At 41.3% G+C, this 144179-nt stretch overlaps 3 protein-coding genes and 2 long non-coding RNA genes across 9 annotated transcripts in view; 3 read left to right on the top strand and 2 right to left on the bottom strand.

The window, feature by feature from the left end:
* Window positions 1–13879: 13879 nt before the first annotated feature.
* Window positions 13880–20126, bottom strand: DNAJB9 (DnaJ heat shock protein family (Hsp40) member B9). 3 transcript variants are annotated; one of them, XM_019726334.3, is made up of 3 exons: window positions 19882–20126; window positions 17443–17669; window positions 13880–16464 (listed from the first exon to the last, which is right to left on the bottom strand). In XM_019726334.3, the coding sequence occupies exons 1-3, from the start codon at window positions 19959–19961 to the stop codon at window positions 16013–16015; spliced, it is 759 nt and encodes a 252-aa protein (XP_019581893.3). In that variant the 5' UTR covers window positions 19962–20126; the 3' UTR covers window positions 13880–16012. The 3 variants fall into 3 exon arrangements, with proteins under 3 accessions (XP_019581893.3, XP_019581894.3, XP_088653784.1); XM_019726335.3 differs by lacking the exon at window positions 19882–20126 and adding an exon at window positions 19404–19535; XM_088797658.1 differs by lacking the exon at window positions 19882–20126 and adding an exon at window positions 19409–19465 and having other exon boundaries at window positions 17443–17671.
* On the top strand, window positions 19653–26941 carry THAP5 (THAP domain containing 5). The gene is made up of 3 exons (XM_019726332.3): window positions 19653–19883; window positions 22947–23139; window positions 23660–26941. The coding sequence occupies exons 1-3, from the start codon at window positions 19804–19806 to the stop codon at window positions 24563–24565; spliced, it is 1179 nt and encodes a 392-aa protein (XP_019581891.3). The 5' UTR covers window positions 19653–19803; the 3' UTR covers window positions 24566–26941.
* A 5634-nt stretch (window positions 26942–32575) lies between these two features.
* LOC141573224 (uncharacterized) lies at window positions 32576–108453 on the top strand. 2 transcript variants are annotated; one of them, XR_012498933.2, is made up of 5 exons: window positions 32576–32696; window positions 99913–100039; window positions 105116–105323; window positions 106072–106167; window positions 107081–108453. It is a non-coding gene; the product is annotated as an uncharacterized LOC141573224 (long non-coding RNA). The 2 variants fall into 2 exon arrangements; XR_016021018.1 differs by having other exon boundaries at window positions 99913–105323; window positions 106072–108453.
* On the bottom strand, window positions 42434–75867 carry GPR141 (G protein-coupled receptor 141). Of its 2 annotated transcripts, none has more exons than XM_019726333.3 (2): window positions 75255–75867; window positions 42434–45208 (listed from the first exon to the last, which is right to left on the bottom strand). In XM_019726333.3, the coding sequence occupies exon 2, from the start codon at window positions 45192–45194 to the stop codon at window positions 44286–44288; it is 909 nt and encodes a 302-aa protein (XP_019581892.3). In that variant the 5' UTR covers window positions 45195–45208; window positions 75255–75867; the 3' UTR covers window positions 42434–44285. The 2 variants fall into 2 exon arrangements, with proteins under 2 accessions (XP_019581892.3, XP_088653783.1); XM_088797657.1 differs by lacking the exon at window positions 75255–75867 and adding an exon at window positions 48513–48724.
* A 25757-nt stretch (window positions 108454–134210) lies between the features above and the next one.
* The window catches only part of LOC148758321 (uncharacterized), a 13920-nt gene continuing 3951 nt past the window's right edge, over window positions 134211–144179 (top strand). Inside the window, exons 1-2 of the long non-coding RNA XR_016021226.1 lie at window positions 134211–134289; window positions 142994–143110. This is a non-coding gene — a long non-coding RNA (uncharacterized LOC148758321). The remainder of the gene's footprint in view (window positions 134290–142993; window positions 143111–144179) is intronic.

Raw genomic sequence — 144179 nt, forward strand, 5'->3', positions numbered from 1 at the left:
TGGGAATTTTTGTCATCCATTTTATATAATTGTCTGTTTTTGTGGGCTGGGAAGTGTGTGTGTGTGTGTGTGTGTGTGTGTGTGTGTGTGTGTGTGTGTTGGGTGCTGTCTGATAACTGATCAGGAAAGAGAGACACTCCCCACTGTACTCTCCTCTTGCAATGCCAGCCTTCCCACCTGCATAGTCTGTATAACAACATCAAGCACGACTCATCGGTAATCCCTGCTGACAGGAAATTCACATGTCCCTGGGCCTCCTTCTAAAGGCAGCGATCTGCATTTCTGCAGAGGTTTGACAGACTGCAGAGGGTTATTATCTGTTACTATTTGCTGACCACCCACAGCACTCACGATGGGTACAGGAGGCAGAAAGGGGAAAGGATGGTTCCTTAACGTGTACGTGTAACTAGCTCAGAGCCAACGGAAGCATCATAATGGCACTTTAATTGGCAGCTTCCAGGGTCAGAGAATTCTAAAGATTCCTAACGTGCACTTGGTGCCCATGGAAACTGTCACTTCACAGACTCATGAGATGGGAAGGCTGGCAGAGAACAGCTGTGAGTTCTCTCCGCTTTACTGTGAAACGTGAGGGCTCCTCCTTTATAGAACGTAGGGCCAGGATGCGCCACGGATGTCACTGGCATCTGTTGGGTGCCACACACAAGCTTTGAGTGTTTACTTTCCTTCAAGAAAACAGGAATAAAAGAGAAAGGAGTCATCTGAAGTTACTGATGGAAGGGATGGTGCTTCAGTAGACGGCATTACAATGGCAGGACAAGCCAGATGCATTGGGAGAGAATGAAGCTGAAACACAGCTGTGAGCAACGAGCTGCTGTGATGGCGAAGGCAGGCTGGGGTCCTGCTCCCGTTCTTTCTGGAACTGGCTGTCAGAAATGGAATGAAGAGGCTTTTTCTTTTTTTCAAAATGAAAACATAGCTTGTAACACTAACAATAGTCTTACTTAGAATTTTACATTTTTTTCTTTCTAAAGACCTTTCAAATATTTCTAAATGGCAGAGCATGAGGTTGAAGAGTTTTCTGTTTGTTTATTTGTGGAGGACGACAGATGACTGAGAAGGTTGAACTAGGTCATGTGCATACTCTGCGTTCCAAATAATACTCAGGATTCTAGCATTAGAGGTGAAGGCAAAGCTTTAGGTGCTGAAATATGTCATGATAATATTAAAACCAAAAAAAAGTCTAAATATATAAATATCCAAAGACAGGGAAATGATTATAGTATAGCTATATGGTGGAATTATTAGACAATCACAGAATTATGCTTTCAAGTTATTTTAATGATCTGGGGAAATGCTCACTGTATATAATGGTAAATAAAAGAAGCATAATATAAAACTACCTGCAATGTGATTTTATTTATAAGTTCGTGTGTATAGATGTCTACACACACACACACACACACACACACGCTGGTGGTGGTGGTGGTGGTGGTGGTGGGGAGTCCAAGAGGAAAGGCATGAAAGAGAGAAAGAACAGTCTGGAACTCAAAAGGTAAACGGAGAAGGGATACCCTGAGCCCTGGGAGCAGCCAAGCCATTAGCCCTCTAGGGACCAAAGCTCTGAAAAGGTGTGTGTTGGGGGCAGGCTGGGAGGAGTGGGATGGAGGCGTCAGGGAGCGTGGACACTGCATAATTTTAGATCACAATTTTATCCCTTCCCAGGAAACACACAGACACAAATTCAGTAGCAGACAGCTATGACAGTCCTAAGATTTGCTGCCGATGATTTACATCTGTCAGCTTGTTTGCATCAAGCAAAAGAGCTGCAACTGCAGTCTGTGTTCATGATAAATGGAGATTTGGGAGACATTTGCTTTATCCGGCCTTTTGCTTACTTAGGCATCGTGCAGATACAAAAGACACCCCCAGAATTTGCTTGGAACATGGGGTAGGAACGATAAGGGAGAAAATCACTGGGAAATATTGCCACTTGCACTGCAGTTCTGGAACCATCATTTTCACTTGTGAAATGCTCACTGCCTCATACCAGTAGCAGGAGCCTTTCCTGATAGATTCAGAGGCGCAGGCACCAGGCTTCATTTGTCAGGGAAGGAAAATGCTGAATTCAAAACGACCCGGATAACTTGACACAAATGGAGCAAAACTTCATTCTCTGCGTCAGTGCCAGGGAACCACTGCTGCCCCCCAGATACGCCACCCCACCCACCACCCCCATTTCTCACTTGCTATTAGACCCTCTGAGCACAGTAAAGGAAGAGGGCTAGAGGAGCATCTTCAGGATAATAAAATGGAACTGTGTTTTGTGCATTTGACTTCCGTGGTCTTGGGAAAGTAGCAAGCACATCTCTGTCCCTCACTCTTGCCGTCACTCGCTCCCTCTGTCCCTGCCGAGGACAGCTTGAGTTCTGTGTCGGAATGATTACCAGCCACGCCAGGATGTCTGCTGGCTTCTCTCTCCTGACATCCCACCCTTTCCCCTTCCCTTTCTTCTGCATCTCAACTCCTTTTTCCAGCCTCCCTGCCCATGAACCCAAAGCTGGTACATGATAACGAGCCATCCATTCCTCCAGCCTCCATCTTTCTGACAAATACTTATCTATTGCCTGTTGGAGAAGGGAGAACAGTCACTCCCTCCCTCCTCCTGCAGTCCCTGCTCCTGAGAGATTCCGAAAACTCTGCCCTCAAAACGACTGTAAACAATTTGCAGCTGTTGTGTGTATCGAAGTACAAAGAGAAGGTATTACATAAAAATTACCAATCTATTCTAACAATGCTCAGTGCTTCCTGGCTGAAAGCCACCCTCCGTCAGCAGCCAAGTGAAAGGAACCAGCCCAGCAAGTAGGATCTGGTGCCCATGGCAACATACATTCCTGCTTTGAACTTGTCAGTCCATCACAAGGAAATCATATTACTGGGATGTTTTTCTGCTACAAATAGCTTTTGTTTTCACATTTTAATTACAGGGATAGATTTTCCTTGATTTCTACCTAAATTCTTCAAAGACCTGGACAAAAAAAGGAAAATAAATAAATAAAAGTAATGTTTCCAAAATGTCCTTGAAATTCCAAGCAGCCTTTTCGCTGAAGAAAGGGAAGGTGGAGAAGGAGAAACAATGCATCTGTCCCCATTTTTCCCAATTTGTAAATAGGACCGTGAAAAGTCAAAGGCTTAGGCAGACAGTCTCTCAGCAATTTGCTTCTTACATATTTAAAGAAAGTTTCTCATCTGTAGATATAAAGACACCAATATGTGCCTCACAGGAGTGTCGTGAGGTTCATTTAATGTATGTGAAGCACTAAGGGTAACTGCTAAGGATTACCAAGTAATAGTGCTGGTTAAGGCTGGATCGGGGAGCCTCGGTTTCCCCTGCGGCCCTGAGCGCCTTCCTAGAGTCATTATCAGCCAGAAAAATGCTCATTTTCTCTGCCTTTCACTGCTGAACTGTGGACCATGGCAGTGGAAGTTTATGAACACATTTTATGAACAAATGAGTAAGTTCATTAAAAAGGCTTAGAACTAATTCCCACCATGAGGAAGCTGAGGACATAGGAGACGGCACCTGTGCACCACTGTGCATTTGACGGGAAGCTCCCAGGAACGGAGTTGGACAAGGAGAGGGAAGGAGCCACGAACATTTCAGCCGCAGATTTTAGGCGTCTTCCTTCTGACCTCAGAACCAGCCATATGACAAAGGGGGGTGGGGGGGCATAAAAACACTCATTGGAAAAGAGGACTGATCATCTCTGATTTGTGAGAGCCTGTCTCTGTTCATTTTTCATCCTGATTTTTGCGAATGGAAAGAACAATGTATACAAAATGAAGAACTGATTTGCAGACCCTGGCTCTCCTCACTTTGTCCGCCTGTAGGCAGGGAAGATAAAAGAGGTGACCTGGACCCAGGCCTGGCGCCCGCTGGACTATTGGTTCTTAAGAAGGCAAGGCTGCTGCCTCGGGATTCTGTTGACTGAGGAGATGAGACCAGCCTCAGCCACCCCGTCCCTGCCATCTGACTGCGTCCAGTTCAACAGACAGACCAGACCCCATAGAGTACAGAGTGCAGGCAGAAGGTAGCTGTCCTGATTCCCCTCAACTTTTCACCCTGGCTCTCACAGAGTGCTCTGCCCTGCCCATAAAGGAAGTCATGGGCAGGTCAGTACAGGAAACAGAAAGTCCTCTAAATCATTGATGGAGAAATTGAAACACTTTTGCTTTGCTGGTGGGAATGTTAAATGATGCAGCTCCTGAGAAAAACAGTTTGGCACTTACACAAAAAGTTAAACAGAATTACCATATGACCCAGCCATTCCACTCCTAGGTATCCACCCAGAGGAATTGAAAACAGAAACTCAAACAGAAACTCAAACATTGTAGGCCAATGTTCATAGCAGCATTGTTCACAACAGCCAAAAGATGGAAGCACCCCAAGTATCCATCCACAGGTAAATGGATAAACTAAATGCAGTCTGTACATACCAAGTCGGACAATGAAGTCCGCGAATGCATCCTAGAAGAAGTGCTACAGACCTCACTGCTGAATAGCACTACGGTCACCTTCGAAGTGCTCCCCTTGGGAAGCTATGCACTGACGCCAGCGCCTAGTCCACGTTGCAACAAGTTGGCGAACTTAATTGTCAGGCCTCATACAATGGACTATTATTCTGCCTCAAAAAGAGAAGGCAATTCTGACACCTGCTACAACGTGGATGAACCTTGAATACATTATGCTAAGTGAAATAACTCAGCCACAAAAGGACAAAGGCTGTATGAATCCACTTACATGAAGAATACATACAAAAGTCTAATTCACAGAGACAGAAAGTAGCATGGTGGTGGCCAGGGGCTGGGGAGAGGGAAAAGGGGAGTTAGTGTTTAATGGGCATAGAATTTCTGTTTAGGTGAAGAAAAAGTTCTGGAGATGGATGGTGGTGACGTTGCACAACAGTGCGGATGTACTAAATGCCACTGAACTGTACACTTAAAAATGGTATATTATGTATATTGTATCATAATAGTAAAAACAAATTAAGTCCTCTAAGCATTTTGGGCAGAATATCTGACCAAATTTGATACTAAAACTTGGGTCTTTATCCAGGTTCCTCCCCCTCCTTCATGCAGAATAGACACCCCTGAGGCTAGACGACTTGCAGTGGGGACCCCAGGACACACTGGACCCCTTCGTCTCTATGGCTCTAGTTGCTACCACACGCTAGGGCCCCTGGGGTGGGAGCCAGAGTGAGAGCAGGAGGAGGAGGGGGAAGGGCAGGGAAGCTCTTACTGGCTCCGGCAAAGTTGTTCTTGCTTTGGGGCCCACTGAGGTGCGCGAATAGCCTGTTTTGTGGAGGACGTTGGTGGGCTCTTGAGACTACTCCTCAAGAGAAACACACCTACATGTACACACACACACACACACACACATATATACACCCGACCTCTTCTGTCCTTGACTTCATGCTGTTCAACTTCCTGCTCAGCCCTGTAGTTCCCAGTGCTCTGTTCTTACGTCAGTGTCACTTTGACCCCAAAGAAACTCCTCAAGGAGGAAGACTCTCTCAAGACAACCGAGTCCAGTTGCCTTCTACCGTGTGTCTGTATCTAGCGAACACTGAGGCAGCCCTGCCCCCACACCCTGGAGGAGGAGGCCGCTCCCCACACAGCCATGTGTCTTTCGCTACAGTCCCTGGGGCAGCTCCAGCCATCATCTCCACTTGAGACCTTCCAACCTGAGGCAGATTTCAGTCCCAGTGACTCCCACACTCCAGGAGACACATGGCAAGCTATCTGAGCAGGTTTCCTAAAGCTCATCTCAACTCAGGAGGGACACAGGACGGGGGCAAGTGTCTGCTCTCTACGCAGAAATCCTCCGAGACTCTTCCTCACCTTCTCTTCTGTAGTCTGGAGGTGGAACAGTGGCGGCTGCACCAGACTTCACAGCATCTTAGCACATCTGGCCATTAGCTTTAGAATGTGGTTAGCACTCAACCCAACTGGATGGCTCTCAGCCTCTGAAACCACAGGAAAATTTGCCTTTAGCATCCTGTTAGATTCTTGTTTGCTTATTTGAGGCTTTTGATCTTTTAGTAAGATGTCCAATGATGCAGAAATGTAATAAATAATATATGTGTTTATTCTGGGGGTTGTGGCAAACACAGCAAGAGAAGCTACTGAAGATGGATGGAGGGTGTGAACAAATTTGCGTAAGTCCTTAGAGGCCGTCTAGGAAAGAAGGACTCAAATCCCCAACCTTTTGTCTCAAGATTCAACCATTAAAATCTGAGCACTACACTGGCATTGACCAAAGGTCACAGCCAGAGAAGGTCAAAAGGCCCCTGTGATTTAAAAAACAAAACAAAACAAAACAAAACAAAAAATCACTGAGAGAGAGAAGAGCCAGAGAGCAGAGAGCTGGGCCCAGCACCAGATCAGGTAGTCGGTGGAGCAGGGGAGCCAGTTCCTCTCTGAGTCTCACTGCAGGGTTTCTGGAGGCAGAGCTCTGAAGAGTCTGGTCTGCGGAGAACGGGAAAACTCGCAGCTTAATTTCTCCAGGTCTACTAGCCCACTGTAGCACAGGATATTTGATTTACTAAAACATTATGGTTATTAATATCTTATGCAAGTTAGCCTTCAGATTGTATTAAGATCTTTAAAAAAGTATTAATATCCACGATCTCCAGTAAGTGTAAGGCATTAAGGAGGGGCAACTTGGGACAACTGAAAGCCGTAATCCATCACCCAGGAACTGATGGTAGCAAAGAAGAAGGCTGCTGCCTTTACCTCATGAAGTACAAGGAGGCACTGGCCTTCCGATACACATGCAAGAAAAGTGACAGCAGAGATGCTGTAGATAGTTCTATTCTAGCCAGGATGGTGATGGTCCAGCTCCTGTCCTGGGGATTTAGCTCCTTTCGGTCCCTTTCTTCCCTATAATTCTATGGAGATGCTAGTTGCAGCTAGGGTCCTCCGAAGTCACATTTTTCATGAGAACACTTGGTTTCCCAGAAGAACATTTGTTCTACCCCAAGAGATCCTGAGACACCACGGACACAGAAGGAAGGGTTTTGTATCACCAGCTAGCAGAAATACTATTGATGGGTGGGGGCATAAGGACTTTCGCAGCCAGAAGTCACTGTTACTTAGGAAATGCCTCCAATCAATAGACCTTTTTAATAGTGTCTGTCACCATGTACTTCAAATTAATTGGACCACAGTATTGAAATATTGTGGCACATTTGGAAAACATTGCATTCCCAGAAGAGCCAACGGCCACCTGGCTGAGACATGGATCATACCCTTTGTCCTCCCAAAACGTGAGAACGAGAACAAGACGGCTGATGTGAAAGTGCCCAGTACTGTGCCGGAAACACAGAAGCTGCTTCACGAGTAGTAGATGAGCCAAATGTGAATGTGAATCCATGAGTAAACAGGACCCGGAAAAGGTGTATCTCGCCATATGTCAGGAATGGCCAAGAAAGAGAGGCCCCTGCAGCCATGCACGTGAATCCCGGCATCGAAGAAGAAGGTGGGAGTCCTGAAGGGACAATGGGAGGAACAGAAGGAAAACCTCAGCCTTCCTCATGGTGGAGCTTTACTAGAGGCAGTTCTACCCTGTTTCCCTACTCTTCCCTTTTATGACTGGATCCTCCCTTCCTTCTATGGCCCACTGCAAAGGACAAAAGCATGCACGAGGCACAGACGACGGCCAATGATAGAAACACATCAATGGAACACAGAGAAAGAAGAAAAAGTACAGAATGTCATTCGTTGTACACCACAAGCAGCACCCAGGCTGTCCACAGCCCTAAACAAAGGAAGGCCTCCACCTACTGGGGAAGCAGAGGGGTTTGACCTTGAAGATGTTATTTGAAAATGTAATATTTGAAACCTTCCTCCACCCTCCATGTTAAATCTGGCAGCTGTTCTAAAGCTATACGCCAGCTAAATCATGCTTGACAATCGTATTTATTTCTGGCTACTTAATGCATTCATTTAGCCCAGTATTAGATATTAACAACATTATATTCCCTACAGCAATGCAAATAATTATGGACATTTGTAATATTCTAGCTTCTGCTATGACGCAAATGCTAATGAATCAGTGAAACTAAATGAAAAAAAAGAAAAGAAAAAAGAAAAAAATCTGCCCCTCAGGCAAGAGGCTAAATAGAATAAAACTTTTTTTTTTTCTTTTTTACTGGTAATAGTGGAAACAATGAAGAATTAACCATTTTCAAAAAAGCCTTTTCACCTTGGGGCAATAAATTTTTTTAATCCATCTAATTAAAACAAATACTACATCTTAAACTACAACTCCACCAAGTGATTTTTATGGGAAATAATAGCAGCACTGAAGACATCAGAGACACTTTATGTTGTGATTTAATATGGAAAATAGTTCAAGACACAAGAGAAATAGCATCTGACCACCCAAGACACAGCCCACACGTAAAAGTCCATGTCTCAGAGTATAGCTGGCAGCTTCCTGTCACCACGCAGAGTGGTCTGGCCAACACATGACCAAGGGCCACCCATGTAAGAATGTATTAGCCCAATGACATTGGAAATGAAATTGAATTTAATGGCTCTGTATTTTTACTATACACCAGAAACAGCTTAAGAAAAGAGGGGAGAAAGAAAAGGAGACGGAAGAAGAAAACAGTGGAGCGGAGCGAAGGACCAGGACTCAGGAGATGCAGAGGTGAGGAGGAGAAATCTACAAACGAGAATGACATGGAGCCCCGGTGGGGGACAAGAAAAACCAACAGGCTGGTGCTCTGGGGCTAAGTGAGGGAAGAATAGTAAGGAAGAGAGTGTTGAACTGTGTGTTGGACAAGCCCTGAGAGGGAGAAGTGGCCAATGTGTTTTTGAACATTGATTTTGCAAAGTGGAGCTCCGCAAGAACCCTGACAAGGCAAGTTCTGGTGGAATGGTGGGGGTGGAAACTCTTGGAAGAGATTTTGCTACAAAGGTGAGCAAAGAAAGGAAACAATTGGTTATAAAAGTGGAGTCAAGAGAAGCACTTGTTTTTAATGTGGGAGAAATAGCAACAGGTTTGTCTGCTGGTGGGACTTGTTGAATAGAAGCAAAAAATCGATCACAGGAGGGGAAGAGAGGCATTTCTGGTGCAATGTTTTTGAATGCCCTGAGTGAAGTGATCCAGTGCACAAAGGAGGGGTTGGCTTTCGGTGGGGATGTTATGTTTGGTGACAGCAGGGGGCCCCCAGAAAGGCAGACAAAGTTCTAGGAGGATGGTGGGAAACGTGGGAAGTTCTTTTCAGATTACTGCCATTTTCTGAATCAGTATAGATACATTTATCTTTGCATTGCTCTTTGTCCGTCCAGGTGAAGTTTCTAATTTCCCCAGTACTGGCTTTCTATATTCATAATTTTTATGTTATTTTCCAGGTGACAAACAAACCCAGAGAAGTCAATGAGAACTCTGGGAATAAGAAAAAGAAGGACTTTTAGGCCCTTGTTCCCTAAGATTCATTACCGTGTATGTTACATCTCTTAGTCATGGGTATCCTACCCTTATGACGAACGTCCAACTTTATCTGGAGCTTCCTAATGTTGCTAACAGAGAAAAGCAAGGTAAAGTATACACAGGTACTTAAAGTCATCACTCTCTCTTCAGATCACTCTTCTAATACATTTTCTCTACTGCCCACAGTAGCTCTCTAGGGGACATGAGTCCTAAAACATGTTCATGGGAAGCATTTCAAGTTTTCAGAAGTTTGCCTTTTCTGCAAACATTTGTTCTTTATATGTCAGTCCAGAGTTTCCAAAGAGTTACCCAGAAGTTTTCTTTTACTAAATTGGTCCAGAGAGACGCTCACTGAAAAAGTTTCTTGATCATAGATTTTAGCAATGCCTCAAACTATATCTGATTCTTGGAGCTAGCCAATGAAAATTAGCATATTAAGGACTTTGAGAGGCCTTAGAATAATGAGGAAACTTTCGTAACCCAATGTTTCCTATACCTGACTACAGAATTCTTACTTTCATTGAACACACACATAACACTCTTTGGAAAAAGCTAATTTACAGCTATTCCTTTTGCCAAAATATAGTATTCCATGATACAATCCTTAGGCATATTTTATTTTGATAATATTATTCCGTATTTAAGAAAATGAATGTGACTAATACATTATTGCAGCATATGAGTACACTAGCCTACGCCAATTAACATATATCTCTACCTACACAGGGAAAGGAACAGGGGTGAATGGATCACGGGCCTCTCTGAAGAGCAAAGAACAATGTTTACCTCCATGTCTTAAATCCCACATCTGTGTGTCAGGGAATGAGAATCAGTATTATCTAAATGATAAGACTGAATACAAAATAACAAAATAATATGCGTTACCAAACACCATGCAATTTCTAATTATGAAATATATAATGTAATATAGAAAATGCTAAGGTAAAATATTTAAAACAAGAAAATGATGTAGCACTTTTAAGTAATAATTATATTATTTGAAATCATAATTTTAAAAAATTGAATAGTTGAAAGTGTTTGTAATACTGATTTAAAGTGCTAATTTAGTGAGTGACAATTACATAATGTGTCATAACCCAAAAAAAGACTCTACCATGAGGCATGGTTGGCACCTCAGCAGCTTAAGCTGGTGGGGGAAAAGGTGAAAACAATGAGTCGGCAAAGCCAAGGCTAAGGGAAAAATCCAGGTGTAGATTTGACTCCCTGAGGCCAGTAGTTCAACATTCAAAGCCAGTATTCAAATAAATAAGGAAAATTGAGACTTAACTGAGGCAGGATGAGTCAGGACAGAAAAGGGTAGCTGGCAAAAGATTTGATCAGTGGGCCATGGCAGCGACCATCTTCATGCAAAACAGAATCTAACAGCCTTGACTTTGATGAAAGAGACTCGGATCTCTGATTTAGTGAACACCATTTAGCAAATAATTCCCGTTAAAAAACCTACACAATGATAAATACAAACTATTCAAAGGTATTTTGATATGTAGATATTAAATAGGTGGCTAGGCCTACTTCCTACCTAAAGGACTATATCCTGAATTGTCGACTAGTAAGGCATGGAATTCGGTTCTGTAATTCAGAAAAATCACAGATGATTACATTGCGGAATTTAGGGGTCTGTCCCAAATAGTTGAAACCATAAATGTTAAACATACCAAAACCAAGATTCTGCAGTATTTAAGGGGAGCTTGCTTCATCATCATCCATTCATCATTCGGGGGTACAAAGAGAAGAGCCCTATTGTCTTTTAAAAATCTAATGGTAAAGAATAAATCACAAGGAAGAAAAAACATTCAATACCACTGATGTCTTATTTTAATATTCAACTGTTAGTAGTATACACAGCCTTCCCCTCCACCCTCCTAATTCTTCTCTAATAGAGCACCTTTTTCTCCAGGTATGAACACTTTTTCAGGAGACCATCAGTTTTAGGGGAGAACAGCCCAGCCCCCGTGGGTGGCCTTCACTGGCCCAAACCAATCATGGTGGACATATTCCCCTTGTTAGTGATTGGTGTGGCTGTGGACACGTAACAGCCGGGGACACTTTTGGCCAATAAGATGGGAGGGGAATGTTTCTTGAGGGCCTTCTAGAGAAGGTTTCATTGCCCATGACAGTCATCAGGATGACAGCAACAGAGATCAGAGCCAGGACAGCTCTGAAACAGCAAAGCCTGATTCCTGCCATACTGCTCCTGAACTGCCTGACGTCTGCCCTCCCTGCTAGAGAACAGAATAAGCTTGTATGGCGTGGGTCAATTGAATTTAGGAGTTTTCTGTTAGTTGCAGACACCCTGATACACGGTTTTGTGTTGTTTTTGTTTTTATTTACAAATATACTAATGTACAAACAGTGCATTCACAAACAGATATTCAAACATTATAGGTTGATGTAAAATGTAGTCTTCCCTGGCCTGCCAGCCCCACTTCTCAGAAATGATCATGTTACCAGTGTCTGTTAGTAGATCCCGTGGTTGTCATTAAAATTGAAACTATGTTTAAATCACTCATCTTTATCAATGTTAGACACAATCGATTGCCTACCATGACAGAATCCACGAACCTTTTTCTTCCACCTTGCCTTCTCATCTTCGTCCTTCCGTGAGGTACATTTTACATAACTATCCTATAAATATAATTACATCTTGTGTGAGTTGTTTATAGATTGATCTGAAAACATTTATAATACAGTTCTATGAACAACTTTGCTGTAAATTAGATCCACGAAAGAAACAAAATCCTTGTTTTCCAAATGAGAAATTCCTGTGTTAAATTGTAAGGCATGCTTTCAATTTCTTTATTCCTCCATGAGGATACTCAGCTGCCATTGTCTTGTTTCGCATGCTGTACATTGTAATTTACAGTAAAAAACAGTAATTTGTTTTCATAAAAAACATGTGGGTGGTAATCTTTGAGTTCTTGCATTTTTAAAATGCCTTTATTTTGGTCTCACCTTCTATCACTAATTTATCTGATTACCAAGTTCTAAGTTAAAAGGCATTTTTCCCTCAGATCTTTGAGGACACTGCTCCATTCCAACACATGGTACTATTTTTCAGGGGTCAGTTAAACTAATTCTTGCTACTTTGTAGGGAAACTTTTGATCCCACTTCCCCACCAATACTGCTCATTTCTCTGCAACTCTTCCCAGCAAAACTCTACACTGCTTTTCTAGACTTGTGTCTTCTATTCCTCTCTCTCCCCCTCCCCTTTTATAATGATTTTTTGGTGTGGTTGGGGTTAGGAAAGAATCCTTTTGTTCTCCCACGAGACTATCTTGCCAGCACTTGCCAGCTTTATTGTAAATGTTTACATTAGGAATAAGGTAACCTTTTACTTATATATGGAGAGTAAAAATAATTCTTAAGACTGTGATACTCACTTATATTATTTTTGTTTATATTTACCTCTTTATTTTGCAGACACAAAGGATATTTCACTTTGAAAAACATATATAGGTTTCTTTTGCTGTGCAGCTTTTTAGTTTGATATAGTCTGCCATAGGAAAGATGAAATACTGCCATTTCATGGATGGATCTTGAGATTATGCTAAGTAAAACAAGTCAGAAAAAGTCGAGAACCGTATGACTTCACTCATATGTGGGATATAAAACTGAGAGCAACAAGGAACAAGACCACGGAAAAAAACAGAGACAACAGTTTAGTGGTTACCAGAAGGTAAGGGGGGAGAAGGGATAGAAGAAGGTAAAGGGGGTCAAATATATGATGGAAGAACTGACTCTAGGTGGTGAGCACACAATATATAGATGATGTAGTATATAAATATATACTTGAAACCTATGTAGTTTTACTACTGTCAGCCCAATAAATTTAATTTAAAAAATGTATGTGAACATGTGTATATGTGTTTATTCTATTCCTAAGAATACAATTCACTACTCAACTGTCAGAACTCTTGATACCATATCATCAGCTATTAATACTGATCCAATTAGTAAAACGATGAAACTGTGAGCATGATTTGCTCTTTATCCTAAGTCATTTTCATTCTTCTGTCCTCAAATACTGTCTTATTTTAAAAAATACAATTTAGTAACAATAATCACTAATTGTTATTTTCTTGGGACAATAAATTTTTCATTTACATACATTGTACTGTCATAATTTGCTTGATGATGGCTTTTATAGGTGTAAAATTGTGCTGAAAAAACAATTATTAAATAACTAGAGCAGAGATCAAAAGAAAAGCACGTTGATGAAATGCAGGCTAAATAAAATCATAAAGGGTCTTGTCTGATAGGATAATCATTTTCAGGTACTAGTTAATTGAAATGGATGATGGAGGAAAGAGGCAGGGAGACAATAGGAACACAAGCATAACACCTGTTTTCATCGTTGCTCTGCTGTGTGTGCTCATACACATTCTAAAAGTTCATCATGATTTTTGCTTCAGTTTTTATTTAGGCCAATATTTACCAAACTTTTACATTTGCACATTTGGATATGATTAAGGGTACTCAGTAAAAATGGTTTATGGTCTAGAAATTTGGCAAGGCATACATGCACAACATAGATTAGCATACTGAAAGCTCAAAGAAGCTCCCTAAGAGTATTCCCGGGTCCAAATTTCCAATGCATGTTGGGAGGGGGGTTCCCCCACACCACCAAGTGATGCTCCAGACACGAAATGGGTGTCCTACAATTCAACTCGATTCTGAAACTATCTACTCAGAGATAGAATCAGATCCCACAGGCTAAGGTGCTCCGCTTCAGATGCCAACTGCATGCCCAAGTTATTACCTGTATTCTGACCAACTGGCTACAGATTAGCAGTTCCCATGACCTTAGCAGTTCCTCAAAGAGCCAAAAGAGAGGTTAAAAAAACAGAGAAAAGAGGGGGTTCAAATAAGTGTCAAGAATGGAAAAAATAGGACGATAATAAGGCCCTGGAGAAAAAGGGGACAGATGCTAACGATATAAAAATAATCCTTAAAATTAGTCCTAATTTGAATTTTTTTCCCCTCATTTGTTCTGTTTGATAGGCTACAGATAATCAACCCTTAGATCAAAATTCAAAGTATGGTTATTTTCTTATTTTCAAACAAAAGTAGTAGGTATAACTTCTAGGAAATTAAGGTACATAAATATAGTAAGTCCATTTTGTTCAGTTTTCAAAACAAGAATGTTAACAAATACAGCTTTATGCAAAATTTCTGCTTTTTCTGAACCAGGCTTAAAGAGGAAAGAACGGTGGCAAAAATACTTGTTCCTAGCAAATACACCAAAAGTATAATAAAATCTTCAAGCTACCAAAATGTATGAGGGAAGGAGGGTAAGAAAGCAAGGGAAACTGTCAAATGGCAGAGAAGGTCATATCAGGTTTTCAGGTTAGTCAAAAGTAACTTCTGGAATATGGCCTATAATTGGCATAAGCAGCCTGTTGCTTGTAAGTGTACCTCCAGAACCGCAGAACAAACTTTTAACAATGAAGTGATAACAAAGAACATCATTGTGTAAATATTATATTTCTCTCACACAGTGCTTTATGACACGTTGACTACTTTTAATATGTATCCATAGGATTAATACTCATACGGAGTATAATGTGGAAAAGTGCAGGACTGAAGAAATAAGTCTGAAAACAAAAGCACATATTTCTTAGGATTTAAAAATATTGCACATAATAAGGTTGCGCAGAAATTACTGGCTGTTTTTACAAACAGAATGAGGTATTAATCTCTAGATAAAGATGAGTGCAAAGAAGAGGAACCACACACACACAAAATACTAAATCCATATTAAGCCCTGCAGAGCCAAGAACTAAGAAAGACATGTGAAAAGATATGTAAAGTAGCTATGATTCCAACATTACAAAATCATTAGCTAGGGACCAAACAGGTAACAATCTCTCGGCAATATTTCTTAAATTTTTAACTTTCTTTCAGCCTAAATGACTATGAGTGATACAATCATTTCCTTTACTCCAATTTGATTGAAGAAAGGCATGGCTCTGTGGTAAATACTAACCCATGCCTTTCTGAAGCTTTCCGTGGAAATTTACCTAGATACTGCTATTCTTTGCTCAGTGACTCATTATACAGTTCCACTACACTTAGCAACCCAAGTCAGAGATGCTACAGATCATGCAATTTTAAATTAGCAAAGGTTTCACTGCAAAAGTCATTCAAGTTCATACAAGTTAAATCTACAATAACTTTTACAGTTTAACCTAAAAATATGTATCAGGCAAACTCAATCTTTTCTTGGTAATAAAACTGGCCATGTTAATAAGCCCAAGGGCAGGTAGAGAGAAAAGACCAGGCAGGCTTTTTGTTTTTCTTGTGGTTTTTTTTTTAAAGAATCTTTCCTAACCAGGGAAATTAATAATTAGCTATTTCTCTAACTGAATGTTGCTTAATTTGTCAAATACAATTTACATATATGTAATAACTATATCAAGTTAAGTGAAATCATGCACTTGTCTAAAGAGTTCACAGAACATTGTTTTGCATCAGAGATATTGAAGAACAGTCCTCTAGTTGGGTTTAATGAGAACAGAAAAAAGAATGAACTACTGTCCTGAACAGTCAGTGTATGTAGTAACCATGTTTCCTCTTCGTTGAGTGACAGTCCTGCAGTGCTTGCTTGATCCGTGGAATCTATTTTCAGTCTGTACTGTGTGCCGACCGGTGGTGTCAAAACCACTGAAAGAAAACATTTTCTCCATATCTTCAAACATGTCATCAAACAGTCCACCTCCAAAAGAAAACTCCTGGAAATGATGCCTTTGTCTACTAGAACCATCCTGGCGTGTCTGGAAGTGATTTTCAAAATGCTTCTTGGATCGAGTGTTTTGGTTTTGACCAAAAAAACCAAAGTCTTTAAATAAGTCATCAAAATTGAAGTTAAATGACTGCTCAAAAGGACTTCCACTACCTCTTTGTCCTTTACCATTGGTAAATGCACTGTGTCCAAGTGTATCATACTCTTTTCGCCTATTAGCATCTGAGAGTGTTTCATATGCTGGAAGAAATAAAAATACTTTAATAACTGAAGGTAATCAAAATTACATACATCCAAACATCTTCAAATAAGTCCATTCAACTCTCTATTTCAGAGAAGGATTTCACATTATAAGTAAAACCAAAACACCAAAAATATAATAACGTTAAAATGAAAGTTACAAAAGGCAGGGACTTTCTCTTGTTCGGTACATACTATCAGCAGTTAGCACAATGCCTGCCCTGAGTAAATATCCAATAAATATTTGTTAAATGAATGTTACCATTTACAAATAAACACGTGGGCAACAATGACATAGAGTCATTCTTCCTGTTATTTGTGTAAAATCATTACTATTAAAGAATGTGACGGTCCAATACAACTAATTGGAGGAATTTAGATTTTTCATTTCCTTGCTAGTTTAAATGTTTAACTCCAACCCCCTACTCATTTAACTCCACCCACCATTAATTACCAAATGTTCGAGAGGTTCCATTTATTTTAGAACTAGTCTTAAGTCAAAATCTGTTTCATACTTTTCCTTTAAAGACAAATGTGGCTTTGAAATGTACATCAAGTGAGGAAGAAAAAACAACATGGCATTTTAGTCTCTTTAAATTTGTTTACACTTGGTATTTTTTATAGTCAATCTCCATACTTAGTAAAAACTATGTTTCATTAAGTTAGTTTATAAGTTTTGGATACCAAAAATTCTTCTTGACTTAGAAACCATAAGCAATTTTAAAAATATAAAAGAAATGAAATATTATCAACATTTTAAAATCTGTATGCCAATAAAAAAATATGCTACCATTTATCCATCCATTCAGAAACCAAAGTATCTGTTACAAGTAAACAGTCTCAAGAACCTCACTATATTTAAATGCAGATCCAACTCCCCCTCCCATCTCCACAAAATCCTCAAATACATACACTTCTTAGCTATCATTCTCTCTTACTAGTTTATACTTGCGAGACCTCAGATAGCCATTGACTTACCTTCTGCTATCTCTCTGAATTTTGCTTCAGCATCAGGGCTCTTATTTTTGTCAGGATGGTACTTCATGGCCAACTTGTGAAAGGCCTTCTTGATTTGGCGCTCTGATGCCGATTTTGGCACACCTAAGATATCATAGTAACTCTTGGAGGCCAAAATTAATTCCGTTATCATTAAAATGCAGATTGCAAAGATGAAAACTGACTGGGGAGTAGCCATTTCCAATATCCTAAAAAAGGGAAAAAAAAATCCATGAAGCTAACCTTAAGTATTTTTCTTTTGAAAGAAACTCAGTGAACGTTTAGGATACAAGCTATACTTAATACAGTACCAAGTGTCAAGCGTATAGTATCTTGTACTTATCCTCATGCTATTTCATTTACATAGGTTTTATTAACCCTAAATTGGTCGTAACCTTCTTCAGAGCACTTATAATTCAATCAAATTGAGAAAAAGCTTTGTCTTTGCCTTTCCACCAACAGTCTGGCTATACACAAAGTAGACACAAAAATACTCAATAACTGAGTTTTACTAATTAATAGTGAAGACATCCTACGCGACATTGTAAAAAGGGTGGAAAATCCAAATAATATTCTAAAGGATCTCAATCAAGAATTCATATTCCAAGGAGGTTAAAAAAGGGTTTTAACTTCACAGAAAATAAAAGTACATCACCAAGGTGAAGAGCTCAATATGTTTAAATTAGCAATCTTTCCTCCCTAAGAAAGCACCAACTTCAGCTTTCATTTCAGCAAGGTGAACCAAGGATTTAAGCAGAGAATCTCAGTATCGCAATAATACTGACAATGCAATCATACAGTGTAATCACTCTTTAACTGTCAGATCCCAAATATTTAACAGAAAGCACGGGTAAGTCTCGTGAAAAACTCCTGATTCACAGAATTCAAGATTTCTGCTAAGGCTGATAGAAAAAATGAACTTCCATAGCTTGTGCTTTAAATTCTTATTCTCAAAATTCTCAGTAGTCATTAACGTACTTCTCTAACCTTAGAGAAGATTAACTTCAAACTCCTGATCGCACCGAGTCAGTGACTTAGGATTCACAAGACACGACCGCGTCTGTGAACGCGGTATCGACTCCTACACAACCCCCGCGGATGCAGCGAGGCTGACGAAAGACACTACGGTTTGTGGAAACCGCCTGCCTTCCTCTCCTGAGCGCAATTAGCAGGTGGGTCACTTCTTCCCAGCGAGTCACTCACAGTCACGGGCACCAGGGATCAAGTACAAACTCCCGGGTAAAGCACACGAGCCGAGGGCGTGTTGCGGCCGCAGCCACTGCAGGCAGCTCCCGAGCAAAGGGCGGGTCCCAACCCGGCAGGGAGGCTCCTCGCTAGTTTTATAAACGTCATCCCTAATTGCAGGTCGAGTACCTAACACAGTTAGCAGACTGCCTTTTGCGTGACACTGACATCTCGGTCCCGACAGGGACCCAGCGGACAGCAGCCCGGGCCCTGCTCCCCCGAGCCGGGGGCCGACTGGGCCGGCGGTGCCTTCGCCCAAAGCGGACCGCTACCGGCCCCGTCCGCCCAGGCGCCGCCGCCGGGGTGGCCCGCGGCCCGGGCCCAGGCCTGGGAGGAGCTGTCCGACGCCCGAGGGCCAGCGGCACAGCCCCAAACGCAGAGCGCGCCCCGTCCTTTTCCTACTCCCTTCCTCCACAAAACACCAGGCAGCCCGAGCCCTGGCGGCGACCGCGGGGGACAACCAGGCCGGGGCAGCCCACAGACGCCGACCGAAGCCTGGGGACGCTTTCAACCCTCCCCCCTCCGCGACTCCGGCCTCGTCCCCCGTCCGCACCCTCCGTCGGTTACTGCTCCCTCACAAAGCGGAGGCGCCGACCGGACCAACGACCCGCTCCACGCAGCTGCTCGGGCCCGGTCCCTCAGCCGCGCCTCCGCGGCTCCCGGAGACCCGCGCTCGCCCCACGGTCGCTACTACCGACCTCACCACCCTCCTCCTGCCGTTCCCGCCGCCGCCACCGCCGAGCCCCGTCTCAGCCGGCTCCTCACTGGCGGGCGGCCGCTGCTGGCGTCTCCACCTCCCGAGAAAACCTACACGAAACGCTTCCCTATTGGCTCTCGCTTCCCCACCTGACCCTGGCGCCCTACGCGCACGTGTAAAACTGTTGTTGCCGCTCGGCCTATGCGTCACTTCCGGTTCCAACGTCCGAAAGGGCGGTGCTGAAGCGCGCAGAAGCGGAAGTGAGTCGACAGTGGCGGCGTCTTTGGTCCTGGTCCTGCCCCGCGCAGGCGCGGTGGCGCGGCTGGCCTTGACTTGCGGCCCCGCCTCAGCGAGCGGGGTACCCCTCGTCGGCCTGGGTCTCCCAGGGCCACACCAGGGAGATGCCTCGCTATTGCGCAGCGATTTGCTGTAAAAACCGCCGGGGACGGAACAATAAAGACCGGAAGCTGAGTTTTTACCCGTAAGTCGTCCCTGGAGCAGAAGAGTCAGCCTTGTTTGGCCGCGGTCCCGTGTCACTTAAGGCCGGGGTTTGGGGCATCGCCTGTCTGCTCTAGAAATTCGTCCTTAGCTTTCCCGGCATGATCAGTCCCTGCGAGGGAGTGGGGCGTGAAGGCTCGAGTTCAGTTTACCTAGAAATGTGCAACTGAGCCAGGCTGCTGGGCCGGGGGCGAGGCTCGGGGACCCGTGTGGGTGTTAATGGCAAAGTTTGCGCGGTGCCCCGTTTTCACGGCGTTTCCCCGCCTCACCTGACGTCATTTCGTAGCCAGACAGCAGCCGCCACTTAAGGTGCACAGCAAACCTGCCCAGTGGGAAGGTGCACGCGAAGTTGATTTACACCCACTGTGAGTTAGGTCGCATAATGTTATTTAATTCCATTTTCTCCCGAGGAAACAGGCCTGTCAGAAAGTAGGGAGCTGATCTTGAAGGTTTTGCGGCAGAGCCGGAATTAGAACCTGTCTCCTGCTCAGGGCTCTATAGTCTGCGTTCATACGGAGAACGGGGTGTTACTCTGAATGCTAGTTGCACGAAGTTGTGCCGTGAAACCGCAGGAGGACGTGCTCATCTTTATTCAGAAGAACGGGCAGGCAGTACTGTGAAATAATTTTTAAGAGTCCAGGCTCCAGAGCCAGACTCAGGAGGTTCAAATCCTGCCTCCACCACTTTGTAGGTGAATGACCTGCAAATTATTTGAAATCTCTGTGCCTGTGGTCTCTCCCCTGTAAAGATGTTGGAGGTATTAATAGTACCTAATTCACATTTCGTGTGTAAGAGGTAAAATAATTCACATGTGGCAGTATTTCCAGAATTGTTTCCTACTTGAAGTCCTTCCACAAAATAAGGAGATACTTTTGGGGGCAGCTGGGGGTGGGGGGGACTCAATCCATGGGCAACTGATGGGAAAATACTGATATATTAATGGCTCTGAGGTTTGTAGCAAAGGATCATGTTGAACTTGATTTAGCCCGATATTTCCCAGATTTATTTGGCCTTGGATTTGGAAGGCATAACCCAGACTCAAAATTCTTTAAATTAATCTATCTATGTTCACGTAGTTACTGTTTTTTAAGGAGGGAAAAATAATAATACCTAAGGAAGTCAATTATAAAGATTTTTTTCCTCTTAAAATGTGAATTTACTGAAAGTGGAATTTTTTAAATGACTTTTTACAGTCCATGTGTAATCCAGAAAAGAAACATTGAATTATTTTTATTACCCTAATAGCACCAAACTTGAAGAATTGAATTTACAAATGCTAACATTGTAGCGAGTTGTAGTATAAATTTATACTAATTTGGATATTCAGTTAATATAGACATATAGTGCACAGTTTATACTGTGATGATTTTATGCTTTTTCAGGAATTAATGAGACAGTGAAGCAAAATTACCAAACAAATGGAACCAATATAGATACTAAGTTGTACAGGAAACATATTCTAGGACTTTTCTTAGCAGATTTATCCCATTGTGAAGGCATTGTGTAGTACAGTTACCAATAAGAATAGTCACAAAGTGCTTTTTTTGCTAAATTGTCTGTAACTTAGCATATAGGTACAGTAGAAATAATTTACAAACAACATCCTTATACATGAACTTACATTATAAAATATTGTAAAGGTGCGTTCTCATTTTAGATATAACAGAAAAAGTAGGAACTTATTTCTGGCTAGCAGAATAGAGGTCCTCTGAAAATTCTTTTTGCCTTTAAATGCCTTTCTTTGGTATGCCCATCTTCTTTGTAACCTGTTGCTGATATATATGTGCAAGGTTGAAAAATCTTTAAACCATGTGTGAATATTATATTTATGGTAAGAACGTCCAAAGGTAGATCATCTGATTTTTCTGTGTAAGGATATCAGGGTTAAATACTATTTCCTACAAAGTACCCAGACTTTTCCCCTAGCATCTTATAAAGTTATCACTATTTAGTGGAAAAAGCATGCTACTATAAAGCATAAACTAAATGGTTGGTTGGGATTGGCAGGAATATATAACTATTGCTTTTTGAATGAGAAACTTTGTTGTTACTATTTGTAAAAAATAAGTTATTATGTAATATATCTTAGACTGTGTTCTTGAAACATCATTGAAAAAAAAAAGTTACTGTTAACTGTTGCTTAATACAGTTTATCCCAAACCTATTTAGACTAGTTAGAAAAAAGTTTTCTGGCATTATCTGGTTTTGCCTGTAAAACACATTGCAGTATGTTGGAGGCAACTCGAAATCCAGGTTATTGTCAGTACACATATGTAAAGAGCTGTCTTGCCTTTCTCTGTCTTTTCAATTTGATTTGTTTAATGTTGTAAAATATCTGAGTCTGTTCTTTTTAACATGTTTAGTTCTTTTCTTGTGTCAATTTCTTTTTTCAGAACTTGGATTTTAGCGTTCCCAGTTCATTGGTTATTAGAAGTGTAGAAATATTGGACTAAATGACATGTGGATAGAATTGAGGCCGATTCTGGTAAAGCGAATGGAATATTAGTAGTTTTATAAGATTTGTTACTTTATTTTCAGCTAAGCCATTTGCTTGATTAACTTCTTATTTTAAAAATACTAATATAAATCAGAGCCTAAAGCTTGCTACTTCTTTGAATTACAGACAAGAATTCGTTTGATTTATAGTATTAGTATGAAATACATTTGAATAGGACTTTATAGTTTATACAAAGTTCTTTTCTAGTTGTAAGCAAACTACACAACAAAATAAAAATAGGATATAATCCACAGAAAATATCAATAGATTTTATTTTTTGTTGAAACAGATGTATTTTACTTGACGGGACTCTGAGTTATGTTTCACCAGCCATTTTTCACAGACAAAGTTTTGGCTACACATCTTACATCTTAATCCTCTTTCCTGCAGAGGTGATGTGGTTAGTAATTATCATGAGGATTCTCTCATGTGGTCGAGATGGTTGCTTTGCTTTTGCAGCGCTTGATGCATGGGTTACTTATATATATGCAGGCCTGGAATCTGGCAAAATTGTAAAAATACAGCAAAGTTTTTCTTTTTTAATTTCAGGTTTCCTCTACATGACAAAGAAAGACTTGAAAAATGGTTAAAGAATATGAAACGAGATTCATGGGTTCCCAGTAAATACCAGTTCCTGTGTAGTGACCATTTTACTCCTGACTCTCTTGACATCAGATGGGGTATTCGATATTTGAAGCAAAATGCAATTCCAACAATATTTTCTGTGCCTGAAGACCATCAGGTATTGGAGGCAGGGTGCACGGGAGGGGGGATAATGCTGAGCAGGGTGGTAGAGGGCAGGGTGACAGGTCGTCAGGTGGAGGGAGTGAGAGGGCAAGACAGCTGCTGGGAAAACAGATACTTGAGGAAAAGGAAAACTGATTTATGCTTTTACTGAAAATGTGATAATGTTTTTTTTTAACTTTAAACCACTGTGAAGCATATCTTAAAAGGAGCAAAAAATAAGACATACATAAATTATTAAGTTATTATCCTAAATTAATGATCTGAGATTTTTTTTACTGGTCTTTTGAATGATCTGAAATGTTTCCGTCATATAGTGACTATGCTTAATGCTTTTTAAAAAAAACACTTTAAAGTTTATTTGAGTTATTATATACTTAGAATATTTTTTTTCAACTGAATAAATTTGCTTGGCCAATATTCTGCTCAAAGTTGTAATTAAGTATTCAGCACTGACTAATCAGAGGATGAGCCTAGTAAGGACATCTTTTTTAGAATTTGAAAATGTTATTTTCTAGGAAAAAGACCCTTCCCAAAAAAAATGTCAGAAGAAAAAATTAGATGATAAGAAAGAATTGTGTCTAAAAGCCAAGTCAGAAGAATCAAATGAGCCAAAGAAAAATACAGTTAACACAGATGTCCTCCCTGAACATGCAGAATTACTTGATTCGTCTGCCTTGGTGAAGCCACCAGCTCCAAAAACAGAAATTGTGCACAATAACATATTAACTCTTAATCTAGTTAAACAAGATACCGGAAAACCAGAATTTACCTTGGAAACATTAGTTAACCAACACATAGGTATAGGTGGTTTTCCCACATCCTTTGAGAATCTAAATTCTACAACTAATACTTTGACAACTTCAAAGTCGGAAGGTTTCCAGCAGTCTTTGGAAACCCAGGAAGTGCTTGAAATAACTACGGATCATTTTACTAATCCGAACATTACAAATAATTCCATGGGAATTAAGTCAGCACAGGAAAATCCATTCTTGTTCAGCACAATTACTCAAACGGTTGAAGACTTGAACACAAGTAAAGAACCTGTTATTGCCATTTTTGTGCCCACAGAAAATTCCAAACCTACAATTAACTCTTTTATACCTGCCCCAAAAGAAACTGTGGAAATGGAAGACATAGACATTGAAGACCCCTTGTGGAAGGACGTGGACTATGACACAGAAGTTTTGCAAATTGAACATTCTTACTGTAGGCAAGACATAAATAAGGAACACCTTTGGCAGAAAGTCTCTAAACTGCATTCAAAGATAACTCTGCTTGAGCTACAAGAGCAGCAAACTCTAGGGAGATTGAAGTCTTTGGAAGCCCTCATAAGGCAGCTGAAACAGGAAAACTGGCTCTCAGAAGAAAATGTCCAGATTATAGAAAACCATTTCACAACATATGAAGTTACTATGATATAAAGAGTTCCTAACGCTGTGACTTTTATATAAGCATTTTGCAGCCAAAGCAAATTATATGAAAACTGAATTTTTTCCTGTATAAAATTCTCCTTTAACGGAAGCTACGAAAGGCCTCTAGTGTTAGGACCTGCACCCTGTTCTTGTCCTGCTCATTTTTTAGAAAAACTAGAATGTTCTTGGGCTGTAAAGAAAAAGTTTTATTGCTGGGTAATTTTCTAAGTTGAAGTTAAAATATAGTGAGTAAATAGTATGTTAAGTCATAAAATAAGAGCAAGGCTCGGGAATAGTCCTAGTTCTGCCATTGGCATATGACTTGGGCAAGTTGCTTATCAAGATCTCTAATCTGTAAAATAAGGACACTTGCTAAAGCTCTAAATGGAGTGTGTTTCTTTATAGTTCCTTCCTTTTATAGTGAGATATTTTTACTAGAACAACTATTTTATAAGGTAATCTATGCTTGTGTAATACTGGACGTTGGCTAGAATTTGATATTAACTATTGGATTATCCTCAATATTTATTGAATTCTGTGTTGTTGACCTTTTGGCTATAGTTATCCATAATAGTAAAGGAAAAGACTCCTTCTATAACTTTATTCCAGTTGAGCTAAAATAAGGAACCACCACTCATTAGTCCTGTTCTTAGGAAAGGTACTTTAAACTTAAAAGAATATGTTACTTGAGTACCTAATATGTGGCTGACCATCATAATACATAGTCATTTAAGCTTCTTAACATCCTGTATTTAAGATTCTAATTTATAAACCAAAAATTTTAATGAGGTTAATTTTTTAAATATAACTTTATTTTGGAAATCATACTTTGTATCTATTTAAGATGTGTAGCTTTTTAAAATGTGCCATTTTAAAATTCCAGAATGATAGACTAATACTTAATACTGTACATTCCCACTTACATATAGTTTATTAAAATTTATAAGCAAAAAATAGATATGTAGTGATGACCTTAGGGAGACAAGTTAGGAAGAGAAGTGATAGTGATGTAAATAAAAAATACTGCTTCTATCCATACGAACTTAAGGAAAGGAGACATAAAAGCAAAAACTTAGTGATAACAACAGAAATGTGAAAAATTGATGATCCCTTAAAATTGTCAGTTAATATAATTAAATATGTTTCTGTTTATGGTGTTGGCCAAGTTCCTATCAGTCTGATTCTTAGTTTTATCTTTTTATATAAAAAATACTGTTACTTATCTTGCGGGATGGACTGAGAATTCTGTAAGGTAACGAACATGTTTTTGGTCCTGGAAAATAGGAGGAGCTCAATAAATATTCGTTGACTGAACAACAAGTAGCACATTAATTGTTTTGTAAATGCATGGTGATTATTTTTTATTATTATTGCACTTAGTTTTTTCAGGCTAGTAAAGTTCTTTGGCATTGTATGGGTGTGTGTCAGCTAATTACAAAAAGTTGATTAGAGGTGTTGTTATTGTGTGATGGGGGCGGGGAACTTAACATTTTTATGTAAATTATGTACAGGTGATTGGTAGAGTTAATGTTATTTCTAAGTATTTCCATGTAGTATTTTGCTAATAGTTCTTTAAAATAAATAATATAGATCAAAATAGCATTTATAAGTCATTATAAAATGTTACAACTCAGTTTTTAATTGTATACCTTGTAGTTATTTTCTATTTGTTTAAAGTTATTTAACTAGCTTTATTCCTTTAAACTTAATAAATTATAAGTATTTAAGGTTTTTTTCTGGATTTTCTATATTCAGTTTAGGATGTTCTCAGCTTATTAATGTCTAAATATATTGAGGGCTCTAGCCAACTTTATTTTTCACTTGGATTATTATAGGAGCCTCTTCCCTAATGTTGCCTATATTTTCAGTCCCCCATTTTCATGTCATCCCAGACTCTGCTGTTAGCTTTTTACCTAAACTATAGATTGAACCGTGACACACACTCACCACCCAACTTTGCTGGCTCGGAAAGCTGTGATTACTCTCTGGTACCTGCAGATGAAGCCAGACTTGTTGGCATCATATTGTACGTGATCCTCTAGGATTCTCTTGTGCTAGCCACATTTCCCAAACATGCCAGACAGGTGTCTGTCTACCTGACTGCGTGTTTTATTGCCTATAGTCAACCAGTCTGTCAAAATTACATTTTGAGTTGGGTGGAGTTTCGCTTCTTTCATCCCAGGCAAAATTGTTTTCACTATGCTCCTCCAGGGCTTTGTTTTATAAAACTGTAACCATGTTTACCTTATATTTTTGTATATCATGATATCTATGGCTATGTCTTTGACTAGATTGTAAGCTTTTTGAAAGCAGAATTTTCATTAATCACTTGTTTCTTTGACAATGTAATAACCATGCAATAAATAATTATATGAATATTTTGAATTTGCCTGCTTCAAATTTTTGGTGCTTGTCACTTAAAATCAAGGTCCTTCTTAATAAAATAGGTCTTTGCCACCATGAGACTGATTAGGGAAGGACATAGGTCTTCCTATAATCTTTTAAACATTCCATGTTTCCAGTGAACAGTATAATTTGCCAGTTATCTGCTATGCTATCTGCTAATTGACTGTTTGTTGTTCAAGGCTGTCTCCACCCCAGACTATTTCCTACCTTCTATCCTACGTAATTAAAAAAGGAAGTAAGCCCAAGAAAGCTGTATATGGGAATGCCTGCCTGCCAGGGAGATACGTGTATCCAATTTAGAAAGACTTGGGCGATACAGTACATGGTATTGCTCAAAACATCCAGCAGAACTTCTCTGCATATTTTTTCTCTAGAATAAAAAATCAGCCATGTAATAAGCATTGGAATATTAATGTGCAGCTGAAGTTTTCTATTTCTAACTAAATTGGACAACTCTGCCAGCTAATTTGGTGTTCAGAATACATACTGTTTGGCTTTTTAGATTATGCTGTTATGTAATGTGGGGAAGGTGGGTGGGTAAAAACCTCATTCTCAACTCTCAGGAAAAAAACTATAAAGATAAAGGGGGGTGGTGAGATATATCTGTATTAAGAGAAATTCCTGCAAGGAAGGGTCTTTGTTTCATTTTTTTATCTTAACCTCCCATTTCACCCCCTGGCCTCTCAGTTACTTGACCTATTTCCAGTGAACTTGCTCCATCCCTCCTCAGCCACCTCCTCCCCATGGTCAATGGTAGGCCTTTGTCGTCACCAGGAATTGCATTGCCTTGAAAAATGTCAGCTTCAGTCGCCTCGGGTGATTACCATCTTATGTTCTTCAGCAGTTACTGGAACAACTCACACTGCAGCCAACCACTTGTCCACAATCCATCTCTGCAGTAGGTGTATTTTCCAAATATGACTATAAAATACATCTCATCCCATATTCGCTTCTGTAGTGTGACCGTGCCACCCCCTTATCAAGAAGTAGAGTTTATTTCTCTACGATTTTGAATCTGGTGGGTTGTGTGCCTGCTTTGATCAGTAGAATACAGGGAAATTGACACGGCCAGTTCCAAACTCAGGCCTTGATTGGCCTGGGAGCTTCCACTTCCTCTGGAACCATCCCTCTTAAAATACCAGAAGCCATGTAAGACGTGTGATTACCCTGTAACCGTTCTGGAAAAGCCAAAGACACATAGACGCTGGAGAATGAGACATCAGATATGTGAGTGAACAAGCAACCGAATTATCACAGAATCCCAAAAGACTCAGTAATTGAAGTCAACAGATACTTCTGGAATTGGAGCAGGGGGTCTGAAGACATGCTAAAAAAAGAATTCATTAAAGTTTATTAAGTAGCAGTAGCTATCCCACAGAGCTTGGCAGGTATCCCTTTCCTAACCTGCAAAAGACTGGAAGTTTATTCTTTGAAGAGGACAGAGTGTGTCTAGAAAAGATAAAAAACCAGGCATGGACACCATGCTAAAAGAGGTATTAAGGGAAAGTTTATAAACAATAGTGAGGTCCAACCCCCATCCGACCCCGGCCTCTGTCACATCCCCAGGTCCCAGAACTCTGGCAACCAAACTAATACCCTTCAGGTTTCTCTTGGGTATTTGACAAGCTCAAGAGAAAAGAAGATGTCACTTTGGGCATTCCAAGTGGGTCCAGCTAAGGCACTCTACAGCAGAGAATCTCAACCCTCACTGTGCATCAAACTCACCTGGGAACTTTTAAAATTTTTCATTACCTGGGATCTCCCAGGGAATCTGATTGGTTGGTCTGGTAAAAGCTGGGCATCCATATTTATAATTATCCCCAATGATTCTCATTTACAACAAGAGCAGAGCATCATTGTTCTATAGTGAAGCTTATGGACAAAGCTCATCCCTGAGTACAGAGCTTCACATCAACTTATAAATGTGCTGCTCACCAACAGTCCATAGACGATTGAGGAGAGCAGTTAATATTAAAGATAGTGACCAAGATAAATGAGTGGGAAATGGCAATTTGAAGAAAACAGAGACTACGTAGGCAAAAGAAAATTTAGGGGAAGGACCCAACTATATTTAATGTTCTTGCTGAGACGAGACTACATTGCATCCCTAAAAGTAAACACAGTGCCTTTTTAACAAGAAGTATAATGAAAACAAAAAGAACTCTAGTGAGTGTGATATTAGAAATAAAAGATTAATAGGAGAGTTACAAGATTAGAATTGAAGAAATCTCCCAAGAAGTAGAGCCAAGAGACCAAGAGCTGAGAAGTAAGAGATTCACGTGAAACAAGTCCAGTGTTAGGGCCTGTGTCTCCCACCCCCAAATTCATATGTTGAAGCTCTAACTCAATGCCTCAGAATAGGACTATTTGGAGATCGGGCCTTTAAAGAGGTAATTAAGTTTAGATGAGGTTATTAGGATGGGACCTAATCCAACTTGACTGGTGTCCTTATAATAAGAGGAAATGTCAACATACAGAGACATTAGGGCTATAAGAGCACAGAGGAAAGACCAAGTGAAGACCCAGTGAGAAGGCAGCCATCGGCAAGCCCAGAGAGGCCTCAGGAGAAACCCAAACGTGCCGAAACCTTGGCCATGGAATTCTAACTTCCAGACTGTGAGAAAACAGATTCTGCTTAAGCCACCAATCTATGGTATTTTCTTATGGCAGTCCTAGCAAATTAATATATCCAGGAGGTTCAATATCCAAATAACATACATTTTAGAAACTTAGAACAGAAAAAAAAAAAGGACCAAAAAAAGTAATAAAAGAAACAGTGAAAGAAAATTTTCTAGAATTGAATATGTATTTCCAGACAGAAATACTCATTGTGTGGTGAAAACAATGGATGGTAAAGTGTACACACCAAGGCACATGATTTTTAAAAATCAGAACTTTAGACATAAAAAGGATCTTATAGACTTTCAGTAAGAACAAACAAACAAACAAACAAAAAACATACAAAGGGTCAAGAATAGAACAGCTTCAAACTTCTGAATGGCTACACTAGAAGCGAGAAGACAAGAGATCAATGACCTGGAAAATTCTGAGGTCCTAGGGATTGTGTTGGAAAATGTATCCTAGGGAAATAAGGCCTTAAAAGAAAATCCAGAAAATGGTTTATCTTCTGGAATCATTTCCTAGATGACAATTTATCATTCACTTGATGTAGACATTGAAAATAGGAACAAGGAAATCCAAATGAAGAAAGAAGCAAAGGGAATCCCAAGTTAGTGGTTTCGGAAGGCTGGCCCATGAAAGCTGGACCACAGGCTTCGACAGCCACCAGCCCGAGTTGGGAGGTCCGAGGCTCAGGGACAGAGTTCGTCGAGATGAAAATAGAGTCTGAATGTGCTGATCACCTTCGGAGGAAGCATATCTGGTGTAGAATTTAGGGTTGAATTAATGATAAAGCCAAAGAAAACTATACAAACACATCAGGCAAATATTGACACAGAATGTGTGAGGAAAGGTCAGGTCTGCATACTTTACTTAGTACATAAATGGATTTACATAGTCAAAAAATTTAAATACAATATAGACATGGATATATTGGAAAGATGAGGGGTGGCGTGGGAGGGGTGTGTGTGGGGGGTGGGGGTGCACACATATGTTTGTACTGAGGCCAGGAGCAAGGGTTGGGATTATAAGGTAATTAAAGAAACCAAAATCCTCATTGACCATAGTAAGATATCAAAAGATGCAAAAAACTTGAAACACAGCAAATTGAGCATGTTATTTTGGGATATGTAGGTACTCCCTAAAGAATCGGGTATCCATTGGGAGGAGTTGATTCTGGGGAGCAGGAAGTGGAGGACGATTGCCTTTTTTTGGAACAGGCCTGTAGAATGCTGACTTTCGAAGCTCATGTATAAGAACTCTGGGCTCATTCCTACTCGCCCTTCAAGGACTGACCCACTCATGGTTTTATCTCGAAAGCCTTCATTCGTCCTTCCATATGCCCTTATTTAGGCTTTTAGCCACCTTTACTTACCCCTATCATAACACTTATCACCCAGTCTCATTATTGCCTCTTCACTTGTTTTCAGACCCTCACCGTGCAAGCTTTTTGCAAGCTTCTCAGCTTCATCGCCGTGCACAACTCCTGCTGCAGAGTAGGAGCCCCATAAATGCTATTTGTCACGTGGACAACTTGACACCTACTAACCCATGTGTCAGGAACTATTTTGCTGAGTCTAATTCTGTTGCCACATTGAGAAAGTCACCAGATAAATGAACCCATTTGCAGCTCCAGGAGTGTGTCATTGTCCCATTATTCAGGCAGGCCCTGTTAAATTACTAACTTGAATTATAACGTAAATAATGCGACTTTAAATCTTGTACAGCATGCTATAAACGGTACCTTGTACAGGTAAAGAGCTTCCTTCTAGACACAAGTGTTCTAACTGGGAATCTGGACCATGGGAAGCCTCCAGGAGGGTCACTGGATCTCCTAAAATTTAATGCAAAATTTTGTGTATACAGACATTTTTTTCTGGAAAGAGAACCCATAATTTCTGTTATATTGGGAAAGGGATAGATGACTCCAAATATTTTAAACTCAACTGCTCGGGGCAATAATATTTTACATTATACATTGCACCATTCTTTAGAGAATCATAAAGCTCATTACATATTTTATTCTCTAAAAACTCTGAAATATAAACATGGAAAGCTACTATTCTAGATTTGAATCCACAGAAAAACATCAATTCAGCAATGTGATTTTAATTAATTGGGAGTAGAACACTAGGACGGCAAGAAAAATGGGCCCATATCCGAAAGTGGGTCGGGTAAATTCTACTCAGAATTCTTACAAGTTTTAGACCAGTGTTATTTCTTATTTTCTGGAAAATAAATTTTAATGTTCAAATTACTATATAGAGTGCCAGAAACATAAATTCAGAGATTAAATATGTATTATTTTTGATGATTGGAAAATACTGTTTACGATTAATTCACTTGTTTCTTGCTTACTGAAATATAATTCAGGATGCAAAGCAATGGTACAGGAGCCAGTTTTCAGAGCAAGCCTAATCTTTACTTTTTTCTGTGCATGGTTCAGGTTTTCCATTAATATAAAGGCATAGTGTTTAAATATGCACAACAGACTACAATATCATAAATGTGAAATTAGGTTAATTTTATTGAGCTTGCAAACATGCTTAGTCTACGTGAAAATGAATTCACTGAAATGAGACTAAAACGTATCAGAACCATGAATGAAAAATAAGTCAATCAGTTCAGTGTTGTTTCATTAAAATACGAGGAGTTTTTGAGAGAGTGAGGAGGGAAGGGCAAAGAATATCACTCAAATCTTTCAGACCATCCCCAGAAAGTCGTTCAGTAGGAAAGCATCCGTGTCTTTCTCTTTGGAACATTATGTAATATGTTAAAGAGATAGTTGTTTTGCCTTGTTAAAGTTTGTTACTTTGGAGATGCTGAAACATTCTTTGGCATATCTCCTTTCAGTCCCCCGGTTTAGTTTCATTAATTTGGGAAATGATACAATGCAAAGGGAAACTGCAGAACAGAGGAGGGCCACAGAGCTAAGACTCAAGACTGAAAAATCTGGCTCGCCTCAGGAATGTAATCTAGTTCCCTTTGTCAGTAGGCGGAAACGCAGTGCTGGGTATCAACACAGAATTACTGGGTATCACCGAAGAAAAGTACTGTAAACAAGCCTTTCGACGAGGAAAAAAGAGAGAGCAAAGCCAGTCCAAGTAACACTGAGGTAAGCAGCTCCTGCTTCAGTGAAACAGCTAGTCCTGTAGGTAAGAGGCAACGGAGAATGGAGCACCTGGTTTTAACAAATGTTTGCCGTGGGAGAAATGGCTTCCAAATTTACATGAAGTTGTCCACGAATGTCTACCCTTTCCATCTTCTTTTGTTAATTGGGCAGAACTGAAATTAGAATTTCACAGTGTGTGTGTGGTGGGGGTAGGTCCTATATATCACTGAGGAACCAGTTCAAATGTCACCTTTCTAAGGCACACACACCCACACACACACACACACACACGTAGTTCACTCCTTTGTCTTCACAAACTCCATTCATATCATTATTATAACTAAATCATCCTTAGTTGTAATTACCTCTTTATGTGTCTGTGTCTCTGATTAGACTGCAAGTTCCTAGAGATGGAGATCAAAGTTTATCCATCTTTGACACTGTAGAGGACGAAAAAAATTCCTGTCCCCTTAGATGCAGTGTCTGGATCTGTGAAACAAATTGACAAAAGACAGATTAAGGAGAAAACCAGTGTATGAACACATTAACATGTGCATGGCTCATGCATGTGGGAAAGCTCAGTGGTGAGTGGTCAGAACTCGGGGCCTCAATAGCATCTTAAAGAAAAGTGACAAGACAGAGGAGAGGGGTTAAGTCTAAGAGAGGCAAACCGGAAAGGTAGATATCAGGGGGAAACCAAGGGAAGATAAATGCTGTCTCAGTAGGTGTCTTACTCGTATGTATAATAGATGACTGGTACTGGTAAAAATCTGGAGTTGTCCGTGGTGGTTACAAATTTTCCTATGCTCCCTTGGTAGTGGAGAGGGGCAGGGCACAGAGGTTTTTTGTGTCTGTTCCCTCTCAGTTTTCTTCAGCTCAAAACAATGCTTATGTCAAAGTGTGATATATTTTGGGATGCATACAATGAACGCCTTCAGCACCTCGTAGGCCCTTGATTAGTTGTGGAAAACCTTGATAGTAATATGTTATCTCTTGTGGTCATATTTGAACGATGGATGGTTGATAAAGTGTACTGCCTGCTTTATGCTCAGATCTAGTTACTTTTAAATACTATAGAACACTGACTGAATTCAAATTTTAAATTGCTCGGTCTCAAAGCATAACTAGCTCTGTGCTGGCTCTTCTGCCTAATGTGTGTCTCAGACTTACCTGTGAACAGCAGATAGAGAAAGGCCATAGACATTAGACCATCAAAGGAGATGCGAACCTCAGAGAAGATTTAAATAGGCACAGAAGAAGTTGAAGATAGTTAAAAATATGGATATCACTCTTTTAAATTTGAGGCCATACTCAGAAAGTTGTGAAGTATTTACTCTAAGACCTACATTTCCAATTGCAAACTATAGAATGATTAAAAACTGAATAAAACTCAAGTCTAAAAATCCAGTGGTAGTAAAGGTAACCTCTTGGCCATTCCTAAATCTTCTTTGTGTTGGATTTTTCTAAATTCTAAATTGACTTTTTAAAAATCAAACCTCTGATTATTTTCAAACTAATTATCTTCACCTTGAGTGATTTATGTCTTGATTTGGATTTTATTTTATGAAGTTGAAGCTCTATGTGCATTTATTCTATAACTTCACAGATATATTATTTCTAGAAGTGTTTTTAACTGTTTCAGTCAGTCATGATTTTTGCAGTTGAACTGAGAGCAAATTAAGTATACTTTGTGATTCTTAGAGAACCTTCCATTCTAACTTATTGCCAAGGAATGTTTGCTGCTAACTCCCTCGAGGTGACACATATTTACATTTTATGGTTGGTCTGGGAACTATGTGATCTATTTAGACAGGAAAAGTCACTTTCACTACCCTTTAATACAATATGGATTTTCTTTAAAAAAATCATTTCTTTTATTCAGTTACATTTGACATTCAATATTATTTCATATTAGTTTCAGGTGTACCGCATGGTAGTTAGACATTTATATAATTTATGCAGTGATTTCCTCCCCGTCCATTATAGTCTAGTAGCCACCTGCCACTATATATAGTTGTTGCAACATTATTGACTATATTCCCTATGCTGTACTTTACATCCCCATGACTATTTTGTAACTACCAATTTGTATTTCTCAATCCCTTCACCTTTTTAACCCAGCTCCCCAACCCCCCTCCCATCCGGCAACGAACAATATGGATTTTCTTAACGTTACATCTTAACGTGAATAATGCTATGCTTTATTTACTGATCTTCCTAAATTTTATATCAATTCATTTTATAGAGTAATTCAACTTTGTCATTCATAGCAGTGTATCTATTTTTCTTAATGTAGCAACATCCCAAGACATGTCTCTACAAGCCTGTTTTGATTATCTCTTCCTCCTAAACTTGTTTTACTGCATTTCCAATGTGGGATTTTAAGAGAACCTATGGAGAATTTTGTTTGTCTTTGTTTTTGTTTTACCTACGTTTTGCCAATGTCCTTCTTTATGTGGAAGAGTGTTGGTAGTTTTGACCATGGATCATCTCATTGTATTTCTTGAATGTTTGGTAGACTTCACCAGCAAAATCACCTGGCCTGGAGTTTTCTTTGTGTCGAGTTTCTGGGAACAAATTCAACTTGTAAATAGAAACAAAGCTATTCAGATTTTCTTTTGATCTTGTGTTAGTTTTGGTAAGTTGTGTTTTTCAAAGACTTTGTTGCATCTAAGTTGTCAAATGTATTGGCATACAGTTGTTCATAATATTTGTGTATTATCTTTTGATGTCTGTAGGATCTCTAATGCTATCTGTCCCGTCTTTTATTCCGATTATTGCTCCACCTTGAGTTAAGTGTCATCTTTCACCCCCTTTACATGGGAAAGCAAGGCCCCAGTGGTGACGTGTGTAACTTGCTGGCTCAAGACAGCACGGTTTGCTGTTAACCTCTGACTTACCGTGTACTGTGTTTTCTCATGTGTATGTTTGCCTGAAATAGCTCACAAAATTTTATTTGACAAAGGATGAACACTGTCAGTGGGATGAAAAGTAATACCAAGATAATCCATGTCAAGGATAATCCAGGTCTGACATATCCTTAGCTGCCACAATTCAGGTTAGCTATCAAACATACGTAGAGATATTTCAGACCTAAATTTTAAAAATTAAGGATCATAGCTGCTACAAATTGCAGTGTTTTAAGGATTTCTTTTCCCATGTCATCATTTGGTGACGGACTGTTTGGTGCTGACCATAGTGGTCACGATTCTGGCATCATCGTGATGGTAGAGGCTAGCATCAGCTTCTCCCCTCCCTGTGCAAGCATCCCTTACAGAACCTACCGTGGCTCCCTCCCCTTGAATCCAGGCTGGCTTTAGTAACTTGTTTGGTGAATACCCTGACAGAATGATGTTCTGGGACTTCCAAAGCCAGATCATACAAAGTCTCGCAGCTTCTGCCTGTGACTCTTGCAGCAAACACTCCATCTTGGGGTAACAGGCTGTCATGTGGGAAGTCAGACTACCCTGAGCTCATCATGTGGAGGTTCTCCAGTCCCTAGTGTGAGCGTAGCATTCTAACCATCCCCACAAAGGCAGCAGACAGGTAAGTGGAACCATCATGAACCCTCCACACCAGCCCATCCGCCAGCTGTAAGTGACTTCAGTCAGTACCATATGGGGCAGAAGAAGCCCAGCCACGCCCAAATACCTGACCGGTAAAACTGAAATGCAATGAAATGCTTGCATGCCTTAAGCCACTAAGTTTTGGAATTGTTATATAGAAGATAACCATAGCAAAGACTATTATGTAAATGGAGGCAAACATCCCTGCCATCTGGCCTTCTAAAGACATCTGTGGTATTCTGGATTAGCTGAGAGAGACCTGGAAAAATGCCACCACCAAATCTGCCGCGTTAAGTAGTATATCCTAGGCAACCTTGATCTCCACGGTGCTAGGATGGGAATGCAATTTCTAAAAATTATAAAAGTGCTTGCTAACATATTAATTTCAATTTAAGGTTATTGACTATATCTGGTCTTCAGCCAACAAAGACTTGCTTTTTATGTTCAGGAGACTGTAATGAACAGGACTTTCTGATTATTGGGCATCACCCTGAAGAGAAAATAAAACAGCTTCATGTATAAGGAAACATCCGAGTTGTGATGCAGAGGTTGAGCTGGGAGATTTTGGCTGATACATATTCTGGGCCAGCTTAGATTTCAGAATGCTGTGAAACAAATCTCTGTGATTGAATGAGTCTGTGATAGGGGATTTGCTTCCTGAAAGAAAGATCTTTTACTGGCCTGTTAAAAGGCTTTATGATGGATGAGTATGGGGCGTCCTGCAACTTAAAAGTTACTCTGTGCTTTGCCGCTGCTTCCGCTAAGACAATAATAAGCAACACAACAAAGGTGAACATGTAAATAAAAATGACTGCTAAATTTAATCAAATGTTTAGTGCGTATTAAACAACATCCTGGATCATCAATTCCTTACTGTAAAAGCCTAATACCTAATTTGGCTTGGTGAGAACCTAATTGAAAAGTACATATAAAGTAATTGAATGTGTCTTTTGTGAGTTTTTAATCTTGCTTTTTATTCTTTAATGAAGAATAATTGTATAGCCACAGAAAACGCAGTCAATATCTAAAGTCATTGAATCCTTCTCTGCTCAAGTAAGAATCATTTTCATTAAACAACAGCAAAAAAAAAAAAAAATGTAGAGAAAGAGTTGCCATTAAAAAATAATCTCCTCGGGGCATATTAAAATCACTGTAAGCCTCAAACAGATGCCATGCTTCTATAAAGCTAGCTCTTTCTATTTAGCTTTTAAGTGGTACTATCCAAATTGTTCAGCTCACTGACGAAAACAAGAGAAGTTGAACTGACACCCATGCCCACTGAGAGGAAACTGAGTAGAATCACCTAAAGTTCCAGCCTTGTTTTTAACTCAGAAGGGCAATTTTTAAAGTATCGTTCTATCGCCTTAACCAAAGTCATTAAAAACAGGGCAGACTTTTTTAAGAAAATGGCTTGTATACACCAAATCATATCGATCCTAAAGCTCAATGGCTATGTAGGTTAATAATAACCACCAGTTAGAAAGTGTTCATGTCTCAGGATTCAGGAAGGCCTACATCAGTGGTAGACAGGCTTGTATTTGGCAACCATTGTTGGGGAGTGAGAAGAGCTACGGTGTCACTGTGGCCAGTGAAATAGGGAGATATTTCACTCACTGAGCAGACCAAATTGTTCCATGGCTTATGATTAGATTGTAAATACAATAAAAGCCGTAGTAAAACAAAATCTGTGATTTTCGATTATTTATGTATATGTCAAAAGGTATTCTTGTGGATTATTCTTATGCATTGTGGAAGCTCTTGCTCCCTCTCACACCCTGGAGTATTCATTCATTCATTCATTATCAACAAATATTCAGTGAGCATGTGTTGCTAAGAGTTATTCTATATTCTAGGTTTGGAATATTAAACCAGAAATAAAAAAAAAAGTCCTGCCCTCTTGAGGCTTACATTCAATTTAAAGAGAGAAAAATCTGATTTTTAGTTTTCTAATCAATGTATTTTATAATGCATTAATTATAATGCATTAACAGTGTGAAGAAAAATAAAGCAAGGTATGGAATACAGTGTATTAAGAATATATTTTTGATGGGGTGATCAGCGAAGGTCTGTCTGAGGAGGTGGCATTTTAGTAGAGATGAGATGTAAATGAAATGGAAAACCAAGGGACTATGTGGAGAGAGAATGTTCTAGGTGGAAACAGCAAGTGTAAAATCCCAAGGCTGGAACTTGACCTGTAAATTCAAGGACCAGCAAGAAGGCCTGTGAGATTAGAGTAAAGTGACTCACTGAAGAATGGTCTCAGTGACGCTGGAGAGCTGTCCAGTAGCTTTGGGTTTTATTGTGTGGTGAGAAGCCATTAAAGAGCTTTTGAGCAGAGAAATAAGGGATCCCTTTAAACTGCTGCATCAATGACAATAGAGAGGCAAGTGAGAAAGCGCTGAGAGCAGTGACTAGCCCTTAGGAGGCTGTGGCAAGAGGAGACAGTATCTTGGATTAGGGTGTGTGCTGGATATTGTTTGCTTCTCCAGATCCACTTTCCATCCTTCACTGTTTTGTGCCAGCCCAGGAGGCTGGTTTGATTCAGCTGCTGGGGGACACTGGCAGAAGTGGGGGGCAGGAGAAGGGTGAGTTGGGTATTTACCTCCTGGTTCACCCCCCGCAGGGTCACAGGACTTGGTACGTCTGTACCATGGCTCCTCCTAGGTGGCATTCTCCAAAGTCTATTCTTTCCAGGTTCTCAACATTTCCACCAATAACCCCTTCACACCTATGGTGATAAAGTCTCTGCACTGTTTCTAATCCTGAGATTTCATTTTATTCCTTGTTGAATTTCCTAAACTCTACTCACACCTTTAAACCATCCCTTCAACGAGCTGCCTATTTCTTGCTGGGCCTCCAATGGCACAGGATGACAATAGTGAAGATGGTAAGTAGTTGGATTCGGCGTGTATTTGGACAGAATCTGCTGAAAGTCTGGATGTGTGCATTCTGCATGAGATACGGAGAAGGGACACAACTTGCCTTTCCCCTGAATAAATTTGAGGTCTTCTACCAAGTCAGAACACACCTCAATTTAGTTTCAAGAAATTCATAGAATTTTCAAACATGGATATACCAGAGTGTATTAATTAACCACCCCAGGCACTTAGTTATTTTCTGACTTTTTGCTAATACAAGTAATGCTGCAGTGTATAGACTTGAATGTATATCTGCATGCGTGTGTGGCTTTCTTCAGGACAGACACGTAGAATTACTTTATGAAGATAAAAGAACCTTTAAAACTCCTATAGGTTTTTCCAAATTGCTCTCCAAAAATCAGTGCTAGTGTGCCCTTCCAGCAACAGGCCCTGTTACCCTAACCATCGGGAGACGTTCTCAGGCTTTTAGAAAATCTGATGAAAAATGTTTTGTTGTTATCTATTTGCTTTTCTTTGAATGCTAGTGGTATTGAGCCTTTCCGTGATAGTTGGCCAATGTTTGATGAGGAATAGGATAACACACAGATTCAAAATAGTTCCCCACATAATACTTCATTACAAAGGAGAAAAAAAAGAATTTTGTGGTGGAGAAATCTGTCCTACACCACCTTCATTGGGGGACCAAGGTGAAAGTCATCAGTAATGGGACAAGTCAAAATGGGGGACCACCTCATGGTAATGAACATAATGGGAAAACAGCATCATTTCTGTGATACTGCTACCAAAGATGTGTGATGTGAATCTAATCATGAGGTAAACCAAACTGAGGGACAAACTACAAAAAACGAATTGGTGTCAAGTTCATGGGAAACAAAGAAAAAATGAAGAACTCTTCCGGAGTGAAGGAGACTGAAGAAACATGACAAACGAGGTCCGTGGGTTAGATGGCAGTTGTGAATCAATGTTAATCTCCTGATTTTGAAGGTTGTATAATAATTTGTAGGAGAAACAGTCCTTGTCTGTAGGAAATTCACACTAAAATAGTAGGAAGTCATGGGGCTTCAGGTCAGCAACTTACACTAAAATGGTTCAGGAAAAACATGTTATTTGTATTCTCTTTGTAATTTTTATGAACACTTGAGATTAGATTATAAAACAACCCACTTTTTCACATTAGTAATCCAATACATAATCCTCGTGAACATTTCTTTCTTCTTGGCACCCAGTAGACAGCACATATTTATCCTTGTGGCAGAGAGGATAAATCTTGACTTTTTTTCCTCTTCCCTTGTGTTTTTTGCTAACATAGATTTCAACAGTCGTAAATCTCATGTTATCACACTATCTACAAGTCAGAATGAAAGTGTGTGAGAGCTAATCAAAGGCTGTCATTGAGGAGGAAGATGTGAAGTACTGGCCTGCTAGTCATACACTCCAGCCTTTTCAGGATTTCAAATGTAGGAAAGTTTCCTGAAATTCTGTCTTAAGGGCATTCACATGTTATACTAACTGGCAAGCACTGGGGAGAAAATACCACCTAATATTAATTTGCAAGCATCAACTTAACTTAGGTTCAAACATTAATTGTAGGAAACCATTATTCAAATAAAGCACGCAAATCTCTACATGTGAGCTAAGCTCCAAAATACTTGCTTTCAGAATTATATTTGTTCATGTAGCTACAGAGATATATTTTAACAGTATCTTCTCTGTTGACTTGCCACAGGAAAACAGAGTTGCTATGAAATATTCCTTTTAAGAAAAAACGCAGGATCTAGTGCAGAGTTCCGAAAACCCTAAAAGGTTATTATTCTTCCTTCATTTTCCTTCTCCCACTTACCCTTTTTAAAATAAGTTAAGCATAAAATGTAAGATTGGAAAAGCAGATACAATTTGTTATTTTGGGCTGCCATCTAGTGTTAAAATAAAGAACACATTTACTTTTTCCCTTTTGTAAACTTGTAGTGATAGTATTTTCAAAATGACAGAAGTTAGAAGTTAATACTACAGCTAAAAGATTTTTAAAATAAAAACTAAATATATTTAAGGCATCTAACACGCTGGTTAAATATATACGCAGTGCAATGGTTACTACTGTCAAGCTACTTAACATAGTATCTCCTCACATAGTTACCATGTTTTGTGTGCACCTGAAATCTACTCTCTCAGCGTATTTCCCGTGTTCAGTACAGTGCTAAGTGTAGTCATCATGCCTGTAAATTAGATCTCTAAATTTATTCATCCGACACAAATACAACTTTGTACCCTTTGACCAATATCTCCCCATTGCCCCCACCATCCCAGCCCCTGCTAACTACTGTTCTACACTCTGCTTCTATGCCTCTATAACTTTGATTTGATGTTTTAGGATTCCACATTTTATTTATATATATATATATATATATATATATATATATATATATATATATATATCATATATAGTATGTGGAATCTTAAAACATGGATAAATGGATACATGGATAAATTTTTCCATTTATCCATTGATGGACACTTAAGTTGTTTCCATATCTAGGCTATTGTGGATAATGCTGTAATGAACATGGGAGTGTAGAAATCTCTTTGAGATCTTGTTTTCAATTTCTTTGGATATATATCCAGAAATTAGATTGCTGGATCATCTGATAGTTCTCTTTTTTAATTTTTTGAAAAAAAATACCATTTTCCATAGTAGTTATACCAATTTACATTCCTACCAACAGTGCACAGAATTGATTCCCTTTTCTTCACATCCTCTTCAACATTTGTTATCTCTTGTGTTTTTGATGACAACCATTCTAACAATGGGAGGTGATATCTCATTGGTTTGCGTTTCTCTGATGATTAGTGGTGTCAAACATCTTTTCATACACCTAGTGGCTATGTGTATGTCTTCTTTGGAAAAATGTCTGCTCAGTTCCTACCCATTTTTTAGCCAGATTTTTTCTTTCTTTTTCAGTTGAGTGAGCTTTTTATATATTTTGGACACTAATCCTTTTTCAGATATATGATTTGCAAATATTTTCTCCCATTTGGTAGATTGCCTTTTCAGTTTGTTGATGGTTTCCTTGGCTTTTGAATCTCACTTGTTTATTTTTGCTTTTGTTGCCTGTGCTTTCAAATACAGAGCAAGACCTGAGAATTCTTTATTGTGCAGACAGCTGTGTGCAAGGCCCCAGCCACCAAATGCTAGCAGTACTTTCTTTTAATTGGAACATCCAAAAATGGCCTGAGAGGCCATTGTCACCCTGACTCCTGTATGATTTCATTTTCATAGCAATTAGAGACAAAGCACGGGCAAGTTGAAAATTTTAGTTTATTCTGTAAATATTAATGGATAATATAGTTTATATTATGGCATATTGCATTTCTATATTTTGAATAATATTTCTTATAGACCCACAGAAATAGGCCTTTCATTATAGTATATAATAAAAAAAAAAAAGCATAATTGCCTGACCTCACATATTTAAAATGTGGAAGAGATTATAATACAATCTACAAGCTAACAGATATAATGATAGTAAGACATAGATATATAAGAAGAGAAACTTGATGTAATTCCTATAAGTAACTTTTTAAATTTTTAAATATTTTGCTATAATTATTGTCTTATAAATTTTCTGAGTGTTACAAATTTTCTTAACATTTTTATGGGCTTAGACATTTTCTTACAAATGTTATGGACCAAAGTGAGGAAAATAAAAAACTAAGAAAAATAGGAAATGAAGACAAATAAGAAGTACAAAATATAGTTTAAAAGACAACAAAGGATACAGAAAAGAAAACTTAAAACAGGAAAAAATTTGGGAACAAGTCATATACAGTATGTTGTTGCTTTTTCTTCCTCAAAATTAATTTTTATGACTCAGTAATTTTAGTAATCATAGAAACTCACAGGGTATTTCTTATTTATCTGATGAATTTGTGGATTCACATAGTATAGCAAATTAAGAAAAATCTTTAAATCTTGAACATTTACCTTGCTGGGGGGGAAAACAGCGTTAATTCATTCAGTTCTATTCCTACCGTGAATTGCTTCAGGTTTTCTGAAGCATTAAATATGAAACTGGATCAGCTCCTTGGAAAGTTTTGAAAATATGAAACTTTAAGGGAAATAATAGAAATATGGGCAGGACGGAAGAAAACCTATATGCCTATGTATCAATTTAGCAGCCTGATCTCATAATCTAATGATTTTTCTACATATTTCTCAGAAGTTCTATTTTAAAGAATATCCTTTTCATTTATTTAAAGACATAACTTTGAGGGTTGAAGGGAACTCTAAAGATTACAGTATAACTTTCTGTCTTGAAGGAAAATCTAAATTGCCTGTCGACCAAGAAAGTTTTCAAAAATAGAAAAGGAAAAAAATTTTAATCACTTCCCTTGGGAACTGATTTTCATGCCTAGCAGCATATTGGTCAGGAATATTCTGTTACACTCTCACCATTATTCAGATATGTTCAATAAGTTCTGTAAGGATTTTTGGAGATATTGAGGGAGTGGATCCAAGTCCTTAAACTTGACCTTTCAAAGGATAAATCTAGATAACCTTCTTATAGAAGTAGGCCAGGAAGAGTTCTGTTTCTGTTGTTTCTACATACATGACTTCCGACCAAAGTTATGATAATCTAGAAAAGTTTCTTGCTGTTCTCCCCCATTACCTGTTTTTTGTCAGGAGGTGAGTTGAATGGACATCTTATCTGGTTAGCAAAATAGCGTTTGTGGCTTTGGAGCTGAATCACGGCCAGCATTAATTTACCTAAGGTTTTAAGTGGAATGAAAAGAACTACAGGGCTGAGTCCTGGCCAAAGCTTAAGAAAAGACCATGTTTCCAAACTGAGGGAACTAACATAAGCTCATAAAGTTCAGAAACCATTAGACCCACAGTGCTTGGATGGGCCAAGTAGACCCTTTGTTATTGGAAAAGAATGCACTCCAGGTGGACTGAACATCACTAGTCTTTGGATGGGTATCATAGTACACGGCAGGGATTAAACAAGGCCTGGAACGAGTGCTCTGACATCGTATAGTGCTTTTGTGTGGCTGCATCAAACCCTGGTTTTCATCAGTAATGAGAGAGCATTCCGACCTCCCTATCCCCATGTTCACTCCCAGTGTTCAGGAAGTAATTGTGAATGCTGTGGCTAACGGCACAAAAGGCAACGCCACAGGTCGATTACCTTCTGCTTAAACCAGTGGCTTCCCCCAAGAACGAAGAGCAGCAAATCAAAGCAGCTGATCGCTGTTACACTCAAGAAGATTTCATTGTAAAACGCCATGTTGTTGTTGCAGTGGTTTGAGTGGGCCACCGTGTACAAGTAATAGAGCCTGAAGAACTGGTAGGGGAGGAAGCAGATAAAGATGACCCCGATGAAAAACAGGTTTTTCACCTGGGCCCAGAACTCCTGGTGGGAGAACAAGGAGTGGCGTAGCTTCCGCACCATGGACATGGTGACGAAGACCTGGAAGACCAAGAGGACCGCCGCAGTGGCAATGACCACGGTGACTATCAGGTAGTTGACCACCTGCACGGAGGGATGCGCCAGCTCCTTGTGGAACCTGAAACACTGTCGCTCCTCATACTCCTCGTAGCTCCCGTACTGAGAAACAACCAGAGGCACCATGATGACCACCACCAGCAGCCACATGGCGGTGCTGGCCGCCACGGCGTGCAGCTTCCTGTAGAACTCCACCTTGTCCTTGCGCTTGAAGAAGATGAGGTACCTGATGACCAGGATGACCACGTAGAACAGGAAGGTGAGGTACATGTGGACGTGCAGCATGGCGCTCACGAACTTACAGAAGGACAAGCCGAACAGCCACTCGTGCTTGACGAGGTAGGTCAAGCGGAACGGCACGGTCAGCAGAAACACGCTGTGGACCACCACCAGGTTGACGACGGCCGTGGTGGTCACAGACCGCGTGTTCATTTTCGCCAGCAGGAACAGGATGGAGATGACCCCCACCAGGCCTCCCACGAGCACCGCGCCGTAGAGCGTGGTTAGATGGGTTGTCGGTTTCAGATCGCAGATGGAACCATTGTGGGCGAACATACTTCAGAAGTCACCTGGAAGAGACAGAGCACGCGTGTAACTGACAGGCTTCCAGAGCGTTGGTCATGGCCCCCTAGCACTGGCAATGTGACTGAGGCACGCAGCTGTTTACGTGACATAAACTTCATGGACCTTAAGAACGAAGACTGCCGTTCCATGTCTGTCCACTCCAGACTGAAAACACAGAAAATCAATGATGCTGAATCTTTAATAGCTTAAAGACCTATTGAGAGGTTCCCATAGACATATGTATATATATGTGGTCAAGACAGTTCACCTAAAACTGAATTGCAGACCATATGATGATGAAACACCGACACTACTATATCTTGAAAACTGCTCTTCCCTGTTTCTGGATTTCTCACTTTCCTATTTCCTTTACTTGGTTTATAGCAGATCCCATACTTAGTTCATTCAGCATCCCTTCCAACCCTTTCTTGCCTGCCTTTCTGTACAGATTTTTCACTTTTATGTGACCTAGTTTTTGCTAGTCTTGTCACACTACTGCAAAATTTGGAGGCAGAAGTGAGGCCGGTGAAGAATGTCAGTGTGAGATTATCTCTAATCTCTCAATGAGAGATCAAATCACTTGGCAAGACCATAGGGGATATTGGGTTGCTCTGGCACTGGGACCCAGTGCTACTCATCAGGGACTTCAGGAAGCGGTAGCCAGTCAGTGATGTTTCAGCTGTTAACCCCGGGGTGGTGTTGGATATTTTTCCCTGACTACATGGATCATGGCTTTGTAGCAACCAAGCCTGGTTCCCAGACATTCCAAGATATTCTGTAAGCTATTAGCTCTTTTTTTAAATTTAAATATAATATTTTATTTGCATTTTTTTTAATTAAAGTTTATCGGGGTGACAATTGTTAGTAAAGTTACATAGGTTTTAGGTGTACAATTCTGTAATACATCATCTCTATATCACATTGTGTGTCCACCGAGTCAGTTTTCCTTCCATCATCATATATTTGATCCCTTTTATCCTCATCTACCACCTCCTTCCCCTCTTACCCTCTGGTAACCACTAAACTATTGTCTGTGTCTATGTTTTGTTTCTTCATTTGTTTGTCTTGTTCTTTTGTTGTTTTCAGTTTTATGTACCACATAACAGTGAAATCATATGGTTCTCTGCTTTTTCTGTCTGACTTACTCCGCTTAGCATTGTAATCTCAAGATCCATCCATGTTGTCGCAAATGGCACTATTTCATCTTTTCTTAGGGCAGATTAGTATTCCATTGTATATATATACTACATCTTTATCCAATCATCTATCGAAGAACACTTGGTTGTTGCCATGTCTTGGCCACTGTAAATAAAGCTGCGATGAACATCAGAGCACATATATCTTTATGGATAAATGTTTTCAGATTTTGGGGGGTAGATACCCAGGAGAGGAATTGCTGGGTCATACAGTAATTCTATTTTCAATTTTTTGAGGAACCTCCACACTGCCTTCCATAGCAGCTACACCAATCTGCATTCCCACCAACAGTGTATGAGGGTTCCTTTTTCTCCACCTAATGAAGTTTTTAAAACTGTAAATATTGTTCTCAAAAACAAATGTACATATAGTGGAGTGTTTAACTATAAGTATACAACTCATTGAATTGTAACAGAGTAAATATACTTTTACCAAAGAAAATCCCTATCCTGACAACTAGCATCATACTGTAGGTTTGTCTGCTTTGAATTTTATATAAATTCAGTCTGCTTTTTGTGTGTGTATCTAGCTTCATTCACTCAATATTCTATTTTGAGGTTCATTCATGTGTATAGTTTTAGTTCATTCTTATTGCAATATATTATATCGTTATATGAATATATCACAGTTTATCCATTCTATTATTGATGGACAATTAAATAGTATTATTTCCAGTTATAAATCTATTATAAATAATGCTACTCTGAACAGTCTTATAAACATCTTTTGTAAAAATAAGTATGCATTCCTGTTGGGAATTTGCCTAAGTGTGGAAGTGATGGATCGTAGGGTATGCATATGTTCAGTTTTAGTAAAAACTGCAAACAGTTTGCAATATAAATTCCCACTAACAGTTGGGGAGAGTCTCAGTTGCTCCACAACATCAAGAATGCTCAGACTTTTCTGCCTTTTTTCATTTTTGTCATTGTCATAGATGTTGTTTTACTCTGTTCCCCTGATGAATAATAAAGATAAGCACATTCTCATATATTTGTTGGACACTTGGCTATCCTGGTTTTGTGATGTGCCTGTTAAAATCTTTTGCCATCTTTCTATTTGGTCATGTGCCTTTTTTCTTATTGATTTGTAGTAGTTCTTCATATAGCCTAGCTATCACTCCTGTGTTGGATATATGTATTGCAAACATCTTCTCGCATTTTAATTTTCAGTATTTAATTGGTGTCTCTTTATTAATAGCACTTGTAATTTTCAGTTAACCAATTTATCAAATTTTTCTTCAGAGTCAGCGCTTTCCTGTCCTATTAAGGAATCATTGTCTACCCAAAGGCAATAAAGATAGTATGATGTGTTTTATTCAACTTTTTTTAAAAAGTTATTTTTGGAATTCACTTTTACAGTCATGTACATTCCATTAAGAATTGATTTTTAATATAATATAAGGTAGGAGGCCATGATTAGTTTTTCCCGTATGGCTAGCCAATTGACCCAGAATCATGAATTAGAAAGATCGCCCTTATTTCCTCTAAACTGCAGTGTTACCTTTGTTATAAATTACGTGACCAGATATGACTCAACTTAGTTCATTTGAAGGACTCCACTATGGACTACTGGTTTATTGATCTACACGTGTGCAAATATACACTGTCTAAATCACCATTGTGATTTATATTGGGTAGCGTTATACGTTGTATATGTAGTATAGCTTTTCCAGCTTTCTTTTCTTTAAGATCACCTGAGCTATACTGACTTTCTGTGTCAATTATAGAAACTGCTTATAAACATTTCTGGGGTTTTTAATGGGTTTGCATTGAAATTATAAATATTGATAGCTTTCAGTATTGAGTCTGCTACTCCCTGAACATAATATGTTCCTTCATTTTCTTATGTCTTCTTTAGTTTGTCTCATAATTGGTTCTTCATAAATAATTATTAAATGAATGAAACCGAACATTAAAAAAATAAACAGATAATCTATAAAAGAATTAAAAATAAATCAGCATCAGATTTTTGACATATTGAATGCTGGGGAAAAAAATATGAATGGTTTTGAAAGACAATTTTCAATTTAGAATTCTGCTTTCAACCAAACTATCATTCAAGAGGGAGAGAAGAGGAAAGATTTTCTGATACATGAACACACAGAAAGCTTACCTCTCTCAGATCCTTCTTGAATTATTGGTGTATATTCCAGCAAAATGAAAAAGGATATATGAGATACCAAAAATACAGTAGTGAATCAGTATATAAATGGAACACAATTACATCTAAAATAATACTCCCCCCCACAATACTATAATGCCTGATGGTTTTAACATGGAGGGAATGGGAAAAATAAAAGAGAATTTGTATGTTAAGATTTTTGTCTTACTGGCAGGAGGTTAAAGATAGTATTTACTATATAGAAACAACTTTTATATATATATATATATGATTTTAAATTATATATATATATGATTTTGAATTATTGATGAAAATTTAAGAATAATCACTTGGTAAATAGAAGTTGGTGTGCCTTACAAATTATCAGAAAGGAAAATGAAATACAGTAAACCCAATAAATCCAAGCAAAAGCAGGAAGGAGAAATAAACAGGAAACATGGTAAATGACAAATTTATAAAGAAAACAATAAGTCCAGACTTATCTGAAATAATAATCAATATAAATTGTGTTCTGTTCCTTCCTCCACTTATAAAAAAGAGAAATTATATACAACTCTGTGAATATGATAAAAGCCACTGATTTGTGTAATTTAAAACAGTGAGTTACATGGTATATGGATCGTATCTCAATAAAGGCATTAAAGAAAGGGAGAGAAAAAAATGGTGTCTTATTGGGCCTCTAGTGACGAGGAAGAGGAGAGTACCATTATCAATAAAGGGCAGGAAGTAAGGTAGACTCCATGGTGCTGCGTGGCTGCTGCATGTTGGGAGCACAGCACTGAAGCCTGACTCAGATCCCTGGGTGCCAGCTCGGTGGCCTTGGTGTCGGTAACGGGGAGCTTTGGTGACCTGGCCAGACTCTTGTTAAAGTCCTGGCCCCACCGACCTTGTCCTCCATTCCTCTTTGCTTCCCACTCCACCCCTGGCTTCACTTCCTCCTGCCACACGTTGAGGCCCGGGGATGGATTCAGCCTCCTGATGACTCAGTGCGAGAGAAGCAGCCCTACCCCAGTCATTCTCTCCCGAGCAGTCATCACCCTCCTCTCCCTTGTCCCTGTGGTCCTCCATACCCACCCTTGTCCCCAGGAATGAAGGCGCCACCAAAGCTGTATGATTCACGACTGTGTCTTCAGGGCCAGAGGACACCTGCACCAGGGGTCAGAAGGCAAAGTCATAGAATCTTAGCATGAGAGAGGAACCTGGAGCTCATGGGTCCAACACGCCACTGAAACCGAGGAAGACACTGCAGCTCCCCCAGGCACCTCCGTGACCTCACCCAGGAGTCAGCAGCTAAATATCAGTGCTCTGTTCCAGTCCAGAAGTGTCCTCTACTGCAGGAGCTCTCCAGAGAGGGGACAGCCAGCCCTCCAGTGGCACAGCCACGCTCTGCGCCCACCCTCGTGTACCCCTCTGCAAGGACACCAGTGAGCAGCCAGGATGAGCCCCAGCTCCAGCCCAAAGAGGCAGAACAGAGAGAAAAGGTTGCTGGACAAACGGTTTTCCTGCCTTTGAGATTTCCTTAGAACAAACTGCATTCTGTCATGTTCATCAAAAACAAATAGGATCATTCACTTGAATCATTCAGGGAAAACTAAGCAGCATTTCATCCAAAATATTTTGAGAAAAGATTCTGGAATGACAGCTTCACGCTAAGGACAGCCTCAGGGTAGGTTAAAAAAAAAAAAAAAAGTCTGTCTGAAAGTAGCAGAAGCCATATGGAAACAACAAAACAGAAATGTCAACTCTAAAGAAATCCATTTGAGGGCATTATATACGGCTCAGGATCATGGAACCATCCCCCTCCCTTCTTTTCTTCGGGTTTGTGCTCTCACAGTCGTCTTCCTGGGCCTGTCCTATTTCTGAAGTTTGAAAGGAAACTCCTGGGTCTTCAACCAAAATTGTAAACAAAAAATGCTTGTGTAGACGATTTCAAGTGAAGTCAGAGCTGTAGCCTCACTCATCAAAAACACCAGTTCCAACTGCCAGCAGCATGTGGGGTTCGAGCCCTTATTTCTGCCGTCAGTGTTTCTGACTGTACAGCTCCTGGTTACTCACAAGGGAAATGAAAGCTAAACGTGCGGCCCCACGAGGCTGAAACGAAGAAGCTTTGTTTTCGTACCAAGCAAGAGCCACATCGCCTTGTCACTACTTTCCCTTCTCCACATTAAGGAGCACCCTGACGTCTTCCCATTCTGGGGAAGCGCTTTGCACTGACCTGTGCGCCTGTCGGTACTAACGTGTGCTGTGAGTTCTCACCCTCACACGTCCCCCCATCTCCTTAGTGGGAATCTTGCTGCAAAGATCTTGTTACCCAAGGATTGTGCCATGTTCCCGGGGAACTTCAGTCTGGGGGTTTGTGTTCCTGGAATTCCCAAGTGCCCAGCGTTGCAGTGGTCGGGCCACCCTCGCCACGTGATCTGGCCTACTTAACCCCCGCAGCCTCAAAAGACAGAGAAGGACATGTCAGGGAGCTGGTAAGGGAGGAGGCTGCACACTCACAAAGTTTGGTATTCAGCAGTGCTAGTAACTCGCTCACCGCCAAGCTTCCTTGCAGCCCAGCGAAGAACTAAAACAGCTGTAATAAGGCACGGAGAGGATGTCACTGGACAAGGCTGTTTTTTCATTTTCATGTCACACGATTCTACTGGATGTGTTGCATCAAGCTTATCACAAGGGGGGTGGGGGGTGGGAGATGAGGGTAAAGGGGGTCAAATATATGGTGATGGAAGGAGAACTTACTCTGGGTGGTGAACACACAATGGGATTTATTGATAATGTAATACAGAATTGTACACCTGAAATCTATGTAATTTTACTAACAATTGTCACCCCAATAAATTAAAAAAAAAAAAAAAGATTGTCACAAGCAGGGTTTCTTCCGTTCTGCCCCTCGATGACCATTCCTTGCATTTATCCAAATGCCCATCTTTTACGTTATCTTCTTATCATAATAACTACCTGGGTTTCGCTTCCTTTTCCTTTCTCAGTGTGTCTGTTTCTTTCTTTGTTTTTAATTTTATTACAAAAGAGAGGCAACTAAATTGCAGAAGCTAAAGAAAACTCAGAAGATGAACTGAATTTTCCCACTCTTAAATATTTTAATGTATTTCTGCTAGTATATTTTTATGTATCTATGTTTCTAGTGAGATAGTTATAATCACATTGTACCTCAATTTTCAGCCCACATTTTTCACTTGTAGTATAATTGAAGTACTTAGTCTTAAAGCTTCTATACTTTTAAATGACTACATAACATCTGATCTATTTGATATTTGCAACGTTATTTAACCACATTTTCACTGATGGGGTGTTTCTAACGTACTGTTGTTATAAATAACTCTATGATAAACATTTTTGTGAATTAAGCGTCTTACATATTTTGGATTATTTTTAGAAGGTGGTAGCCACAAAAAGTGTGTTCATATGACATGAAATATTTGTGGATAATGGTTTATAGAGCCAAATTGCTACATTGACAGGTACGAAATATTCAAGTAAACATTTTATTTCTGCTACCTAATTTGAGCTATTCCTATAAGTAGTTTTTTTGTTTGTTTGTTTTTAATGCTTTATCCAAATGACTCTACTCAGCCAGAATCTTGACTCACTGTTCTTGTAGGCAGAATTCTGAAGTGAACAAAACAAGGGGCTGTGGGTAAAATACTTTCCCTTTAAACCTACGCCATACTCTCTGCCCTCAGCAAGCTAAGCTAACAATGAGGGAATGCTCTTCCAGAAGTTCTAGAGGTATTCTGTTCAAATCGTACCTTCCCTTCACATCTAAACAGAGTTCTGGAAAAATCGTTCACCTCTGTCTTGGAGCCCAATATAATCTGCCAACAAAGCCAGATGCCCCAGAGATGACCTGGAGAGGACATGACTTTAGAGAACATGGAGCCTCTTTATTAAGGAAAAGATGACATTTCATTTGAGAATTAGCCAACATCTGTGGCTGAGAGGCACCAGCCCCCCGGGGAATGTGAGACGTAAGCTGACGCAAAGCGGGAAGCCCTTCCTCCAGTCACAGCTACTGAGAAGTGAGCCCGGCAAGGCAGTCGGTTGAGGCTCCCCCCTGACCCCCAGTACCAGGTGCCTCTGGGTTCATGCTTGGCCACCAACAGTGAATGTTTCTATTCTAGCATGATCTGTAGGTAACAATAGTGGCCCTAGCTTTTGTTCCTGGAGCTGTGATGGGAATTGCACATACATTACTTCTAATCCTCCCAAGATGTCTAGGAGGTGAGTGTCTTATCCCAAATATCAAATGAAGAAATTGAGGCTCAGGAAACAGGCAACTTGCCCGGGTTCACTCACCTAACAGGTGGTGCTCGGAGACCCAGATCTTGAGTGCCACCTCCCAGGGGTGCAGCAATGCACAAGTCCTCCTGTGACAGAAAGGGGACATCCCAGCTGTCGTCTGAGCCAGGGTGCTGCTGGGCAGCTGCTGTTCGTTTCTCCACTGTGCTGGTTTGTATCTCTACGACCAGTTACCACAGTACTGAGAGGCAATTAACTTGAATGCAAGCTGGAGACTTGAGGGGGTAATTAAAATAGACCCACTCTGAAGCCAATAAATGTTTGCGAAGCAATTCATCAGATTGTAATATATTAGAAAATAAAACAGCATTACCATTTAAATACCCACATTTAATTTGTCCTAGAGCCCTTTTCTTAATTCTTTTTCACTTTTTGCACTATAAGTCCTCAACTCCCCTTTTTTGAGATTGGAAATCACACTGAGACTTTATTACGTGGCTCAACCCCAGCCCAGAGAGGACCATGTCTAGCCATCGAAGGGCACGAGGGGCTGGCATCTGTAAGTGCCTGCTCCCTGGACTCAGGGATCCCTGGCTGAGCAGCTGGAGCACAGCCCTCTCCTGGGAGCGCCACGCCTTCCCTCTGACTGCTTTTTTGCCTGGTCCCTGGCCCACTTCCCAGCCCCCTCTGCGTATTGAGCCTCCCTGAACCCCGTCCATCTTCCCTTACTCTGGCACTCCTATCTTCACTCCATGCCCTCGTATTAATTTATATGTAGCTCTCTGATCAACGACCCTCCCAGGACCAGCCAGCCCCTGGGACGTCGGTTCCAGCCTGTCTCTGACGTTCTTGAGGGCCTACTCCCTCAGTTATTCCTGCCAGCCCCTGTTTCCCAGGGCTGCTCCTGCTTCTTTTTATCCTTGCCTTATTTCTCACGGAAACCCTGGAGGATTCAGGCTTTGTCATGCTCTCATTCCCTCACGGCTTCCCTTCAAAGTATATCCCCTTGCCCGATCCCACAGGGGCTAAAGTAGTTTCCTGTAGAAATTTCCAGTGTGGGAGGAGGTGCCACTTACTTCCTTCATTTCCTGTATCGTTCTCAGCCGCTTTTTTCTTGGTCTGCTACCCAGCCGCCTCTGCACTGTACGTTCTAACCATGGCCAAGAAGAGCTCTAAGACTAGAAAATGGAGTCCCTTCTTACAGCAGTGACTCATGACTCTCATACGTGTGGCAAAGGGTAAGTGTCAGGATTCGGGGAGAGAAGAGCTAAGTTGCTGGGAGCATCTCGGTCCTCTATACAGGAAGACGGGAACCAGCTTGTCCATGACTAAACACAGATGAGATCCCTGTTAGACGTTACTGAAGAATGGATAGACAAAGCTACTATTAACCATTAAGCTGGATGAGGGAAGAGGCACCACATATCCAAACATGGGTCAGAAAACGTCTTGGCAGATTGTTGTACAGAAACACTCATCACTGAATCTGATGGTCAAATAAGATGACCCGTCTCAGATTCTGTAATTTAACAAACACCTGGCTTTTGCAGTCAGATCTTACTCCACCTCTTCACTCACCTAGACTTTTCCCTAGGTCCCAAACAGCAGGACTCCCTGCCATAGTCCCGCTGAGCAAGCAGCCGGAGGTATTGCTTTCTGACCTTCTGGCTGACACTTCAGCTTCTTTAAAAGTCACAAAGACCAACATCAGTAGCTTCTCTAGGTTCTGACCACAGAATTCACTTCAGTCCTCAAGGGCCTTACAATAGAATACTCAGAAAGTACGTGGCCCTCACTGTTCCAAGACTGGGCAGTGGGGAAAGGCATTTGCTAGAAATCACAAACTTATATCATTGACTTAGTTTCAGTATTTTTCCCCTGGACTATTTTCCCCTTAAATATTTTTTTCATCTCAAATGACATTTTAGCATTGCAGTTCATATTCTGTATTTGTTCATTGATAGCTACAACTGCTACATGTAATGAGAGTAGAAACTCTTTGCCTTTCCCATGTTTTCTGAGTAGGCTGGAACAGTGGGGTTGAGTGGTGGCCGGCCCCCAAAGAGATATGCCCAAGTCTTAGCCCCAGAAACCTATGAATGCGACCTTATTTGGAAAAAGAATCTTTGCAGATGTGATTAATTTAGGGATCTCAAGTTGAGATCAACCTGGATTAACCAAGTGAGCCCTAACCCAATGACAAGTGTCCTTCAGACAGGCTCACCAACAAGGGACACAGAGGAGGGACACAGAGAAGAGGAGAAACCACGTGGAGACAGAGTCGGAGATTGCAGTGATGCAGCCACAAGCAAAGAATGACTGGAGCCACCAAAATCTGGAAGACACAGGAAGTTTTCCCCCTTAGAGCCCTTGGAGGGAGCACAGCCCTTCATTTTGGACTTGTAGGCTCCAAACTGTGAGAGAATAAATGTTCCATGGTCATTTGTTAGGGCAGCTCTAGGAAACTAATACAGGTGGCTGTGATTTTGGCGTTTTCATTGAACTGAGAGAAGAAAGTGACGTGTGGCAGAACCTCTGGGTCTGTAATGTCACAACCACCCAGATCTGCGTGGACATTTTCAAGTACAAACTGGCTGGGCTCCATACGTCAGCCTCCCCAGATTCCAGGAGAAAGTTAAGCTTATCCGATGAAACTCCCCATTTACAAATAGTAGAGGTGGCTACTTGTCCTACCTCTAGTAATATCCCCACGACACTTGGCAGGGAAGCCCACAGTGGGGCTCTGCTTGACATACTGTGTCTTCACATTCCGAGCTGCCGGTGGGCACCTGAAACTTCACAATGTCCCCCAAGTTCTGTGGGCCAAACAGGTCTTCATGTTCTCACCACCCTTGTGATCTCAGAAGAGCCAAGACTTAATGTGGATGAGCTCCTGGCACCAGTTCACCTCTCATTCCTGCTCAGGGCAAATGTCAGCTTTCCTTTGCCTTCGAGTGGCTTTTTCAAGAAGTTCCACAAAGGGTGTCACTCCATTCGTCTCAAGTCAAAGCCACCAGCAGAAATTATTTTCTAGCGCACATGTTCTCTGAAGCTTCTAGATTATCCCGAATCACCATTCCCTGTCTTCATATCGTTGAAGACAACATCTAACTTAATTGTTGCTGTTGATTTGTATATTGATTGAGCATTTTCTTCACTGACAAGAGTCTTCATGAGGGCAGTGACCATGACTGTTTAGTCCAGTATTAGTGTGATGATGGGTACATAGTAAGCACTAAATATTGTGTTGAATATTTGTTGTATTTAAGTCTTCTAATCTCTTTAACTCTGTATGAATTTTTTAATGATGGAACTTTCAATATAATCGATCTATTTCATGCCAGAGAGAAAGGATATGTTGCAAAGCTATGGAACCAGGGGACTTATTTCCTGGTGTATTTATCACCTTTGAACAATTGCATGTAATTTAAGATGCTTATGTTTTCCCAAGAGATGTGTAAAGATTACATGTTAATGAATGAGGGACACAAAGTGAAAGCAGACACAGTCCTGTGCTCAGTGGCTTATGATGTAGTGAGGGAGGTAGAAGCGTGTGGTGGAAATCCAAGAAGGCAGAACTGAGACGGAGCTTTGAGAGCAGAGTGGGGGGAGAGCACGCTGAGCTGGGGGGAGGAGGCCAGGAAGGCTTCAGGGCAGATGCTGCTTTTGAGATGGAACTGAAGGGTAGAAGGGATTTGGTAGGCCGGAAAAGATTCGGGGAGAGAAGGAGGAGTCAGGAAACGTCAGGAGATGGAACAGCAAGAGACACAAAGGACAGACAGCAGACTCTGAAAGGTTTGTTAATGAATAACCCTTCTCTGTTGCAGCCAATCAGCAAATACACAACCTCCACGTAGACTTTGATTATCTAGTCCTAGTTGTTCAGAGATGTCTTCATCTATGTAACTTATGGGGGGAAGGAGGTGACAGTAATTATCTTTGTATTTATCTTTTATTGATTCTATTTTAGACCACGTGCTTTAGACTAGAAGAAAGGAGCATAGCTTTTCCCTTTTGTAGATTTGAAAGCAGCTCTCATTCTTCTGACAAGACCTCAGTCCACATTTTTCTGGGCCACATTCCCTGCTGATGGCTATTATGTGTTTAATAAATGCTCAGAGACACACATTATTAAGAAGGCCCATTCGTAATCAGAGACACCCATGGTTTGGACATAGCCTTGCTCCCTTTCGATCTTACCCACCATGGAAAATTGAAGCTCATTGGCTAGGGAACCTTTCACATTTGTCCTGGGCACCATACATAGATAGAGCTGTGACCTAATAAATGCTCATAACACACTTGGCCCCGTGGGAGGCACTTTGTTGACCTCCAGTCTATGTGGGAAGAAGTTCTCTTTAATATTTAGATACGGAGTCTGACTTGAAAACCTAGCTGAACGTTCAGCAACTTTATGTCCTCTTTTATAACAAATGGGATACAAGTAAATAGAAGTTGAAAATTCATTAAGAAATAGAAATTCTGAAGAAGGGAACCATATACACTGAAAGAAAAATATGATTTACAGTACCTGGCTTCCTGAGCAACAGAACTTAACTCACCAAAGAATGCAGAATTGCCCAACAAGCTGTGTAGCCAGCAGTCAGTTTCCAGGAGGTCCAAGTTATTAAACAATCCTGGTGCACATCTAACACTCTAGAACCTAGCAGACCATCAGACTGCACAGTAACTGTCTTTTACCCACTGCCTTTTTCTCATAACAGTGTGGGGAACACCTCCTCTGTTGCTAGTCCCAAACGCTTCTGGAACATGATAGGAAAATACAGCCCTTTGGAGTCAAGTTAACTGGCTGTCATGTTTCCCCGAAAATAAGACCTCGCTGGACAATCCGCTGTAATGTGTCTTTTGGAGCAAAAATTAATATAAGACCCGGTATTTATGATATGATATGATATGATATGATATGATATGATATGATATGATATGATATGATATGATATGATATGATATGACATGATATAGACACAGTCTTATATTATAGTAAAATAAGACTGGATCTTATATTAATTTTTGCTCCAAAAGATGTATTAAAGCTGATTTTCCGGCTGGGTCTTGTTTTGGGGGAAACACGGTAGTTCCATTAGCAAAATTGTAGACTATCACTCTGTCAATGACCATGAATAAATATAGTAATTTAAATAATATAGGAGAACAATAGCCTGAGCCTGGGTCCTAGCTCTGCCACTTATTGGCTGTATAAATCTTTTCACTTCAAAGTACTACGCCCTCAGCTTTATAGAGGACAATAATAGCACATGCACTGCCAAATCTGTAGGCTCTCAAGAGAATAAAAAGGAATACCACCCACATTTGTCACCAAAATACCTGGCATAAAACCTATCCTTCTCTGTATCTCAGAGGAAAATCCAGAACTCCAGGTCTGGGGTGGGGCCAAGGGCAGCAGTGATGGGAAAGGGATGATGAAATTAAAGACATGCAGAAAATAATAGAACAGCCATTCGCTTTGCAGCCAAACACAATTGTATTTGAATCCTGATATTATTACCAATTTGGTCTTAAGCAATTTATTTAATCAGTCTGGGTTCAGTGTCTCCATTTGCATAATGGAAATTACATTATCAATATTGCAGAATTGTTCAACAAGATAACAGAGAGATGGAAAGGGCCCAGGATAGATGATGGTTGACAGGTTGACATTACACAGAATATTCAAGCACAGAAATAAGATTTCCGTCACATCAATATGTGTATATAGCTAATGGGTACTTTGCATTGTGAATTGGAGGTTCTTTAGCAAGAAGATCGCATGTATTGAAAATGGCATATGTTTAAAGTTATAGAGCAACTGCAGATACAGGGTCTGGGAATTTTCATTAAGTAATAAACCTCAGTGCAGACAAGTGTGACGGGGGGACCATGTGGAACACAGAAAAACAATTAGAAGAATCTAGGCAGTGAAACAGGAAGAAAAATCTCAGCACTGAACAGATATCCCTTAGGCTATAGATTTTGTTTTTAACAGTTTATGCATAAGACAGCGTAAATTAGCACCAGAATCTAATGGCATTTTATCTGATTTTTTTATATCAGTAACAATGTTTAGCTTAATTGAAAATGCACTGCATATATTTGCGACAGGGACATGATTTGCCCAATGCCTCACCCTCCCTGAATGCACACCCTCTGACATGTGACTTCGCAGTCCCTCCCACTGCAGGAGTAGAATGTGTTTCCAGCCCCTTGGCTTTGTGTTTGGGCAGGTGACTTGCTTTGGCCAGTAGGCTAAGGTAGAAGTGACACTGTGCTGGTTTGGAGCTTAGGCTTTAAGAGACAATATTTCTGCATCTTTCCCATGACTCCACCATGACCCTGAGAAGAGCATGCTGGGCTATCCGCTGGTCCCAGGCAGAGGAGAAAGGGCGCGTGGAGTGCAACTGAACCACCCAGCATTGCCCAGCATCGTTAGTAGATACCGGATTTGGGAGCAAGCCGGATTTAGAGGTGCAGAGCCACCCCCGAGCCCAGGCCAACTGGCCGACCCTCAGCAAGTCACAGGTCCACGAGGATAAACAGCGGCTTCTTCATGCTACTGAGTCTGGGGTGACTTAGTGGCAGTCACTAATTCAATACCACGTTTTTCAGAGGTGTCTTGTTTTTTAAAATACTGTCCCCATCTGCTCATGCATTGCCCCCGGAAAGCCAAGCACTCTTTGCCATCTTTCAAGTACCAGCTTTGCTTTGAAAAGAAATGGTTTTTGATTCATAACCTGATACATTATTCGCAGAAGCAGACAAAGGTGGTGTGAGGAATGAATGCCAGTCTAGCTTCTACGGTCCAAACAAAAGCAATATTAAGCAGGCAGAATTGACCCCCACAGTCCCCTTTCTGTCTTTGTTTCTTTCATACTCTTTATCACCCATCTCACCCACAGCAGGCACGCGTGTGAGGACCCTGAGTCCCTTAACCACCAGCATGAGCCCTTGGGTCCTTGTCCCTTCAGCAGCATATGTGCCTGTCAGGGCCAGCGCAGGGAATATGGAGGTGAACGTCACTGTTACCAAGGGGACCACAGGTGGCACCCAATCACTCCTCTTCCATGTGTGTCAAAGGCCCGCCAGTGTCTCTGTCCCTCAGTAATGTCCCCACCCACTTTTCCTTGGGACTTCTCTCTGGGAGAGTCTATCTCCCTGGGATCTTCAAATGTTAGGACTTAGCGAGTAGGAATCGGGAGATGAAGAACAGATGTCAAGGGAGCGTTACAACGCGTCTGGGCACCTCCAAGTCCCAACGGTGGCTCTGGGGCTGAGAGTCCTGAGTTGCTACACAGGGGACGTGTTTGTCCTGCCTGTTTGGGTATCTGTCATCTGTTTTTCCCATATCAGAGGACTCAGGTCTCTAAACCTCTAACATCCCGGCTGCATTTAATCAAACCTTGCGGCTGTCATTCAGGTAAATCAGTGTACTCTTTTATCTGGAGCTGAGAATTTGCCTTTCTGCGATACCTGTTTGCTAGATCACTCCCTGTTCAAGAATATCTAAACATATCCTCTAGGGAGTACTCAAAGCCAAGGAGGGACACAGGCAGAAGCTGTGGGGTTTCAGAGAAATTGCCTGCACTAGGCGACTAATATAAAGGTTCCTGGCAATGTTTGAAACTGGCTTAAATTGAAATCAATGGCATAAATTCGTTGGCAGAGGTAGACGAATTTCTTAAAGAACTGATTTTTAAAAGGAGGAATTAACCTAAAGGAATTAATCTGTGATGAAAATTTGAAGACACCGCGTAGACTCCCGGAGGCGGCCCAGTCTTCTGCGTGAATCACACTGTTCAGGCAACCACATAGCCAACACACAGTTTACCTGCTCTGGACCCCAGGACGTGATCTTTCTGGCATCTGTTCCCAGGTAGCTCAGAGTGAGTTCATCTGTGCTCCAGCAGGGCTGTGGCCAGCAAGACACTCACTTTGGTTGTTTATCAGGAAACCTCTAGCTTGGTGCCACTCAAAGTCAGTCAGTGTCACCATCAACCAGGGCCCCACCCAGGCCGACTAAGTCAGAACTTCTGGGTGAGGCTCAGCAGTGCTTTCACAAGTTCTCCAGACAATTCTTGACCATGTTAAAATGTGAGAACTGCTCATTTAGAGGACCTTGAGCAAGTCACCTCTCTCTCCTGGGTGTGTCTGTCTACAAAACGAAAAGCTCAAGTTGGAGCACCTCAGTAGACGCTTGGGGCTCTGTCATTGTGTTATTTTACTCCAAGTAATTTCAGTGTCGCCCAGTCCTTTTTCAATTCCATTTTGATTCATGGGTGTTGCAGAGTATAAAGGAAGAGCCAGATCATGTGGTGAACCATCTCCACTCTCATCCTAAAGAACCTAGACCACCATTAGTTGTAAGAAACATCCTGAATATTTAATTAAGCAGGTGTGGCATTCTGAAACTCAGGAGAAACAACCATCCTGTTATATACAGAAGTAAATAGCTAATTAAAATAGTGTAAGCGGAACAAAAAAAACTTCCTGTTGCTGCCTAGCTCTGTCAAGAATTACTGACCATCACAGTGACATAAGCATCCCTAGCGCCCAAGCTGTGGGTTTCAAATGCAATTTCCCACCGAGAGAAACCGGAGCTGCCACTGGAGAAAAGCGAAGGAGAGGAGAGAATTCTAGATTTTCAAAGATCACTAAACAAGTCAACAAAAGCAGTGCCTAGACCTGGTTTGCAACCCAACGCAAGAAACCAACTGAAGAAAAGGTACGAGGCAATCAGAAAATGTGAACAGTAACTGGCTATTTGATCATATTAAACAATTATTTTGGGAAAGATAGTAGGATGTCAGTTTTGTTTTCTAAGGGTTCTCTTTACAGATACATATCAAAACATTTATGGGTAAAATGATATCACATCGGATTCAGGTGTCGGGATTTGGAGGAGGTAGAATGAAGTTGTAAGTCAAGTTGCTGTAGCTGGGCAATGGATGCATCGCTCCCGATTGTACTGTGCATTTCAAATTTTCCATATGACACTTGCAATGAGTAATATGAAAAGAATAAGGACAGAAAACATTTTGCAAAGGAAGACAAGCAATGGTGAAAGACAGCTATGCTTCCATTTTCTGTGATGAAGAGTGAATACGATTCGAGTCAGTACCGCCCACGGAAGCATCGCCAGTGGGGCTCCCTGCAAATCTCCTAGTTTCTCTACTTGGAACCCGTCCTTGTTTTACCCTCTGCAGAGAGCACTTTGTGAACAGAGAATCCATGCTGCGAAACAAATGCTGAGAAAATGCTTAGTGCAGGCATGCTGGGCACACAACAGGCATTCAGAGACTGTTCACTCAATAAAAAACCCTCCACATGGAAGAAACAGAGGCCAATGGACAGACAGCAGACACCCTGTAGCCCCTGCCCCTGCTCTGGGTACCCCAGCCTCCCCGCCTGTAAGAACTCCCCGTGCCCTCGGAGAGCCTCTTGTGATGGTCTGACCTTCACCCTTGGCAGGAAGCAGCTAGTTATTGTATTGTACCCCTGCCTTCAATGGGTGGTGCTGACAAGGAAAGGGGAACGTGACAGCAATGACTTTCACATAAGTGAAAATTAAAATAATGATAAGATCTTTTTCATCTGTAAAATCGGTGAAGTAAAATATTGTGATAATCTTTAATGCTGGCAAAAATGAGGTGACACTGCTCGTTAGAGTTGAAATTGGGACCACAATTCTGGAAACTGGGCAACGTATGGCAAGTCATAAATAGTAATCATTCTCTTTGAGGCAGTAATTTCTCTTCTTTACTAAGAGAGGTACCAGCAGTGCGTAGCAAATGTACACACTAGATGCAAAGAGATTTGTTAACAATACGTTAATTATGTTATACCCATATGACCTACTGTGTCACTAAAATGATGCTTAGGAAGAAATATTAAATCAGGTAGAAAATTCCTGTGATAAATAAAGACAAGACGGTTTCTACACTACGATCTCTATACTATGAATATATGTATTTATTGAAAGTGACTATATCAAGTTATCTAAGAGTAGTTGTTTTGGGCAGTTGGATCATGAATTTTATTTCTTTCTGCATACTCTTTCAAAGTTTTCCAAATTTTCTGCAATAATAAGAATACTATTTTCGTAGTCATAAAAATATTTTTTAACCTGTAAGTTCTAATATTTCTCCACCATGCAGAATTGCCCTGTATTTCTTAATTGCCCGACACTAATGACTTCGCTGACAGAAACAAAACTGCAGCATACACTCAGAATAGGTGCTGTGGCCTGTGCGTCTCTGTATAGTTTTCCTTGTCTCAATTAAAAATGCAATTCAATAACTCCTCCGTCTCAAGGTCGTTTGGAAGGTAAACATGACACTATATGTGAAAGATTCTTTATAAGCCTTTAAGTAATTTAGGGAAGTTTTTTCATATCCCGACACTTCCAGCACCATAGAATTCCCCTCTTGTTTTACGAGGCAGTCTGTGATATTGTTAGACAAAAATTACTGTAGACAAGTTCTCTATTATATTTGTACAGAAGTCGGCCTCCCTGTAACTACTTCACCATAATTCTGTTCTTGGCAGCTATACTATATAAATGCTTTCCTTTCTAGGTGCTATTTCTTCATCAACTGAATATTTCTATCTGCTCTTTTTTTCTCAGTTCCTGTACCCTGCCATCTTTTCTTATTCAGGCTTGTAACTAAGGTTTCCCCCAGAGCGTAGGATTCTAAGCTTTGGCTCTGGAGTCCTACCTTTATCATTTACTAGCTGGACCATCTTGGGCAAGTTACTTAATTAATATCCCCATACTTCATTCTCCTTGTCTGTAAATTGGATGATTACAATGCTACATATTTCATAAAGTTGTTGTGCTAAGTGTTTACTTACACGCCTATAGCCTACATAAAACACATCATAGGACATGTATAGAAATTGCACTTCATAAATGTTCATCATTGGTGCAGGTGATAAAGATAGCATGGTTTCTGGGACCTTCCTCAGATGACCAGACTCCCTGGACACCCCAGTTTGCCAATGGCCTTCTTAATCTGTAATGGCAGAACCAGAGGCATAAACATGCTCCAACCAGGGAAACTCAGCACACAGTGGGATGCTTGCCACTTGATCGGGATATTAGCTACTTGAAATTGAGCAAGAGAGTTGATCTCCCTAAGCCTACCATTTCCTCATCTGTGAAATGGAGATAGTAAGATTGTCTGCTTTGTAAGGTAGGTGTGAACATTTCATTATGATACTACACAAACGTACTAAGTGTAAATCATGACTCTAAGAGCTCTTTTTAGAAGCTCTTAGGATCATCTTGGCAAGCAATGAAGGGTCAATATTGTTGTGACAGGAGAAAGTCTGGGAGGATGTGCCTGTCTGCCTCTCGGGTGATGTTTTCCCCCTGGGCGGGCGGGCACAGAGGCTGAGGTTGCACCACCACTGAGAAACCTCACACATCTGACCACATCTCAGCCCAGCTCCACTACCAAACACTTGAACAGGAAGAAGGTAAAGAAAAGAAGAAGAGGAGAAGAAGGTTAGGAGAAGCATAGGGGAGAAAGAGGAAGAGGAAGAGGCTGAAGGAGTGACCAGGAGGGTGGTTACTCTCCGGAAGAGGGAATAGGAGGAGAGCCACCAACATGAGAGGGGCTTCTCTTATTTTCCAGTCAGTCTCTTTGCAAGGGCTGATGGTCAATTGTTTTATGATTTATGTGGAAACCACCTGCAGACTTCACACCCTCACTCGCTTACACAGAGGGACTGGTGTGAAGAGTAGAGAACACGAGCTTTGGTCTCAGACATGTTTTCTTTGTCTGTAGGTGCATTTTCAAGGCACTTAGCATTCAGCCACACCCCTGGTTGGGTTTAGCGGAATCTCTGCGAAGTGCAGCCTTTAACGCGTTCGACTAAGACTCTTCTTACAGATTCTTTTTGCCATTCATTTGTGAGTTCTTTAGCACGGCCAGAAAAGTTACAGGCACCACAGGGGGGAAAAAAGGGATACTCCCACTTCGTCTTGGTACTTACGGAAATCTTGAGGACCAAGAAAAGTTCCCTCCACTGGGAGACTTAACCTCAAGCCTTTTTGAATCTGTGAAGTGCTTCTAAGCACGTTGGTGTTCAGATTTCCTGACGGGCCTGAGCCCCTCTGTGCTCTGTATGTTGGAGACTCACTTGTCCCACGCCCCTAATTCTCAATCTACTGGCAGATTTGCACCATTTCCCCTTCTCTGCGTCCTCTAGACTCTTGGCCACAGAGTGTAGTGGTAGCTGCCTCTGATAATAAGAGGTGTCCCTGTGACAAGCTGAAGGTGAAACTAAATAGAGCCATCACTTTTGTTGTGTCAACGGCATGTAGGCCAGAGGGCTTTGGGAGAGAGCAGACCAGCCATGCAGGAGGAGGGTCTCAGGCTTGCTCTGAACCACCCTCCTTAGAGCATATGTAGCTGTGTAGTCTTCAGTGGTTTCCGGAGATTCCTGCACTTCCTGTTCCCCTCCTCCAAAAAGCAGCTGCAGCTGCTCTAATGTTCACTCCCTGGGCCCTTCCAGCGCGGTTGCAGCCTCTGATCCCCTGCATGAAATCCCTCCCTCTTTGGAACCCTTGGAGTGGTTTCAGGGTTTTTTCACGAGTCTCTGGTTGGTGGCTTCATGCCGGCTGCACAGTAGAATTGCCTGGGAAGCATTTGAAGAACAGCAATGCATGGCTCCCACTTCTGGGAAGGGGCCGAGGGACCGGTATTTTTTAATGCTCTCCCAATATTTCCAATGGGCACTGAAGGATAAAAACCACTGTCTCAATCTCACGTTGAATTCCCAGCCTCAGGTTTTGGTTTCTTTTCTGTCAGACCTTCATAGTCATTTCAAATCAGGTTTATCACATCAGAGAACTCGCCCTATCTCCTCCCTCAGTGTTTTTCCTACATATTCAGGCCGGTACAAGCAGTTTTCAGAATGGCCCAGGGTTTCTGGGTACCTGGCAGAAGCAAGTGCCGGTGCAAATGTAAACATACGAAGAAATAAAATGATATAAGAAAAGTAAATGATTAAAAAAAGATCAGACAGTTTGAAAAATAACCAGAATTGTACTTCTGAACATGAAAGATATACCAACAGAACGAGCATCGCATAGGACATATTAGGTAAAATAAACCTTGGTGAATTGAAAAAGTTGCTTAGAATGCAGCACAGAAGGAAAAAAAATAGTAAGAGCAAACGCTGGAAACCTTCCTTAACATTTTACTTGTAATTCCTCTTGGAACCCTCAGAGCAGTGCCATGAGGTGGGTACTGCTGCACTCCCATTTTAGAGATGAGCAAACAAGTACTCATAGGTTACGAAATTTGCCCAAATTTCACACCTAATGAGACAGTTGTAACAGTCAACCCAGAGAGTCTGACTTCAGCTGTTTCTCAACAACTATGCTATGTTCCCATCAAGAAACCATTTAAAAAAAAAAAAAAATGACATTCAGGTTAAATTTGTTCCCGAATACCCAATAGAGAGAGCAAAGTAAGGACAATTTTTTGAGAGAGAATGGCTGAGAATTTTCCAGAACTGATGAAAAATACCAATCGTCAGATTTGGTAAGGTCAAAAAATGTTAAGCAGGGTGAAGAAAAAGAAATCCGTATCTGGACCCAGCAGAGTGAACCTGCCAAATGCTAAGGAAAAACACGATGCCGATGCTACATGCAGCTCAGTGAAGAAGGCAAATCACCTAAACACAAAGGTTTTTGCACAGACAGGTGGCTTCTTAAAAGCAGGAGGGTATTACCTTAAAAACAATAAGTACAAATGACCAGCATCCTATGAAGTGCACCCAGCAAAATTACCTTTTGAGAATGTGGGGATGATAATGACCTTTGTACAAACAAAGCTGAGACGCAGTAACACCAGTTTGTCCTTACTAAAGGAGCACGTAGGGGACATATTGAAGCAAGAGAGAGAGTTATGTAAGAAGGAAAGTCTAAGTAACAAAGGAAAAAATGTTAATCAAAGACACTGTAAATATATGGGTAAATCTAAACAGATTTTGTACAAATCAATAGCCCTAATATCTGATTTATTGGACGAAATTACAAGACAATGCTGAAATGCTAGGCAACAATATCGTATTCTCTGTCAGTGTGTTCTAAGAGCTGTGTATTGTTTGGGGAGAAAGGGACACATTGTTCAAAACTTCAGGGTTGTTAAATGAATGTGGAAGTGCATATTTCTTTGAAAGCACTGAAATAATAAAAATAGAACGTATATCTTCCAAACTAGGAAAGGGAAGAAAATGAAATGAAGTAAAGGCAAGTCCAATTGATTCAAAAGGAAACAAGGAAGGAAAGAAGGGAGGGAGGGAGGAATTGATGTATCTCTGTCATCGTTATTACAAAACAGGCCGTCAGTCATATAAAATGAACGCTGTAGTAGAAATTGGGACGGGCTACCATGAGGAGAAGGAAGCAGCACCTCATTCTTTCTGGAAAGTTTAGGGGCTGAACTGAAAGTTGAAGGAAGGAAAGGAAATGAACATTTGGCCAATGTTTGTTGAGCAGCTGCCTGTTCCTGGCCCTGAGGTAGGGATTTATTTGCATTCTCTCCTTTTAACCCCTAAAACAACTCTCTACAAGATGAATTACTACCTTGTGGTTGAGTAGATTGCCTAAGGGCTCGTATGAGGCCGAGCAGGAAATCCTATCCAATTCTGTCAAGCAGAAAACTCTCTCTGTGAAAACTGAACCATAAGGATTGGTTTGGTGTCCAGCGTTGACAGATACCTGGTTAGATGTGAAATCCAGACGAACAACACATTTTTATATACCTATCCCTTGCAATATTTGGGATTTACTGATAAACAAACAAACAAACAAAAAATCACTACTTATCTGAAATTCAAATTTAACTGAGATTCCTGTATTTTTGTTTCCTAAATGTAGGGGGTGAAATGAAAGGGAGGCAGAGTTGAGCTGGGACACGACAGTCCTTATCAAAAGTCTCCCCTCGCATGACAACCCATTCAAACATACAAAAAAAATGTATAGAAACTACCATTTTCTTAATTGTTATTTATTTTTGCTTTTTATACCGTTGTGTCACATATAATCTATAATAAAAGGTTGGTGAAGGAAAGAGGCTCAGGAAAAATATTCATACTGTCTCTCTCTGCCTTATTCCATTTGGAGCATTTGGAGGACGTGTTTTTACTAAGTCACAAGTGAATCGTATGACTGATTTGTTGTCCTTAAGTTTTCAAATGAGACTCCTAGGGGTAGATTCCCTAGAATGATGTCCCATCACAGTGACAGTTCCATGAATCATGGGGTTCACGTTTGCTTTGTAGGACAGGCTGACGGTGCAAATCCTGGCTGGACTGGAAGAATGAAACACCTCGGCTGGGTTACAGAGATTTCCTGGTGGCTTTTAAAGTAAGCTTGGTGGGAACAAAGAACGTAGATCGGACTTTTCTACAACGCAGAATATTGCCCACTGGGCCATATCCATAGAAATATATAGGAGCTGGGTGTACAAGATAATGTATACATTATATGTGTTTTAATTTGCATGAAAAAAATAGCATGTGGTATTCAATTTTAAGTATAAAATGACACAACTCCACATGTGCCAGCTGCCCATGCACACTTGTATTTTTCCTGCATATTTGGCGAATGAGGATTCTAATTGAAAATTCCTTTCAACCAACAGCAAGGGCATAGCATGTGGTTGGAGAGGTTTGGAGTTCAACCTTTCCTGTCCTAGGCCCCACCCCATCTTTCCACCCTCACGTCACCAATGGACACAGCCTGACGTGGTGGTGGTAGGTGACCTCTGATTTCAGCCAGGGCCTTATGTTATGCTTTAATGAAAGAGGAATCTCTGAGAAGGGAGCTGGCCGCTGAGGCTGGGCATACAATGCCCCTCAGATACTATGGCACTGAACTCCAGTTTCCACATTCACCCCACACCCCGCTCACCCTAATTTTCCAAAAAGTCAGAGTGTAACAAAGTACACTTTGCACTAAGTTTACTGTCATCGTATAATACTCCTTCTTTGATGATTCAGAAGGGAACCCAAAGGTCTCATGCCCCGAAGCCATCCACTCAATAATTTATTAAATTGAGGCATAGGTTACAGTGAAAAGCTTGTGGGGTTTAACACCAGCTCTGTCACCATCTGGATGAACTGAGGACCAGTATTCACCTCTCAGGCTTCAGGTTAGTGAACAAGAGTGATCCTTTGAGGAGCAACAGGAGGAAGCACAGACTGGCTGGCAGATACGCCCTTCAGCCTCTCAAGGCCCAGGTGCCACTATCTAGGGTCAGAGAAGCAAAGGGTCCGAGGCACCGTTCTGAGTCCCTGCCATGCTCGGAAATTGGCAGTTTATGTAAAATAAATAAACCCCTGGTAAAAATAAGACACCACATTGGTATTTATACATGTTTAACTATTACGCATATTTATATTTAAATGAACAATTTGCACATACATAATGATTCAAAATGTAAAACACTTTGTCAAACTCCAAGTTGATTTGACATTTCTGGCTCTTCATAGTCTAGATCGGAGGTTTGCAAACTACCGCCCGAAGGCCAAATCCCACCTGCCAACTGATGTGATAAGTGAAGTTTTATTAGAACACAGCCACATGCATGTGTTCACATAGGCTCTATGGTGGCTTTCCTGCTACGGTGGCAGCTGAATAGTAACAACAGGGACTTATATGGCCCACAAAGCCCACAATATTTACCATCTTTTTATCCCACCCAAATCTTGCCAGTCTCTAATTATGGATCAAAGGAAAGTTGAAGGCAGTCTACTTAGAGTCAGTGTATTTAGGGCAGGAATTCATTCCTGGGTCCCAGTGGTACCAACAAGGTGGCAGGGCACCAGACCGGAAGCCCTTCGTCATTAGAAGTTCGCTAGATCGGGCTTCAGATCCCCCTTTACGTAGACAATCTAGTGCAGTCATTGGAGGATCAAAGCTTAGCACCATGTTGGATATAGTAAGTGCTCAATAAATGTTCAGTCTCTCCATTTCAGTGACTATTTAGATAAGTGTCAGCTTTTCCCCTGCACTCTGTTTATTTCAGAAGTGACAAAGAGAAAAGGGAGATAAAATATGGCCCCTGTGTAATTTTGTCTAAGCGCAGACAAAACAAGGCTACTGGGCCACCCAGGAAATACTGAACCCCCATTTTCTTGGTTAAAATTGCTATTTCTTCACTGAAACATAAAATCATACCTGCTTTCTGACACCTAGTGTCCAGTACAGGCAAGCCCCCCTTTCTTAGACCCTCTTCTCAATCACACCACAGAAGCCCAAATCCTGGAAGAGATTGTTTCTAACACCATCTCACTGAGGCGTCCAGTACGTAATAAGCCCAAGTTGTGCAACTGAGGTGTCCTCCTCGTCTTTGGCTAAAAGTCACTGGCAGACAGCATGGTCAGATGAGTGGGGATAGTTTGTTTGCTTTATTTGTGGGCATTATAAAAACTAAAACATGTGCAATGGTGGCCGGAGGAAAGAAGGGTATAATTATTGAATAATACTATGCCCTGGGCATGTCTCATTATCTCCCCCCAGATAGGGAAGAGGGGCTACAATTGATCGTGCCTGTGTGATGAAGCCTCTGTAAAAATCCCAAGGATAGGGGTTCAGAGAGCTTCTAGGTTGCAAACACATCCATGCTGGAAGGGTGATGCACCCCAACTCCATGGGGACAATTTCCTTTGCTGGGAACCCTCCAAGGCCTTGCCCTAGTATCTCGTCATCTGGCTGGTCATCTGTATCCTGTATCGTATCCTTTAGTAAGCCGGTAAATGTCAGTAAACGTTTACCTGAGTTCTGTGAGCAAGCCCAAGGAGGGGGTCAATTGGTAGCAAAATTGGACAGAAATTGTGGGGAACCTAAGGGCCTACTACTTGCTATTGGCACCTAAAATGTGGTGGGGGCCGTCTTGTAGGACTCGGACCTTAAGCTCTGGCATCTGACACTATCTCAGGTAGAGAGCATCAGAATTGAGTTAAATTTTGGACACACAGCTGATGTGGAGAATTGCGTGGTGTGGGAGAAAAGACCCTGCACGTTTGATGACCAGAAGTGTGAGACGTGAAGTGTTCTGTGTGAGCAGTATAGGAGACACACAGAGGGGGAGACTGGGTAGTTTTTCTAACACACCAGGGGACACGGAAACAGGAAAGAATTTGTCTTCAGGGCAGACCCTCCCTTTGGGCAAGAAAAGAGAATGTGGGTGAGCCTTTTAGGAGTAAAAATGGAAGGGAGGCGCCACTCTAAGTATGGCAGAAGCTCAGACCTAGATTTCTGATCAATGGGCCTGCTCTTCAGAGATGATTATTTGAACTTATTGTGGATCTCCTCTAACTGCGGCTTACCAGGAAGGGAGAAACCTGGATTTACGGACATGCAGGTCAGGAGGAGAGAAGACCCCCGCCTAGCAATGATGAGTAGGCCCCAGTAGCGTGGCCTCAAAGCTGAGCCAGCGAGTGAGCAGTGGCAGCTGGGCACCTATAGGAAGAAGCACCAATGCCCTCAGCAGATGGTCTTTCGAATTGAGCTTTTCATTTCCCTCTACAACATTATCATTTTTTTCAAGTTGTCATCAAGCCTTCAATATAGTTCACAGGCCAGGGAAGGAGAGCCTACAGGCCAGCCCCTCATTTTGTAAGTGAAGACTTTATCTGATCACAGCTATTCCTATCCATTTATATACTGTCTGTGGCTGCTGTCACATTAAAACTGGAGAGCTGAGTCGTTGCGACCGAAATTGTGTGGCCCACAAAACCTGAAATAGTTTTATCTGGTCCAAAAGTTTGCCCAAAAGAAGTCTGTCACAAACAAGCTAGTTATGTTTGACAGGGCACCGGAGGGGCTTGTCCACCTTTTGGGGTGAAGCCGACCAGAGAGGTGCAGACGTGGTCTGCAGATGGATCTCAGGGCAGCAATCAGAGCTCAGGGAGGTGGGACCCCCGCTGTTTTGGGTTTGTAGAACCGGGCAGCCCCCCCCCCGCCCCCCCCCGCACCCCCCCGCACCCCCCCCGCCCCCCCCCCCCCCCCCCGCATCTCAGAAACCCTTCGGGAGGGGCAGAGCTTCCTGTCATCACTTAAGCAAGACCTGGGACCGTGAGCATCACTGGCTTATGTATTTGAGGTTCCATTTATGAAGGTTTTGATCTTCAGACTGTGTCTGGGATTAATCTCACACCCCGGGCTTTCCAGACTACGACCTCAGTGTGCCGTTCGGTGCGGAGGGATAGGATACTGCACAGGCGCACCCCGAAATCACATCCCCAAGTGAACAGTGCGCGGCTGTGTCCCTACCAGCTTCTGAGGTGCAGGGGAACGACAGGAGGGGCAGATGGGAGGCCCCCTGTTGAATAAGAGTGTTTCCGGCATTACACGAGATATATACAGAGCTGTGCAGGCTTTTCATCTACATTTCTTAAAGTGTTTAAATGCTAAGGTTTAAATTTCCCTGGAGAAGTGAGTGGACCATAAACCAGCTGTTGTGGACTGAATGTCTCCTTCAGAAAATGAAATCAGTCCTAGAGAGAGAAGAGAGGTGCGTTTGGATCCCAAGTCCTCCCCTCCCTCATGTAGCTGCAAGGAATCCCCAGTGAAGGGTGCTCAAATTTCAGTAGCCTCCGCCGGCCAGGCCGTGGGGGACACACTGACCTCGGAGAGCAGAGCGGTATGCTCAGTCCTATTCCATCTGACTGTTGGATGGCTTTCCTGGACATTTATGCTTAATGCTTCCACTGGTACCGCCTCCTACCCGCTCTCAGAGCAGAAAGCGCTCAGATGCTGACTGCTGCTCTTCCCTAAGGAAACTTCACTCTCCAGTCACCCCATTCCAGAGACCAGGTTACAGGACAGTCTGCAAGAAGTGTTTCTCTCTCCCTTGTAAATTAAATTCAACAAATTAAACTCTTTTAAAACAATGACGTTATCGCCAGGAACGGCAATCTTTAGCTGACCAAGTATTTTGAAATCACAGTTATGTCCAAAGTTGAAAAGAGAAGCAATCTTTGGATTTAGCAATTACCATTTGTAGAGCATTTTGAGATCTAGCTTTCAGTATCTAATGCAGATACTGTGTTTCCCCGAAAATAAGACCTAGCCAGACAATCCTCTGTAATGCGTCTTTTGGAGAAAAAATTAATGTAAGACTTGGTCTTATTTCACTATAATATAAGACCAGGTCTATAATTAATATAATATAATGTAATATAATATACTATACTATACTATAATATAATAATAGGATGTAATAATGTAATATAATAATGTAATATAATATAATATAAAATACGGGGTCTTATATTAATTTTTGCTCCAAAAGATGATTAGAGCTGATTGTCCAGCTAGGTCTTATTTTCGGGGAAACAGAGTAATCTCAATGATGGTGTCTCTTCACCTTTTCATTCATTCTTTCATTCATTCATCCATTCATTCATTCATCCATTCATTCATTCATCCATTCATTCATTCATCCATTCATGCATTCATCCATTCATGCATTCATATATTCATTTCAGAGATGTGGAATACTTACTATTTGACAAACACTGTCCCAGAATACAAAGATGAAAAAAGCATAGTCCCTGACATTAAGGAAGTTATGTTTTTAGGGAAAAGACTCTGCTTAGATTGTTTCATTTTGATTGTCATGAATAATGCCACTGTCATCAAAAAAGGATGGAACAATAAGAGTATTTTATGAATATTTTGACATAACTCATACTAGATTTGAAGACACTTTGCAAAGTAATATCTCAGAAATGTTTGACCAATTACAAAATTTTGCTCAATGTTTACTTTCAAGGATATCCCTGATTTGCACGTATTTAAATCATCTTTAAAATATTTTTGACACGTTATTTTAGTCATAATGTGCTAACATCTCTTAGAGTGCTAGCACAGTAGCTTACACATAGTGGGCACCAATAAACATTTTGTAGGTGCGTTGAATTTTAGATTTGGAAGCCATTACAAATCAGCTAGTCCTGTGGTCCTTAAATTTAATTGGGTTATGGACCACAATGAAAATCTAATGAAATTTGTGGACCTTTCTGTTTCTATTACAAAAGCACATATTTACGTATGCAGGCTTTTGTATACCACTCCTGCGTACTTGGATCACCCCGAGTATCATCCATGAATTCCTCCGGGGTCACATAGTGCAGTCTACATCTTCCATTTTATGATTGTTGAAAATCATTGCCTAGAACAGGAGTTGGAGAATTATGGCCCTGAGGCCAAATCTGGCTCATCTCTCATTTTTGTTCATCCTGTGAGCTAAGAACAGCTTTTGCCTTTATAAATGGTTACATTTTAAATGGTTATGTAAGTACCTGCACGTTCCCTTCAATCTTGGCCTGCAAAACTTAAACTATGTACTCTTTAGTCTCTTAGGGAAAAATTGACCAACGCCTGGCCTAAAATGGTTAGAAAATATTTTCCAAATCACTCAGCCAATTACTAGGAAACAGGACTAGAATTCAGACCATCTCATTCTTCAGCTATCAGTCTTCGCATTACTCCTAATTGATCAATTAAAATATTGACTAATTGATTGATTTAAACCCAATATAAAAGAAAACAGGGAGTTGTAAATCTGGAGTTCTTAATATAATAGTTTCTTGGATAAATAGTTGTGCAGTTGTGTAGGAAGTTGAAATCCAGAGAACTAAGTGACCCATCCAAAATCATATTACTAATTTGTTAAAGAAGCAAGACTAAACTCTTAGACTCATGTTGTGCATTACTGACTTGTTTTTCTAAATATTCCATTGCACATAATGCAATACTTTTGTAAAAAGGAAATAATGGTATGGAAGGAATTTAATGTGAAATTATTTGAACAGATGTTGCCCTTAACTTTTTTCAGATTCCTCCTGTCAGGTAGTACAGTAAAAATGGAATGAAAAGAATTACAATAACCATTATTATAATGTGTTATTTTGAATATACTTCTTTCAGAAATTTCCAAGTGCCCCAATGCTATTGATCGTTTTCTTATATTGATTAGGGCTGCCAGAGTGGTTTCAAACTGCCTATGACAATATTACAGTAAGAGAGTTTAAAGATTTTCATAGTGGAAATAAACAAATAAATAAAACTGCCTAAAAGATAAGCATTTGAACAATATGTAAATGCAACACCAGATCCCCTAGAGATCTCTCTAATGTGTCAGCCAGAGTCCCTTTTATTTTTGACAGATTCTGAAACCATTCTGTCCATATCTAACCAATAATGAAAATTGGGTGTCACCTTCACCATAGTGCATACTACATAGGAAGGGTTGAGCACTTCCTATAAAGAAGGAGTCTGGTCAGAGTTAGGAGCTTTGCGTTTTACAGCAAGACGGCCTAAAGATTCTGAATTAGAAGTGTACTGGCCAGTTCCGCCTGCCCTCTTTATGCATAACTTTCATTGGTGTGACCCCCACCCCCACCTCCCCAGCGGCCCGTATCTTCTGCACTTACCTGGGAAAGCCAGATTCCTCAGGGGGAGGCGCAGAGATGGGCCACCTGTCAGACTTCCACACAGGGTCCTTTTCTAGTCGCAAGACTGCTTGGGCGCTTCCATGGTCTGTGTGCACTCACAAGGCTTGGCCAAGCACAAGGAAGCAAGTGTTCTAAGTTCCGCAGAGCGTCAACAACCACCACAAAACCTCAAAACCATTTCAAACCCACGAGCATTGAAGAACCAAGCTCTTAAAGATGAACAGTCCCAAGTTGCAAAATGACACAGGCCAACTGTCAGGAAATACGTATTAAAGTTTCATGACTATTGTAAGAGTGTAGTTTTTTAAATTTCATTCAAACTGAATTTTGTAGAGAATGAGGGAAAAAAAGACAGTGATGTTATGAAAAGCAAAAAGGGAAGATAAACTTTGCTGTGTTTAGGGTAAAAGAAGATAAACAGGATATCTATATATAATATCTATATATGATATAGATGTAATATACATAGTATTTCCTTTCAGGAAATTTACAGAGTTGTTCTGTGCCCCATTGGGGACTTAGCACTGCAAAAGACATTATGATAAGCTCATTTAATTAGAGTTAAGACAGAGGATGTTTAAACCAGAGGCTATTAGAGTGTCAGAGAAGGGGAGTGCATTTGTCCACCACCTAATGTTTAGACCCTTAACATCATCTCCAAAAGAAGCTGTACACACAGTCACAGAGATATCACGCAATGATTGAAAGGAAATTAAGTTCCTCAAACTGCTCTAATTTGCCTACTGTTGTATGCAACACTACAAATTAATATTTTAAATGTTGTAATTATCTTGTAAATCACATGATAATGTGTAGAAATCTGTGAGTTTAAAATGTTAATTTATGAAATGTCAACATTTCAATACTCCCATTTTTAAACTCTAATTTGACATTTCTTCATTTTAAAAAAAATATGGGAACACCAAACGGGTACCACTCCTGGTGCTCTCTACTTTAAAGGTCCAAATTAGAATTATAATTTTGGTCATTTCTGGCCTCTTTTTCAATGCTGGAACACTAATATTCTCAGCAAATACCATGTTTCCCCAAAAATAAGACCTAGTTGGACCATCAGTTCTAATGCGTCTTTTGGAGCAAATATTAATATAAGACCCAGCCTGATTATATCATATCATATCATATCATAACATATCATATCATATCATATCATATCATCACATTATATAAGACCGGTCTTATAGTAAAATAAGACCGGGTCTTATATTAATTTTTGCTCCAAAAGACGCATTAGAGCTGATGGTCCGGCTAGGTCTTATTTTCGGGGAAACGGTAGTTTGCAGTTCTTGTTTTCTATTGTTCCACTTCTCATTCCAAACATAACATTATATTAAGTGCACCTGACTTGTTTTTTTAGTTTCAAGGGAAGAATTCTACATCTGGAAAGTCTTCAGTTTCAGCAGGTGTATAATCTTTGTATTATAGGAATAAAAATGTTATATGCTTCAAAATAACTCATACTGGAGAAATTTCAAATTTTCGTAAAGGTAGAGAAGACTGTTACAGACAAACCAACCTTCTGAGAACACCTAAAAAAAAAAAAAAAAACATAAAATATAAAACCTATTGATTTGAAGTCTTTAGAAAATTGGTGAGGCAGTGAGAACCTAAAGAAACAAAATCTTCAGGAGCAGGGAACCTGATTCTCATCTCTGCTTTTTACTCAATGTACTGCTGATTTGTAATTGGCCACTGAGAGTCAGAAAAATTGAATAGGAAGGGGGTAGCTAGGAAGCTCAGATGGGAAGGACATCTGCTTCATACGCAAAATTGGAGTCCAGGGATCACCCAGGAGGTGGTGCCCCTGAGGTCAACTTAAGCTTTCAGGTGGGACCCCTGCAGGGCAAGATGTTAGGAGAGGACATGAGGTAGAAATACTGTGCATCACAAAGATTGAAGCCCACCAAATCAACTAAATTAGATAATCACTGAATAGATTAGGGGATTCGCCACCATCATAACAGCCTCCCCCAACCCCATGCAAAAGGAATCTCTGGAGAATGCTAGCACTATGCAGATCAGCAAATCACCTCTCAAATCCGTAGGCGCAATGTCCACATTTCAGGAAATCTTAACAAGTGTGTCAGAAGATAAGACTAAATAACCAATACTATGAAAATAAACAGAAAACAGAAACAGATGCACAAGGAAGAAGAAGATTGAGGGATTTTAAAATAACTGGTCAATAGTTTGAAGAAACAAGATGAAATACAGAGAATTTTATATTTATACTAAAACCTATATTTTTTAAATCAAGTGGAAATTCTGGAATTGAAAGACAAAGTAACTGAAATTAAATACTCCATTGATGGGGCTAATAGATTAGACACAGAAGATGAAAACTGGAATAGGTCAGCAGAAAATATCAGATTGAAGAATAGAGGAGGAAAAGAAGGATAAAACATACATAAAATCACATAGAAGACATAAAGAACACACAGGAAAGGTCTAACATGCCCATAATTGGTGTCTTAGAGAAAGGGAAGAGAAAGAATTGGGCAAAAGCAATATTTAAAGAGGCTGGAAATATATATATATATATATATATATATATATATATATATATATATATATATATATATATATAAATTTTAAAAAGACATAGACTCAGGAAGTACTATGAACCCCAAACAGGATAGCAATAAAGAAAATCCACACCCTGTAAAAATTGTTAAAAACCAAAAGGAAGAAAAAATATCTTAAAATCAATTTGAGAAAAAAAAATACTTTCAAATGAGCAACAATAAGAGTAAAAACAAACTTCTCAACAATAACAATGAAATCCAAAGGAAATAGAAGAACATCTTAAAAATTATGACAGAAAATAACTGCCAATTTAGAATTCTTCATCCAATGGTTTATTAATCATCTTGAAATCAAAATAATAACATTTTCAGAGAAACCCAAACTACTATGAATTGTTACCTGCAGACATGAACTAAGGGAACTAGGCAAAGGAATTATTCAGGAAGAGCAGAAGTGCATCCAAGATTGAGGTCAGAACTACACACAGAAACGAAGAGCAAAAGAAAGAGTAAATACATGGCTAAATCTAAATAAATTTTAAAGATAGAAGATAATAATAATAGTGCCTAATGGGTTCAAAATATAGGTAGAATCAAAATACATGACAATAATAGGGTAAAACATGAGAAAGAGGTAAATTAAATTAAAATGTCCCAAAATGCCTGCATCTTCCCGGTGGTGGTAGAAGTATTCATTTATTTTAGACTTTACTCAGTCAAGAATGCTGATTGTAATCTCTGGGGTAGGCACTAAAAGATTAACAAAATAACATATAATGAACAAGATAAAACAAAACAAAAATGATAAAAATATTAATCCAAAAAATGCCCAAAGTAGAGGAAAAGAAATATAGAATGGATTGACAAGTATAAACAAAGACTAAGGAGTCATTTTAAACTCCCTAATATAATAATAATATGGAAATGAGTAGTCAAGAACAGTTTTTCAGACTAGATAAAAAAAGTATTTACAACTCAGTGTTAATTAAGCGATTCACCTAAAATACAACACACACACACACACACACACACACACACACACACACACACAGAGCTAAAATAAAAGAATGAAAAATGCATAACATGAAAAAAATATTTTCAAAAAGGTCAGGATAATTGTATATATTTATCAGACATGATAGACTGTAAGACAAGAAACATTATTGGCAATAAACAGAAATTTCAGTAGGATAAAAGGGTCAATCTTTATAAAACATTACAATTCTAAATTTGTTGCACTTAGTGAGGTAGTTCCAAAATATATAAATCAAAATAGTGACACACTAATAGGAAAATGGATAAATCCATTATCATACAGAGATTTTAACAAATATCTCTTAGTAACCAATAGAATACACAAAAATTGAAGGTGGATATAATAGATTTGAACAATGCAATCAATAAACTTGATCTAATTTACATACCTTCTACCCAGCAAATGCAAAATTCACATCAAATGCCAAGCCAATTAACCAAAGGATGGGTTTAAAGGAAATCTCAACAAATATCAAAAAAGTAAATTCTACAGAGTACATTTTCTTACAACAGTGCAGTTAGGCTAAACAATGAAAAAAGGTAATATTAAAACTTTTATGTGTTTGAAAACTACTCGATATACTTCTAAATAATTAAAGGCTAAAAAAATGAATACCAATGAAAATTAGGAAATATTTTTCTTTGAATAATGGAAATTCAACTTATCAAAACTTTCAGAATACAACTAAAGACAAATTTAAATGTTTATATTAGAAGTAAAAAGCTGAAAATAAATAATCAAAGCATTCATTTCCACAACTTAAAAAAAAAAAAATTAAACCTAGAGAGAGCAAAAAAAAACCAACAAATAATAAAAATAAAAGCATATTCAAAAAAACATAAAACATGTCTTGGCCACAGTAAATAAAGCTGCAATGAACATTGGAGCACACATGTCTTTATGGATAAATGTTTTTAGATTTTGTGGATAGATACCCAGGAGAGGGATTGCTGGGTCATATGGTAATTCTAATCTTAATTTTCTGAGGAACCTCCACACTGCCTTCCATAGCGGCTACACCAGTCTGCTTTCCCACCAACAGTGTATAATGGTTCCTTTTCCTCCACAGCCTCTCCAACACTTGTTACTACTTGTCTTGATGATAACATTGATGGGGTGACAATTATTAGTAAAGTTGTATAGATTTCAGGTGTACAATTTTGTAATAAATTATCTTTTTCTCACATTGTGTGTTCACCACCCAGAGTCAGTTCTCTTTCCATCACCATATGTTAGACCCTGTTTACCCTCTTCTAGAGCCCCCCTTCCCCCTTCCCCTCTGGTTACCCCTAAACTATTGTCTATGTCTATGAGGTTTTTTTCTTCATTTGTTTGTCTTGTTCTTTTGTTGTTTTCAGTTTTATATACCACATATCAGTGAAATCATATGGTTCTCTACTTTTTCTGTCTGACTTATTTCGCTTAGCATTATAATTTCAAGATCCATCCATGTTGTCACAAATGGTACTATTTCATCTTTTCTTACCACCGAATAGTATTCCATTGTGTATATATACCACAACTTCTTTATCCATTCATCTATCGAAGAACATTTTGGTTGTTTCCATGTCACCCCAATAAACTTTAATTTAAAAAATAAAAATAAAAAATAAAACATTAAATAAACATGCAATAAGAAAATAAATCTAAAAGTTGTTTTTTCAATTACATTTATTGGGGTGACATTGGTTCATAAAATTATATAGGTTTCAAGTGTACATTTCTATAATACATCATCTGTATATTGCACTATGTGTTCACCACCCAGAGTCAGTTCTCCTTCCATCACCATATATTGATCCCCTTTTCCCTCCTTCCCCTTTACCCTCTGGTAGCCACTAAACTGTTGTGTGTGTCTGAGTTTTTTTGCTTTTTTGTTTGTCTTGTTCCTTTGTTGCTTTCAGTTTTATCCCACATATGAATGAAATCATATGGTTCTCTAATAAATTTGATAAATCCCTGGAAAGATAGATCAAGGAAAAAAGGCATGTGCACAAAATACCAATATCAAGAAGGATTTTTACAAAGGAGAGGCTTAACTACAGATCCCACATTTAAGAAAATGAAAATAAGAGGATATCATAACAGTTTTAAGGTAATACTTTCAGTGAAATCGTGAAATGGTTTAAAACCAAAACTACCAAAATGTCATAAAAGGAAATATAAAATATAAGTAGTTTACTACCTAGTAAGAAAATTGAATCTGTAACTAAAATCCTTTGAAAAAAATCCCAGGCCTGATGGTTTTACTAGTGAACTCTTCCAAACACTTAGAAATAGTATCAATCTTACACAGACTACTCTAAAGCACAGAAGGAAAGAAATAATTGCCTAAGTCATTTTTTGAGGTCATCAGAACTTTGATAGCAAATACTAGTAAGAATACTACAATAAGTCACCCAAGAGGGGCCAACTCTCTCATTTATATAGACACAAAACTCCTACACAAAATAGTAGCAAAACAAATCCAGTAATCTATACAACTGATACCACACTATGGCTAGGTGAGAGCAATTCCAGGAAGTCACGAAGGTGTAACACAGGAAAATCAATGAGTATAATTCACCTCATAATCAGAATACAGGAGAAGACTCATATGATCCTTTCAAATAGAGGCAGAGAAATCACTCAGCAAAATTCAACATCCATCCATGATTTTTAGAAATGAAAACCTATAAACAGAGAACAGAAAGATATTTACAAAATCCTACAGCAAACATCATGCTTCAATGGGAAATATTGAAAGCATTCCTCTTGATAATCAGGTATAAGTCAAGGATGCCTTCTGTCACTACTTCTATTCAATATTATATTCTATTCAGACATCATAAAGAGAGTGAACGGGCAAACCATGGAGTGGGAGGAGATTTCTATAGTCATACAAAGGACTGACAAAGGGCTCCTATCATATATGTATCCATAAGAAAAAGACACAATATAATAAAGTTAATATATACAAAATACGTGAATAGGGAATTGTCAAAAAATTCCCCAGTAAACGCAGGACATATTCAGTCTTATTAGTAATTTGGGAACTGTAAATAAAAACTGCAATGGAATACCACTAACTATGCACCAAACAGCTGAAATTCAGAAGACTCATAATCCCAAGTGTTGCAGAGGATGTGTAGTAAATAGAATTTTCATACGACACTGAAGGGAATGCGGAAGTGGCACGACTAAAGCTTGACTTCTAAAGCTAAACATACATGTACTTCAGGAACCAGCAATTACATTCCTAGATACCTACCCAACAGGAAATTCATACGCGTGTGTAGGTGTACCCACAAAGTTACAAGAACGTTCGTAACAGCAGTACGTATACCAGCCCACATCTGGAAACATCCCAGATGTCCATAAAAAGTAAACTGCATTACCAACAAAATGTGGGATGTGTAGGGTCTTCATGGTAAGATGAAAATGAATGAAGTAATGCTATATGCCAAAACATGAATGAATTCTGCACAAACACTGTGTTAATAAAAAGAAATGAGACACAAAAGAGGTCACTGTGCAATTACATTCATACACAGTTTCAATACTGGCAAAACTGACATGAGATGGTATAAGTCAGGTAGTCATGCCCACTGGGGACGAGTGGGAGGAGTGAGTGGAAGAAAGGGAACTTCTTCTGTTCTATCTCTTGATCTGGCGGGTGGTTTCTCAAATGTGCTCACTTCTTGGTAATTCATCTGGTTGTGCCTTTATAATTTGTGCACTTTTCTGTCTGTACATTATACTGAAACAATAAAAGTTTATTTTTCAAAGTGACCCATACTGGAAATTCAGTGCTATAAGTGACCTAACATTAATTATTTTCATAGTTCTATTGTTTCCAAGAAAGTGTGCAGCCAACATTCTCTCTTTTCCCCGAGGCTTTAGATAAAATGTTCTACTTCTCCGAATTACTTGTAGGCTACCACTCGTTTTCCTGGGTTTGATGCTAACACATCCTCTTGCTCACTTTGTAATCTGTTTGACCAGTGCGTCATCTCCACTGAAATACGTCACAGAATGATTAGCCCGAAATCCATACTTAGATCTCATTTGGAACAAATTTGCGTCTGGAAATTGTGAGCTTCCAGCTCTTACCTGTTAAATCAAAATGCAAAGTAAACTCTGGTTGAACTCTGCTGCAAATCTTCAAAATCACCTTAATCGCATAAAAGGAATGGTTTTCAATATTGGGGCCCCATATAAAAAATGAAGCTGGTGATGATAGCATGTCAAATATTTGAAGAGCAGGGGAGGGATCTGTAAGTGCAGAACCTCAGTGTTTGAAGAGACGCAGATACTGGAAAGACCCTTCCAAGTAATCATCCAACCTGCTTCTCTTCTGACAGCTCTGACATTTCACGTTATTCATTACTTACAAGCTGAAATGTCTCACTGTACCATCCACCCACACATTCAATTTCCCCTTATAGCCACGGAGAAGAAGCTGAGTCCCTTTTCTGCACCACAGCCCTGGAACTGCTGGAGGATGTTTGCCTTGTGGGTCTGAGCCTTCGCTTCTCCAGGCCTGTAGCTGTGGTCTGTTAAAACAATGCTCGCAGGGCGTAGTGGTGAGCCCCTCCACCCTCACGCTGCTTTCACTACCCTTCAGTTTCTTTAACTTCCTCCTTCTTCAGGGTTTATCCAGAATGGTGCCAGAGGCCGTCAGTGGGCTCTGACTTCTGTTCTGTGGTGCTTTCTGTAAGCGCTGCCTGCACACCTCCCATCACCCTGTGCTTTGGGACCCAAGAGAAGACCCTTGATCTTCACTGAACTTTATTTTGCTCCAGGCCTTTACTGAGCTTTTTGGATCCTGGCTCTGACCACTACATCTTCATTGAAGATGTCCGACAGAATAGACTGAAGTGCAAGGCCTCCACCAGCCACCGGAAAGTTTCCCGCTGGGCACCAGTCCATGCATGGGTGTCCTTCTGCCAGAGTTACCCTCCAAGTATCGCAGAGCCTGTGCTTCCAGAATGTCAGAATGGCCAGCAGTGACCTTGACAAGTGCCTGGATGAAAACCACGTAACCTATGTCTAATGAATATTTTTCATCTTCATCCTGGTAACCTGCTTAGATGTCCCTATCCCAACTTGCCAGCCATGTGAAGTAGGATGTGACTGTGCACTCGCCCTAGATGGCAAGGATTTGGAAGTTCAAGTACACTCAAGTTCCTCCCTCTTGTCTAGTAAACTGAGTGTCCTTAGCAAGACCTTCTAAACACTCTGAGCCTCATTTTGCTAATTAAGTCAATGGGGGTAATTATGAATGCCTCTGTTGTAGAATTTTTTTATTTTAATGTTGTTTCTTTTATGATATGTGTGACCTTTGTCTGAAGCAGCACTTTCCCTGTTAGGTGTTCTATGAATTTCAAACTCCACATGCAGAAACCATCAAACATCCCCGCCAGTGCAAGGCCCAATATTTTTACCATGTAAGACATTCAGACACTATATTTCCTTATAGAAAAAAAAAATCACCTTTGTCACCTTAAGGAAATATGATTACAGGGGATGGGGACGATGATGATAATGACAGTGATGGCATCCTGATAACAAACTGAGGCTTCCACCTGAAGTCTAAGCCCGTCATACTCTGCTGTTGGAATAGCTGGTGTCACTCACCTGGAGTTCTAGTTGTATGCATGTCAGGGTAGGATAAGGTATGTCAGGGCAGTGTGAAATGAATTTTACAGGGGAACAGAAATGCACCTCAAAGCTGTATTTCCTCTTAGCAAAGGACTAGATTCAAGGCCTCTGGAGTTCTCAGAAAACAGATTCCATGGTGCCATTTTTAAAGTAGAACCTGGTTTTTTTTAGAAGCAGAGCAGCAGTCCCTGCACTGCAGGACACCACACTCCTGTAACTAGAGAGGAAATCTAATGATATTTTGACTTAGGCAGGAAGTTTTAGAATGTGGGGAAACAATTCCACTTTTCAATGTATTTTTCACCAATAAATTTCACACACACACACACACACACACACACACACACACACCCAAATAGATCTAGGAACTGAAGCATTCCAGGCCAAGCCAGACCAGCCCACAGTCATAAGCTTCAAACATCCCAACCCTGTTTACAAAAATAGTCTTGGGACTTTTCTCTGAACATGATGCTTCTTGCCTCACCTTCTATTTCTGTATGCACCCAGCTCTTGACAGTTTGGCTTTGTCTCTCTTTAGTAGCCCCGTGTTTTCTCCTTGTAGCTGAAGGTGGATTTGGCTTCTGCAGTTGCTGCCTCCACCCCCGATGGGGCCCTAACCTGGAACTCATCATCAGGGATGGTTTCCTTGGTTACCTAACACTCACTCCTCAAGTGAGAAGTTCAGAGAGTTTCCCCCTGAGAAAGGCCAGTAGTTGCAGAGACATTTAAATGACAGTTACAGTGGGCCTTTTCTTTAAGGTCCCTAAAGTTTCATTCTCATTAAAAAAAAAAAAAAAAAAATCATCTCATGGTTTCCTGTTTACTTCACACGTTTTTATCAGTCTTCTGTGTTGGTCATTGTGCCTCCAGAGTGTATTTTTCTCAGGAAATAAGTTAATTTATTCCATGAATACAATGGTACCAGGCCCTGTATGTAACACCATAGCCCCATCAGCCACCTATTAGATTGATGCCACCTCTGCCGGGGCACATATCATCTGCTTGAGCAGCAGTACTCACAGGCCTCATCACGCTGGGCAGTGCCCTGCTGGCAGTGGCTCTCTGTCTGTGAACTGATTCACTCGGTGCACAAGGCTTCCCATTTATACACTCTCTCTCGTTTTCTACCGACTTGTACACCGAAAACTTAATTTCTACACCATAATATACTCATTTCTTTAACTCGGTATCCAGTATACCGTTCAACAGAAGATGAGGTCCATGAAATCAAGGACTGTGGTTTATCCACAATTAATTGACCAGCACTTCGGACAGTAGCACAAAACACACTATATACTCAACAAATGTTTGCTTCGTGGGTGGATAGATGAGTGGGTGGGTGGATGGATGGATGGACAGATAGATGGATGGCTACTTAGTATGTGCCAGACAGATATTAAGAACTTCATCTAAAATAAATAATATACAGGGATGTAATATACGGCACGGTAAAAATAGTTAATACTATATTGTATATTTAAAAGTTGCACAGAGTAATTCTTAAAAGTTCTCATCACAAGAAAAAATAACACAATTATGTGCGATGTTAACTAGACTTACTGTGGTGATCATTTCACAATATATACAAATATCAAATCATGTTGTATACCTGAAACTGATATGTTATACGTCAATTATATGTCAATTAAAATAAACAAATAAATAAGAATTTCATAAACATTTTATATTATCCCCTCAGCAATACTAGGGTATAGGAATCATTAGCCTCATTTTATAGGTGGGGGAAAAAAATCAGAAATATTGTGGTAACTTGCCCACACTTTTGTTAACAAATACTCTTATTACTTGGTACTATGTTACTCTGAGTTGTATTAATAATTAATAATGATGAATAATCCCATTAGCCAGCATCGACTGAATATTTATGCCTTCAAGAAGTATTTTCTTCGTGTTTTCTTACATAGTCCTCAGGCAACCCTGTGAGATAGTGCTGTTATTATGTCCATTATATGTATTCTTTAGTGTCACACCCAAAAATGTTCTATATTGCGTGACAATCTCAATGAGAGGTGCGAAATGCTCTCTTTTCACTTATTCACACTTCCCTCTCCGTGGCCGACCCAGGAAATAGACCATACAAAAAACCTCAGCTTTTGCTTTAATGGAAACACGATTATCCAAAACAAATAAAATCAGTGGATACCTACAGTTACCCCTCCAGTTCCTCATTACTAGAAAGATAATCATCTGGGTCATTCAATTGTCATCACTACATTAATTTGAATTTATCTCCCATTAGTGTTAGGGGTCAGGATAGGACCCCAAGGTTTTGACATGCTGTAATAGTATTACAAAATATACATTTGTTTTACATGTCATCTCAGACAACTACATAGCTAGTTAAATGGGGTGTTTTTTTATGATAAGAGAACTCAACTAGGAATCAGGTTCATCTAATGTCATCATTCCTAATTTGATTTGGTTTGATTTTTAATTTTTATCGAGGTATAATTGACGTATAAAATTGTATTAGCTTCAGGTGTACAACATAATGGTTTGATATTTGTACATATTGTGAAATGATCACCAAAGTCTAGTTAACATCCATCACCACACATAGTTATAAGGTTTTTTTCTTGTGAGGAGAACTTTTAAGATTTCTTCTTTTAGCAACGTTCAAATATGCAATACAGTACTGTCAACAATAGTCACTCATTAATTTTACATTGGCTTTCCTATCAGAGTTTGGTAACGTTTGTAAGGTTTCTTCATTCAGAAAAAAAATCTTATTCTCTCTTTTCTTTCACTTGAGTAATTTCTAAAGTCCTATACTCCAGGTCACGTATTCTCTCTTCCATCTGCTCTGTCCTATAACCAGCGCTTTCTAATGCATCCTTCGTCTCATTCACTGAGTTCTTCGGCTCCAGAAATTCTGTCTGTTTTTGTTTGTTTTGTTTAGCTTTGTTTTTTTTTTTTTTTTTTAATTTCAATCTCTTTGGTAAAGTACTCCTTTTGTTCATTAATTTTATTCTTGAATTTACTGAATTGTCTTTCCGAGTTTCCTTGTATCTCATGAATTTCCTCCTAACAGCTCTTTTGAATGTTTTATCAGTTATATCTCAGTATTCCATGTCTGTGAGTTCAGTTGCTGGAGAATTGTCATTTTCTTTTTGTGATTACTATGTCACTGTGATTTTTCGTAGTGTTTCATTAAATGTGCCTTGCTGTAGCGTTTGAAGTAGCAAACACCTTATTTACCGAAGACGTTGTTTACTTTGATTCTAACAGTTCAACAGGCAGGCCAAGTGGAAACCTTTCTTTTGTTTTCCAGAAGGTGGTGCTATAGCACAAGTTTTGGGGCTCTCAAGTCTACACATTTTCACTTTCCACATCTGCCAGAGAGGCAGCGCCACTGCCACTGCTGCCACCACAGCAATCCCAGCACATTGCAGGGTCCACTCTGGGGAGTGGAGTCGCCTCGGAGACTTCCTCCCTTTCCTCTGCCTCCAAACTTGTCTCTATCCCATTGGGGTGGCTGCTGTGTTCCCCCCTCAGGTGGGTTTGACCTCCACAGATTCTCTCTCTCTCATGAGTGCCGAGTTTTGCACTCTCCAGATTACCTTTTTCCTGATGGCAGCAAGTGGCAGAGGCAGGCTCACGACTTCCTTGGGTCCTCAGCCTCCTCTGAGGTCCTGACAACCCACTTTCAGATGCACAGCTGGGTGGATCTCCCAGGTGTCCTTTGCAGGCACTTTTGTGGGGTCATGGATGGTCGGTGCGTTGTAAAAATGACTCATGTCTCCATGATGCTGAAATCACTCCTCGGAAAAACTTTTCTTTAAAGAGGTGTGGCTCTAGGGTAACTAATTTTTCTTGGTTTTCCCAGAACATTCCTAGTTTTAGCATGGAATTCCCACGTCCCAGGAAACTCCTCAAGACCAGCAAGCATGGATGTTCAGGCGCCATTTGTAGCCCTTCAAAACAAGCCTCTGGGAGCTCATACCAGCTCCACACAAAAGTAAGGCTACACGGAAACCTGTTAAGCCCAACTCTATCCTTAGAAAACGGCATTTCTTTTCTGTTTCTTAAATATTCACCTTTCTGAAAACACAAATCTAAATGACATATCTTGGTTCTGGTCGGCCTTTATCCTGATGGTGCTGATGCTGAAAGGACAGTTGCCCGGCAACTACAATGAGACTCATGAAAAATGACACTTACGTGTCACGGCTCCTACCGAAAGCCAGGATACACAGCCTCCATGGCAGAGGGTGGTCTCCAGCCACCTGATGCTGCGTCACGGCCATGGTACACAAAGGACTAAACCTCCTGGAGCTTTGGTGCCGAGGGACCAGGATAACTGTGGGCACACCCCATGACAGGGCCAGTGTCCCTGGTGGTGACGCAGTAGTGACCCAGCCAGCTTCAGGCCCTCCCCTGGCCGGGCTCACAACAAAGGTTAGTGTAGTTTGAGTGGCGTTTTCTCCACACGGGTGCACTCACTCGCGTTTTGTAGCACGTTGTTACTCTCCACTCTCAGGCCCTCGCTGGAACGAGCATCTTCAGGAAGCGTGTATCATGTTGAGGGATGCTCTAGCCAGGGATTAGAAAACTGTTTCTGTCATTGGCCAGAAAGTACGTAGGTTAGGCTTTGCAGGCCACATGAGCTCTGCCACCACTACTCAGAGCTGTCATTATAAGTCAAAAGCAGTCATAGACAAATCACTGAGTTCTGATAAAACTTTATTTATAAAACAGGCAGCAGGCCAGATGTGGCCTTGGGACCATAGTGCATGGACCTCCGCTAGTAATAAAAATAATTATAGTTAGATGCAGAGTTCTAGAGCCAACAAGTCTTGAAGCAGTCCTGGAGAGCATAAGACGAAATCCAGTTTTATCCTCCTTCACCAGAGGTTTCAGATCATCTCAGTCTTGATGCAGTTGAGAAACTCTGTGAGCCTCAGACCTCAGAAGTTTCACTAAAGTCCTGCCATTCTTGCTTCTTGCCCAGGAAAACTGTGGGAGAGTACACGTAGATCTTCTGAAATTCATCTGGTTAATTATTTATTCCCTCCTCACTATCTTTGAGCGTATAAACTGAGCAGAACCTCTGTTTTAAATATTATGCCAGGGTAAACAGCTCATCTGAATGCTGGTCTTAACACTTTTTAAATTTCTCTTCTAAAGACTCTCATCTGTTCAGCTGGTCCATAGTGGGCTTCTAGATTGTTCTCTTGCCAGCCACGGTACATAAACATCTCCCAGGCCTCTCAGGAATTTGCCTGAGTGAACGCAGATGGCCTGGGAGTGTGAGAGCCTGCAGCCAGGTAGAACCTTGTGGGACATTTCGTTCTGAAATGAATTTTAAGCTGTAAGCTCACCCATTTCAAATTTCAGGGTCTTGTTAACGAGTCAATATCTCCTCCCTTAGCTGAACCATTACAAACAAAATGGTCTCATTATTCACAGGCTTTTAAAACCTCACACTTTAGAGATTGTGAAACCTATTTCCTGATCAATTTCCTTCCCCTCGAAATGTCCCAAAGTAAAAGTCAACCCCATTTGGGCTGCTCACAGCTCCCCCCAAATAGTAAATCTCTTTTAAAAGGGTCTGTGCCACAGTCACTTTAGAGAGCTTTGTCATAAGAAAAAATCACCTTTATTCACATAAGCAGAGTCAAGGGGAGGGCACGTATTTATCACATCAGAAAAATTTTTTTAGATAAGCTTCCTTGGGGCCAAGTCTCTCAGTTGGCTGCTTTGGGCAGGTGGCTCACTGGGGACACACTCTGACCCAGCTCCGCCCATAACGTCTGCGGAGGCGTCACACTGGGGTGTGACATTGTGGCAGGCTCCTGTATGAGTTTGCTGTCGTCCAAACAGCCCAGAGTTGCTGACATAAAATGAACAGTTTCCCTAATAAAACACAACATCTGAATTTTATGTCCATCGTGGGTCACCAGCCCCAGCCGAGTGGGGATTTTCAGCTTATCTTCTCACTAGGTACCAGGAAAGCTATGCTGAGATCCAGATTGTAGAGGTTATACTGCCATCCATCCACCAGAAGATGTCTGGAAATAACTCACCCCAGGGAGGCCTTTCGCATCCATCTCAGAAATAGCCTGGCTGATCTTAGGAGAGAATTGTGAGCAGTGGGAGCTGGAGGCTGGTGGTCCATCCACGCTGGCAAACACACCATGCCTTCATGCTCTTGGTCAGCCATTAACACTTAACACACAGAGGCAAATAACGTGAAATAACATGAATTCCTATGAAATACAAGCCAACCCTACTAATACTAAAACCCACCTTGACTGGATTTCCAACCCCTCCTTGGTATACAGCTTCCCAAATACAAAGCAACCACTAACTTTGCTGATGGTAGCAATACCCCAGATAATACATATTTTTAGCATAGGGTCAGAGCCAACCTGTATAAACCACATCAGGCCACTTCTCCCTCTGCACTGAATTCTGGGAGTCACTTCTTTCTATCTCTGAGACCATTAATTCATTCTTGACTCACGTCAACTTTGCAATTTAATTCGTCTATGGTTTCTTTTTTCTTAATTTCCAAGAACTCTCTTTTGATTTATAACAGCTGTGAATCCTCCTTTGCTAATGTTTTTTGCTCTTTCCCCCATTAACTCCATTTCCTAGCATACTTCTTGTGTTTTCCGGATATCAGTACCTCTGTTTCATACTATTAGTTTTCTTGAAAGAATTTATTTTTTAATTTTATTGGGGAATATTGGGGAACAGTGTGTTTTTCCAGGGCCCATCAGCTCCAAGTCGTTGTCCTTCCATCTAGTTGTGGAGGGTGCAGCTCAGCTCCAAGTCCAGTTGCTATTGTCAATCTTTAGTTGCAGCGCACACAGCCCACCATCCTATGTGGGAATTGAACCAGCAACCTTGTTGTTGAGAGCTCGCGTTCTAACCAACTGAGCCATCCGGCCGCCCCTCTGGAAGCTCAGTGGCAGCTCACTGTCTTCAATCTAGTTGTGGAGGGCGCAGCTCACTGGCCCATGTGGGAATCGAACCAGCAACCCTGCTATTCAGAGCTCGCGCTCTACCCAACTGAGACATTCGGCCGCCCCTTTCTTGAAATTTTTGAAGATTGAGATCTCTATGTTCCTATTTTGAGTTGAGCCTTTAGACTTCCCACACTGTTGGTCACAAGTCTGCTTTCATTCCCAAAGCTGAATCCTTCTCCCTCTGCTGTGACTAGTAGAAGCCCTGACATGGTGTGTTTGTTGAGAGGGGGCAGGAGATGAGACTGGGCAGAGTGTGCAGGAGGCCACGTGAATGGCCTCCAGTGCTTCCTGTCAAGCACATGCTTCTCTGGGAGTCTCTGTGTCAGAACTTGCTCTGCAGAAACTCACGGGTCCGCTGCTCCTTTTCCATTTTTAATTCCTAGCTGTCACTCAAGGCTGCAGGCTCATCTCTGCCTCTGGTCCAGCCCACAGTCTCTCCTGGGCTCTGCCTGCAGTGCAGTGTAAGTGGAGAAGCAGCAGGGCACCAACAGGCCCAGCTATTTTGAAGGAAGACTTTTAATGAATTACCCTGGTGATGGTTGCCTTGTTTGTATTTGACTCCAACTTTACAATTTCTCTGGAGCTCTTTGGGGAGAAAAGGATCCCATCTGAGACATTTTTTTCTCCAACCTGTATTTTGGGGTTGTATTCTTTTAGCTTTGATTCCTTCCTAATTTCAATGCCTCAAGATGGAGTCCATATTTTTCTATCACTGTTAAGAATCATTTCTGTTCAAATGCATTAAAATCTGTCAAAGAAATTTGGAACAGAATAGGGGATAGATGCAAGTGCTGCATCCCTCAACTTAAAACAGAGGTTTCAAGAGGTTATTTAACCTTATTAACAAAAGACAAATCTTGGTAAAGGTATATGGATTAGCTTTATCATTGGCTGGGTCTCTCTCCGTCTCTTTGTCTCTATCTCTCTGCCTCTCTCTGTGTTTATGTGTGTATGTGTCCAAACCTTAAAATTATCATTTAAAGTATTATGATCATCAATTTTATGAGTGAACAAGTACAACTGAGGCCTAAGAACTTCCAGTTAACTTGGTCAAATTTCAAATAAGTAGGAAACTTTGTACTACACCTGACCTAGTACATCCCTTTTATCTATTTTTATCTATTTTTAAGTGATTTGCCCCAAGTAGCCTTTGAACTCTATCATTTCAGGATATGAACGTATTCATCTCTGGCCACTGGTGCGTAGCGGTGGCTGACACGCACATCGGCACTCCGTCATGTTTGCTGAATTCAGCCGACGTTAAGAGCCAGCGTTCTAGTCAAGTGTGTCCGACCTGAGAGCTTCCATTGTTTTCACAGCACTCTACCATCAGAGCTAACACCGTATTTCCCCCCAAATAAGACCAGGTCTTATACTGATTTTTGCTTCAAAAGACACATTAAAATCATGCTAGGGCTTATTTTCCAGTTGGGTCTTATTTTCTGGGAAACACGGCAGTGGCTCTAATTCTACAGTGAAGGCACCAGTGTCTCCCAACGCAATGCAAGGAAACTGCATTCTGATGCAATCCCCTTCCACTCGCCTGAGGCCTCTTTCCAAGTAACCTTTCACATCTCCAGGAACTGTTCTGGACAGGAGTCTCCGACAGCGAGTTTTAGAGACCAGAACCCTAGAGAGGACAAGAAGCATGACTCTCTTTTGCTTTTTCTAGTTACTTCCCTGGTGGCCCACAAACAAGTTGGAACTATTGAGTAGATGTGAAAATAGAATGTAATGTCAGGAGCAGCAGCTTTGGAGAAGAACAGGGGCAACTAGTTGGAGCTGAGGTTGCACTGGTGCTAGAATTCAACAGTGTTTGCTCAGGATAAGCAAACAGGGCTTGAAGGACATAAGATCGACTGCGTGCAAGTGCCTGAGCTTTGGTTTAAGAGGAGAAGGGAGGTTGTACAGGCAGGTTGATGTGGATACGAAAAGGCTTAAAATGGGCTGGTGGGATGTAACTTCAATTATCTTCCCAAGACTGAGCCCATGAGCCCAAGGCTCAATCCTAGAGAGGGTAAAAGTTTTATTTTTACAAGGAACACTCTCAGACCTGGGCAGCAGTAGAGGTGCTTGGCTTTCCAGACTGTCAATAAAGTGCAAACAGAGTGATTGCCGTGTGCATGGTCCTCATTTCTGCTCAGATCTCATGAACCATTGTGATTTTAGCCCCGTGGACCAGTGCATGGGTCATGGGGGCCACAGAGTAGCGACAGGACACCCCTGGAGACCAGGATGTCCAGCGGTAGGCAGTGTAAGCCCAGTGGACACTGGTGCAGAAAAGCAGCAGTACCTGAACCGCATTTGTAATTACTGAGACGAATGAGATGCCTCCTGGGGAGCTCTCAGAATCCGTGTGACAGGGCTAAGGAAAGTGGCTTTCACTGGAGACTGAGGTCACACTCCAAAAATAAGGTAACAAGCCAAAATCATTTGAGAATTAATATTAACATGACCTCACTTTTACCAACAACTGTTGGGGTCTATGAAAATTCTGAGTTTATTTCCTTTATTTTTAACCATTTCCTCCATTCCTAGTGTTTAGACATAGTGTCACTGTTTCACCTAATACAATAATAGGCTGTGAAGTCGAATTGCCCGGCTCGGACACCCAGTTTTGCAGTTTATTAGTTGTGCTGCTGGCCTGTGTTTACTCCTTAACCTTTCTGGGTTCACTGTACACGTCTGCGAAGCAGTGCCTCACTCGAAGCATCACTGTGAGTATTACATGAAATGATGGGTGCGAACACAGCACCGGGCTTAACCCACCGTAAGCATTAAGTTTCTGTCAGCTGTGTTGTTATTGTGGTTTGTGTTATCGTCGTCTTTATTATTGAGTTCATTTTCATCCGGGACATTACACCTACTCATCCCATTCCACTTTTCGTTTCCTTAACACTTGTTTTAGCATAGACTTCAGAGGTTTTCTGAATAGGCATCTGTATGCCAAAGCTAAACTCTCCCTATGAATTTTCCTTTTTCCTTTTGATCAGCAGTGGTATTTGTTGACTTATTTATTCCTTCATTATTCTCTAAATCACTTATTCAACCATTATTTATTGCGCCTACTGTATGCTAAGGCCTCTTCTAGGAACTGACTATGTGATATTAAGCTGCCCTCAAGGAGCTTACATTATAGTGGTGGAGATAGGCAGCAAATAAATATGTAATGTAATGTGAGGTCTATGAAGAAAACTACAGCAGGGTAAATTAAAAGAGTGACAGGTATTAAGTTGATGCTAAAGTAATTGCGGTTTTTGCAATTATTTTTAACTTTTTAAAGCGCAGTTACTTTTGCACCAACCTAATAATATGAGTTTAAACAGAGAAATCAGGAAAGGCTTCTCCTTATTTATAACAGAGCATGGAAAGTTGAAGCCCTAGGGCACTGATAAAAGCAATGGAGTTCTCAGAGGTGAGCAATGAAGAGCAGTCGCCTTCATAGCAACAACAACAACAACAACAACAACAGCAACAAAAAGGTAGAGCAGCTAGAAATACAACAGAGAGAACAAGAGAGCTAAGAAGAGCCCTTCTGGGGCAAATCAAGCCTCAAAGACTACTCCTTAGAGTGTCCGATGGACACTTGTCTCATTAGGGAGACCACCTCAGGGATGATGTAGATGCCTGATCACTGCACTGTACACCTGAAGCTGAAGCTGAACAATAATCAATGTCAACTCTAATTTTATATATATATATATATATATATATTCACAAGAAGTGGAGTACAGCATTAGGAATAGAGACAGTGGAAATGTAACGGCTGTAATGTGATGTCACAGGGGTAGTGGATGGGGGGAGGGGGTTGTCACTGTGTGAGGGATAAAATGATAAATGTCTAACTAGTACATTGTTTTGTACACCTGAAACTAAAATAAAAAATAAAAAGACTACCCCTGCAAAGGGTCCCAACTTTAATTGGATCAGACTGTGGAGCAATTTATGACACAAGGTGTTGTCAAAAACAATAGAGAAATCAGCTAGCAATTAGTGAGGTTAACAGGCAGGTGTGATAAGCAGGCTGAGGCTTAACAGGAATTCAGGGAAAGAGACCGTTAAAGAGAACTGACTAAAACCATACTCATCCCTGGGAAGGAGGTCAAGGAAACTGCAGGAGCCTGAGGCCGCACCCTCCAGGGGGCAATGTCAGAGCATACACACTGCATGGGAAATAGACTTTGCTGAGCTAGTCCAGCCATGTCAGTAAATAAATAAGCAAGGAGGTAAGTAAGCAAGCAACAATAAGAATACCCAAGGGGATGGGGAGGACGCAGATGACGCAGTATTCTTATTTGCTACAATACATTATTGAAAATGTCCAGTTTTCAACAACAAAAAAGTGTTGAGACATAAATAACAGGAAGGCGTTGCCCATAAACAGAAAAAAGAGCAAGTAACAAAAATTTGCCTTTGAGGGTTTCAGAGCAGCTATTATAAATATCAAAGAGCTAAAGGAAAGCGTGCTTAAGGAAGTGGAGAAAGGAAGGTATGATGACGGTGGCTCATCAAATAAGGAATATCAGTAGATATATATTATATATAAAAAGAGCTAAATGGCAATTTTGGAGTTGAAAAGAACAATAACTGAAATCAAAATTCACTGAAGTTGTTCAACAGCAGATTTGAGCTGGCAGAAGAAAGAATTAGCAAACATAATAGATTGATAGAGATTATGTAATCTGAAGAATGGAGCGAGAAAAAGACAAAAACCACACGATAATCTCAAGAGACACAGGAAAAGCATTTCACAGTATTCAACACCGTTTCATGACAAAATAAATTCAACAAACTGGAAAGAGAAGGAAATTTCCTCTATCTGATAAAAGGCATCTACAAAAATCACACAGCTAATAATATCATACTTAATGGTGAAAAACTAAAAGCTTTCCCCCTAAGATTAGGAACAAGGATGACCGCTCTCACCACCTCTATTCAGCATTGCACTGGAGATTCTAGACAGAGCCATTAGACAGGAAAAATAAATAAAAGGCATCATGATTACAAAGAAACAGGTAAAACTAGCTCTAGTTTCAAATGACATTATTTTTATATAGAAAATCCTAAGGAATATGTTTTATACAGAAAATGCTGAGGAATCCATTCATAAATGAGTTCAGCAACTTTGCAGGATATAAGATCAACCCACAAAAATCAGTTGTATTGCTGTACAGCAGCAATGAACAATCTGAGAACAACATGAAGAAAATAATTCCACTTGCAAAAGCATCAAGAACAATGAAATATTTCACAGTAAAATTAACAAAAGAACTGTAAAACTTGCACTGTTAAAACTACAACATTGTCAACAGTATAGAAAAGACCAAAGTACATGGAAAGACGGCCATGTTCATGGATCAGAGACTTAATGTTTTTAAGATGACAATACTCCCCAAATGGATCTACCAAATCAGTGTCATCTTTATCAAAACCCCAGCTGGCTTCTTTGCAGGAAAGATGTCATGGGGACTGTGGAGTAGAGAACAGACGGAGGAGGTGAGAGTGGAGGTGGGAAGCCAAGCTTACGGGCAATTCCACTCGTCGAAGTGAAAGACGGTGAAAGCCTGGACTAGGCATATGGTGGTGGCGATGGAGAGATGAGTAGATTTAAGTCATAGTTAGTGGATAAAAGCTGCAAAACTGTGAAAATAAACATAGGATGGATACCATGAGTCTGGAAATGAACATGATATTGGGCTAATTTATTCTAATGAGCTCTTCAGAGTACAACTGCCAGATAAATCTAAATAAATAATGAGAAACTACTCATTGACTAAGAGGTAAAGTGATTCTTCAGCAAGTGTTCTGCCTAAAAAACATCTTTCTTGATTGTTCTTGGCAACTTCTCAGAAATTCTGATTTAATTGTTTTATCGTCAAGCAGGAAGTCTTATGGTAATTTCTAAAACCTCCTTCCCCAAAGTAATGTCTTTGGCAGGGAATTAGGGGGGGAAAACCAGCACAGATGCTGGGGACTCCTAATAAATAATAGAAAACTGTTTATTTCAGAGTAGATCTTTAAAGCTATTACCTTACTAACTTCAAGGATAAATGGATGTCGGAACTTTTTTTTTTCTAACTTCAGTTTTATGGAGCTATAATTGACACATAGAATTGTAAGATATTTAAAGTGTACATCACGGTGATTTGATATACTGATACCTTGTGAAAGGATTCTCCCCTTCTAGTGAATTAACACACCCATCACCTCACATATTTATCTTGGTGTGTGAGAGAGAGAACATTTAAGCTCTACTCTTTTAGCCAATTCCGATTATACAATACAGTGTTATCAACCATAGTCTGCAATTTTTTCTACTCTCGTCTTCAAGATAACTACAGCAGATAGCAACAAAGAGACAAATAGGATAAGTCGTGGTTTTCTTGTAAGTATGAGTTCATTCTCAGGTTGGTAAATCAAAGAGATTAAACGTACTAATGTCTATTTAATCATGTCACTAAGTAATGGTATCTTTTACTTTTAGCTCCATATTTTATACTTCAGGTATCAGCTTTAGTTTCTCAGTAAAATTCACCCTTTTAATTTAAGACTTTCATTCTAATTATTGATTTCTTTACAACAATATATTTAACCCTACTTCTGTACCTGGTATTATCTCATTTGAAACTCATTTGATCAAAAAGCATTTTAGCATCTGCTATTGTGTGTGCTTTCAAAAGTAGATAGCCTAGAGGGAAAATGTTCTGCTGAACCAACAATAAAAATACTGTTTAAAAATTCTCTGGACTAGCAGATGCAGTTGACATGGATTATTAGAATTTTTAGTTCACTATGACAACTCTAAGATTTTCTATTCACTGAAATAAAAGCCCATGTCTCATTTATCTTGTTTTTAATAAGTAGTGCATTGTTTTGTTTTGGACACAGAGTTCTACTAAATAGATGCTGAATTCAATAATATCCAAACTAATGTATTTTTACATTGAACATTTATGCTGTAACTATATTAAAATGTAAGAGTTTTATAATGTGACAAACCCTGCAACGTGTTTATAGATAGAAATTTCAGGATCTGAAAATTCGATATCTTCAGGACAAATAACTTTTTTGTTCTAGTAAATTTAATTTAATTTAATTCCAGGTAGGTAAAAATCAGGGAAAGGGTTGGCTAATAAAGTTAAGGAAGAAAAAGAGTAGGTCCTTACAGGAAACCCTCTGTGAAAATATTTTTAAATCGAGTGCATTACATATGATAACAATATGTATTCATTTACACAGACTCCAGATAGAACCAAGCAAGTGTGACGGGATGTTATTCTGGCTGCAGTGAGACTCCACCTATTCATATAAGCATTCTTTGGCTTAAATCTCACCACATATCTCTCCTTGACAACCAAATTATGTTAGAGGGAAAAGGAACATTAACAGTTGCTCTGGACTGGTCATGGGGCTTGGTCCCACCTTCATAAACTGATTTCAGACATTTAAGACCCCAAAACCTCAGTCTTATCTGTATTAAGTAATAGCAACACAGTTAACTCCAAAGATACCAGGCCAAATTATTACCACAAATAAAAAAAAAAAGACATCCAGATGTATAGCAGAAAAACGAGCTAGTAGGCCAAAGAAGCAGAGATGATAGATGTTAATCATTACCCACGGATATTACAACTGTTACCGCTTGTGCACTTGGCAGCACAATGTCCGCCCAGAGCCCTTCATTCCCCAATCTGGTGTATTTCAAGAGGGAGAGGAGGTGTTTTCGTCGCATGTTCTCACCTTGCTTTTGCTCTTGGGAATAGGGTTAAACTTTGAATGCAGCTCTATGAATTCAGTGGGTCGGTATCTCCGATGTGATTTGGTCTCACAGAAGCGGGTCCTGCAGACCATGACAAGCCTGTGTGAGACATAGCACATGAGGGGTGCGTGCGTGGACACTTAGAGAGAGAGAAGCCACTACTTCCTGAGTACTTTCTGTGCATCAGACACCGTACCATGAACTTTGCAGAAGTACTCCTCCCAGTAGAACTATTTTCTCCCTGTAAAAGTATTCAAACAGCAAGGTTTATTAGTGTACCAAGTTCAAATGGGGGCACACTAGGAATGCAACCCAGACTTATCCGTTTCCAAATCATGTGCTTTTAAAAAATCATTACATCATGTTCTGTCTTATAATATTAACAATTACATAGGAAATGTTTACCGGGTGCCCGTGTGTTTACGCTTTGATTGCATGTTATGTATTTCAAACACATGATCTCATCATCTAAGCTAGGTATTATCTTTCACATGAGGCCCACGGAGGCCAAATATTAGATAGTTTTATGACCACCAAATCCTCAGGGTTCTTTGTTGACCATCCAAATTCGATCACTTGGAAAATATGATGTCTTCACCCTTAAGAATTTTAATAATCAATGCATAGGAAGGAGCAATGTCTTTTTTTTATTAACTTCCAGATGAGGCAAGTAAATCAGAATGAATTCAGTGACGCATGATTTCCTTGGGCAGTTGGTGGTGAAGTCAAAATGACAGCTCCTGGATCTGAATCATGCAGTTTCTCTGGAATGTTCCTCACCTGAAAAGGTACAATCAGCCTTTATTATTCCACTACCCATCACGCTTCTGTGACGTCCCTGCTGCATTTCTCTTCTTCGTGGTCTCCAAGGAGACCAGGATGTCACTGCTTGGTGTGAATAGTGGTCTCTTCTAGTGTACAATAGGACCGCCACGGCCTGCCTGCAGCGTGTGTGTGAGTGTGTGTGTGTGTGTGTGTGTGTGTGTGTGTGTGTTGTTTTTAATAAAAGACACTGTGGAGATGATAATATGTTGGCTTAAGTTCAGTTTTAAAAATAAGCAGTTTTTCAGCTCATAATCTAAATGACTCTCCAAAAATGAACAAACTTGATGAAAATCCATAACGAAGGACTCACAAGCAGAGCCTGTCCTGCACATACATGTGAGGCCCCAAGGGGAGCACCAAAGTGCTTTGCAAAGCAGATCTACAGAAAAGTCAGCGTCTTCCACACCCAGGAGATGTATGTACTGTGAGAACACAAAGAGCTGCTTCCCGCTGGCCTCGGCAGAGGAGGACGTCCGTTCTTATTCCCATGACACTGGGTAATGGGAGTTGTTAGCTGTCACAGGGGCCAACGCAGGGACCAACCCCGGTCCTGAGCCAAATGGCTGCTATGGATAAGAAGGACAAAACAGCTAAGGAAACTTACACAATCCATGTTCCCAAGAGGTGTAGGAAAAATGGCACTCACCTAACCAGGTAACCTGAATGAGTTACATTTCCTGATCAGTAAAATGATGACAAAAGTAGTAACAACTACAATGATGACCTTACAAGGCTTTGGGAAATTTTAAATTTAAAGAAAATCTGTCTGTGGGGGTGGTGGTGTGTGTATTTTATATACAAGTATGTTATATATACTATATATATGCTACATACATAGAAAGCACTTAGTACAGCATTCATGCAATGATTGATTCATTCATTCATCAAACACACAATAAATGCTGGTTTCCTAGGTTTTCTTCTATTCCTCCCTCCTTCCTTATCTCAATCCAATTTTTGTCCCAATGCTTGGGACAGCTCTGAAATGCCTTTTTCTACTAACCTGTCTCACAATGGTCTAATCCCAGCTCACATTCCCTATTAGTGGGTGAACAACCCAACGCTTGGCTAGTGAATTCTGCTTCACAACGACAGGAAGAGCCGACATCGAAGGATCAAAAAGTGACATCACTATGAACATTTGGGTCAAACGGAACCCCTTCCCAGGAAAAGTTCTGGGAAGGGCTGGGAGCCCTGAGACCACCAGTGCTTGTGAAGAGCTGCTCCTGGGAAAAGATCCGCCAGCGCTGTGGTGAGCTCCAAGTGAGGAAGTTTCAGTCCGATGGCTTATTCAAACCTACTGGGAGGGACAAAAAGCAAGAGTGAAAAGCATCGTGACGGGTCCTGGGCTTCCTGATTTCACCAGCTAACCACTGGTGTGCGGCTTTGCCTATGGTTTTTGCTTTGGGCCACAAAGCTGGGTTTCGATTCCTCCACGATACGGTAACTCTTTTCGTGGGAGATTATGGTCATTTGGGGGGGGAAGGAGGGCTACCATGTGTACAGGGTAGTTGTGGTAAGAAGCCAGTTTATTTTAGATCTGGCAAGTGTGTCTGCATTTCATGGTTCTGTAGTTTCTGTATGGTCTGTGTTTTCCTGGATTATAGTTTAAAGTCTCTGAAGCTATCTGTGTGAAGAGCAATTAAACCTATCTATTTATCATCAAGAAAAAAGAAAAGAAAGTCACTTTTTGGAAAAGAGCAGTGGGGGGGGGGTGGACTGGGGTGACTTGCAATCCTAGATGTAAATGTGCGTCGCTTAAAACACTGAGCTACAGACTAACATTGGACAGAGAGGTCAGTGACGCATGTTAGCAGGCCTAAAACATCCTCTGGTGTATGTGAAAAACATGTTCATTATAAAAGTGATGTATCATTTAAGATGACGTTGGCTGCATGGAACAGAAATCCAATCCACGTTTCTATTTCTCACAGACAAGCCACCCAGAGCTAGAATGAGTACCCTAGAAAGTCACCTGGGGCCAGTCTTCCTGGCCTTGTCCCTCACCATCCTCAGCAGGTGGGTTTGCCCTCATGGTGAGAATATGGTTACCTCACCCACAGGATCCCAGCCACATTCGAGGAACAAGAAAGGAGAAAGGTGAAACGACACTTAACAGCGAGGCCACCACTTCAGAAAATATTAGCTGTCTCAGTAGTAGTTCCGCTTTCTGCCTCACGCAGCCAGCTACCAGGAAATGTGTTCCCACTGCTCCCAACGATTGGGTTCCATTAGTAAAAAAAGGAGAAATGCTTTTGGATAGTAATTACTGTGTCATCCATGAGTGGCATTTCAAATAAAGGATGAAAGGCTGGATTCTTCAAAGCATAGGGTTAAGACATCTGGCTAAGCATTGGAGGGAAAAAAAACCTAATTAGAGCTCTACCTCACATATTACAGAAATAAAAATTCCATGTGGATAAAAAATTGTAATTACCAGGATAAATCATGGGTAATATTCATGTATTCATGCAGTGGGGATGCCTTTCTAAGCCCAAAGCCATGGCACAGAACCCATAAAGGAAAAGATGGATAGATTCGGTTACCGAAATGTTGGAATGTTTTTTGCTATAACTTCTATGCAACAAAATATCCATGAACATAATTCAACAACAAACTATTTACGAACAAGGATGTTTTCAATATATACTACAAAGGGTAAATATCCTTAATATAAGATTTGATAAGAAAAGAATTAGTCCAATAAATGGCAAAGGTTCATTAACACAATTTGGAAGAGAAGATAAAATTAACCAATCGATACATGAAAATATGCTGAACTTCATTCTTAAGCAGAGGAACGCAAACTGACAACCAGTTACCGTGTTTTACTCATAAAACTGTCAACTATTTAAAAAATCTGATTCTACTTGGTGATTGAGGTGATGGGTGATGTAGGACATGAACATATATAAATACTAGGAGAAAAACTGTAACTGTTTTTCAGTGGGCAATATAACAGTATATATAGACAAATATGTACATACACACACACGAGGTCTGACAATTAAGTTCACAAACTTGTTGCAATGATGTTGCTAACCTCTTTTGGTATCAGAGGGATTATTCATTTTTAATTTGTACCAACTGGACAAACAGTTCACCAAGTTTGCTATTTGGAAGTGCTGAAAAGGCTGCATGAAAAAGTTAGATGACCTGAACTTTTCACCAACAATTCATGACTCTTGCATCACGACAATGTAATAGCTCACATGGCACTGTCTGTGTGGGACTTTTTAGCCAGTAAACAAATAACTGTATTGGAACACCCTCCCTACTCACCTGATATGGCTCCCAATGACTTCTTTTTTTACCCAAAGATAAAGGAAATATTGAAAGGAAGACATTTTGATAACATTCAGGACATCTAGGGTAATATGACAGCTCTGATGGCCATTCCAGAAAAAGAATTCCAAAATTGCTTTGAAGGGTGGACTAGGCGCTGGCATCAGTGCATAGCTTCCCAAGGGGGGTACTTCAAAAGTGACCAGAGTGATATTCAGCAATGAGGTATGTAGCACGTTTTCTAGCATGAGTTTGCGAACTTAATTGTCTGACCTTCGTGTGTGTGTGTGTGTGTGTGTGTGTGTGTGTGTGTGTGTACAGGAACATATATCAATATCTTTACCTTAAATACTACTGCTAATGTTTTATTCTCTGGAAGTTTTAGAGATCTGTGAAGGTTTAGCTATGAAATTTTTATCACAATATTACTTAGAGTGAAATTTGGAGACGCATAAAAGTTCACAGTAGGAGATTGATTAAATAAATTTTGTTACACAAAAAGACTTTATTCTATCATTACTAATTATGCTAAACATGAAATCTTGTGGTATGGAAATACTCTCCTGATATATTAAAAGGAACATACAAGTTAACAAACATTAAAAAGAGATTGACAGGGAGACGAGGAAGATAGAGACACGCAAAGAAAAAGATTCAGATGGATACACACTAATTAAATATAGCTATGTGAAGGGATTCTGGGTGTGTTTTATTTCGTTTTTCACTATCTGTACTCTTTTACAATTAATATGCGATGTTTGTAACAACAGCAAAAAGCAATAAAATGTATTCTCTCAGCCGTGAACAGCATTACACCAAAATATTCGCAATGATTGTCTCTGGCTGAGAGGACCGTGAGGCCCTTTGTTTGCATTTTCATTTAAAACTTTTCTGTATTTCCCTTTAACACATGGGCATACAAACAAATGCTGTTAAACAAATGCTTTAAAACAAAACAGACCAGCACTGAGCTGCTCTCTGTTGTCCTTTGTAATAGAGCCCAAGATTCATTAGGAGGTGCCTGAGCTTCTCCATCACCCGGCCCTGGCTCACCACAACCAGCTCACCTACTGTCTCCTCTACCACCGTCCAGGGCTGAACAGAATGACGTTCACATCTCTGAAGAGAGCCACGCTCACACTCCCCTTTGGTTTCCTCCTGCCTGCATGCCCCTTCCTGGCTTCTCGAAACTCCTACTGGAAAACGCCCCTGACCCATCCCACCCTCACCCAGTCCATGCAGCTGGGTGGGTCACATGCCCCCTGCATACCCACATCATTCTGTTTGCTGGTCTTTCTCCCTCACTGGCTTCTAAGTTTCTGAAAGGAAGTACTTAATGAATAATCAATAATTATCGTTGCCAAAAGAGGTAGTGAAAAGTAAGAGAGAAACAGAACCAGCCTCCATGTATCAGAACCGGCTGTGGACATCTCATTCTCATTGAATCCTAACCAAGATTTTGTGAGGCAGGTATGTATTATCATTGAGCCCCTTTTCCAGATGAGACCAAGGGCCAAAGAATTAAGGAATTTGGATCGCCCTCAGCAGCCCCCAGCACACAGGAAGTGCTAATAGTTACAGAATAAAAGAACACACATAGACTAGGGCCATTTCTCTAAAGGCAAAACTAAGTGAAGAATTGAGTTAATTATCTGGATAATTAAAGCACAATGCACCTTGCCATGAGGATGAGGTTGAGAGTAGAAATAGGAACAGATTGTTGATTTTTTCCTTTTTCTCCTGGGTTATTTCAGGTGTCTACGTGGAGTGCCTGGATTCGTCTGCACACAGAAACTCCTTGAGAATTTTTATAGGTTGAACCAAACCATGACAATGAAATAAACCCTTCTAGGCAGGAAGGCAGAACTGGACATGAAAGGTGATTTCTCTACACTATTTGGCCTGTGTAGAAAAAACCATGATGAGCTTCTAGAAAATGCATTATTGGTATAATGTAATAAGGTGAGCTTTCTTTTTTCTTTTCAAATAATGGCTTATTTTGTATTAACCGTGGTATAAAACATTGACGGTAAAGGTTGTTTTTCAGCACAAGTGAATTGTATTTGATTTCATATCCTGCCTTTTCCATCTATTTCAATAGCTCTCATGTTTTGTCAATGAGGCTTTATTCATGTCGTTATTGGATTTCTAGTTCGGCATGGATTCAGTGAATTCAAGAGATTTTTCTTTCCGAATCACATCCTTTGTTTCCTATGTTTTCTTTGATTTCCAAGTGATTCCTGGTCAATTCATGCTCATCTCCATATTTCATTTCCTGCTACAAAAAAAAAAAAAAAGATACTCTAATTGTGCTACAGTTGCGAAAAAAGATTTTTGTGAATAATTAAATATTTTGTTTTTGAAAAGGGCAGCCTCTACGTAATGTCTTGAAAAATATTAAAATCCACAGCCCTTATTGTATATGCAAATCCCCACTGCATGCCCAATTTTTGTTGAAGCACCAGGACAAACAAAACTCAAAATCCAATTAAAGGAATTTTATTTAGAATTAGAGGAGAAAGGTTAATTAGGGCTTGATAGAAAATGTTTAAGTCTACATTACACCAACATAAATGGTCTTCCCCAGATACATTTGATACACATAATTTATGTGTTGTCTAGTTAGCATTCAGTTGGCACTAATTTATAAATGATACTGAGCGAATATCCACTTTCTTCCTGTCTCTGATGAAAGTCTCTTGTGTGCCAGGCACTGGGCTACACGCGGTCTCTGTTCTCTCGGCACTTGTGGTCTAGGAGGAAGACAGATCAAATCACATGAATGAATGTATCACTGCAAACCAAGGTGAGTGTCCTAAAGAAAAGAAGCACAGTCACAGGAGCTTCTCTGGGCCAGGACAGGCCAAGGCTATACCTTCCAAACCTTTGAATCACGGTCTCCGGCAAGTCAGTGGGATTCCCGCCCTGCCTGACATCGCATTGAAATATTTTCCCTGCTAAACACTTAAGGCAAAAAAACTTGCTAGACCTCACCTGGCCTGAATTTTGAAATTCAGTTAGAAATTCTTCTGTTTCTATTCTTGACACCGTAGCACATCATTGTTTCAGATTTGATGTAAAAAGTTCCATCTTGGAGGTGGCTTCCCACCGACCAAGGCTTCATTTAGAATGTGAGGTCCAATGTGTTCGCGTATTCACAGCAACGCAGGGCGTGGGAAAAACACAGGGGAGAATCCTAGGGTGTGTGGCAATGGCCAGGCCCCGTGGGCACGCACAGGGGCTTTAGCAGCAGTGCACGGGGTTCCCTGGACAGCTCTGACCCGTTTCACCATGGCTCACAAACAAATTCCTTTGTATCACCCTCCCCCCCAAAAAAAAGCTTCCATATCAAATGTATACACTTAATTAGAAACATTAGGAAAAGAGTGATAAAGCAAGGTCTTGAGTCCATCCAGGAATACTCAAAGCCAGGGGAGGAACTGAATGAGTGGAATGAAAAATTGGCGTTTTGGCAAATATGCGTGGTCAGGCTAGGCATTGGACTTGGGAGTGACCATTTGGGTTCAAGGATTAATGAGTTCCTGTTAGAAACAGGAACTGAGGTGGTTGATGACTTCACCTGGGATAAGTATTCTCTTCCCAAATTGCAGAAAAATACATCAGAAAGTTAAGTCACTTGTCCAAGGTCACTTGGCTTCTAAGGGGCAGATTAAATTCAAAGTCATTCATTCAGGGTTCTTTTCCCACCATCATTTTAGGAGAAAATGTTGAAATTAAAGATGTGATGAAAAATCTAGAGTTCATCTTGTGACCGCCAAAAAGGCTCACAGAGAGGATCCTGGGTGGTGAATAAACGGTCCTATGTCCCATCACAGCAGGGCCACCAACATTATAGGAATCAGGGCAAGCCATCCTTTTTTACAGAAAAGCAATTATTTCTAGGGCTACAAACAAGGCCCTTACAACACCAAAGGCGTGATCCACAAAAGAAATAATTGATAAGCTGGACTTCATTCAAATTAAAAACTTCTGCTTTGTGAAAGATACTTAGGAGAATAAGAAGACAATTCATAGACTGGGAAAAAATATTTGCAAAAGATACATCTGATAAAGGACTGTTATCCAAAATATACATAGAACTCTTAAAACTCAATAATAAGAAAACAGCTCAGTTAAAAAGACCTTAACAGATACCACACCAAAAAAGATACACAGATGGCAAATAAGTACATGAAAAGATGGTCCACATCATATGTCATCAGGGAAATTGCAAATTAAAACAATGAGAAACTACTACACACCTATTTAGAATGGCCAAAATCCAGACCACTGTCCACACCAGATGCTTCGAGCAAGGGAAGCAACAGGAACTCTCGTCTGTCGCTGGTGGGAATGAAAAAGGTCCAGCCCCTCTGGAATACAATTTGGTGGTTACTTACAAAACTAAACGTACTCCTACCATATGATCCAGGAATCAAACTCCTTGGTATTTACCCAAAGGAGTTGTAAACATGTCCACATAAAAATCTGTACATGGATGTTTATAGCAGCTTTATTCATAATCGCCAAAACTTGGAATCAACCAGGATGTCCTTCAGTAGGTGATGGATAAATAAACTGTGGTCCATCCAGACAACAGAGTGTTATTTTGTGCTAAAAGGACATGAGCTACCAAGCCATGAAAAGACCTGGAAGAACCTTAAATGTGCATTACTAAGTGAAAGAAGCCAATCTGAAAGCTACAAACTGTGTGATCCTAACAATATAAACAAAACTATAAGGACAATAAAAGATCAGTGGTTGTCAGGTGTTAGGAGGGAGGGAGAGATGAATAGATGGAGGATTTTTAGGGCAGTGAAACTGCCTTGTATGATAACACAATGGTGGATACATGTCAGTATACATTTGTCAAAACCTATAGAATGAACAACACCAAGAGAGAACTGTAATGTAAACTGTGGTGGACTTTGGGTGATTATGACGTGTCAATGTAGGTCCATCGATGGGGGTAACAAATGGACCCCTCTGGTGGGGGTCGTTGAGAGTGGGGGAGGCCATGCAGGTGTCGGGGTGGCGGCATCTGGGAACTCTCTGTACCCTCCTGTCAACTTTTCTGTGAACCTAAAACTACTTTAAAAATAAAGTCTTTAAAAAATAGAAGAAAAAACGCCTGTATAACAGTTTACTTCATCCATTTCTCCAGCTGATAGTCTCTGATCTAGAACCCAGTTAGATGGGAGATGATTTCATTTTTTTTTTTTTTTCTCAAAGAAATCCTATGGTCTGCTCCTTTGCTCTCCCATCTCTTTTCTAGTCTTTATTCTGATTTCTGTAATAATGTGAGTTACATTTTGACAAGTATGAGTTTATCTTTATTCTTCTGTCTCCTAGAAACATATTATCAATAGTGTAATAACAACTTAGTATTGGGGAAAGGGGAATTTGTAGCAACTTGTAAAAAAGACACACATGTAAATACTTACAGTTAAGTAGTTTCCAAGCAATTTAGTACATCCAGGGAGAGCTTGAATCCTCACCACAACTCTATACATCTATACTATTATCTCCACTTTCCATATGGATAAGCAGACTCAAAATCAAGGTCATACAGCTCATGTACCCATAGACTATTTTGCCTGAAGTAATTGCACTGTAATATTTAAATCTGCTCCAATGGGAAGAGTCGCTCAGCAGTGCCATGAAATGATGCAATTAGGGGATCAATTGGAGGTTTGGAGTCAATCTTCCCCTGATGCCACACTGCTCCTGCAGGCGGACGCAGAGGCTGGATCCACCGGGACAGCAGAGGAGGGAGTGGGTGTGCGTTGCAAGTCATTTCTAGGTAACAAGCAATAGCTAAGGGCGATGTAAAGGCAAGAAGGGACATTCATCCATAATGAGGCCAGAAAGAAATGGATCAGAGTCCCCGGAAGTGGGCCGTTGGGCCTGCTGGTTAAAGGCCACGCCAGTCACAGTCACCAGCACCTGGATGTTTATATCACAACCTCTCGCGTAGCCTTCAGAGCTCATCAAATAGGTCCGTGGTGTTTCCATCAAATTGTATGCGGCTCTCACCACAGAGTAAGGGCTAACTCCTCCTAGCTACAGATCTGATTACCAGCTTCCTAAGGGCCTCAGTTCAAGTATCCCTTGCAGGCATTGTTCATGCCTCTCAAGGGGCCGACTCCCAGAAGATGCCACCTGGTGGTCACTGTGGATTTGCTCATCATGATGATTGGGTACAAACCGCAGCTCGTTATTGGGAAAAGCTGAATTGCTCTGTCTAATGGGGGAGGAGACTATTGTAATGGGATAGAAGAGAAGGGAGGAGAGGCAAGCCAGTGGGTGATGTCGGGGGAGAGGAAAAGGAGGCTGGTGTCCAGCGGCCATACGGCCAGGAGGTGACTCCATTGATGGATTCTTAGCAGACAATCTAAGACAGATGCAGGAGCCTGGGAGACGGCACAGCTGACACAGGTAAGACATTTCCATCGGGCATTCGTTTTGTTACTCAGAGTTGAGAGTCTGATGTCCCAAAGGGGGGGGGGGGGGCAGGGAGAAGAAGAAGAAAGAGAGAAAGAAAGAGAAAGGCGGGGAGCAGGACTCTCCCTGTCCTCAGGGTCCTTTCATTTGTCTTTGGATGTGCAGAAAGTTGGGTTTGAACCTGAGTCTCTCTGACCTCAAAACCCTTCATTGTCTGCTAATGTGTAAGTGTGCAACAAAACCTCGGTTTCTAAGTCAGCCTGCCACGGAAACTCATTCTGTGCTGATTACAAAACTAGCGGAAACTTGACTAGTTCCCCGTGACACAAGGAAAACACCCAAACTCCCAGAAAGGCTTTCAGGGCCTCCCACCAAAGCGCTCCAGGTCACTGGTGTAATGTTACTTTCCACTTCCAGAAACAATCCAGTCTGCAACACCTTGAGTTGTGTTGTCAGTTGTCCCCCTTCCCCCAATTCTCGTCTGTACTTCTCTCTGTCCTTCTGTCGCTGTCTCATGTCTGAGGTCTTTAGCCATCGGTACATCACTCCAGAGACATGGCACATAACTGATTCCCAATGAAGACTGAGTACATTAAATTTAAAGATAATGGGTCTATAATTTTATTTCCAGCTAACCTTGATGATTTGGCTTAACAGACAGTTCCCTCTAGAGGTTTCTCCTGGAAGACAGGAAAAAATCACCTTTCAGTGTTCTAACACAGAATTCAAAGGCAGCAAACCTAGCCTGGCTCTCTTGTAAGTGGCTCCTGGTACTCCTGGTACCTGATTTAGAAGGTTTCTGTCCTCAAGTTATGTGTTTACATTAGAACCAATGAGGAGGATGGAATGATGCTGGACAAAGAAAGTCCCACTGATTTTTGTCTCATGCACCTGAGCTCATCAGCTGTCCCCGTGTGCCAGCCATACCCAGTGCAACAAAAACAAGAGGCCTGAGACGGTTGAGCTGAGCCCCAAGGGCTGAGGGGGCTCGGTAGTGCTTCTGGGAGATGCACCTTCTTAGATGCCATTGGAATTTCCGATTTCTTGGCACAGATCCTTGAAGCAGCTAGAACCACCGCTCCAGCAGACCCCAAAGGGCGGTCTGCACTGCCCTCAGGTTCACCACGAGCAGACCTGCTTTGCAGGACTCTAGAAAAGCAGCAGCTGTGTCTCCCTTAACTCCTTAACGGGCCAGAGGAGATTCCATCCTCCTGAAGAGGCCACAGGGAGACAGGGAGCAGCGTCATAAAGCATCTGCCCACTGAAATCATATGCATTTATTCCATGAGCACTTACCCCCAGATGGAAACAAACATAAATCAATGAAGCAGTGTGTGTCGTGTTCCTCATTCCTTATTGCCAACATTATTCTTCACAGCCACCTACCACCTTCCTTCAAGAGGCCTCAAAGCACTTCTCTGTACACAAACATTCCTATCAAAAGAGCTGGCCCTGCTTCAACAGGCTTCTTCCAGTTCAGCATTATTGGAATGTGAGGAAGGAAAAAATGGTCAAGAAAGGACGTTGGTTAGACAGACAAAAAGACAGGGGCAGAAATAAAGGTCAGACAGAGCCAGAAAGAAAGAAACAGGCACAGAAAGGGAAAGTCATAGAGTCAGAGGCATAAGTAGAGACAGACTGATTGATATACAGACAGGTACACAGAACCTGGCAGAGCAGGTGACAGACAGACAGACCACAAGGTTGGTCCAAGACAGCCTGAACCCAAGCCAGTGCCAGGGCCGAATGGTGCCCCAGCACTTTCTTCCTCGGAAGCACCACTTCCTGTGCCCCCTGCCACAGTCCCCCGCCCCCCTCGCCCCTCCCCAGAACAATAAAAATTAAAAGCATACATAGAGAAACAGAAATAACGCGAATGTGGCCAAATGTTAATTCTTACATCTCTGTGGGGGCATACCAAAGTAAAGACTACTACTCTTTTAGCGTTTCGGGATGCATAAAGTTTTTATTTATACAAGGTTGGATTTTTATTTTTATTTTTTATTTTTTGAATAATAAAAAGCAAGGAAAGCTCGCGCCAGGGCCCCTCCCTGCATTTCTCCCAGGCGTGGCTTGCTCTGATTTCCTGCGCCTGCCAAACCTTCTCACTGCCTTCTCCTCGCCCCACATGGACCCAAACACGGATTACAGCCCCGCCTTCCTTGATTCCTGCAAACCGCCACCCCCTCCACACGCACAAGGCAGGTGCCATCACTTTGAGCAAAGGTCCTGGAGAAGTGGTTGGGGATGGGGCTTAGGCGCCAGAGCATCAAAGGCCATGAGTAAAGATTTAATATTTTTTAAATCAAAACTTATAAGCACTGCTTGCCTTTATGGTTCGCAAATGAGTACTACACCGTCACATCTTGTTCTTGTAGTAATGTTTTCCATACAGTGCAGCCGCTGAAGGGGGGCATGGCTGTTTCTGTCAATTCCCTGCGCAGGAAGGTCTTGTGCTGGACATTTCTGCTCCTCAAGACCCAGCCTCCCGTCACGTCACGCTGCTCAGCTGCTTCTCTTTCCTCGTCCACCCCCTCCCTCTTTGCGTCCACACAAACTCTGAATTCGACTCAATTTCTCTTGCAGAACCACTCTGTTTTCTCTGTATTCTGTCTTCTGCTTCCCAACCCCGGGTCTGTGTGTGCGGGAGGTGGGGGAGCTGTGCCCTACACACCCACAGACCCATTCATTCATTTGGCTAAGTGAACAATCGTATCTGTCCCCAGAGAGCTATTAGGCTCGCAGAGGGCAGAAGCATGGATGCAGTGCTCGTTTGAAATAGAACGTTTTAAAATCCTCGCGACCCTGAACTGTGGCTGCGCCAAAGAACCCTATTTAAAATGTGGCGAACACTCCCTAGCAATTTGTATGGGAACTTTGTCTGTGACGTGTGCCACAGAAAAGCAGACCTTTTGACTGCCTTTAAAGGATGGGCAATAAGAATGCTACTGTCATCATATTTTCCTGGGTCACTAGCCTGGGAGAGAACAGTGGAGGCCATGGAAAGACGTCTCCCCACACCTCATTTTCCCAGCCCAGTGATCTGCCCAGCCACCATCTATGTTCTTGACTCAGCCCTCCCCTGACAGCTCTGTTTAGTCTCTTTTGACCCAGATCTCAACTCCTCTTTGGGGCCTTCCTTTGTCCTTCCTATGCCCGGACCCCAGACCTGTTCTGGATCTAGCCTGTTCATGCACAATCTGGTTTTCCTGCATTGTCCCTGTTTGGCTTCATGTGAGCAGGACTCAGTGATTTCTGTCCCTCATCTCATTTTTGCCAGCCCCCAACTTCACAGGCGACTGACAACCTTCAGGAACGTCATCCCTCCCCTGGCATTTCTTCCTCCGCTTCCCCACTCCCACAAGATGTCTTGCCGGAGAAGGTTTACTCCGGTTCCCCACTCTGAGGGAAGTCGTGCCTTGCTTCTGGAGCTTTAGACCACCAGAAAGAACCATGGAAATCTTACTGGTCTAAGACCAGCCACAGCCTCCTCCTTCTGGCAACGCCAGCTTGGAGTCTCCTGCTTGCCATAAAATGGAAGCTTCCAGATAATAAGAAATAGAAACTGTTCAAGGGTCCCACTCTCCCATCCTCTATGAAATGCAGTGCTAGCTAATATTTAAGTAGCTTCTGCTTTTCCAGATAAAAGAGGGTTTCTTTAGCCGCAGAGCCTTCGGGCCACATACCTGCAGGGAGGGAACCCCAGGCAGTGGGCGGTGGCCCTCAAAGCAGCCAGAACTCTGTAACCAGCACCACCCTTTCCAGAGAAAGGTCGCCATCTCTACCCTCTTATTTTGTTCGGGCCAAAAGTGATGATCGTAATGTTCTCTTACCAGAGTTGGGACACTTTGGGGTAAAAGTCATCCTAACTTTGGGAGAAACGTAAAAGCAAATGAGCATGATTTCTAAACAAATGGACTTTTCGCCTAGGGTTTGCAAAAGTTACACGTTTTCCTTCGTCATTTTTGTAATCACCCTGCAGAGGGGAGCATTTAGAGCGCCTTGTACCTTTCCCCAAAATCTGCAACTAAGAGCCACAGCCTGTTAACCTTATCTGCTTCCCATAACTGGGAAACATTCTGACTGAGTCAGGGGTCTCCTGTAGTGACATGCCAGCAAGCGGTACTGTTGTGACAAGAGCCTTCACCGGGAACCCCCTGCCCACCCGTCTTCTTACAGGTGCATTCCCACACCACACCTCCGTGACTGGTCCAGGCTTGCCAACCTCTCCGTCCTTCCCATGGAATTCTGTAACTTTAGACAGCCCTTTTCTCTCTGGAGGAAAGAGTGGGAAAGTCCAGAGCCATCGGCTGCCCCACTGCAGGAGAGAAGGAACCCCACACAGGCAAGAGAAGGACAGGTGAGTGATGCTGGGGCGCCCCAAGGTTCCAGGGTCAGAGTCCAGAGAAGAACACTGGGTACTGCCTTCCAGAGGCTCTGCTTTGGGGCTGTGTTTTCTCATGTTGGTGTGGACTCTCTGAACCACCCCAATCCCTCCAGTAAATCTTTTTATCCTTAGAGGAATCTAAGTTGGTTTTCTAACACCTGGAAGTCAAAGAATCCTAGCAGATGGTCCATGATTTATTTATCCTGGTAAGTGACATAATGACAAGTGCCAGGAACTGTGTCAGGACTGGAGGAAACGCAGATAGTAGGACAACCTCCTCCCTTACGGGGCTCGCAATCCACAATCCGGGGGCAAGAGCAGCACTGCTTTCCCTGAGTTCCTGGGTTTCCCACCCGGCCTGTGAAGAAGCCCTTCTCAGGGTGTTTCAGCAGCCCTCCCCACACAGCAGGGGCCCCCACCCTTCCCCTTTATCTTCCCGTGATCTTGTGCAATCGTAAGACCCCTGAACATTCGTCCAGGGAATAAGTGAAACACAGCACTAGTAAAACAATGCTGCTCTATGGTTTCCAAAGCCTCGTCAGATAAATGATCTCAACTGAAAAGAACTTCCAGTCCATGGGCATTTTAGTGGAGAAAGTTGACGTTTATCATGCGTCACAGCCAAATAAACACATCCTGTGAGAGCTTCAGCTTTCTTGCTTTTCTTATCTCAGTGTGGCTTCCTAAAGAGGCCTCCTTATTGGGAGGAGGATGACGCTAATGACGAGCCGGCGAGGAAGGGCGGTCAAGTATCTGCTTAACTCCATTGCTTTTCCTGAAAATAAAATTAATTGGCTTCCGCTGACGATTAATCTCAGGGCATCAGGTACCTAAGAGCCTGATCCCCCAGCACGGACCTGCAAGCGAGAGTTCAGGACCCGCAAACTGAGGCCCCAGCACCTCATTCATTCATTCATTCATTCCACAGGCTCTTATCGCACCGATTATGTACCAAGCACTATGGTCATTGTCGTGACTGCCCCACTCTCAGGAGTTTACAGCCTTGTACAGTGGTTCCCAAAATGACTCGTACCCTGAAACCCCCAGCAGAGCTTTAAAAAATATGGATGTCTGAATCCCACGCCCAGAACTTGTGATTTTGACAGTCTGGGATGTGATCTAGACATCTGGAGTTTTAAAATGTCCCCATGTGATTCTAAATGTGCAACCAAGGCTGAGAAGCACTGGTCTAAGGGGAGAGAAGAGAAATAGGCAGGGAATGACTAGAAAGGGCTTCAACATGTGGTACAGCGGGGCCATGGGAGACCCTGTGGGCCCAGGCTTGGAAGGTTCTGGGAGGCTTCTCCGAGGAGACAGCTGGGACCCAGGTGATCATGAAGCCTGTCCGGGTGGAGATGTTGGGAAGACGAGAGAAGAGGATTCTGAGCACAAAGAACCATAAATGTTGTAAGACAGTGCCCTGGAGAGAGAGAGAGAGAGAGAGAGAGAGAGAGAGAGAGAGAGAGAGAGAGAGCGCGAGCCTGGTGTAGTGGAGAACAGAAAATGACCTTATAGCAAAGGGAGACAGGAAGTGATAAAAATTGAGCTTGAAAAAGGAAGCAAAGATCAAAACACAAAAATTGAAGTTTTGAGATGTGATTCTGAAGGCAGTGGGACTGGATCACGAGGTGTGCAGGAGAGAGAAAGGATCTGCTGTGTTAGTGACAGAGAACTCTCCATGCCCTCGCTCCTCAGAGTGACTCCATGGCCACACCTACCTACAGGACCGGCCTGCTAGCAGCAAGGTTAATATGGACTGAGGGCTGTGCTAATGCTTCATGTGTCCTTTGAAAATCCCATCTATACCTACTTGCTGTGTTTGATATATTTATAGGCTTCTTTTCCCCCCAGGAGATCAAAGCAGCTGCATCATCTCATCCACCTTCACGTGGCACCCCTGGAGGAAAGGACAAGGTAAGTTATATTGTATAAGGCAACGTTTAAAACAGTTAAGGTTTGAAGGACTTGCCAAAAACTCAGCATGAGAAGCTGAGGAAATACCAAGTTCTAGGGCTGTGTTTCCCTGTGACTCTGGGTCTCTGATTTATCTGTAAGGTGAGATTGTCAAGGAGGACAGGCCAGCTTGGGGTATTTCTGCAGAGCGGGACAGCACTGAGCTTCCAGCTAACCTGCGCTTAGAAAAACATCAGAGGGGAGTGAAATTGCTTTTGCTCAGGGAAACTCTTCCAATCCCAGTTCCAGGGGAAATAGTTAATTCATGAACTGAGCTGGGAGAGGAATGAATGCACTGGTTCCCTGAGGAAAAGGATCTGGCCAACTTTCCCACTGCTAATAAAATGTGGGCTATTTTACATTTGTCCTCATGGAGGAGAAACTAGATATTGCTTATCTAAAGCTAAAACACTTTGAATTGGATTTGACCCGGTCAGTTTTTGCTCACTCAGCCACCGAATGTTGAGGTTTGGCCTATTTATTCGGCTTTTAATCAGTCGACTGTGATTTCCAACAAAATGCCAGCTCTGAGAAGCCTAGATCTGATTTTCTCCTGCTGTGGCTGCCTAAAGCTCCCTCTCATCTGGTGGCCTGGAAAAGAAGGTTTGAGTTCACCTCCCAGGGCTAGCTCTGAGCTCAGCCCACTGCCTGAGTGGAGACAAAGAAGTCGGAGTAAGGATTAGACCAGTCCTTCTCAAACCCTAACTTACCCCGGCTCATCTGGGAGTCTTGTGCAAATGCAGACCCCACATTGTGCATTTCTGACAAGCTGCAGCTTCCTGAACCACACTCTTCTCTACCTGTCCTGGAGGTCTGAGAAGATCCCACCTCTCCAACCATGTCTCCCATCAGCCCACTTAAATTCTTGTCATCAGAGAACCATCTGAGTCTCGAAGGTCTTGCCCTTCCGGAGTCTCCTTTAGAAATTCTTTCCCTGGAGGATTAATATTGGATGCCCTTTCTTGGCTAACAGTACCAGCAATTAGGTTTCAGTTGGTTGAAATCCAAACCAAACTGCAATTAAGTCAGGACTATAGCTACTAAAGAGACAAAGGCAGCAGGGAATAAAGACAGGGACCTATTGGTGACATAATCTTCCCCAATGAAAGGGAAACTAATGAACAATAGAAAGTGAAGCTACTCTTCTGCCTTTAGAAGAGTCTCAAAGGAGATGTCACTTAAAACACAGTAGAGACTGACAGCCGTGGAGCTAGAGTCCCACTGGGCCCTAGGACTAGGAGTGGGGGCACATCAGGTCAAGTTCTGCACGTGTTTCCTCATCTGTGGAACGGAAATGACAGTGTCTACCCCGCTCACCCGAGTTATTGTGAGGGTTAAATGAGATGTTTCATCCTAGATCTTGCCAAGCACCTAGTATAACAGCTCTAATAGTCACTCAAAATATAATCAAAATGTAACGAACAATGCTGGTAAAGTTTGCAAAATTCAGATTAGCCGAAGGATTCAAACTTGAGGGATTTGGTGAGCTCCAGTTTTGGGGTGAAGGAAATACAGTCTGCCACACAGTGTGCCCTCTCATAGCTTGTGTTCCATGTCCGCTCTCGTCTTGAATGATGCCATCTGCTCCTCCTGTCTTTAACGATTGGTCCTCTCTGGTTTCTTTGTCGAGTTTTCCCCTAGCGAAATGTTACATTCATGAATGTTTGTTCAAGAAGAAAAAAAGTAGCCCCAGCAATTATTACAGACCCCCCTGGGGATACCTTACTCAATTAGACAGCAGCACTGGAAACCAGTGACTTCACTCGCTGTGTTTACCAGCTGACCTTGGGCAAGTAACAAACTTTCTCACCCTCGGTTTCCTGCTCTGAAAAGTGGGGGCCACAGCAGAGGTCTCAGAGGGTTGTCCTGTGACTTAAACGGAATGTTGCATATGGCCCCTTGGTGATTGAAAATTGCGGTCCCCTTCTGCCTCAACCCGCCCCCCCTTCACTGTCCCTTCACCCGATTGTTTCAAAAATGCAAGTCCCTTAGGAGCAAGCAGACCAAGCTAAAGATTGATTCTAACCTTATTTCTTCATCTTTTCCCCGAAAATTGAAGTGGTCACTTCTGTTCTCTTAACCTTTGCCCAAGCTGATGCTTTTCCCCAAAACTGTAATAGTGCAAAGAACTCTTGGAGAAGTTGAGTTGAATATGATGATTTGGGTCTGTTATTAGGTTGGTGCAAAAGTAATTGCGGTTTTTGCAATTTTTTTTTTAACTTTTTAAACCGCAATTACATTTGCACCCCACCTAATATTTCTAACACTAGGTCTAAACAGGGCAAATTCAATTTTTTAAGCATCTCAGCCGCTCAGTGCCAGGATGGGAACTGCTTTCTGGAAACGGCGACAGGGGCACAGTGAGGTTCGGCGAGGGGTTCTGCCTCTCCCCCTCAAACTCAAATGGCCACAAGCCAAGGATCAGAAGCAAAATTTCCAACATATGCTTTGTTTCCCAACAAATGATGTTCAGTTTACCATGATGATTTTTGTAGAATTGCATTTAATATAAATTTTGTTTTATATGGGCTAGCAGATGGGGCCTGAAAGCCGCAGAGCAGAATGGCTCTACAGAATGCAGTAAGTCACGTTGGTCGGGTGACAGGCTCCATATGTCTGTGCGGGGTAGGGAGCAGTTACAAAAAAAAAAAGAAAATCAGGTCAACACCTAGATGTTCTGAAGGTGGGAAAAAGATCATAATTGGAAATGTAGATGGAGGCTGTCGAGATGGGAAATGAAGTGTTGAGACAGCACTTGGGCAGAACACGGCCTTTGTCAAGTCTCTTCCTCTCTGGGCCTCAGCGTCCTCATCCAGAAGATGAGGCTGCTTTGGGGGTCCGAGGGGGCAGAGAGGTTTCACTTCATATGCTAACTCTAACCCCGGGCAGTGGCTGCCCTGAGGACTGGCCTGAGAAGTCAGAGGCTGTGGCTGGACTGGTGTCACAATAGACATTTAATTAATATCTGTCATGTGTCCAGGATAGAGTCGCTTATATTTGTGCTAAACTCTTGCAGCCCATGGGAATCCGATAGTCTCTGAACCCCTTTGGGTCCGTAATAGTTGCGGACACAGGGTGAAAGGCACAGGCCGAGGAGGAGCTGTAGAAGGTCAGCTTGGGAGGCCAAAGGGAGGGAGGTCACCTTGGGATCACCCAAGAGTGTCGCTTTGGCTGAAGGACACCCTGAAGTCTGACTCACCTAGCCACTAAACACCACCCATAAATTCAAACCCAGGCAAAATATGTGTCACAGAGACCAAAAACAATTTTTTAAAAAACAACAAAGTCTTAGGTCCTCACAGTGCCCCTGACTCTCTGGGCACTTGTCATGGATTGAATGGTGGCCCCCAAAAGGTTTGTCCATTTCCTTATACCCAGAATCTGTGAATGTTACCTTATTTTTTTTTAAAAAAAAAGGGGGGGGGGGAGTTGCACAAGAAATTAAAGATCTTAAGATTAGATCCTCCTGGATACTCAGGTGGGAACTGCATCCAATGAAGAGTGTGCGTATAAGTGACAGGAGAGACGACACATGGAGAGGAGGAGGGACTATGAGCAGGAAGCACAGACTGACGCGGGACAGTAGCCGAAGCCAGGAGCTCTGACCGCCAGCAGCTGGCGCAGGCAAGGAAGGGTCCTCCCTGGGCCTGCAGGACTGAGAGGATACATTTCGGTTGCTGTCAGAAAAATGCTGTGGTCATTTTTACAGCAGCCACAGCCAACGAATGCAGTAGCCTATGGGAGTAATAACGGTGGCCATAGAGCGGCTCGAGCTGGCCAGAGGAGGATTCAGGGCAACCGCTTTGTGTAGAGGACACTGGCCCAGACCCTCACCGCCCCTTCCCACCTCGCCTGCCTCAGACCCTCCCCTTTATACAGGAGCGCCTCTGCAGCCCCCAAGCAAGCAGCCTCTTCCTGATTCCTCTGGGCCCCCCCACTCGCTGCACCACCTTGGCGCTCAGATGGCCTCACCCAGGCCGCCCCTCAGCTCCGCCTTGCCCTTGGCCAAGCTCTGTAGTCCATCCAGCTCAGCTCCCAGCCTCCACATGCATCATAATTTTATTTGCACAGAATGCTCATGGCTGTGTTGGGGAACGTACGCTCACATTAGAACCCCTCCCTTTTCTCACCCAAATGACAGCTCACGACTAAAGGCACACACAAATACTGCCAAAACACTGCCAGTTCTGGGGCGGCTGAGGAATGCAGCCAAAAAGGAACTCAAAAGCAAGTGAGCTCCCTATAATCGTGTCTCATAAGGAAAGTTTCCTCTCCAACTGGCAATAAATAATGGGCAAAGGGGTCATTTCTGAAATTTCATCTCTCTGGCCTCAGAATTTCAATCTACGAGAACAGCAATTCACAGTAAGAACAAGTGAACCCAACCATGAATTTCTTTTGATGCGCTCGCCCTGCCCTACCTTTTTCTAACGATGTGCATTCCTCGCACATCCTGCAGAAATCTGAACTGCATCACCTCGCACCCCCACCGTGTGGCCCTGAAACTTGCACACTCTGCCTCCACTTCTCATTTCATTCCACAGCCGCTTGTCTACCCTGAGACCTCACGAGGAAAAACAGTGAGCTGTTCTGTCAGCTCTGCCTCCCGGCCCCAGTCACAGCCAGAGGCCAGGGACTAACGTGGCTCAAATCTCTCCTTTTAGGAAGAGAGTTGTGATAAGGAAAACCTGGGCTCATGGGATTCTATTACCATATATTACTATAGTCTACTGCTTACCATCAGTGTGATACAGCACATTTATTTCAAATCTGGGAGACACCATCTAGGGGAAGGAATAACAATAGCTTCCCTCCACGACCACACTCACTGTGCCAGCATACCTAGTGCGGAGCCTGGCACGCCTCAAGTCCTCAGGAAATATCAGCTACTGTGATTTGCTATTATTGTGATCCTTGTCGCTGCTACCCTTCCCCAAAGGAACACAGTCCCCTGCCTCCCCTTCCACCATGCTGCCTCCATGTTTTCTCATATAATGACTGAGGGAGTGATGAGAAACAGAGAAGAAATGGAAGCAAAAGCGTGGTGCCTGCTGGATGAGACAGACGGGGTCTGAGCCATTCAGGGACTAAGAGGTGTGTTTCTATCTCGACCTCCTTGATTATCTATGTTTCGTATTCTGTCCACAGAGCCCTCATTAGACACTTTTGCTTCAGAAATTACAGCAGCCTGCCTAGCACTTGGTTTTGTCTCCCAAATCACCAACCTGCATATGAAATATGCATCACCCCCAAAACCCGTCTTGCCTTGTGAATGATCAGACACATGACTCCAGAATCGCCTGATGCAGACAGCCCAGGCGGCCTTGACCCCGCCCTTCTCACTGGGACAAGCACAGAGGGAAGGGCTTCTGTTTCTGCCCCTGCCACCTCAGGTCTGTCCACCGAAAGCCCCAGCCTCATCCTCCCGGGGTTGCTGGCGCTGTGCAGCACCTTGTACCTGGGGCCCCGCTCACTGCCCCCTCTTCACTGCCTCAGCTCTGAGTCCTGCCCTCACCTGTCCATTCAGCCATGTTCTTCTGCACCTGTGCACGCCTGGCTCCTGACAAAAATGCAGGTGGTTAATATTGCCTCTGACCTCCTTAGGCAAACTGCAACCTTCCTGATGGCCCCACTAATTTATTCCGGCTCTGTTAGAACTGGGAGCCAGACCCTGGGGAGTGTGCCTGCTCACCTGGGCAAGGCTCCCAGTTCCCCCTCATCACCCCAATCAGAGGCCCCACTTTCCACCATGAAGTCAGTCTCTGAGAAGTGTACGAGCTAATGAACTGGTCATGCTGCCGCATAAATGACAGATGAGAGAGCAAAGTCTGTCCCCTCAGTACTGGTAACCTAACGGGGAGGCCTCCCCTCCCCCTGTGGGACATTCCTTGGGGTCCTCTGTTGGTCAAACCATGGGGAACCTTTGTACACTCACCTTTGTTGAATTATTACAACAATGGTGAGCGAGCGTATTTGTTTGCTAGGGCTGCCATAACCATGCATCACACACTGGGTGGCTTAAACAACAGAATTTTAGTGTCTCACTCCTCTGACGGCTGGAAGTCTGAAATGAAGGTGCCAGCAGGATAGCTGCCCTCTGAGAGCTGCGAGGGACGATGTATTCCAGGGCTCTATCCTGGCTGCTGGGGGCCTGGCCGCGGGCCTTCCTCAGCTTACAGATGGTGCTCTCCCGGTGTCTCTGTGTCACATTCCTTCTGCACACACCTGTCAGTGCATCCAGTTTCCCCGTTTTATAAGGACACTATTGTATTGGGTTAGGGACCACCCTAATGACATCGTCTTAGTCTGCATATCTGCAAGGACCCTATTTCCAGATCAGGTCACATTCACAGGTCCTGGGGACTAGGACGCCAACATATTTTGGGGGGATACAATCCAACCCATACCCTCAGGTACAGCATATTCTTATTTATTGCAAGGATACATTCCTGAAGCCCTCATTTAATTTACAGTATTTGTAGTTAATGTTTTTCTAAAGGAGAAGCAATAGTTGAGGACAAGGTGGAAGGACAACATGTCACATAGTTTGTCCTTTACTATTTCTTCTTTTCTCAGACTTTTTTCTAGTATTTCCTTTTCGGGATTCACAGAATTTACTGCTCAGCCTATCACAGTGGTTGTTTGGCTTGTGTGATGACATTTTATGTAACTTCCACTGTGAAATTACTGATTTTCACATAAGCAATATGACTTACTGACATCTTGGATGATATTGTTATGCGACGCAAAAAAAAAATTGTAAATGTTTTAGAAGCAATTCATTTTCAAATAGCACAAAGAGACCAAATTCCCTCGCAGAAATGCTGGTGCATGTGAAAGGGCGCAGTGTGTTTCCATTAAGCAGCTCAAGTAACGCTGTCATCTGGCCAGAGTGTGAACACGGTGTACAATTCCCATGCACCCCCCATTTTGAAATTGTGATTTTTCTTTTTTTTTAATTTGAGGAATTTATGGGGAGGGGGTTGTTTTTGTTTGTTGTTTTTTGTTTGTTTTTTTCAAATTTGGATGAGCAATTGAGACTTCGTTAATATTTTCAGGTCACACTATTTCAAATTCACATAGTTCAAGTTTGCCCTAAGTTCCACTGGACTGTGTAATAAGCACCTTTCCGTCACTTGGAAGAATCGTAGAGAAAAATCTACGCAAAGGAAACAAGGCAGATGGTTCCTAGATGTCTAGTTACAAAGGCCAGTCTTGCATAGATTAGGAACAGATGGGTTTCAGACACGTGTCTGTTTCTTGGCCTTTAATTTTATTTATCCCTTGGTCCTCACTGCCTAGCTCTGAAGTCTACTAACAAAAGAGATACTACCTTTATGTTTTTTTGTCCTCCCCTGCCTCCAGCCACCAAAATAGGCCTTGGTATGAATGCTAAGCTCCTAAAGCAAATGACCTGGAGGGGTCACGAGGCAGTACGTCCTCAGCCGTGCCGTGCTGTGGGTGGCCACCTATCAGGCGACCTGAGATTTGCCTTTGAGTCTTGCCTCTGCCATTGACAAGTTATACTTTATGGAACAATCTATTTAACTTCTCTGGGCTTCCATTTCCCCATAGTAAGTGGTTTTGTACATTTTCATGAAAGGGATGGAGTGCCAAAGTCAACACACGAGATGCATGACTATCCTCTTATGGAGAGAAGCATGGGTCATGAGCCCTTTTCTCTCCCCACTAAACCCACGATTCTCCGGAGTCCTCCCAGGTGGTACTGGGGTGTCAGGTGCCATGGAGAACCCCTTGGGCTGCTCCTATCAGCTTTAGATCATTCTGCATTGCCTCACCTCCCACACCCTACTCCACCTTCACCCAACCCCAGTGGGGAAGAAAGGCTCCCTTGATAGTATCATGCTGACCCTGGCTTTGTCTGCCCTCCGGTCCTACACAGGCCCACCCTTGGGCTCCTAGATGGAAGGGACCTACGTGGGCAATGTCCATATTTTCCTGAACCAGAACACATGATTTGTTTCACAAATCTTCCAAGAGATCTGTGAATTTTCAAAGTAAAATAATCTGAAAAATATGAAAAGCAAATTACATTTAGTTAAGCCTCTAATTAATTTCCTTAATCCAAAAGGATTAGATTCATCTACCTGAGGAAGTCCAGAATGAGACTCACGGTCACACACTTCCCCCTTGTTAGTGAGGGACCCCAACTACAACTTATTACTAATCCCGCAGCCCAGCCCCATTTCTTCTTTCCAAAATCCTGTCCTCTTTAATAAAGGCAGAAGTTAATTTCCAGCTTCATGGAAAATAAACAAAAGGAAGAATTGCATCTTTTCCCAGTCTTTAGGAATTTCAGGGTAAAAACACGTTCTATTTGTCAAGCAAAGGCTTGTTATTTTCTCCCCATCATCAGGAATGGGGATCCCCAGAAAGCTTTGGAATTCCACGTTTTGCTTTCATGCTCCACATCTGGATGGGTTTTGTTTATGTTTGATTGTTTCTCATCTTGTGAGGGTGGAAGTGAGGCATTAAATACTCAGCATTTGCCTCTCCCACCAGCCCTGGCAGCAACTGGTGTCAGTACGAGGGGAAAAAGTGTAAAATGAGCTGGGATTCCAACATCTGTGAACCAGGTCTCCTGTAGAGCTGATGTGAAACGTGGGACAGTAGGGTGAAGTCAGGTGCAGGGGGGCAGGTGACTTCCTGGGGAAGTAAAAAGGCCTCAGGGGCATGATATAGTTCTTCTCATTTTCTTCTAGAAACAGCGCTCAGATGAGGGTTGATGAAGAGGTCAGAATACAGTTATTTTAGAGCCATTTGGTAGTTTTTTCTGCAGTCAACCAGAAGGTCATTAGAATTGCCCACAGCTAACATCGCATGCCAACTTGTTTGCAGGAAAACCCAATTATCACAAACAAAGCCCTCTTGTCTCAGATCGGTTTACTGCCTGCCAGCTTTCAGAAAAGAGAAAGAAACAGATGTTCCTCACGCTCTGACTTCAGCGGGTCTCCTACCAACCCCTTGGGCAGCAGACACGGAGCTCAGCCCCGTGGGTGCCTGCTAACCACAGCACTGCCTCTGGGGTCCAGTCTGTGCTTGGAGGAGCCAGGTCCCTTCTAAGCTGTTTTCTTTTTTTCAAAACAGAGAAACGATAGTTTTCTGGTTTTGAAAATAATCCAGGGCTGCAGCGCTAGCTCTCAAGGTGATCTTGGCAGCTGAAGTGTTCTTGCAGACTCTGTGACCTGCCAGCTTAAGTGGCAGGCTGTTTACACTCATTAGGAGACGCTGAGAATTGAAGGCCTCTGTGGGTTTCTTGATTTTTTTTTTAATACTTAAAAATCGAGTGTGTTTTATAAAGGTATCATTTAGGAATCATCTAACTATCTTATTTTTCCTAATCTGCATAGTTATACTTCCCTGCAGTTTATCAATACAGTAGCTGCATTAGTGATTAATAATTAGTAGTGAGAAACTATAAAGCTTGAGAATGTGTAGTGATTTGGAGGTCAGCACAACAGAGTGGTTAAGGCAGAGACTCTGGAGCCAGCCTACAATTGACACTGGCTGGGTGACCTTGGACAAGCGACTTAACCTCTCTGAGCCAGTTTCTCCATCTATAAAAAGGGCATGAGAAACATACTTGTCCACATGATTGTTGTGAGGACTAGAGACATGCTATATAGGTGAGAGCTGATAGTATTTATACTTTTTCTGAAGCACAAATTTGAATCATGCGTGCTGCAAAATGGACATGTGAAGCTGACTTGAGAAATGGGCTATTGTAGATCAGCGAAGGAAGAATTAATAAATTAATGATGGTGCTGGGACAGTTGGAGACCCCCAAGGGAAAAAGGAAAATAGATCTCTACCTCCCTACCTTCATACCCCCAAATCAATTATAGACAGAAGTAAATCAAGGCTTTAAATACGAAAGGTCAAACTTTAAGTTTGTTAAAAAAAAAAATACATAAGAAGTATCATTACGGCCACAGAGTAGGAAAGAATTTTTTTTAAAAGATAAAAATAGATCAAATTATGTTTTAAAAGCTATTTATAATTTCAACTACATTAGAACTAAGAACTTCTGCCCCTCAAGACACCATAAAATATTGAAAATATAGGCACAACCTGGGAAAAGATATATCACACTTAACTGATAAAAGATTAATGCCCAGAATCAAAGAACGCCTGTCAATCAGTAAGGAAAAGGCAAACAACCTAATAAAATATGACCAAAGGGCCTGAACGTGTATTTCACAGAAGAGAAGACAAGCAAGGCCAGTGAACATATGAAGATACGCTCGATGCCATTAGTGGACAAGACAAGGCAAGTTAAAATCACACTGAGATACTACTTCACACTCACCAAGTTGATGAACTAACAAGCACAGCTGTGACCAGGGATGGCTAGTGGGAGGTCCACAGGTACAGCTGCTTTGTAGCACAACTAGGTGTTGCCAAGTGGAGTTGCACACGCACAGCCCTACAGCCCAGAAAGTTTGGTCCTAAGAGTGGACCCTAAACTTTGCTGCATGTCACAGTCCCCTGGCATGCTTGTCTGAATCCTGATGCCCAGTCTGCACCCAGATTAATTCAATAAAAAATCTCTGCAGGTGAGACCAAGGCTTTGTATTTTTTAAAACATCCAGATGGTTTCCATATGTAGCCAAGCTTTCTGGCCAGTGGTACCCCCTGCCTGTGGCCTTTGGCCGAGCCTCAGAGGATGCTGAATAGAAGAGGCCCAGATTTGATGGGACACCTTGCAGGCTGTGAGTGTGTTGAGTGGCAGCTTACACACGTTTCCCTCCCACAGGCACTGAGTGCAGGAAAGACTTCCTCTCCACTCTGATGTCTACCTCTCACGCCACATAGAAAACAAAGTCCTTCAGCAGCTCCATTGGCCCAAGGAACAGCGATGACCTCCTCCCCACACACTAGTTGAGTAGCTCAGCTCAGATTGTACAAACTGAGTGGCATTTTCCCTGTAGGGCTGGGGGCGCGGGAGGTCTGGCGGGCCTTCCGGGAGGGGCAGCTTTAGTGGGAGGTCTCTAAATCTAGGGAGGTACTTCCAGCAGTTTATAGATGATCTTCAGGTTTTAGGCATCCACACAGTCATTCTGACTGCTCTAATCAGGCAGGCCTCCTCAGCAAAGAAGAGCTTGCTCATTATTTCATAATAGTGCATATAAAAAATTGTGATTAAATTTAAAATCCAATTGCATTATCAAGGTATTTTCAATCTAACATTTGTCAATGAAAAGAAAAGGAAGAGTAGTTTGATTCTTTAAATACAATTTTTGAGTGACTATATGGTTTAAAATTTTTTATTCCCAGCTTTGAGTGTAATGGTTTTAGTTAATGGTGACTATCAAGAATTTAAAGAGATAGTCATTTAAAATCTTGACCAGAAATTGCACGTAACCATTTCATGTGTAAAACCTGTTGTTTTTTTTTAGAAAAGTATGTTCAAGGAGGAAATCTCAGGTTTCTCTTTTTAAAAAAAAAAATGTGAAAGGTTCTATGTGGAAGTTTCATACAAATTCATTTTCTTAACGTAATTGTGTAATATAAAAAAATATATATTTTTTTCACCTATACCCATGGAGATGCCCCTAAATCCCCTCCAGCTTACCCCAATGTGCCAAACAAAGACCATCATTTTCTATGTGTGCCATGATAGGTAGGGAACCATGGTCTTAAGGAGAAACTTTTGCATGAAAAATATGCAAGAATGTTTAAAACAGCATTTTTCATAACAGTAAAACAAACAGGAAACCACTCATAAGTCCATCACCAATAGAATGAATAAATGGTGTGCTCATTCAATGGAAGGATGCAGCAGGGGAAATCAGTGAACTGCGGCAGCACATCTACTGTACCTTGATCTTAGATATCGAGCTTCCAGAACTTTCAGAAAATAAATTGGTTATTTAAGCCACCCAGTCAGTGGTATTTTGTCATGGTCACTCCAGCAGACTAATACAGGCCATAAAGAGCCAAACAGGTTCACTCAACAATGAAGAGAAATCTCAATGCAGTAAATCTCCCCATAGGCTTCAGAGAAATACGTTTCTGGGACTCCTTTTGTCCCCACTGATTATTCCTCAGCCATCAGCTTCTGCATTTCAAAGAGAAGCTTTCCTTCCTGCTGCCTTGGAGCGTCCTGTAATATAAGGATAGACAAAATCGGCATTGCCTCATCTCAACCACAGAAAGGTTCCTGAGGAGCCACGGACCACAGGCAGACAATTTCATTCTCTTGGCATCTCTGCTCCTGTGCAAAGAGGGGTTAACAGAGAAAGGCTTTACCCCACCTACCAGCATTGTCATAAGACAATTGCAAATGACTTTCCAATGGCTGCTGCTCAAGACAGAGCACCTGAAACCACCGGACACAGTACAAACGCTAACATTTGGGCAGCACTTCTTTGTCTTACACAAATGGTCTTATTTTCACAAGCAACTGAGGCTGCCCAAAGCCCCAGTGAACAAACACAGCTTAACCAAGAACACGAGGTCCTGGAAAGGGGACTGGCAGGCTTACACATGTCCTCAGGTCCCCACAGGCATAGAAAAGGCGACTGGCACAAACTGACCTGTCTCCAAAGTGCAGAGAACAGTATGTGGGAGATGCAGGAGGAGCAAGTGGTCTGGAAGTGTTTTAAACTGAAACAAAACACTTCTCACTACTTTCACCACTGAGATTTTCAAATTTTTCAAAGGCAAAGACAGCCTATAAACAGGTACAAGCACATCAAATCTGTTGTTAAGTGAAAAGAGCAATTCAGGGCTAATTTAAATGCTTCGTAGAAGAGAAATACTTATGTTGGAATCGAAAGAAGAAAAAGGGTTAATTGGATTCTTTTGAGTGAAGGACCATTAAGCTCAGATTCTCACTGGTAGCATCTTGCCCAGGGACACTTGAGTCTCCAGGGCTCCTTCAGGGAGTATGGGAATCACCTCATCTCCAGTGGCAGCCTCTTGAATTCACCCTGTTCACTGCTACCAAGCCACCGTGAGCTTCTCAAAATGCACAACTCTCCACATCCTCCCCTGACTTAAAACCCAACAGTTGTTCTCTTGCTTTGTCCTCAAAGTACAATCTAAAATTGTCAGATGGCCCACAAGCCCCTTCCGGATGGCCTTCCGCCTACCTCTTTGCCATTATCTCCTGCCCTTGGACGTCACCGTACATTAGTCACTACCCCAAACTACTCACGCCCAGCGTTTCTTCATCTCTGCAAATTTGCCCATATTGTTTCCGCCTCTGCTCCACTGACTGAATTATGACCTTTTTTTTCAAAGTCTGGTCAAATCTACCCTTCTTTTCACAGCTTCCCTGATGCCTCTGGGGTGTTACTCGCTCCCTCCTCTACACCCTGGAATGCTCTGTGCATCCCTCACATGTGAGGTTAGTATTCAGTATTATGACTATTTATTAGGGTGTCTTGATATATGTTGAGACGATGGCCCCAGGAGGCAGTTACCGTTCTTATTTTTCTTTGAATCTCTTTGATACCCTGTGGGCGAAGGATATCATTGTTGGCCTAGAAAGAGCTTTTCCTATTAAAATATGTGGAAAGAAACAAACAAATGAAAAACATGAGGCGATTCATAAAATATCCTGAAGCCTATGAAAAAGGTAATGTTTCCTGAAACTTACAAGAACTTGTATCTAAAAATTGCTTTCAACAAGAAAAGAGAAGGAAGGAAGGGAGGGAAGAAGTGAGGAAGAGAGGGAGGAAAGGAGGGAGGGACATTTTAGAGGACATTGGCTGGGTGTCTTCAAAATGATATGGAGGGCATGACCTCCAGGAAGCAGAATCAGGGGCCACAAGGACAGAAGACATTGAGATAAAAGAAGAGCTGCATTAGGAACTTGTGGAACTGAAAAAAAAAGAGAGAAAGAAAAAAAGGAAGGAAGGGAGGGAGGGAGGGAGGGAGGGAGGGAGGAAGGAAGGAAGGAAGGAAGGAAGGAAGGAAGGAAGGAAGGAAGGAAAGAAGGAAGAAAACACAAAGGCAAGGAATTACACAATGCAAAAGCAAAACCAAGCTGAATTAGGGCCATCAAAAGCTATTTCTCATAGTTCAGCTATGTTTCCCCACCTGGCACATTGGGTCCTGGCTTCATTTTCCTGCCCAGTCTGTGCTACAGGAGGCCTCACAGATCTTCTGTCTTAGCCTTCCCTTGTTATGACTCTCTAATCTCTGGAAGAATCTTAGCTGCAGTAGAAGGTACCAGAAGGGCACCTCATGAGAGATCCAACCTGGAAACACCCAGCTAAGTCGCTTGGATTCTGATCCACAAAAACTGTGTGAGACAATATGTGTTTATTGTTTTAAGCCACTAAGTTTTGAGGCAATTTGTTGTGTAGCAATAGATAATGCAGCAGAGATCAACATACACAGAATACAGCTATGACCAAGCGGGACTTTGGGCCCAGATTCAGTACGGAACCCTTAATGGCGGTTCAAGTGACTCTCTCTTGCTTAAACTTGGCAAGTATGAGACTGGGCATTTGCTTGAGGCCCAGACTCATATTCTAGCCCTCAATTCTTGGAGATCATATGACCAGGGAAGGACATTCCAAGGAAAAATATGCCAAGGAAAAGCAAGGGAGAGGGAGTGAAATCTGAATCTGATCAACAGGCTCTGGAGGTGCGAGGACGGGGAAGAGAAAACAGTTTGCAAGAGGAGGCAGCCCTTCCCTCCTTTTAAAGAAGTAGCCGTAGGGAAAAGGAGGGCGCATTTTGCAGAGAGGAAAAAGTAAAACAGAATACGCTCCCTTCTGACCTGGAATCAAAACCTCTTTCTTCCCTTGTTTCTCAAAATTCTCTGCCTCCAAGTGCTCAGACCTGTTAAATATCCTCGCATTCGGATCCATTCCCGTTAGAATTCCTCTGACCTGGGATGGGGTCAGAGGTGAATAGCAGGGAGCTTTATGCCTGCCCTGGAGGCCACATGCTGTTATTTCCTGGCCTTCTAGGGCTCTCTTTCTCTGCTTTCTGATAATAAAGTCTCGAACCTGGTTTAATTGTATGGTAGAATAACAATTTCTAATAATAACCTATCTTCTCAAGTTCATTTGCACTTAATAACATCATCCTCTAGTATAGAGAGTTATTCAATTGAATAATCAACAGTGTTTCCAAATTGAGACCCTGCTAAACTGGCTTTAATAGACACAGTATTTAGGACATTAATTGTTTATAGACAGCAACAAACATTGATTGCCTGAGCTCATTCATGTTTAAAGTTCTTAAACAATTTATGAGGTTTTTAAATATAAATTAAAACTGTCTCCTTTTATTGAATTCTCACAGATTATTTCCATCTTGACAGATAGCTCATAATATGCTTTGGGAGAATTATCAACAGAATCTGAATTTATGTAACTCAGATGGAAAAAAAAACAAAAAACATTTTACCAGCAATAGCTATTTGGCTTATTATCCAGCAGTAAATTCCATTGCTTTTTTAAAAGACTAAGTTGCATAGTAGGCACTTTCCTACCTGGATGGATAGATGGATTGGTGGATGATAGATAGATGGAGAGAGAGAAAACAACAGAGGGAAGGAAGGGGAGAGAGACAGAGAAAGAGAGAGAGAGAGAGAGAGAGAGAGAGAGAGAGAGAGAGAGAGAGAGAGAGATCTAGGTGCGCAGAAACGGAAAGCATGTCTATTGCTTGGCAGAAAGCATTGCACATTGGGATCTGGGACCCGGTTCCACACCCTGCTTTGGTACTTACAACTTTTTTGCCTAAAGCAAGTAACTGGAACCATCCTCAGGTCCATTTCCTTACAAGTGGTGGGGAACGCCCACTGTCCTGCCAGCGGTGTTGAAATACTCGAATGTAGGTGACAGTGCTTGAAATAACAATCAAGAGTGTCAGAGATCACACAGAGGGAGAGAGAATGCCTCCTGTGGCTGCCACCTCCAGTTCCCACCTCTCCATTTCCAAAATGACGTGCACTGCTGTGATGGAAGCTCAGGCGGCTTCTTGTGAGGATTCCAGTGCGTTGGTTCCTATGAAGCCCCCCTCGGGGACTGTGGCCAAGTACCTAGAGGATGAGAATAATTTTTATCAGACTCCAAACTCTATGTTCTTCGCACCCCAAAGCCTTCAGGGTGGACCTGAACTCCTGCTGAAATGAAAAGGAACATAAAAGTGGCTTTAGTCTCTCTGAGCACACGATAGCTAGGAACCAAACTGTGATTAGAGGCCCCTCTGTGTTTGGCCCTAAACTAAAACCACCGAAAGAACAAACTTGTTCACTGTCTTTCCTCTCTCCTCACTTCTCAGGTGTTGTGGAATGATCTTTCCCCTCCCTCTAGGACTAAGACTTTAACCGTGGTGTCCCCAGGCCTTTACCAAAGCCACCAAATTCTCCTCACTTTACAAAACCCACCCCGAGCTGCCAAGACAGTTAGGCTCCCCTAGGACGTCCCGACTCCCATCTCCCCCAACACAGGACTGGGCAAAAGATCATGCTCCCTGCCCACCTCTTCCCATCGTATCCACTAACCTGTGACGTGGCAGTTTGGTCAAAGCATCACTGAATGAATCACAAATGGTGAGAGAGCCTTTCCACTTCACAGGGTTTTCAGCGTGGGCAGTACCTTACCTCAGTGGATTTGTGAACTACTTTTTCCGGCTCAGGAACCATGGCAAACTTTGCAGCATAGCATAGAGCTCAAGAAAAATCAGCCAAGAAACCATGAATGTGACATAAACTGCAAATGAGCCCTGGGATGGCGGAGGAGAAGGCAGACGTCTCATGCTAATTAAATGACTCCCAGGCACTTCTGGGTCCTCTAAGGATGCCCAGGATCCAGAAATGCTTGTATGGTCATTGCAACTGTTTATGTCAATGAAATAAGTTCTTCGGTGGGAAAAAAAAATTACTCAGAGAGGATCTCCAACTTCTATTAATTTAGTTAGTATTTAATGGGTAGAATTTCAGTTCTGCAAGATGAAAAGTGTTCTGGGATTGGTTGGTGGTGATGGTTGCAGAACAATATGATTATATGTAACACCACTAAACTGTACACTTAAATATGGTTAAATGGTAACTTTTAAGTTGTGTATATTTTATCATAATTTAAACGATTGAAAATGAAAAGAAAGAAACATCCGATTACTCTGATGATATTTACCTACAAAATTCATCACAATAGAAATATTTGTCACATCCAAACCCACTTCAACACTGTCTTCTAGGAAGAATTGAGGTGGGGAAATACACATTTTGGTTTTGGGGGTTTTTTTCTGAACAAGGAGGATATATACAATACCCAGCAGAGGGCAGAAGAGAGTCAAGGTGGTCTTTCCCCTGAATTTGGGTTTTGTGGTCATTCTGCCTTCCTCTCTAATTTGCTGTCTTGATGAAATGTGGTTGTCCTTAAAACTGAAAGTCTTTCTAAGACAGCTATGTTCGAGGACAGAGGATAAACAAGTCTCACACTGAGTAGTAGGTTTGTTAAATTATCATATCATTTAAATGATCCCACGAAAATAATTGCTCAGTGTTGAGTTTTCCAGTGGTAACGGAGTTCCAATTTAACCAGTCTTTTTTTTGTTTTATTTGGGTTGTATGTCATTGACCCAGATCATTTTGCAAAGTACTCTATGAATAATGTTATGGATGTCCCCACAAAAGGACACTGAGAGCTGCAGTAAAGTCTCAGTAGACACCCTATTAAAACGCAAGTATAACATTAATGGGATTCAAGTTGCTGGTGTTTCCCTTTCTCCCAGCTGAGCTACGTGGCAATACGCAAACACCACGCAAGTGCTGCCATTCACAGGAATTTCACCTGATGAAGTATCTCTTGCTTCCCTTGATTTGCCCCTTCCCTGTATTTCCTAGAACATGTTTTCCAGGAGTCCTTAATGTGCTCTAATTACGGTGAGGAGATTGCTTTTTTGGCTTACAAGGATATTGTTTTCTCATTTTAAAGCACCAAGGAGATCGTTTTCAAGGAAGAGAGCAGCATTGTCATGACCAGGGTTGACTCTCTTGTCTCTTGAAGGAAGCCAAAGCCGTTTGCTGTTGCATTTAAGGTTACAGGTTGCTTTTTTGACTTCCGGTTTCTAACAGGCTGGAAGTCGCATGGAGGGTGTGTGGAGTCTCGAGGAAGGTTCTGTTTGATGGCGGTGGCAGCGGTATCTGTCCAGGTAATTCTGGCTCTTCCATTTATTTAACTAATTTGAACGCAGATAGCCTTTGTCTTCCATGCATTGAATATGATTCAAGTCCCAAATATCCATTATTATTTCACCTGCCTTGAAATGGGGATTGTAAACACTCTGATAAATGATTTGAAAGACTGTCTAATTTCCGTAAATACCTCTGTCGGCTGTTAACTTGCAATTTTCTAACACCTAAAACAGTCTGAAATTCCTCTGTGCATATCCCTGAGTGAGTTGACAGCCACATGTCCCCTGCATCGGGACCCCCCAATGAAACAACTATTTTTCTCTTTCTCTGGCAGGGGAAGAATACTGCTCTCAAAACCCAGCATGTGTGAACAATGAGCCTTTTTCTATAGAACAGAAATGATGGGGGAGCCCACGAGAAGGCACACTAGGATGGGCTTAGTTTATTTAATTTCTATCTCCAGAATGTTCCTTTTTACTTTCGGAGTTAAGGGGAGGGGAGAGTAGGAGGGAACCAAGATGGGAAGAACATCTAAACAACAGGACAGTCCTGTGTTGTTTCAGAGGCAGGAAATCCTCTGAGTCAATGAACGATGTGTTTGTTGTATGTTCTGTGACTATTTGTGTCAACCTCACGATACGTCCATGTCATCTCTAAACGCAGTTGCCATTCGCTGCATGGTGATCCATTTATAAATAACCTTCAGGAAAGCCAGCTTTCATGTAGAATTCACCACCTTTAGGAGCTTTGTATGAGTTACTTTCATAACCCTAAATCCCGCATTTCCATGGGGAGAATCTAAACAAACTGTGTAGACAAAATGAGTGTCGTTGTGGGGGAAGGGAGGGCTCCAATATGGAAATCATGGTGACACATACATTGGCAGGAGTTGTATGCTACAGTAAATGAAAATGTAAACAACGTTCCTTACAGAAAATCCCATATGGAAAAGGCGATCACATAAAATAGCAGGTCTCCTCTGAGCAGTATAGCTAAAGAAGTCAGTGCAGGGACCCGGAGTCTTATCCCAGTCTTCATGGTGGAGAGTGAACTCGTCTTGTTGAACTCACAGAAGGGGGGTGTGCACGCCTTAAGCTCAGGCTTAAGGCCAGGGTTTGTTTCATTGGGTCCCACCCAAATTCATCACTGAGACTTCAATTTCCGACAAGGATGTAGAAAAGGATCTAAATCCATATTGATTTTTCCCTATATGCCAGACACTGAGTTTAGTGAAAATTTTTAAATTAAAAAAGGAACAGAAAATAATTTAATAAGCACTGTTTCCAGATTAACAATCACCAGTGTTTTGTTCTAGTTGCTTCAGATCGTTGTGCGTTTGTATAAGAGATACAGAGTATCTCCGTTAAGATGGAAGCTCCTTTTGCTCTCCTCCTGAGTCCCTCTGCGTGGCATGGAAGCTGCCATCCCATCCTGAATTTGGTGGGTGTCCTACGGGTGTGGGTATGTTACCAAGTTGTCGCACTTAGTCCTTCCAACAACTCTTTGGAAAGGATGTTATCCCCAGGTTAAAGACGAGTAAACGGACACCCAAGGAGATGAGTATTTGCCCCTAGTTACACAGCGAGTAGGTAAAAGAGTTGAGATTCAAAACCAGGTTGATTTTATTGGAAACCTGTGGCCTTTTTATTGCATCCTACAACCTGGAGGGCTGGTCTTCTTCCTCCGCTAACCTGAAGCCTGCAAGGATTCTTCCCAGCTGAATCATTTCATCTCTTTGGGTCTTGACTCCTGAGCTTTGCTCTCTGATTCCTTAATGGAACCATTTTCAAATGCTTGCCCTTTGGGTTTGTAAAGCCCCAACGTGAACCCAACTAGGGAGGGATGAAATACCAAATAAACATTCTTTGTTCCACTATTGCCTCCTAGATATTTAGGTTAACCATGATTCAGCTCTAGGGGACGCCAAGTCGGCCTTCATCCGTAGGCACTCTGGAGTGGCTACAGCTTAGGTCAGCACTGTGATTGCAGAGACAAACCTGCATTAAATAAACTGGAGTTAAGAGCCAGACACCTCACTGAAATAAAACAATAGCTCTTTAAGGATGTCCTTGAGCTCGGTGACCTTGCAAAATGCAATTGTTGTTAAAGAACATCGTGTGCTAGATACTTCAGGCTTATATAGAGACTCTGGCCAGAAATGCCAACCTGTCCATCCCCCAAGAGGCTCTGGCATGTTTACAGCTGGAAACTGGATGACGATGGGTGCACGTTTGGTCAGCCAACCTTCAATGTGACATGAAATTCATCTGCTAATTTAACCAAGATTTCCTAAAATAGCCCCTCACTCCCTTCCCTTCTCCCTACCACAAACTACCTTTTATAAAGATTTCCCTTAACCTTACAGCCTCACCTGGAAGAAAGGCTAAGCAATCAGTTCACGTAGCTATTCCTACTAATTCAAATTGGCGATAACAAGGTCCAAGTAAATATAAAAATCAAAATAAAGTAGTCTATGCACAAAGGTTCTTCTAAAAATTAAGCTTTTCATGTGGAAGTTGTCATATAAATAGCTGTGCTCGTTTCTTACGGAGATAAATAGCTCCAGGATTTCATTATTTCTTATAACTTTTCAAAAGAACGGGTTAAAAATCACATCTGGCCAGCAGCCCCTGACACAGACTCGCCTATTTTCCACTAACATACATACAACGTATTTATTTTTTTAATGACAGTCATAATACAACTAAAACAAAACAAAAACTCCTTGCTGTCGCTGGCCCCTCCCTGCCTACAGTTTCATCTTCAACTTTTCCTTACTAATAAAACTTCCCACCCATTGTACATCGCTCTTCTGTGCGTCAGGCTGTCCCTTTGCCTGGAACACATGCCCCAGCTAACTCCAATTCTTTGAATGACTAGCTCCTATTTATTCTTTAACACTCAGCTCGAGCACTGTCTCCTCCAAGACCCACTGTCCATCCAACGAATTATGTCCCACAAATGAAATTTCTCATTTCTCAGACAAATGAAGTAAACCTTTGTTCTTATGGTGTCCCAGAACGTTCTGTAGCAGTAGCTCAAAAACGTCTTCACATCACATTGAAACTATGTCTTCTCATGTCTGTTTCTGCCTCCACACAGCTGAGGTCTCAAGGACAGAGCACATGTGCTCACTCCAGATTTCACCGTGAAATGATGACTTCCATTTATACCGGATAGATACAAATATTTTTTTTAGAAACATTATTCTCAAATTAACAGTACACTCTGTAGTAAATTACAGAGCACAGAGAACACTGGTTCCGGTTTTCCAAATTCGTGTTTAATAGATGCATGCCCATCCTATGTGTGTATGTACGGAAAATGCGTCTGAGTTAAAAGAATCCACGAAGCCAACATTTCCCAAAGCAAGTTCCCAGAAACACTTGTTTCATGAACTACTCAATGAAAGAAAAGAAAAATGGATGATGTGTTCTGAGATACTACCCTAAGAACATGGCAGACACTGTGGAGCACAGTGGTTTCAGGGGTCATTTGACCGTGACACCATTTTGTCAAGTACACTTACGAATATTCCAAGTAAATAGAGTTCTGCGAACACACATTGTGAGAAATGCTGCACGACTTATTCTAAGCGGTCCTCTTGCTGAGGTGGAGGACAGGTCAGACCAAGATGTCATGGCACAGAGGGACACGTTCTGTTGGGAGTGAACTATGCTCTTCCTATAGCAGAACCAGAAGCAAAGGACACATTCCCACCCAGATTATCTTTTCTATTACTAAGAGTTCCGCTTTGCTTTCACAGGCAGTCCTTTTAATTTGGTGGATAATGTTTTTTCCTTTGGGGCGTGTGTAAATGGATTGCTGTTTTGAAAAGCACCCATCTGTGACAACAGTCATGCTTAGGGGCGGCAGTTAATTGAGATAACTTGGGAGATGATGATACCTCACAAATAGGAGGGAAAGATAGGGGCCTCACCTTTCTTTATGATACCATCTTTCTGTTTAATATCATGTTAGTGACACATATATTTGTTTATAGTATCATATTTATATTGTCTCCATCTAGGTTGTTGTTTTCTTTTTTTAATTAAGCAGAGTTTGGGGAGGATGTTCTAAAATGCCTTCTTAAGTTACAATTTTGGGGGAAACAAGGACAGAATTTAGCTTCTCCTATTTTATTCATGAAATCTTAGCACAGGAAATGCTACACTATCCATTTATGTTTGTGGGTTTATGTCCAGCACGAAATGAAGTTCTCTGCCTGGTGTTATTTGTCAAGTAAGCTTTTAGAAGCAGTCATTTCCCTGCAACCCTGATAGAGGCAGCCAGTCTTTAAAACCACAGTGTGCCACACCATCCACAATTTGTCACTCAGGAGAAGCAACAACATGCGAACTGGGAGTTATAATGCTGCCCAAGCACAGAGTAAACTGTGTCTCTGACCCAGATCTTCTCACAAATGCAAAGACTCACCTGTCAACTTTAGTAACAATTCAGAAGGTGAACACTCTGTCCTACGCCCCACGAAATAGGCATAAATACACAATAACGAAAACTGCACATGTGTTGAACATACAGAGGTACCCAATGTACTATTAAATATACACGTGTCATATACAAAATGATGAAATGCCAGTCTAAATACCTGAGAAGTTTTACCCTAAACAAAATATTGGTTCCAGCAAGAATAATTTTTAGATATTTGCTTAAATGTATTTCTGCTAAATGCTTAGGATTTTAAGATACTTTAGGGGTATTATGGCGAGTCCGTATCTCTTTGAAATGGACAGAAAATTTTGGTGACCAAATCTCTACGTAGAGCTGAAGAAGCATCCAAATTACTTTGTGTATTTTCAAAAGAACCTGCAATTACCTCTCTTCACGCTAGGTGGTGTACTAAAGACCAAAAAAGCTATTAAATGGATGAATACATTTGATTTAGCCAAGTCAAAAGTAAAGGAGAGGAGAATTTTAAACTCAAAAGGAGGTAACTATTTCATTTTAATTCCAATTTGTTTAGTAAAGAAAATAGACTGAGAGACAGAGAGGAAAGCAAAAACCTTTTCAAATAGCCCTTGGGACACGTCTAACCAGGGCTTCTAGAAGAATAAGTCACCTACCTCCAGGAATGCCAGTTAAAATACACTTTCCTATGTCACACTGCCACACCCCAAAATAGGGAGGGTGAAATAGAGACCTGACTCTTTTCCTAACATATCCTCAGGTTAATGTTTAATGCAAAACTCTAAGAACTAGATTCAGGTTGCTCTAAATCTGTCAAGTAGTAAGAAATCCCAGTTGGTTGACAAATTCTTGATGTTTAGAAACACCTTTTTTCTTTTTCCAGCTTCCTATAGCTTGCATCTTGAAGATCAGGGGTTATCGGTTTCATTGTAAAATCTCCAGATGAATTCTTGCTAAGTTACTAACATTCTACGAAAATTCAAGAGTGGCAGACTCAACCCCATATGTAACAGTATTTGGAAAGCACTTTGAGCTTTGTAGAATGGGAAAAATGTATTTATAGAATGCAGCGAAGATGAACTTCTTCTGTGGGAAGTGGTATTCAAAATCCGAACCACATTGATCTGCCTTTTGAAGTAATTACGTTGATCTCTGGAGTTTAAAGAAATGCATTGCTTGTTCCATGTGGATATTTTCAAAACCCATTGAAAAAAAAAACAGGAAAAAAAAACAAAGCAGTTTCCGCCCCCCTCCAGTTTGAATCACAAAGGAAAGCATCCTCTTGAAATGCAACTAATTATTGGACGGGAGTATGTGCATATGTGTGTGTGTGTGTGTGTGTGTGTGTGTGTGTGTGTGTGTGTTTAAGCATGTGTGTGAGCACACTCTCTCAAACCTCCTGAAAAGAGTTTTCTGTTTTTCTGTTTTTATTTTAAATGAGATTTTTTTTTGTAGAGTCAAAAGGTTGGTCCTTTAAACTTACTTGCTTTAAAATATTTTTAAATGGACTATAGACTAAGATGTATGTCCCACTACTCTAACTTCATAAAATTTAACCATGTCATGGAGACATACCACAATCAGTGTGAAAATTCTTCTGTACAGTATTTGAAAGTCATGGTTTCTTCAGGGTCCACCAAGGACTACAGTGGTCCCACCTGATCCACAATTTCATGTTCCCAGGTTTCAGTTACCCAGGGTCAACCTTGGTCCGAAAATAGTAAATGGAAAATTCAGGAAATAAACAATTCATAAGTGCACCGTTCTGAGTAGCGTGATGAAATCTCGAGACATCCCGCTTATCCCTCTGTCCAGCGTCTCCACGCTGTACTCGCGACTCGCCTCTGAGTCCCTTAGTAGCCGCTTTGGTTATCAGATCAACTGTCGCAGTATCGCAGCGCTTGTGTTCAGATAACCCTCATTTTACTTAATAAAGTCCCCAAAGCACAAGAGTAGTAACACTGGGAATTCAGATAGTTCATAGAGAAGCCATAAAGTGCTTCCTCTAAGTGAAGAGGTGTGTACATATTAGGAAAAACATATACTATATGGGGCTCGGTACTTTCAGAGGTTTCAGGTTCCCACTGGGGGTCTTGGAACATATCCCCGGACTATATTTGTCCTCACAGTACATGAACCCAGGCAGCTTTGCTCCGAATTTTTGCACGTACATTTTATGGTTTTCTTATTTTTCCCCCTTTCTTTCCATTATTCTTTCATGTGCCCCCAATACACCAAAGTGGGCTCCTATTTCTAATCTGCAGAGGTCTTGGAAGGCTAATAGCCACGCACAGTCTGTTAGAAATGTGAGTAGAGTCAGAAGGAAAGGAGGGGCCCAGTGGCCTAAGGGGACACTGCGGTTAGTGAAGTGGCAGATACTCTGCAAAGTCTACTCCGCCCACCCTTTTGAATGATTTTTTTGTTCTTGACTGTTTTCCCGAAAGGTGAGACTGCAGGTGGTTGAGTTGTGGCGATCGAACTATTATTTCAAGCAAGTCTTTCTAGTCTATTTTTATTTGTGGTTATAATCCTAACATTAAGAGAAAAGCCTCGTGGCCCCCTCAAGTTATACAGATCTTAATTGGTTTTTTTTTTTCATGTACTAATACCACAGTACATCTTAATGAAAATGTCTAAATGTACTTCAGAGCTTTCATTTATAAAAAAGCATATATACATTACTATATATGCATAAGTATGTGTGTATGCATACAAATATAAATGTGTGTGTGTGTGTGTTTAACATGGAGGAGAATGAGAAAGACTTCATTCTTCCACTTTAGAAAAAGACTTCATATAAATCTGCTTTCTTTGAGTTATTTTCATTGCTTCATTATCTTTATCAAGGTCACTAAATGGTAGAAATGCTAACAAAAATAAGGGTACTTGACAAAGCAACAGTACACCAGGACTGTAACGGTTTGTGTGCTCTCTCTCGGGTGGGGTGGGGAAGTTGGTGAACAAAAGCAACAGTTTTGGAAGAACAAACAATGGCGTTCTCTGTGACCTGGAACCCAGCTGAGAACATTGAATCCTCAGACATCAACCCCCGCCCTGAACCCAGCTATCTTTTCCTCCAGCCATGTCTACAATGCCCTCATCTCAGTCACTTTGGACATCTTGCTTTTTCTTTGGGGTTTCAAAAAGTGTTTCTTCTAATGGACAAAAAACATATACTATTTCGTATTCCTTTAATTAAAGAACAACTTCGGTAAATTTACGACTCTCTACAGGAGGGCCTGAGTTTGTGTGTGGAGACTTTTATCAGGAATTACTAAATACTCATCCAGTCGTGAGTTCTATGAGGGTAAAGATGGGGCTTCCTTTGCTCAATGGGGTCTTCTAGCATGGCCTAATACCTGGCACACAGTAGGCACGAAACAAACATTGTTGATTGACTGGCTAACAGTACTCACAAACAGAAACTCACTTGTGAGTAGGGATTAAGTTTAGCCATATAAGTATCAGTCAGATCAAAACATAAGTGCATTTTTGTTTGTGTCTTTTACAGATTTATTTCCTCTTGTTTCCCCCCATATAGCTTTGAAAATACACTTTAAATTTTCCAGGAAGCAATTGACAGGTTGTGCTATGTGACCTCAAATTTTCTGAATTCAGGTTTCATCATAATTGTAGAAAAAGTGAGACAGGAGCACTCTAGAAAAAATAAACACAGAAAAGTATATTTTAAAAAATTCCCAAAATCTCACTACCCAGAAAAAACAGCCACTAAAATGTTTGTTGTTTCCTTCATATTTCTCTTCATTCATGTCTTTATATCTGTGTTCACGTAATTGAGGGGTAGTCAGTGTCATATACTATTTTCTAAATTTAACGTTATTTCTTAAACATACACCATGTCATTAAAACCTCTTTAAAAATATCATTTTAATAGCTATGTTATGTCCACCTGAGAGATATGCCCCACCAGCAAGTTAAATTCATTTCTCTATTGGTGGACATTTCTGTCATTGAGAATGTTTTATCTTTATGACCATCTTTACACATAATGTTTGTGCATATCAGATTACTTCCTTGGAACACTTTCCTAAAAATAGACTTGACTATTTTTAAGGGTTTTGATGAAGTATCACCATGTTGCCTTCTGGTTTGATTACATTTTGTACATGAAAGTTCTACCAGCAGCGAAGGAGACTGGAAGAGTCGCTGATGGCAGCTACCATTTTGTTGATGCCTGATGTGCCAGACACTTCCTAAATTCTTCATGTGTGTTATTTTATTTAACTTTATCTATAACAATATGAAGTACTATTATCGTATGCCCAATTACAGATGAGAAACTGAAGCACAAAGAAGTTGTATAACTTTCCCAAGGTCATACCAGATTTTGGACCCAAATGATCTAATTCCGGAGGCCTGACCTGAAGACAGTTTTGCCAGCATCGAAAGGTACACTGCACATCCCGTATTTTAATTCTTTGGTGATTTCATAGAACAAAAAACAGTATCTCGTTTTTCTAAGTTTCATTATTTTTATATTAGCAACTTTATGTGCTTTCTTGGTATAGTTATTAGGCAGTTGTAGTTCTGTGAACTGTGTTTCCATCAGTTGCTACTTAGTGGATTTTAAAAAAAAAATATAAACTTGTTAAATATTTAAAATATTCTCATTTTTCTGTACCTATCAGTGGCTAAATATTGTTCCTGTTTGGCATTTAATTATATTTATATTTTGAACATATGAAAGTTCTTCATTTTTAACCAGGTCAACTACATTATTTCTCTTGGTGGGTCCTTCCATTGCTTTTATGCTCAGGAAGTGGCTCCCTATCCAAATATCAAATCGATACTAACTTAATTTGAAATTTCTTTAAAAACTGTCTCCTTTCCCTGTTGTGATCAAGCAATCTGCTTACCCAGAAGTCTTGCTGATAGCCTTGGGTTTCTTCCCTTTGAGACTGCATTGAGAGAATCAAAGTGGAAACAAATATTTTCTAATATTTCTGATACTCTGAAAACACAATTCATAGGAGTTTTAAGGCAGCAACTTTGCCTGCCTCCCTCCTAGAGAAGGGGAAAACATACACAATTAGATGCATACACAATTGCTAATGACGATTTGATACAGGGGAGTGGGTTTTGCTCCGGGGCATTCTGCTTTGGTGTCACCCACAGAAGTTCCCTCTTTCAGGCACTGTACTTCACATAGGCAAGTTGTCAGTATAAGAAGTCAAGGGACTCGAGTTACTGTAAGGTAGGTATAAGTTTTGAAATATAAGCCTTAAAAGAAAGTATTGCCAATCAGAGATAATCTGCCTTCTGTGCTAACCATTTTAGAGTTGTCTTTGTTTACAAAGCGTCATATTGTCTGGCAACAAAGCCTCCTAAATCCACGATAAGGACTCCTTTCATTATACCCAAGCTATTTGCTGATAATTCTTCACTTAAAAGCATTGAGATAAACCACTCTTATTTTTCATTGTACTAATTTTTACCAACTTAATTGGGAGTATAGTAT

This window comes from Rhinolophus sinicus, chromosome 4 (genome assembly GCF_057876585.1).
Source record: "Rhinolophus sinicus isolate RSI-liver-muscle chromosome 4, RSI-T2T, whole genome shotgun sequence".
NCBI lineage: Eukaryota > Metazoa > Chordata > Mammalia > Chiroptera > Rhinolophidae > Rhinolophus > Rhinolophus sinicus.

Bases quoted from the DNA above. Each gene is read 5' to 3' on its own strand.
- THAP5 (XM_019726332.3), top strand. From the start codon at position 19,804: ATGCCTCGCTATTGCGCAGCGATTTGCTGTAAAAACCGCCGGGGACGG. The intron at 19,884-22,946 runs GTAAGTCGTCCC...TTTTAATTTCAG, and splicing joins CGGAAGCTGAGTTTTTACCC to GTTTCCTCTACATGACAAAG. The intron at 23,140-23,659 runs GTATTGGAGGCA...GTTATTTTCTAG, and splicing joins CTGTGCCTGAAGACCATCAG to GAAAAAGACCCTTCCCAAAA.
- DNAJB9 (XM_019726334.3), bottom strand. From the start codon at position 19,961: ATGCCCCAAACCCCGGCCTTAAGTGACACGGGACCGCGGCCAAACAAG. The intron at 17,670-19,881 runs GTAAAAACTCAG...TCCCTTTTTTAG, and splicing joins GCTCCAGGGACGACTTACGG to GATATTGGAAATGGCTACTC. The intron at 16,465-17,442 runs GTAAGTCAATGG...TATTTCTTCCAG, and splicing joins ATTCAGAGAGATAGCAGAAG to CATATGAAACACTCTCAGAT.
- GPR141 (XM_019726333.3), bottom strand. From the start codon at position 45,194: ATGTTCGCCCACAATGGTTCCATCTGCGATCTGAAACCGACAACCCAT.